General features: G+C 44.1%; 2 protein-coding genes across 4 annotated transcripts; one reads left to right on the forward strand and one right to left on the reverse strand.

Moving 5' to 3' along the window:
* The first annotated feature begins 23,701 nt into the window (after window positions 1-23,701).
* On the forward strand, window positions 23,702-71,564 carry ELF5 (E74 like ETS transcription factor 5). 3 transcript variants are annotated; one of them, XM_044929271.2, is made up of 7 exons: window positions 23,702-23,960; window positions 45,784-45,908; window positions 57,177-57,410; window positions 61,819-61,869; window positions 68,316-68,384; window positions 69,329-69,524; window positions 70,172-71,564. In XM_044929271.2, exons 1-7 carry the CDS (start codon window positions 23,905-23,907, stop codon window positions 70,266-70,268), a joined length of 828 nt encoding a protein of 275 aa, XP_044785206.1. In that variant the 5' UTR covers window positions 23,702-23,904; the 3' UTR covers window positions 70,269-71,564. The 3 variants fall into 3 exon arrangements, with proteins under 3 accessions (XP_044785206.1, XP_006062443.3, XP_025122027.2); XM_006062381.4 differs by lacking the exon at window positions 23,702-23,960 and adding an exon at window positions 38,591-38,737; XM_025266242.3 differs by lacking the exon at window positions 23,702-23,960 and adding an exon at window positions 40,883-41,039.
* An 8,181-nt stretch (window positions 71,565-79,745) lies between these two features.
* CAT (catalase) lies at window positions 79,746-116,031 on the reverse strand (the record flags this gene model as incomplete). Its single annotated transcript, XM_044929272.2, is given in 13 exon segments — window positions 79,746-80,454; window positions 80,972-81,055; window positions 82,839-82,946; window positions 86,932-87,062; window positions 89,763-89,901; window positions 93,440-93,592; window positions 94,053-94,244; window positions 98,463-98,588; window positions 99,175-99,279; window positions 99,829-99,959; window positions 101,007-101,117; window positions 102,537-102,708; window positions 115,859-116,031. Coding segments are annotated over 13 exon segments (1,584 nt in total). The 3' UTR covers window positions 79,746-80,388.
* Window positions 116,032-123,282: the final 7,251 nt, after the last annotated feature.

The following is a 123,282-nucleotide window of genomic DNA, read 5'->3' on the forward strand; positions in this document are numbered from 1 at the left end:
ATAAAAGGGCCTTAACTTTTGCACAGAGAGGTGAAGTCCAGCACTTGGCACATCCGTGCAGGTACCCCACATTTTACACCCGTTATGTCATTTCATCCTCAAAATAATCCTATATCCCTAGTATTTCAGCCTGAAACTAAGGCTCAGAGAGGTTATGCCACTAACCCAAAGTCACACAGCTAGCTACCTTTAAATGGTGGTTGTCTTCAGACTCAGGCTTTTAGTCAGCCACATAGAGGGAAGGGCTTGGCTGTCCCCTGTGGAGAGCAACTCCAGGAGACGCCAATGCAGGCTGGGAAGCTTGCTCACAGCTCTCTCCCTGCCATTGAGAGGGCGATCCCTTGGTCTCAGGGAGCCCCACACAAGGAGGGGTCCCTGTTTCTCCAGCAGTCAGTGAACATGGCTCATGTTCAGAAGCCAGGTGCCTGCCAGTTTCACAAGGAGATTGCTGGCAGGCCCCGCGGTCTCTGTTACTAGAGACTGAATTGCCGGTGAAAGAAGCCCATTGTGTGTCCTCTGAATGAAGAATACCCCATTTAGAGAAAGAATTCAACTGGTTTTTCACAGAGAAAGCAGACAGACAGGCCTGGTGACCAGAGAGAACAATGTCCATCATTCACCAGATTTTTACTTCACATCAAAGCCGGGTGACCAACCAGGTGAAAGGCCACCCAGGGCCGCACAGCATGGAGCCCACTGAGGCCACCTCGGTGTACGAGGACAAAGATCAGTGGTCGAGAAGAACGAACACAGAGGCCCAGGCCCGGCTCCCGCACCGTGCACCTTGGCCAGCTTAACTCCTGGCCCCTCCTAGATGATTCGTGGGGAAAGTGCTGGCCCCACGCTCTGCCATAATGGTCCAGTGGTAAGATCGGAGTGCCCTGGACGGTCTATAAGTCGCTGGTTCTGAAATGTGACTGCACGGTGAAATCACCTGGAGAGGTTTTAAAACTGCTGATACTTGGTCCTGCTGCCAAGAGTTCTGATTGTATTAGTATGGGGCATTGCCCAGGTACTGGGAATTTTTCAAAGCTCCCCAGGGTGGTTTTAAAGTACAGCCAAAATTGAGAACCAGTGAGCCCCAGGGGCAGAAACTGTTTTGTCCACAGTTGTATCTGGAGCTGAGCACAGGGCCTGCTGTACACTTGGTGCCCAATAAATATTTGTGGGATGAATGAGCGCGTGGACTGCTCCAAGACACTTGAAGAAGCCATCCAGGCCCAGCTTCAGTGATGGTAGCTCAGTGTTTATCACTCTATCATCTACTGGGATTTGGCACAAGTTTTCTTTAACAAAAAAAGAAAAAGTTTGCTGAAAAAAAAGAAGCCCACTGAACCATAAAATCGCTGAGATTCTTTCCAACTCCAAAGCACACCGATTCCAAGACCATAAATCCCTTCTTGCCCTTTGAGAGCAGTCATGTTTTTCAGATAAATTATCGGGGCAAGCAAGTCCTGGGCAGGGTCCTTCTGAAGGCTGGTCTGCTGAAGCCAAAGACTTTTGTCTCCCATGCTGACCCCTTCCTCAGTGGGCCCCCAAGGGTCCATGTGCCCCGGCATTCCATTCTTATTCTTCTCTCATTTTAAGTTCCTTCTCTGAGTGAGCTCAGCCACTCCCAAAGCTTTAACTCTCATTTATAAATTGGTGACTCCAAATCAGTACCTCGAGCCCTGCCCTGTCATTCTGAGCTCCAGACTCAGCCATCCAAGTGGCTACTGAGTATCACCACCTCGATTCCCTTAGGCACTTCAATTTCAAGCTGTCCCAGAAGTGAACTCATTACCTTCCCCACCCAAACCTGCTCCTCCTCCTGCCTCCCCTATCTTGATGAACAGCATCACCTCCACCCGGTTACCCAAACCAGGAAACTGGAATCATCTTTGACCTCTCCCTCTCTTGCCAGGATCACGCCCCACTCCGGGAATTTTATCTCTAAAATAGCCATTAACTTTACCTTTCGTAAATTGGAAATCCTTCTAATTTCTTTATCTTCCACAGCACTTCCAGAGTATCTTTCTAAAATCCAGATCCAAAAATGTCACCAGGAATAAAGTTCTGGTTAGCAAGGAGGACAAGCTGGGAAGTCTACACCATGGAGACGGTCACATTCCAGTTTTTCCCCATCATCTCCCTCTCACACATACATCCTGACCACGTTGGCTGACCTGAGACACTAATTAATAATAACACATTTGCTGGGACTTCCCTGGTGGCCCAGTGGTTAAGACTTCATGCTTCCAAAGCCAGCGATGCAAGCTCAGTCCCTGGTCAGGGGGCTAAGATCCCACCTGCTGCACAGCATAGTCAAAAAGAAAGAAAGAAAGAATAATAACACATTTGCCACTTATGGTGCCTCTCCTTTATGTTAGGTCCAGACCAGGGGCCTGAATGTATAATATCTCTCCCTCCTTGCCTTACTCTCCCCACTGAAATGCCCTGGCCCTCTCAAACACCAACTCATTCTTCAAGGCTTAGCTAGAACTGGCTTTCAAAGCTTTGCCTCATCCCTCATAAGGCATGCCTGATCAAGGGGCTTCCTGTATAGAAGACAGAAAATACTTGGATAGATTTGCTATATGCTAAGCAGTTTTCTAAGCACCTTACATATTTTAAACTAATTTCATTCTCACAATGGCCACTGACACACGCCTACAATTATCCCCATTTTGCCAATGAGTAAACTGAGGTACAGAGAGATGAAGTCCAGGAGCCGGGACTTGAACTCCCTTGGATGAGGCTCTCAGTCACTGCCTCCTAAGAATCTATATCCAGATACCCATTCTACTTGCCATAAGAAAACCCTCACATTTTTCAGAGGGCTCTTTTCTTCAAACAAAATTCCACCCTGACAGCTAACCTGTTGCATAGAAAATAGGGGCTGAGGGTGGTCAGTGAGGATAATGTAGCTCTGACTTCCCCATCCTAGCATCAATATCTGAGAGAACACTGAAGAACCCTCAGAGCTCCAAAGAGAAGCGTCTGAAAAGCAGTATCCTAAGATATCTTTTATTTACCGTTCTGTGGTTTATTGGCAAGATGCCCTCCATATCCAAAAGTAGTTATGAGGTTGCGGGACTGTCTCCAGATGAGCAATGAAGTTTCTGTGATAAAATATTTGAGGAGCAGCTTAATGAACAGTCCCAGACCACTTCCAGGTAGCTAAAGCTTATACCATTAAAAACCCAATCAATAGCTTCCAACTTTATATTTTGAGGTAGAATATGCAAAGTATAATATAACTTATTTATAAGTTATATATAACTTATAACTTTCAGTGACTTAGGGCATTCCCTTTGAATGTCGGACAGTGTATATATCCCGTGTGACACATTCTGTGTCTAACTGCTTTCCCACATTCTGAACAAGTGCATCTATGAGCACCCTGTTGTGTGTTCTATACTTCTTCTGTTCCTATCACCATAAGAGGGTCAAGTGTCATTTCTCCTTTCACGTATTTATCTCCAACAGCTTCTTCCTCACCCCTCCTAATAATGTGTTCTAACAGCTATGGATTTTCTAAAACTCAAACTTGTTATAATCATGCCCAAAGTAGGAACATACATCTGGAAAGAAATAAGAACAGAGAAGTTTTCCTTGTAGTAAAATGATCTTTAGTACAGTAACTTTGCTACTTTTCTAGTGAGCTTTTGTGAGATCTTTTCTCATCCTTTTCATTCATTTAACATGCACTAAGTCTGTGTTAGGTACCGAAAAACTGCGCTGGATGCTGAGGACAAAAAATGGATGAAGCACATCCCTGACATCAAGGACTTGCCCGTTTAGAAAGAGAGACAAGTAAATAGGAATAATGATATTGGCATGGTATAAGCCCTGTGACAATGATGTCTACAAAACTCATAAAAGTACTTCAGTCTGCCTTGGGGAGTGGCAGCCATCAGGGAAGTCTTTCCGGAGGAGGTGGCATGTGAACCAATTCCTGAAACGTTTATTATTAAGAGGTCAACCAGCAGCAAAGACAAAGAAAATAGATTGAGGAGAGGGCATGGTAAACAAATACAAAGACAAGGAAGGAGGAGAAAACCCAGCGAGTCTTGGAGCTCCAAAGAGTTCAGTAGGCTGAAGCCTGCATATGTTTGTAGGAAGCAATGAAAATAGCAGCTGAATAGGGAAAAAAACTTGGTGAGTAAATTGCTCATATATTTTAAATGCTTGAAGGAAAGATAATGCGAACTTCTCAAGGCAGATTAATAATTGACTTTATCACACCCATATGTATTCAATGAGCCAAGTCAATTTGCTGCAGGCGAAAAAAAGGAATGCTAACACGGGGCAACTCCCACTGGTCAGACACTGCTGTAGTGTTTCACACGTATAATCTCATCGAATTATCCCAACAATCCTATGAGGTGGGAGCAAATATTACATATACACATGAAGAAACAAGTCAAGGAGAGGTTAAGTAACTTCCCAAGGACCCAGCATAAGAAAGCAGCAGTCTACTGTACCCATGGAAGCCTTAGCATTCTGGTTTCCTTGGAGTTGAAGCAGGTGAGCTGAGGGGGAAGCAAGGCTGAGAGTCTGAAGAAGGGAAGCAGATGGGAGGAGAGAGAGAAAGATTGAGGGACTGAGAGTGGGGGAGGAGGGCAGGGGTGGACCTGGAGGAGGAAGGGCCTTATGGTTGTAGTTGCATGTAGGAGACCCTCTGAGCTAAGGTCCAGGGCTGGTGGCCCAAGCACAGCAGAGGAGATGGATCCCAGGATTGCTGTGGGTGGGGTCCAGTTACACAGGCGAGGAAAGAGGTGACCAGCAGCCACAGCGGTGGGCTGGAACAAACCTTCCACCCATGCCTGGAGATGTCAGAGCAGATGGGACTCAAGGATTCTGGGCTGGGAGGAGAGCAGCCAAGGCAGAGCCCTCATTTGATAGTTGATGAAACTGAGGGAGGCTAAGTGATATGTCCATAGATACCCAATGCTCGTGTACATGCCTTTTCTTTCTTTGCTTCCCATTTGGTAAGGAAAGAGACGGGACTCAAATCCGGGTCTCCTGATCTCCTGGAATCCAAACAGCTATTCACCATCCCTTCCTTCCCACTGGGTCACTTGCTCAGCCAACATCTGGAAACTAGAAATCAAGTGGGCTCACCTGAAGAAAAGGCTAGAGCTTCAATGGGAAGAGCAAAGGGGCTTAGAAGACATTGTTAATGAGCGTAGTAAACCTTGGCCAGCTTCCTGAGAAACAGGCGTCTGTCTCAGTTACGCCCATGCCATGCGAGGTGAATCCCAGTGTTCTTTCTCATTCTTTTCTTGAACAATATAAACGTTCCCTGAGCAAAGGCAAGGGAGACTTCAGGGGGAAAAAGTAAGTGGTGAAAGGCTGGAAGTCAGAAAAGAACCTTTTGTAAAGAAATTTCACAATATTTGGTCAATGAATGAATAGCTACCAGGGAATCCTGAAAATGTTCTTTATACTCCACTCTACACAATAGCCACTCTGATGCTTTTCTAACGTATATTCTAGTATTGCCTCGCTAGCTGTTAAAATTTGTTTGACAAAGAGACACTGTCCTCGACTGTTCCTACTTCCCTGAGTCATATTCCTGGCAGCCCCTGGACTGCCCCATCAACCAGCAACTAAAGGGTGCTGTCCTAACAAGGGGGCCCCAGACTCTCCAGGGTAAGTTCTGACTGGTCAGAACTTGTGTGAGTACTCTTTGTTAAATAATTAAATATCCCCCTCGCTTATAAAAAGGAAAAAAAAAAAAAAAACTCTGCACTTACAGTTTGACTAAGTTACGCAAAATGAATGCTATACTATGCAGTCTTTCCATCAGCTGGGTGCATATAACTCTTGAGAATCCAGTAAGGGTCAAACCCTGTCATAGGCACCAGAAAACAATAAAGACTAAAACCTACCACGGGTTTGTTTAGGTTTCATGGAGCTTTTAGCCTAGTAGGGAAAGTTCTATGCTCAACTTCACACCATCATCAAATAAGATGACCTACATGCTCTCTGATCCTGTGGTTCACAACAGAAGATGGTGCAGCACGCCTAGGAGGTTTTGGAAACTGGGATAGGTATTTTCCATAGTTGCAATAACTGGAAGTTGTGACTGGCTTTTACTGGGAATGCAATGGACAACCCTGCAAAAAAGAATGGCTTTTCTACCCACCCCCCCCAAAGCCCTGAGATTTGAAAGAGAAAAAATTACATGCAATCAACCTTGAACCAGTTTCAGACAGAATCGTCTGCATGTTGAACCCCAGCCTACTAGAGTTTTACACGATGCTTATCACTGGGGCCAAAAAGAATTTCAGGAGCAAAGTTCTGGTTACAGAATCCTGCTCTATGGTGGGGCAAAGTGTGGCATATAGCCAGCCAGTGACCCTTCACCCAGAGCCAGCCACCGAGCTCTGTATTCTGAACACAGTACCTGAAGGAGCACAAAAGCAGAAAAGTGTTTACTGGAAACTATGTTACCGCTTGCCAAAGACTGTTTTAAATACTGAACTTCAGCCAGAACATAAAGAGTTAAGTCCCTTGCTTGTTCCTTTAAAAAAAAGGTGGGGGGAAGAGGGCAGTGTAGCCCCCTAATCCTTGTGGTTTCATTCCTTACCAGCCAGAAAGCATTGTCTGAACCCACACACTTCTCTCTAAAGCTTTCTTTACAGCCCCTCTGTTGCAGAAACAGAGGTATTATTTTCACCCTTGGCATTCCCTTAAAGTAAAGCAAAGATCTCTTATCCTCCATCACAGGGCTGGGAGCTGACAGAAAAAGAAAAAAAAAGGTAGTGAAGAAATCAATAGTCTAGAAGGCTAGTCCATCGTTCAGTCAAAACTGCAAAGTATGTTCCTGACCTTACTCCTGATTCCCGCAACGCAACTGTGGGGGCTGTACCTTAAAGAGAGTAGACACGTAAGAGATGGATGAGAAATATCTGCTGAGTGAATGAATAAAATGACCAAAATAAAGTACAATGGGTCACAGTAAGACCCTGACACTGCTTTAGGTCACCAAGAAGTCAATTCCATGTGAGGTTCAGAGGCTGGAATCTAAAAGTCTGACCTGTCTCCTATTAGATATTCAACAGAACTTTATTGAATAATAATAGTAATAACAGCTAACATGTGGCAGGTACTGTACTCAACGCTGTACCTGGCTCATTTTATTTAATCTTCACATAAATGCTGACTAGTAAGACTAGTCATTATTGCCCAAATAAGGAGAGTCAGGTCATAAGAAGTTCAGCTACATGCCCAAGATCACGCAGCTAGATAGGAAAAGAGCAGGTTACCAGTCTTGGTCTCTTGTCTCCTGAGTTTAGCCGCACAGCTCTCCAGAGGGGAGGAAGGTGAGTCACTAACTTCCCATTTGTTGGAGCCCATAGGATTTTTTTTAACACTTTTTTCTTTTTCTAATTAATTAATTTATTTTAATTGGAGGGTAATTACAATACTGTGATGGTTTCTGCAATACATATGAATCAGCCATAGGTATACATGTGCCCCTTCCATCCTGAACTTGCCTCCCTCTTTCCTCCCCACCAGATCCCTCCAGGGATCACAGAGCACTGGCTTTGGGTGCCCTGCTTCATACATCAGACTCACACTGGATTCTAACATGTCCAACTGAGCAGTCTTGAGAGGGTATCTTCGAGAAATAGGGGTTGAAGAAGCTGCTTCTGAAACTTGGAGCATCCCCACCAAATACTTAAGGACCCCAGTGCCAAGCACTGTGCTGAAAACTCATGAACTTAAATGTGTATGAAGAGTGTTCTGAAAGCTTTAAACCTGTAGAAATCACACTAGCCTGAGTGAGGAAGCAGGGTCAGAGATGGATTCACTGATGAGGTAGCGTTTGACAGCCTTGGGAGGAGATGGGGATTTGGACGACGACGAGAGGTGTGGAGGGAAGACCACAATAATCACTTCCTACTAAAAGAAAGAAGAGTCATCTGTCTTGAAGTAAGAATTTTATCCTTCTGGCAACTCATTCCTGCTGTTCAGACCCGGGCGCCAGGTCTAAACATACTAAAAGTAATCAACACAGCCCAGAACAAGATTTTGGAAGGAATTCTTAAGAAGGCACTCCCAGGGTGATAGGAAAAAGCCTGGGGCTGGTCACCGTGATAAGAGGAGTTTCACTCATGCCAAGAACCCAAGGGGCAAGAGTGAGGGTGCACAGGTGCTTGGATCAAAAGAGGCTACTCCTCTGCCCTTTTGAATTTAGAGGATTATACAATAGAAGCGTATACATCTCTCCAGAGGGTCAGCTTTCACAGGATCCTTTAATCGTTCCAAATTGGCACTGAGTCCCATCTTAGTTATTCATGTGTGTTCTAGAGTTTCTCACATAACAACTCCCCTGAAGTTCCCAGGCAAACCTGGGGCTCTGTTCAAGATGAGTCACTCAGGAGCTCCAAGGGGTTTTCCTGAAGGGCAGGACTGAGTCAGTCCTGCGCTCAGCGAGGGATGCTGAGAACAACTAGCTGTAGGGTGTTTATCCTTGAGTCAGGATAGCCTGGGAAACTTTAGGGGTCATGAAGGGAAGGGGGCATAAATACCTGATGAAGGTGCCTAGATCATCAAAGCATTGGCATTTTGGATGTGCTCCATTAATACTAATGTATGGATAAGATCCGGAGAAGGCAATGGCAACCCACTCCAGTACTCTTGCCTGGAAAATCCCATGGACAGAGGAGCCTGGTAGGCTGCAGTCCATGGGGTCGCTAAGAGTCGGGCACGACTGAGCAACTTCACTTTCACTTTTCACCTTCATGCATTGGAGAAGGAAATGGCAACACACTCCAGAATTCTTCTTGCCTGGAGAATCCCAGGGACAGAGGAGCCTGGTGGGCTGCCATCTATGGGGTCGCACAGAGTCGGACATGACTGAAGCGACTTAGCAGCAGCAGCAGCATGGATAAGATCCGCCCCCCCACCTCCCACCAAGGATATTCTTAGGGAAGTAGGATAACAAATATCCTTGGTTTTTGATAGTAATGACAAATTTTCAAAGACTAGGTCTGTAAACTCTGTGCTGTCATGCATATTGTCTGATATCAGTCTCTGATACAGACAACAGAAATCCAAAATGAACTAGCTTTTAAACCAAAGAAATTATTGGCCTGTCTAACTGAAATCTCTAAAGGGAGTTCAGGCATGGCTGGATCCAGAGGCTCAAACAGTCATCAGGATTTGATTTCTCGCTGGGTCAGCTCTGCTTTCTTGTGTGAGGATTTCACTCTTGAGCAGTCTCCTATCACATGAGGGACCCTTAGCAGCTCCAGGTTTATGCCTTTCTTGCTTCAAATCTAGGAGAAAGAAATTATTTTCAATATCTTCAAGAAAGATCCTGATGTTAAGTCTCATTTCAGCCTATTGGCCAAGCTCCAAAAGCAAATATTTTTTAAAAAATTGCTTCCACTATAGTAATGGTCCCACCTAGACTCAACAGGAGAGAAATAGAACTCACATCTCTATGGGAGAATGTCAGTGTTGTATTATAAAAAGAGAATGTGCACTGAGATTTCATGTTGAGCCATCTGAAAAAAGTACAGTCTGCAGGCAGGGAACTGGTATGCACATCAAAATTTGAGAAGCCCGGCACAACACCAATGTTAGGCTCACTACTTATTTGATACTTTGTTTTCCAAAGTTCCAAGTGTATACCTCAATCAAAGAAATAATACGTCATTCAGTTTAGTTCAGTCACTCAGTCGTGTCCGACTCTTTGCGACCCCATGAATTACAGCACGCCAGGCCTCCCTGTCCATCACCAACTCCCAGAGTTCACTCAGACTCACATCCATTGAGTCAGTGATGCCATCCAGCCATCTCATCCTCTGTCATCCCCTTCTCCTCTTGCCCCCAATCCCTCCCAGCATCAGAGTCTTTTCCAATGAGTCAACTCTTCACATAAGGTGACCAAAGTATTGAAGTTTCAGCTTCAGCATCAGTCCTTCCAATGAACACCCAGGACGGATCTCCTTTAGGATGGACTGGTTGGATCTCCTTGCAGTCCAAGGGACTCTCAAGAGTCTTCTCCAACACCACAGTTCAAAAGCATCAATTCTTCGGCACTCAGCTTTCTTCACAGTCCAACTCTCACATCCATACATGACCACAGGAAAAACCATAGCCTTGACTAGACAGACCTTTGTTGGCAAAGTAATGTCTCTGCTTTTGAATATGCTATCTAGGTTGGTCATAACTTTCCTTCCAAGGAGTAAGCGTCTTTTAATTTCATGGCTGCAATCACCATCTGCAGTGATTTTGGAGCCCAGAAAAATAAAGTCTGACACTATTTCCACTGTTTCCCCATCTATTTCCCATGAAGTGATGGGACCGGATGCCATGATCTTCATTTTCTGAATGTTGAGCTTTAAGCCAACTTTTTCACTCTCCACTTTCACTTTCATCAAGAGGCTTTTTAGTTCCTCTTCACTTTCTGCCATAAGGGTGGTATCATCTGCATATCTGAGGTTATTGATATTTCTCCCGGCAATCTTGATTCCAGCTTGTGTTTCTTCCAGTCCAGCATTTCTCATGATGTACTCTGCATATAAGTTAAATAAGCAGGGTGACAATATACAGCCTTGACGTACTCCTTTTCCTATTTGGAACCAGTCTGTTGTTCCATGTTCTATTCCATGTCCGGTTCTAACTGTTGCTTCCTGACCTGCATACAGATTTCTCAAGAGGCAGGTCAGGTGATCTGGTATTCCCATCTCTTTCAGAATTTTCCACAGTTTATTGTGATCGACACAGTCAAAGGCTTTGGCATAGTCAATAAAGCAGAAATAGATGTTTTTCTGGAACTCTCTTGCTTTTTCCATGATCCAGCGGATGTTGGCAATTTGATCTCTGGTTCCTCTGCCTTTTCTAAAACCAGCTAAATAATAAAAAATATAGAATATTTTCTAAGTAATATCCTATTTACAACAAACTATTATGGTTGTAATAGAGTCAAAGAGTCTCTATTATGGTCAAGGCATGGTCACAGATGCTAGGAATAGAGTGATAAACAGGATAAGACGGACCCCAGTAAGGCATCCTCCACTCTTTAAGGTGTCAAGGATCCAGAACGTCTTCATGGGAGTTCCAAAGGGTCCTAGGGGTCTCCCAGATCAGCCCCTTGGAATTCTTCAATAAATTTGAGAAGGGTTCTGCCTTCCTAAAACCTTTGAAATTCTTTGCTGGGCTAGCCTTAGTCCCCAAAGAGGATTTTGGTCAAAAAAGGACCCAAATCAACACACGGTGTAGACATCTGAGAGAAAGTGGCCAGCAGAAGCCAATCCTGATGCAAGGTTACCCTGGAGTCTTTCCTGTCCTCTGAGAGGACAGAAGCTGTGACAGACACCACCTCCCCACAACCACTGCATCTCCACCCTCCTAAGTATTCTCTGCCCTTGGGCAAAGGCAGGCTCCTGAAAATAACGACTAGGTCAGGACTCATCTAGATGCATATAATCCACCCAAATGCAAAATCTGTAAGAAACAAAACATCAGTTTTCATAACTTAAAGTCCAAGGGCACCTGGATTATTCAGGAACACTAGATCCTGGAGTTCAAACACTGTCTCCCTACCTTCAGATCACTCTCTCTCTCTCTCTCCATCCATCCATCCAGCTCCATCACTTTCCAACTCTCAGGTTTATTCCTGTTCACACCTTAGCCTTCTTCCCCATCCCAAATGTGGCTTCTTCCATGTAGTCAGGAAAAGTGGCCCCAAGAAGGAGAAAGTGTATTGTCTTTACTGTTCCTTATCCCAGAGGAACAGAGACCCTCCCTTTCTCAGGATCCATACCTATGCCTAATGAGAACTCTGATTGGCCCTAATTGGGGCATATGCCCGCTGCATCCCCCCCAACTCCCCCAGCCTGGGGAAGGGCAGAGCCATGATTGGAGCAAGGGAGGGGTGACTTTACCAAAGGAAAACTGAGTAGCTGTTATCCAAGGAAGAGAAAAGAAAGGCTGGCCAGGCAAAAATAACAAGAATCCCCACATTACCCAACAACCACTTGCACCTGGGCCAAAGGCAGGACTGTAAGGGCTGAGTGTATGTCCTCCTGGGACCAAGATTTCATTGCAAATGGCAGTTTCACGGACCCCTCCTCCTATACCTCTTCCCAATGTGCACATCCTACCCAGCTTGCCTGCCTTAATCCAAATGCCACCACCTCTGCGAGGCCTCACGTCATTTCACCAGATCAAGAGAGATCACCCCACCCACAGTTATCAAGCATTTCAGTTCAGTTCAGTTTAGTCGCTCAGTCGTGTCTGACTCTTTGCAACCCCATGGACTGCAGCACACCAAGCTTCCCTGTCCATCACCAGCTCCCAGAGCTTGCTCAAACTCATGTCCATCAAGTCGGTGATGCCATCCAATCATCTCATCCTCTGTTATCCCCTTTTCCTCCTGCCTTCAATCTTTTCCAACATCAGGATCTTTTCTAAGGAGTCAGTTCTTCGCATCAGGTGGCCAAAGTATTAGAGCTTCAGCTTCAACATCAATCCTTCCAATGAATATTCAGTACTAACTTCCTTTATGATTAACTGGTTTGATCTCCTTGCAGTCCAAGGGACTCTCAAGAGCCTTCTCCCACACCACACTACATACCAAGCACTATGCTAATCACTTTGCTTATTTTATCTCCCCTAATCCTCATATCTCCATGAGACAAACACTATTATTGCCCCTATATTAGTTTTCTAGGGCTGCCACAACAAACTACCCCAAACTGTGCAGCTTAAACAACAGAAATGTATTATCTCACAGTTTTGGAGACTAGAGGTCTAAAATCAAGATGTTAAGTTGGTTTCTTCTGAGGGCTACGAGGAAGAACCTGACCCATGTCTCTCCCCTAGGCTGTGGTAGCCCCAGTATTCCTTGGCATGTAGGTAGCACTCTCTTGTGTCTCCGCATCGTCTTCCCCCTGACGTGTCTGTCTTTGTGCCCCAATTTCTCCTTTATATAAGAATATCAGTCATACTGGCTTAGGACTCACTATTATAACCTCATCTTAACTTGATCATCAGAAAAGGTTTGTTTTTTGCTTTTTTTTTTTTTCAAATAAGGTCACATTCACAGGTACTGGTGACTAGGACTTCAACATCCTTGCAGACATAATTCAACCCATAAAATAGCTCCCCTTTTTTTACATAAGGAAACTGAGTCTTAGAGGATTATGTGCCAGAGTTATATACCTGTGAAGGCAGCCCCTGTGCAAAGGTTTGGGATCTGAACAACTCCACTCTGTCTTTTTTCTCATCCTTCTCCAGAAATCTCTTCCCTCTTCAACACTGTTTACCCTGTAACCACTATTCCCTGGATTTGTGTGTAATTTTGCACCACCCTTCCAGACTCTAAGCTCCTTAACAATAAGAGTTTATCATATTTATTTCTGTTTGCCCAGCCAACCTACCAAGACTTAATCTTTATCACTCAGATAAATAGAGATGGACATCAAGGTGAGAATCTAATCTGAGCACTGTCCTTCATAGATCATGTCATTGATGAACCAGATAAGTCTTGACAAGTTCATTTTTTAAAGCTTTTTCATTGGTCTGTCTGACTTCATTCTTTCAGCAAATTTTTAATAAGCCCCCTCCTATGAGTCAGGCACAGTGCTAGGCACTGAGGAAACAGATAAATCAGACTAAGTCCACACCCTCTGAGAGTTTAGAACCTGGTAGACAAGACAGATAAGTCAATAAATCTTTGTAACACAATGTCTCAAAATACAAGTTGTCTTGATGTCAGGAGTTCTTAGAAAAGCAATGCAGTTAGGCAGGCTTGGACTTGTACAACTTCTAGGAAGTTGGAAAAGAGACCCTACAAGTCAGAGACCATCTTAAAACACTGAATTTTAGTATAAGAGAAAACCAACAAATAATCTCCGCCTTTCTGTTGCTGCAGACGGCCACACTGAACGAACAGTGTATAAGAAACTTCCCAGAAGCCAGCTTTAGTCTAAGCCAGTAAACCAGAGAAAAACCTCACATGGGTTCCAAATCTAGGTAGACCTGGGTTTAAATCCAGGCTCTGCTACATCTGTTGTTGTTTGGTCACTAAGTTGTGTCCGACTCTGAGACTCCATGGACTCGTATCCATTGAGCCCGTGATGCTATCTCACCATCTCATCCTCTGCCACCCCCTTCTCCTTTTGCCTTCAATCTTTCCCAGCATCAGGGCCTGCTCTTTTAAATATACATAACATAAAATTTCCCATTTTGACCATTTTAGGTGTACAGCTCAGTGGCACTGAGCCTGTTCACATTGTCGTGCAACGATTATCACCATCCATCTCCAGAACTGTTTCATCTTCACAATCTGAAACTCAGCACCCATTAAATAAGAATTCCTCCTTCACACCTCTCTTTACCACCCCTGGCCACCACTGTTCTACTTTCTGTTTCTATGAATTTGACAAGGTTAGGTACCTCATATGAGTAGAATCCTACTGTATTTGTCCTTTTGTGACTAGTTGATATCACTTAGCATGATATCCTCAAGGTTCATCTTCATGTTCCATGGTTGTAGCGTGTGTCTGAATTTCATTCCCTGGCCATTTTTTTTTTTTTCAATTTCAAGTCCATCTCTTGTTCCTTCCTTCAATTCCTGTCACCCTCTCCTCAAAATAGAAACATGGAGACACAATAATGTACAAGACAGTGACTACATTAAAATACACACACACACACACACACACGTTTTTCTCCTGATTACAAATGTATTCTTTCTTATGCCACATTTGGTGATGGCTCCAATTTCTGAAGTCTTCATCATCACCCATTGCCCTTTTGAGAAGGGGTGTGTTTCCCGCAGAAAATGGTTTTGTCTAGCTTTGCATCCCATTGGGTGGGGCAGGGCTGAAGCAACAGGCAGCCTCTAAACAATGTTTACTCCAATCGACACTATTGCATAGCTGAAAATCTACATTCACCCGGTCACATGTCTTTCTCTGAATCCAAAGTTGAAAACACTCTCGTGCTCTTCTCAGCTGGGTCATAAATTTTTCCTTAATCCTAGTCATTCAGAAGAAAAGTGTTACAGGTTTTGAAGTCACTCCTTTGTGCTAATAAGTTTGGCCTGTTCTGCCCCACCACCACCCTCCACCAAATCCCCAGCCCCAACCCCAAGCCCAACCAATGACCTCTCAGTCACCAGTTCCCAGGCTCGGCTCTGGGACGCTCACTTAGGCAGTGGAGAGGTGCCCTATCCAAGTTGCTACCATCAAAAAGATCTGCAGTGGCATTTGTAGCAGTGGAAAACTAGAAATAACCAAAACATTGAACACGAACGAGGATATTGGTTAAATAAATTATAGCACACACATTAGACAGACTAGGGTGGAAGTAATATACTGCTAAAAGAAAAAAAAAAGATATGCAAAAGCTTTTAAGTTTAATTAGATCCCATCTGTTTATTTCTGCTTTTGTTTCTTTGGCTTTAGGAGACAGATCTAAAAAAAAAAATCATTGCTACAATATATATCAAAGAGTGTTCTGCATATCTTCTCTTTTGGGAGTTTTATGGCTTCAGGTCTTATTTTGAGTTTATTTTTATATACAGTATGAGAAGATGTTCTGAGTTCATTCCTTTACATGTAGCTGTGCATTTTTCTAAGAACCACTTGTTGAAAGACTGTATTTTCTCCATTGCATATTTTTTCCTCCTTTGTCATAGACTGCTGCTGCTAAGTCGCTTCAGTCGTGTCCGACTCTGTGCGACCCCATAGACGACAGCCCACCAGACTCCGCCGTCCCTGGGATTCTCCAGGCAAGAATACTGGAGTGGGTTGCCATTTCCTTCTCATAGACTAATTGACCATAAATGGGTGGGTTTATTTCTGGACTCTCTGTTCCATTGACTCGTGTGTCTGTTTTTGTGCCAGAGCTATGCTGTTTTAATTACTGTACTTTGTAGTATAGTCTGAAGTCAGAAAGTGTGATTCTTCCAGGTTTATTCTTTTATCTCAAGATTGCTTTGGCAATTCTAGATCTTTTGTGGTTCCATATACATTTGGGGACTGCTTGTTCTAATTCTGTGAAAACTGTCATGAGCATTTTGATAGGAATTACATTAAATCTGTAGATTGCTTTAGGTAGTATGGATATTTTAATAGTATTAGTTCTTCTAATCCATGAACACAAATATTTTTCCATTTCTTTGGATCGTTGTCAATTTCCTTTACCAATCTTTTGTACTTTTCAGAGTATAGGTCTTTCATTTCCTTGGTTAAGTTTATTCTTAGGTAGTTTATTCTTTCTAATGTGATTTTAAATAGAATTGTCTTCTTGCTTTCTCTTTCTGATAATTCATCATTAGTGCATAGAAAAGCAACAGATATTTATATAGTAATCTTATACACTGTTGGTGGCAATGTGAATTGGTACAGTCACTACGGAAAACAGTATGGAGATGTCTCAGCAAACAAAAACTAGAACTACCGTATGAGGCAGCAATCCCACTTCCAGAAGTATTTCTGAAGAAAGTGAAAACACTAATTCATAAAGGTATGTTCACTCTAATATTCATAGCAGCATCATTTATAATAGCCAAGATATGGAAGCAACTTACGTTTTCATCAACAGATGGATGGATAATAAGATGTGATGTGTACACACAATGGAATATTAGTCATTAAAAAATGAAATTCTGCCATTTGCAACAATGTAGATGGACTTAGTATTATGTCAGACCGAGAAAGATGAATAATCTGCTATCATTTATATGTAGAATCTAAACAATAAAATGATTGTATGCAACAAGACAGACTCACATAGAGAACAAACTAGTGGTTATTCGTGGGAGAGAGACAGCAGAGGGGCAAGTTAGGGATATGGGAGTAAGAGACAGAAACTACTATGTATAAAATAAAGAATCAATAAGGGTACATTGAACAGTACAGAGAAATAGCTTATTGATGGGTTGGCCCAAAAGTTCATTTGGATTTTTCCATCATCTTACAGAAAACTCAAACGAACATTTTGACCTACCCAATATTTTGCAATAACTTTAAATGGAGTATAGTCTATAAAACTATTGAATCACTATGTTGTACACCTGAAACTGACATATTATAAATGATACTTCAACTTAAAAAGAACAATAAAACATGGAAAAAGGTTCAGAAAATCCTCATGCATGTGTGTGTGTGTCCGTTAACTACAGAATAACTTAACTGTAGAATCACCATAACATTTACTTTTTATGGATTTGCCTGCAGTTTCTGCAAAGCATACATATTACTTTCTTTATTTAGTTCCTAGACCTGTCATGACAAATGACCACAAGCTTCCTGGCTTACCACAACAGAAATCTATTTTCTCACAGTTCCAGGGGTCAGAAGTCTGAAATCAGCTGTCGGCAGAACCACGTTCCTTCCAAAGGCTCCCTAGAAAGTAGGCTTCTTCCAGCTTCAAGTGGTTGTTGATGTTTCTCATCTTGAGTCCGCATCTACCCACTCTCTGCCTCCACCTCCTCGCCTTCACCTCTTCTGTGTGTCTGGCCCTCAAAGCCTTCTCTGTTGTAAGGATACACGTGATCACACTCGGACAATCCAGGATAAATGCTTACTGTCAAGATCCTGAATGGAATCATGTTTTATTCACTCTTAACCATATAACGTAATAGTCACAGATTCTGGGAATTACAATGTGGACATATTTGGGAAGAGCTACCTTCCAGTCCACTACACTTTACAATCAACAAAAAGAAATCTTATGTTTTCCTTTTAGATACGTGGTGTTGGAGAAGACTCTTGAGAGTCCCTTGGACTGCAAGGAGATCAAAACCAGTCAATTTTTTAAATGCAATTAAAAAAATTTTAAAAAACCTCAAACTAAACACAACAGGGTACAAACAAAGTTCATGGTATGAGGCAGCATGAAGCAGTGACCAAACGCTTCTCCACACACATCCAGGAAATTCCTGCCACAGCACTGAGAAATTAGTGATGTCAGATGAGACTTTAAAAAGAAATTGGTGATCTGGATTTGCCTATACATCTCCTGATTTTCAAATAAGGCAACTAATTCACAGGAAAGAACAAAACACCACCTCATACACAAACCATAAAAATGTGTGTTTGTACGCAAACCAAACAAAAACATACCTGTAGGCCCCACTGGTCCATGCACTCCATCTTGTGAGAACTCTGTCTTCAGAAGGAAAGGTGGTGGGGTAGATGACTCCCCTATATCTCTTACATCTTTGGGGCTCTCTAGGAATCTCCATCTCCTAAATAGTAGGAAATATTAATAGAAGGGCCATCAAAGTTTCATATAGTGAAACCTATGGTTTTTCCAATAAACATGTACGGATATGAGAGATGAACCGTTAAACCATAAAGGCTGAGTACCCAAGAATTGATGCTTTCAAACACTGGTGCTGAAGAAAAGACTCTTGAGAGTTCCTCAGACAGCAAAGAGGTCAAACCAGTGAATCCAAAAGGAAATCAATTCTGAATATTCATTGGAAGGACTGATGCTGAAGCTGAAGCTCTTAATACTCTGGCCACCTAATGCGAACAGCCCACTCATTAGAAAAGACCCTGATGCTGGGAAAAATTGAAGGCAGGAGGAGAAAGGGACAACAGAGAATGAGATGGTTGGATGGCATCACCGACTCAATGGACATGAGTTTCATCAAGCTCCAGGAGCTGGCGATAGACAGGAACATCTGGCACGCTGCAGTCCATGGGGGCAGAAAGAGAGTCGGACACAACTCAGCGACTAAACTGAACTGAACACACTCACTACTTTCTGCATTGCTCTAGCCCAGAACCCGGTGCTGATTCATGATGGACACAAAGTAAATATTGCTGGAGGAATGAATAAACAGTCCAGAGTTGGAACTACATTCAGGATGAGAAATCATAGATGATTTCTTTCCTTTTATTTGTTCCTTTGCTATTTTTTCTTACTATAATTTTCAGATGCCATTCAAAGCTATTTCCTTCTTTCTTTTTTTTTTTTTTTTTCAGTCGCTCAGTCGTGTTCGACTCTTTGTGACCCCATGAATCACAACACACCACCTGTCCATCACCAACTCCCGGAGTTTACCCAAACTCATGTCCATCAAGTCGGTGATGCCATCCAGCCATCTCATCCTCTGTCGTCCCCTTCTCCTCCTGCCCCCAATCCCTCCCAGCATCAGGGTCTTTTCCAATAAGTCAACTCTTCGCATGAGGTGGCCAAAGTACTGGAGTTTCAGCTTCAGCATCAGTCCTTCCAATGAACACCCAGGACGGATCTCCTTTAGGATGGACTGGTTGGATCTCCTTGCAGTCCAAGGGACTCTCAAGAGTCTTCTCCAACACCACAGTTCAAAAGCATCAATTCTTCGGCGCTCAGCTTTCTTCACAGTCCAACTCTCACATCCATACATGACCACTGGATAAATCATAGCCTTAACTAGACAGACCTTTGTTGGCAAAGTAATGTCTCTGCTTTTGAATATGCTATCTAGGTTGGTCCTAACTTTCCTTCCAAGGAGTAAGTGTCTTTTAATTTCATGGCTGCAGTCACCATCTGCAGGGATTCTGGAGCCCAAAAAATTACCCATATTCAAATAGTTGTACCTCTAAATCTAGGATGCTAAGACCTTCCTAAAGCCTCATATTATAGTACAGAAGGAGAGGAGTCAAGTTTCCTTGGCTTGAGCTCCATCTTAAGAGGCTGAACAAGTGAAGAGCTTGCACCCTTTCCATCCTAACCCTCTTATAACAGTTTCTTTTCTGCAGCCACCAAAAGCAACATGGAGCCAGAGACTAACATGTTCAGAAAGGCTCTCTCCTATCATTTTGTCCTTCTCCCTCCTGGTACAAGGAACCCTGATGAGATCCACATCTAGAGACTGGGCACCTGAGAGTGGATATATTACTTAGACTTCTACCTGAGAACTCCTTTAGTGCTATGCACCACTTAATCCCATTTGAGCTAATAACATTCAACCTCTGCAGAGTCTAGCTCAAGAATAGTAAATAGTTGTGCCTATGCTCTGCCCCACCACCCCAAGCACCCTCCCACCGACCCCCCCACCCCCTACACACACAGAAAACATTGCTGATAGGTTGTGGCACTCTTTACACACTGCATCGGGATCCTTCTAAATACAACTCCCCAGGCAGTCATAACCATCAGTCCAATTTGGCATGCAAGATAAAAGCCATTTTTCATCCCTCATCTAGTCCATGCTGGAGAATATATCTTTATCATCAACAAACATTTATTGACTTTCTAATGTGCACAAAGGCTTACAATCTAGATATGAATTCAGGAAAGCCTCAAAGAAAAATAGATACAAGACAATGCCAGGTAGCCCATGCTAAAGGCCAAACACATGATGGATTGACTTGCTGGAGGAACTTAGATGTTGCTGGAGATGCATGAGAGCTTCAAGAAGTTTACTGTAGAAAATTAGACTGTAAGGAATCATCGAAGGAAAAATGGAATTTAGGTAAGTGAAAAAACACGGAGAGAAAAATTCCAGCTTCAGGAAGAAAGTGATCAAGGGCTCAGGGACAGACAAGTATACAAGGGGTACTTTTGGAAATGGAGAACAAACCCACTTAGCTAATACCACGTCATTCAGGTGACATTCAACTCAAATGCCACTCCCTGGGTGAGGTCTTTCCGGATCAGACTGGTGAAAACAGGGATTTGTTTTTCTTCATGGACCTCCAGACCATGAGTTCTATAGGTCAGGGATCTTGCTTATTCACCTCAGTGTTCCCAGTCACTAGAAGAGAGCCAGGCACACAGTAGGTGCTCAGAAAATATTTACTGGATAAATGAATAAACCACGGGTTCCTCTAAGGGAAGTTATAGGTGCTCCATATGGAGAAATATGTGAGTTTGATTGTTACTGCATTTGGATATCAAACTAAGGACTTGGGCCTATGGCAAAGTATTCCAAAGTGTTTCTCATCTAATCCCATCAAATGTATTAGATCAAAACAGGATTTTATTTTAATATTTTTTTGACCTGGACCATTTTTAAAGTTTTTGTTGAATTTATTACAGTATTTCTTCTGTTTTATGCTTTAGCTTTTTGGCCCCAACACATGTGGGATCTTAGCTCCCTGAACAGGGATCGAACCTGCATGCCCTGCATTGAAAGGTGAAGTCTTAACCACCAGCCCACCAGAGAAGTCCCCAAAATGAGAATTCTAGATTGAATGCATTTTTGGATCACTGGATAACTTCTTGAAGTTAAACAAAGTTGACCATGTTTATTTTCTGCAATTCTTTCTTTCACATCTACTGTATCTTTCCAGGTGGCGCTAGTGGTAAAGAACCAGCCTGCCAATACAAGTAGATAAGATGTGGATTAAATCCCTGGGTCAGGAAGATCCCCTGGAGGAGGATACGGAAACCCACTCCAGTGTTCTTGGTTGGAGAATCCCATGGGCAGAGGAGCCTGGCAAGCTACAGTCCATAGGATTGCATAGAGTCAGACAAGACTGAAATGACTTGGCACGCACACACTGTGTCTTTGTGGATATTCAAATATTCTTCAAGTATTATCCCATAGCACTCTTATTTTCTCTTCTTCATTTTTTTTCATTAAATGCAGCATACTGAATTTAGTGTTTACGTTAACGTGAAGACAATTTGGAAAATGGAGCTGTGGAATCTTTAGAGATGCTGGAATGGGAGTTTCTGCATATGCAATGATATTTTAGGAGGATCAGTGTGGTAGAATGGATTAGGAGAGGAGAGAGGCTTAAAACAGGGAGCCTCACTTGGGGATGATAGCAGGAATTATCCTCTCAAACATGCCACGAATAGAATGTGCCAGACACGAGACAGCAAGCATAAAGCAATAAACAAAACAAAGTCTACCCACCTGGACAGGGTGCCCATATGTTCTGGTTTGTCCAGGACAGTCCCAACTTTTGTCTGTTGTCCCCATACAATTAGTAAATAGTACCATGTTTATTCAGGGCTTCCCTGGTGGCTTCCCTGCAGGTAATGAATCTGCCTGCAATGTAGGAGACCGGAGTTTGATCCCTGGGTAAGGAAGACCCTCTGCAGAAGGAAAGGGACAACCCACTTCAGTATTATTGCCATGTTTATTCTCAAAATTGCCATGGTTTGGATAATAAACTAATGGCCACTCAGTTCGTGGAGCTCACGTTATGGAAGAGACCAAGAGGTGAGCCCACATGGCACCTTTGTATAAATCAGAATCCCTTTCTGGGTGGACACAACTTGAATAAAGGCAGTTTTGTGGGAAGATGCAGGCTCTCACAGGACACTCACAGAAGGTAGAGCTCAGGCTGGGTGTTTATCTCCTCTCGCTTATTGCATGCAGGGCGTTTTGTAAGCTAGGTGTGGATTTAAGAATGATTAAAAAAAAAAAAAGCACAAGATAATGCCTAGCCCTGCCTTCTTGGAAAGTGAGCCACCTGCACAACCAACAGTTGGCATCCTGGAGACAATCAGTAAACAAATAAATATATAAGTAAATGCAGCGTTAAGTATTGGAAAGTCCTGTGAAGAAAACTAGCGTGAAGCAAGGGGGTCAATAGTGAAGGGCAGCCCTGGTGCATACTCCATCAGGCACCACTGGTGTTGAAGCCTGTGGAGAGGGCGCCCCCTGGGGTTGAGCAACCTAGCCACCCAGACATGGGGTGCTTTGTTAGAAAGGATGGTCAGGAAGTCCTCTCTGTGGAGACGGTGGGTCATTTGTCACTGACTGTAAAGGAAGAGGGATAGACAGGAGAGAAATGTCACAGTGGTGTGGAGTCAGTGTGACATGGTGGCCAGCCTTGGGAAGGACTTTGAGGAATGAGTGTTAAAGATGACTTCAGGCTTCCACGCCTGAGGAACTAGGAAAACCCTGCTGCTGCTGCTGCTGCTGCTAAGTCGCTTCAGCCGTGTCCGATTCTGTGCGACCCCATAGACGGCAGCCCACCAGGCTCCTCTGTCCCTGGGATTCTCCAGGCAAGTATCCTGGAGTGAGTTGCCATTGCCTTCTCCGTGGAAAACGCTCCCACCGCTCAAATCTGCCCAGTTTCCTGAGCCTGCCGCAAGCAGGTGGTGCAGGGAACACCCCCAGGGAAAGAGGCGCAGTCCCTTCTCTTGGGGAGTTGACTGTCTCCTTCAGAATTTCCCAACCTGTCTGGAGGAACACTAGCTGGGTATGCTAATAGGTGTTACTAGAAAAAGTTGCTCAAGTTTGAGAAAGACTGGATTAAGCAAAATCAAAGAGGTTTCTTTACTAGACGAATTCTCAGAGATTTTAATACACCCTCGTGAGCTTCGCAAATCCGAAGCAGGGAATATAAACAGTAACCCGTCCTGAGTTAGCTGCCTGGAGACATTTTCTTCACAAGGTGTTTCAGGATACCAGACCCCACATCTGTTGGGGCCACGCTTGCCATGGTGCATTGGCAACCTCTGACTCAGCCCCGCTCAGGGCCAAGATTAGCCTCTGACTGACTGGCTAAAAGCAGTTGTGTAACCTCCTTGGGCCTCCACTTACCGTTCTATAAAATGGGGATAAAGATATTGCCCTCCCTCTCCTGGGTGGCATGAGGCACTGGTAATTACTATTTGGCCAGGTGCTGACGTGCTGATGAGCTTTGTCTGACACATTTCTTCGTGCCTCCTCCAGACGCCGTGCCTCGCCTCCCCAGACACAGCCCTGCTGCTCACTCAGACCTCAGCCACGTCGGGCAAGGCGGCAGGTGTCTCTCTTCTTCATAGCTCCCGTCAAAACAGGAGACTCGCCTGACCTCCAGCTCCCACCTGGGCATTGTGGAGGTGGGAGGGCCACCTGCTGGCTGCCATTCTGGGGCCCTGCTGCACGTGGGAGGCTGTTCGGGGCTGGGGCACCCCAAGGGGGTGTCGCCGGCCTGGAAGCAGCCATGCGGTATCCTTGTCGCTGAGGAGCCCAGCCAACTAGGGCCTTCTCAGGGCCAAGCAATGACCACGTCGGAGGACCAGAGCCCAGCCCAGCCTGGCAGGACAAGCGAGCAGAGGTGGGTGCTGTGTGTCTGAGGGTGCAGGGAGAGGAAGGGGCACCAGATGGGAGAGGAGACAGCCCGCAGGCAGGGCTAGCCTTGCTCCAATCCTTCCACCAAGAGTGAGAAAAGGGCGTGCTGAGAAAACTCAGAGGTTCCTATACATCCACTGAGCCTGCAAACCAGACTCTATCACCATGCCTCGGGGGTAGGACAAGCATCCTCATAAAGTATGGTGGCCTTTTGTAGTTACTTTTCCCTCTTTAGTCTAAGCCGTGAGATTCATTTTTACCCAATTTCATCTAGATAGGAAATGTTGGGGAGTCAGAAAAGCAGTATGTGGCATCCCTAATTCGAGGCTGTAGGCACTTGGAACAGGTCTCCAGGTGACTAAAATAATGTCTGGCCCTGAGTAGAAGGACGGAAAAGGAGTGGTTGTTGGATCTCCCTGGGTAATTTTGAAATGCCAGTGTGCATCTGCAGAATGGGATCATAATAATATTAAGTCCCTTCAGTTGGCTGGTATCAGGACTCATTCCTGTGTGCTGGGCATTCTCCTGTGATCCAGTGGTTCGTTTTGATGCACATGTTGCTTATTCGTCCTGACATGCCTTCTGCTCAGCAGAAAAGCATGCCATCGGATAGTAAGTTCTTACTTCCATCCTCAGCTAAATTCAGCTGCTCTAAAATGTGTAAGACAGAGCTGAGACCCAAGCAGATGGCAGTCCCCATCTCCAGGCCCACGGCATCGAATGCCAGTTGAAAATCAAGATCTCTTAATTCTTGGAAATGGGGTAGGGGGCACACGGGGTCTAGTTCCAGGGGAGGGACTAAATTAAGGAGTGACATCAGGGGCCTGTCTAGCTCAATTTCTAGCCCCTACCTTCTTTAAAAGCCATCAGTGTCTTTAGCCCTAGCGTGTTACCAAATGACTTGTCAATGTCAGAGGAGCCATGCCAAGAATATTCAACACGTCATTAACCTCATTCCAACATGTAATTAGCCTAAAAGGCCTCTTCGCTGCCTCCATTCAGCGTTACATCATAAAGAATCAGATATTTTCAGGACACCGTGAAGACTTTAAAGAGTTAATTATGGCTCAGTAGAGCCCATCCCCGACAGCCTAAGATCCAGGAATTAAACAGTTTATTTTCAAGTGTCAGTCCTCCAGACAGCATTCACAGTCACTTCCTCCAAGGAAGCTGAGACTGACGTTGGTTTGGAAGTAGAACCACCAGAGTATGCCGTGGTGAGTTGGAGGAGGTAATTGAATTCAGGCCTTCCTCCTACTTTGGGCCATGTGTTCTCAGAGATATCATCTGTACAGTCTCAGAGAGAAAAAGGAATCAAGGCAAGCTGGAATTCTACTTACCCTCCTAGTTCCATGGGGCGAATCCAGCTAAAGCCATTTGTAGTCTCTGAGCTGGAGAGACCAACAGTGTGTCCAGAGTTCAAAGGGAGTTCAGTCCTAATCTGGATGTTACCATCTGAGCCAATCTAGCCATGCAGGCTCTGAGGACATTATTATCAGTCAAGTGTAATTATAGATAAAATAGTTTTATTAATCAGCTTCCTAAGGAGACTGTGTTTATCTGATGGCTGTGCATGGCGTGGGAGGATCTGTGCTGTGCAGGGTGGGTCGCTGGGGAGGACAGGGTGTCTAGGGGAGAGCGTGGAAGATATAAGAGGGGGTGTGGCTGGGAGCTGTGTCTAAGACTGTACATGACCAGATGGGAGTACAAGTGACGGAATTTTGCCTGTTCTCCCCTCTATGTTGAATCTGTCATAACTCTTTCCCCCCCCCAAAAATAGACCTTTCTCTATTTCATTTAGCTAAGACCTCTGGAGCTCCTGATAGCTATCCAATAGCTATCAGGTTTCCCTGATAGCTCAGTTTGTAAAGAATCTGCCTGCAATGCAGGAGACTCCAGTTCGATTCCTGGATCAGGAAGATCCTCTGGAGAAGGGATAGGCTACCCACTCCAATATTCTTGGGTTTCCTTTGTGGCTCAGTTGGTAAGAATCCATCTGCAATGCGGGGGACCTGGGTTTGATCCCTGGGCTGGGAAGATCCCCTAGAGAAGGGAAGGGCTACCCACTCCAGTATTCTGACCTGGAGAATTCCATGGGCTGTATAGTCCATGGGGTTGCAAAGAGTCGGACATGACTGAGCAACTCTCAGTTTCATGGAGCTCCTGATTGCCAATTCTACCTGCAAGTGCCCTCTTTAGCCACTGTCTGCCACAGTTTCAAATCTTACGTCCAGACCTATCTTGGCTTGTCTTCAACATCTATCACCTTAAACTAGTTTGTAAGTTGCAAGGGCTCCTGAAAGAGTACTGCTCCTTCTAAATATTGTGTGGCCTGACTGGAGTCAACTCTACTCACCTCTGGGCCGGATAAATGAACTCCTCAAGGCCCAATACTAAAGGTCCTCCAGAAAGTCTCCAATTCTGATTTAAACTTGGTTAAACATAAGTGGCTTCCTAAAGGAAATCAACCCTGAATATTCACTGAAGGACTGTTGCTAAAACTGAAGGTCCAATACTTTGGCCACCTGATGGAAGAGCCAATTCACTGGAAAAGACACTGATGCTGGGAAAGATTGAAGGCAAAAGGAGAAGGGGGCAGTAGAGGATGAGATGGTAAGATAGCACCATTGGCTCAATGGACTTGAATTTGAGCAAATTCTGGGAGATAGTGAAGGACAGAGGAGCCTGGCATGCTGCAGTCCACGGGGTTGCAAAGAGGTGGATATGACTTAGCAACTAAACAACAATAACAAACATCCGTGGTCAGATGGGTGTAAGGTAACACTTCAAGCCTAGGTCCCCCGCTACAGCAAGGGCTGAGCACCTATCCCCATGTGGGCCAGATCCAGAGCCGGCCTGGCCATTTCCACCCTTCCCCCCCTCCCCTGAGTCTACTCACAGCCTTAAATACTTGGACGGCCTCTCTCAGCACAGCCATGGTCTGCTGGTCAATCGTGCAACTCACCGCTTGCTTTGGCTGGAACACTTGACCCCTTTTGGTTATTTCCTCCCTCAGACAGCCTTGTGCAAAGTCTGCCATTTGCCTTAATGCCACCTGAACTCTACTCAAAGTGACAGCTGCAGCCCGGGGTGAAGACAAACCCCAAATCAAAGAGACGCTGCCCCTGTTTCCCTCCCATAAAGGCAGGTGGCATCCATTCTCCCCTAGGTACAGCAGAAGGTGAACTTGCCAAAGCCCACCCACAGGGCTTGTGCAGAAAGATGGAGAGTGGGCCATGGCCAGGTGGCAGAACTGTTGGCTACTCTGTAAAGTGAGTTGTTGGGATTCTTGAAGCTTCTTTGTTCCCAGAAGGGCACATAGGAGGTCAGGACAAAAAATTTTGGATCAGGGAATGAATATCTTATAAAAGTATAAGATGTATAAAAAAGTATAAGTATAAAAGTATATATTATGACATCTTATAAAAGTATTACTCTATTTAAGATAATTAATAACTGTTGGCCAGATATGCTGGCCTTCTCGTAACTTCCAAGGTTAGTACACTTTTGATAGACACCAGGTAAGAGACTGAAAAATGAACAAATGGATGGATGAATATCAACTAAGTGCCAGGGGCACACACCTGTCTTATTTCAATTAATCTAGTGAATAGCTAACATTATTCTCATTTTGCTGATTAAGAAATTGAGAGGTGGATACGTTTAATAACAACAGCAGCAGCAGCAAAAATAATAATATAGTAAGAAGTATAACCATCATTTATTGAGTATTTAATAAAGTATAACCATCATTTATTGAGTATTTAATAAATGCCAGGCATTGAGCTAAGTACTTCTTGTTTTATATTATTTCATTTAATCCTTACCAAAACTCTATGAAGTAACAATTTATTTCTCCAGGTTTTTAAATGTGGAAACTGTGTCTTAGGGAGGTAGTTGTCACTGGCTACCGAGGGACAGCACCAAGCTTTGAACCTACATCTATCAGATTCAAAACCTACTGCCCTTTCTTGTTCTTGTTTTTCCTTTGCTACCTTCTTATCTGGCTTTTGCTTTTAGCAACACCACGGTTGTCTGTTTAGTTACTGTATCATTTAAAACTGTTCAGCCAATTTGCACAGCAAAGGAAACCATAAACAAAATGAAAAGACAACCCACAGATTGGGAGAAAATATTTGCAAATGATGCAGCCAACGAGGGATTAATTTCCAAAATATACAAACAGCTCATGCAGCTCAATATTCAAAAAAAAACAAGCAACCCTATCAAATAATGGGAAGAAGACCTAAATAGACATTTCTCCAAAGAAGACATACAGATGACCAAGAAGCACATGAAAAGATTGCCAACATCACTAATTATTAGAGAAAAGTAAATCAAAACTGCAATGAGATATCACCTCACACCAGTCAGAATGTGTGTTCCTAGTCACTCAGTCATGTCCAACTCTTTGTGACCCCATGGACTATAGCCTGCCTGTCTCCTCTGTCCATGGGGATTCTCCAGGCAAAAATAATGGAGTGGATTGCCATGCCCTCCTCCAGGGGATCTTCCCAACCCAGGGACTGAACCCAGGTTTCCCTCATTGCAGGCGAATTCTTTACCGTCTGAACCACCAGGGAAGCCCATGAATACTTGAGTGGGTAGCCTATCCCTTCTCCAGAGGATCTTCCCAACCCAGGAATCAAACTGGGATCTCAAGAATTGCAGGTGGATTCTTTATCAGCTGAGCTACCAGGGAAGCTCTCACTCAGAATAGCCATCATCAAAAAGTCCGCAAACAATAAATGCTGGAGAGGGTGTGGAGAAAAGAGAACACTCCTACACTCTTGGTGGGAATGTAAATGGTACAGTCACTATGGAGAACAGTATGGAGGTTCCTTTAAAAGTCAAAAATAGAGCTATGATATGATCCAGCAATTCCACACCTGGACATATATCTAGAGAAAAACGTAATTTAAAAAGATACATGCACCTCAATGTTTATTGCAGGACTGTTTACAATAGCCAAGACACGGAAGCAATCTAAATGTCCATCAACTGAGGAATGGATAAAGAAGATGTGGTACATGTATACAATGGAATATTGTTCTTGTTTAGTCACTAAGTCTTGTCTGACTCTGAGATGTGTGTCTGACTGTAGCCCACCAGGCTCCTCTGTCTGTGGGATTTACCAGGCAAGAATACTAGAGTGGGTTGCCATTTTCTTCTCCAAAGGATCTTCCCAACTCCAGGATCAAACCCATGTCTCCTGCATTGGCAGGCAGATTCTTTACTGCTGAGCCACCAGGGAAGCCCAGTGGAATTTTACTCAGCCATAAAAAGAATGAAATAATGCCATTTGCAGCAACATGAATGGACCTAGAGATTATCATACTATGTGAAGTAAGTCAGACAGAGAATGACAGATATCAGATGATATTGCTTATATGGGGAATCTAAAAAGAATGATACAAATGAACTTATTTGCAAAGCAGAAACAGACTTAGAAAACAAACTTATGGTTAACAAAGGGAAGGGAGGAGATAAATTAGGAGTTTAGGACTAAACTATACACACTACTATATATAGAACAGATAACCAACAAGGACTATAGTATAGCAAAGGGAACTCTACTCAATATTCTGCAATGACCTGAAGGGGGAAAGAATTGAAAAGGAATAGATATATCTGTATATATAACTGAATCACTTTTCTGTTCACCTGAAACTAACATAGCACTGTAAATCAACTATACTCCAGTACAAAATAGAAATTGAAAAAGGAAAAGAAATAAAATGTTCAGCCAAGTCCCATATTTCATATTGGTTCTTTGGAACCAAAGGATAACCATTGACTCAGAATGAAGCTGAATCCTACCTACCTGCTTTTGTACTTCGAGAGGAATTAAAACATCATTTCATGAAAAGAGATGGGGGCAAGTGATGTCCAGGACCAAAGACGACACTTGTCTTCTCTTTAACTCCAACAGCTCAGTGATAACTTCCCCAAATGTGGACCCTAGACAGACACCTTGGGGAGTGACAAATGCTTCATTGGAACCTCCCTGGGTTTGCAAGTTCAAGGCACAAACCAGTCAACATTGATGTGAAACTCTCAGTGAGGCCAAGCAGCTTCCCCAATTTGAAGGCTCACCTCTCAGATTTATAAGTACTTTTAAGTACCAGAATTGTTGGATTTCAGTTAGCATATGGTGACACACTCTAGAAGAAGGTGATAAATCAGAAAAGTTCATAACAATGAAAGACTGAAATTTTGTAAAACACACTGCCTGAGTTCTTACACCATCCTGTGTTTACAACAGAGACTGTTTCTCTAAGTGAGTCTCCAACAAAACCAAACTCAGGAAATTTCAGTGTGTAGTCCAGACCTTTGTACTTTTTAATGGCAAATCAAATTGTGGGAGATAGTAGAAGATTGCAAGGAAACAACCTAAGAAAGCAATATTAGTTAAAAATGAGTGGAAGAAGAAAACCCAGCAGTAACCTCCATAAGAAATACAGTGTAATCCTGGAAAAACTCATGGACAGAGTAAGAGAAAAATCAAAGTTGTTCACCAAGCATCATTGCTGACCCACAAAAATCTGACCCTGAAGAGCAGACAAGATCTGAGACCTCCTCAAACTCAAAACCCCTCATCAACTAGCCACAGATCCCTGCTAGTTCATAGTGGTTGATGTCCCAGGACTGCCACGAGGTGGCATGTGTTAGACTTCAGCTCCTGGGCCATCCCATGCTCATTGTCTCTGCACACCTGCAACTTTCCTCTTGTTTGAAAGGGCCTGTCCTTCTGGCTGTCTCAGACACCACAGAGCATGGTAGCCCACGGCCTGAGCTCTGAATCAGGCAGTGGGACCCTGGCTCTGCTGCTTGTTAGCTGTATGACCTTGGGCAAATTCCTGAAGTTCTTTGAGCCTCAGTTTCCCCTTCTGTAAAATGGGGATAATAGCAGGCCCAATTCCTATAGTTGTTGTACTTGGCACATAATGAGCAACCATTTTTAGCAAGTCATTCCAATTTTTCAGAACCCAACTCACATGCCATATCCCACAAGAAGCGATTTCTGACTGTTTCAGCCCTTATTGACCTCCTGCTCCCTGAAGTCCTACAGTCCCTAACTCAAAATTAGACTTGGACTTCTATACTCACTTTAAATGTCTCTTTTTGAATTCTCTGCTAAAGTGTTTGTTACTTGAAGGATGCAACTAGATCTTGCTTTTTTTTTTTTTAATATTCCTGAAAATATTGGCCTATTATATATTTTTTAATTACTATATTGACTAAGTTCACATTTTAACATTTCTGAAATTAGGATAAGCTTTACCATCTACCTATACATTTAATATAATGTTTTCTGCCCACAAAGTTTACCTTTACCATCTACCTATACATTTAATATAATGTTTTCTGCCCACAAAGTTTACCTAAATCAGTGTTGTCTATTATAATCAACAGCATCTTAGAAATAAGACTTGCTTGATCAATAAGAGTAGATCTACATGGATCCACAACAGATTTCCCCTAGCATCCCTCCTCACACCAGCCTCCATCCTCATAGCCACCATCGCCCCCTGTCCCTTGACCATAGACATGCTTTAGAGTTCAGTGCAGAGACATGGATATCAGTGTGAAGACACGCAATATCAAACTACATGTGTGGTCATTCCCACCGACAGATGAGGAAACTGAAGTTCAGATAAATTTAGCCAGCAAGTGTCAAGTCACCTGCAGGAAGATTAAGTCTTCAATGATTGACTGACGGATCATCTAATGATAGCCTGTCATTAATGTGGTTCCTGAATTAACGAAGTGAATGAGCCATAGCTGAAGGGACTGGTCCATTCAATACTAGTCAATGGCAGCACCGTCAGCACCACACCATCCTCGAACCAATATCATGAACTGGCCACAGAAGTCAATGGCATCCATTCTTCGAATTGTCGCCCCCAGCAATTCTCTCAGGAAGCAAGCTCATGCCCTCCAGGGTACTGAAGTTTGGTAGGAAAACAGCTAAAGAAAATATTCTTTAAGAATTCCTTTGAGAAAGCTTCCCTTAGCTGGGCCTCTCAGGTCCATTCAATGTATAGCCATTGTGACTTCAGATTCAACTGCTGCTGCTGCTGCTGCTGCTGCTGCTAAGTCGCTTCAGTCGTGTCCGACTCTGTGCGACCCCATAAATGGCAACCCACCAGGCTCCCCCGTCCCTGGGATTCTCCAGGCAAGAACACTGAAGTGGGTTGCCATTTCCTTCTCCAATGCATGAAAGTAAAAAGTGAAAGTGAAGTCGCTCAGTTGTGTCCAACTCTTAGCAACCCTATGGACTGCAGCCTACCAGGCTCCTCTGTCCATGGGATTTTCCAGGCAAGAGTACTGGAGTGGGTTGCCATTAACTTCTCCATAGGTGGCACTAGCAGTAAAGAACTTGCCTGCCAATGCAGGAGAGGTAAGAGATGCAGGATCAATCCCTGGGCCAGAAAGATCCCCCGGAGGAGGGCATGGCAACCCATTCCAGTATTCTTGCTTGTAGAAGCCCATGGACAGAGGAGCCTGGCAGGCTACAGTCCATGGGGTCGCACAGAGTCAGACATGATAAAGCGACTCAGCTGCTGCTGCTACTGCTAAGTCACTTCAGTCGTGTCCGACTCTGTGCAACCCCATAGACGGCAGCCCACCAGGCTCCCCCATCCCTGGGATTCTCCAGGCAAGAACACTGGAGTGGGTTGCCATTTCCTTCTCCAATGCATAAAAGTGAAAAGTGAAAGTGAAGTCACTCAGTCGTGTCTGACTCTTTGAGACCCCAAGGACAGCAGCCTACCAGGCTCCTCTGCCCATGGAACCAGGCAAGAGTACTGGAGTGGGGTGCCATTGCCTTCTCCAAAGTGACTCAGCATGCTCCAGTATCTCTACAGAGAGAGAGGAGACCAAAACTACAGTCATGCAATTGTGTCTGCTGTTTCATAAACGTTACCATAATTCAACCTTAAAATGACAAAATCAGTATACCTAACCTCATTTTCATTATGCTTCAGCCAGCCATTGTCTTTGCTATTGTTTAACCTCCATGATTCCTTCTGTGATGGAAATCACACAAAGATCCATTTCTTCCATGAAGCTCATAGCCATGGAAGGATTATCAAGGGAGCTACCTCACTGCTGTTCTCTGCTGAGTTGGGGTTCTTGGCCAGGAGAATGGACAGCGTGAATAGCTAAGGGATGAGCTGGATATAGGAGACTGGGGAAAGACACCCAAAGAGGAAATACAGCAAATACACAACCAGCAACAAAAGTTGCTTCAGCACTTATTTGTGCTTAAGTCCATCGTGGGTGTTTCTGTGGATAATAGGTTTATAATCCTTATCCTTGATTTTGATCCCAGCAACCTGAGATGCCTAAGAAATTGATATCAGGACTTCCCTGGTAGTCCAGTGGTTAAGAATCCTCCTTCCAATGCAGAAGATGCAGGTTCGATCACTGGTCGGGGAACTAAGATCCCACATGCTGCAGGGAAACTAAGCCTGCGTACTGCAACAAGAGAAAGCACAACAAAGACCCAGCCAAAAAAAAAAAAACTGTGTCTCCACCACTTAGATTCTGCCTCCTCCAGAGGAACCAAACGAGAGCCTAAAGGGGAAGCTAGTGACTCCAGTGCCCTGTGTGCGCATGCTAAGTCACTCAGTTGTGACCGACTCTTTGTGACCCCATGGACTGTAGCCCACCAGGCTCCTCTTGGGATTCTCCCACATACCTAGACTCAAACCCTGCTTCATGTTCTACCAGCTGCGCGATATTTGGCAAGTCCCTTGAACTTTCTATGCCTGTTTCCTCATTAGTAAATTTTAGATAATAATAATGGTACCTTCCTCACAGGAGCGATGCAAAGATTAAATGATTTAATACATGGAGCATGCCTAGGCAATGTCTGGCAACTAGTAAGTGCCAGATAAATGGTAGCGATTGTGATTATTCATTGCAGAAGGGCAACATTATCCTACTTGCTGTGGTAATTTTCAAAGGTGGGTGATCTCAATCAACATCTACATTTCTCTCCATAGACCATTGGAGTCACCATTCAGTGAGAGCTTAATGTGTACCAGGAATCAGAGTAGGTATGTCCAGATGAGGGAACTGAAGCCTTGCAGTCTGATACCTCATCTAATGGCTCCCAGGTGGCAGGTGCCAGGAGCTTGTTATCATACATATCCACAGACAGAAAACTTTTCATTCTTAAATATTTAAGCCAATAGAGCATAGAAAATGTAATTTCTCCAACAGACTCTTTTCTAAAAAAAAAAAAATGGTTTTAAGATAATGGAGACAGAGATCCTAATCCATAGCTCATATATTTTATCTTCACCCTGAAAGTCTGTTCCTGCTAATGGCCTCATCTCTGAATTTACCTAAATGTATTTTTTAACTCACTTTTGTGTTCAGCCTGTGCTGCCCCTTGGGTGGTGAGGGTGATAGATTGAGGGAGAGAAAAATGACTAAAGAAATTCTGGCTCAGGTTAACCACAGTCAGGGTCTAGGAGAAGAAGGGAACCCATTACATCTAGTGAAAGGAACTGGGTAGGAACCTCCGGCCTTATGTTAGGAGGCTTGCCTGTTAATTCACTCCCATGATACATGCATGTAATGAGCGTCTTCTTTGTCCCAAGAACCATACTAGACACCAGAGAATCAAGGAGGTAACAGAATTTCTATTCTACTCTGAGAGACAGACTGTGCATGCAACAGTCATGCAACTCAGGGGTCTTAAACCAACGGAGAGGGAAGGACCCCCTCTGAGACCAGACCCCCGCTCTGAGACCAGCTTGAACTCTCGTGTCTACACTGTGGTTTTAACAGTGGGCAGCCTCGAGTTCAACCCAGGCTTGGCCACTGCCCAGCTGGGTGACACCCAACAAGCCTGGCAACTCTGATTCTTCATTCTTTAAAAGAAAGTAGTCATAGCTAGTTCCCAGGATTACAGTGAAAAATAACCACGGGACAACAGGTGAGCGGTTCTAGAACAGTTCTTGGCATGTGGTAGATTCCCTCCTCCTGTCCCCCCTCAACCACCCCAGGAGTACCCAGGGACCAGTTAGCATGGTGGTTAAGAGGATGGGCTCTGGAGGCAGAAAATGCTGCTCTGCTACTTACTAGCTGTGTGACCATGGGTAAGTTACTTCACTTCTCTATGCCTCAGTTCCTTTATCTGTAAAATGGGGATACTAAGTAGCATCCTCATCAGAGAGTTATGAGAATTTAAAGTAGTGAATGTATTAAAAGGTAAGGCACGTGAAGGTTATTAAATGTCTATTTGAGCAAACATCAGTTCCAATCTGGCATCACCAAACTGCAAGTGATTAGGAGTTTAGGAGCACTCCACCAACAAGAGCCAGGGGAGTGACTTTATTTTCCTTCTATTTTCTGGTCACACCATGTGGCATGAGGGATCTTAGTTCCCTGACCAGGAATCCAACCTGTGCCCCTTGCAAAGGAAGCACCCTGTCTTAACCATTGGACCACCAGGGAAGTCCCAGGAATGGCTTTTATAGTGCAGACATGGAAGAAAGCAAGGAAATTATTTGATTGGCTTTTGCTTAACCAGTTGCTTTATCTGGGAAATCCTAGTTGGCTGTCTGTGATCGGTGGTTTTGAATTTCTTGTTTTCAGACCTGAGTGGATTTACAATCAACTTTGGCTGAGGCGTCAGTTTGCTTGTGTTGGCTAGCCGAGCATTAAAGGCACCACAGTCAAACAGCCTTCTTGTTTCATTACTTTAACAAATGTAACAGGCCAGCATGCAGATAGGGTCTTCTGTGGTGGCTCAGAGGTCAAGAGTGCCAGCAATGCAGGAGACACAGGAGACATGAGCTCTATCCATGGGTCGTGAAGATCCCCTGGAGGAGAGCATGGCAACCCACTCCAGTATTCCTGCCTGGAGAATCCCTTGGACAGAGAGGAGCCTGGTGGGCTACAGTCCTTAGGGTGGCAAAGAGTGAGATACGACTGAACACATGCACACACAGCACGTAGATAACAGAGTTCATTCTAGGGCTCTCACCTCTTCTCAGCTTTTAATTCATTTAATTCACCTAACACCCTACAAGGGAGGCATTCTTTTCCCCCCACTTTACACATGAGGGAACTAGGATGTAAGGAATTTAAGGAAGTTTCCCAGACTCACTCAGCCAGAAAATGGCAAAGTCAGGACTCAAACCTATAAAGTCTCTCTGCAGAATCCGGGCTTAGAAATTTCATTGGCAGTCCAGTGGTTAAGACTTCACCTTCCAATGCAGGGGGTATGGGTTCGATCCTTGGCTGGGGAACTAAGATCCCACATGCCTCATGGCCAAAAATCCAAAACATAAAACAGAAGCAATATTGTAACAATTTCAATTAAAAAAAAAAAAACTTTAAAAATGATCCACATCAAAAAAATCTTTAAAAAAAATAGAATCTAGGCTGAGTCACTCTGTGACTCTTGTAAGCCTAATTCATTCTACCTGTATTGCTATGTGGTTGAGACAGCAGAGGGAGGGTGGGCTAGAAAGTCTAAAGTGCCTCATTCCTTTGGTCCACCTCTGACATTCAAATACAGGTTTTATGAGCTTAGTGTTTGATATCATTTAAGATCTCCACTCCAATCAAATTTAGGTTCAATGTGATAGTTAGATTTAATTAGAGTCAAATTCCTCTTTTATTTTGGTTTTATCTTAATCACCCCCTTTTACTCGCTAGCCCAGAAGCCTATAATTTCCCACATGGGCACCCAGATATGCTGTATTACACACTCAGGACCAGGAGACAAACAGTTTACTGTCATACACGTTTATGCCAGAAACTTTTCACTCTGAAATAGCTGAGTCAAGACAGCACAGAAAGAAATGTAATTTCTCCAAAGACTCTTTTCTAAAAACAATATCAGAATACGATATTTTCCATGAAACTCTCTCTGCTAAGAAGAACATATGTGTGTAGATATAAACATAAGAAGACTTTCCAAGATGAGTGACAAGATGGGAAAGTACCCAACAGTGGGAAACAGTCTGTATGACCAACCAGATCCCCTAGACACAGAGGAGAAAGAGGCAAATTGCAGAATTTTAAAGCTTAAAGGAATCTCAATGACCACCTAATCCCATTCTCTGCAAGCTCTTTTCAAGTGCGGATTCTTTTGTTCAAGAGAAATCTTATCCTGAAGATTGATATAAAAGCCGAGATGCTCTTACTGAATCAGGGAGGAGCCGCCTGGAGCCTAACCCACTCTGATCCCATTCTCTCACACACCCACCCCCAGCAGCTCCTATGAGGGCTTCAGGGATCCCCAGGGTTCCTCAGAGCACAGTTTGAAAGTTGCTATTCTAACCCAGCCTCCTCCTTTCACCATCAGGGGATATGAAGCCCAGAGAAGCTACCTGACTTGTCTGAGGTTACACAGCAAGTCAGAATCCTCAGCAATCCTCTTATCTTCCTTCAACAATTTTTCTATGATGACACTTGAGTCCTCTAATGAACTGCCTTTTGTTTCCCCAGAGTGTATGTGTGTTTGTATTTGTGTTTGTACCCATGCCTGGTGCTCCCAAGAAAACCTAACAAACCAGTGCCTGCTTTCACTCTAAAGCTTAGAGTCTGCAGTTTGGACATAGGTCTCGGCTGCCCAGGAGAGCTGGAAGCACAGGGCAAAAAGGCAGGGGGCCATCAGTGCTGTCCTGCAGGTGACCGGGGACTTCTGTTTTCAGCCTAAGTTGGGTCCAGTTTCTGCTCTTATAGGGATGCAGGTAGTTCTCACAAAGACACCTGACAGCTGGCATCCAAGTCAGACCCCAGCCTCGTAGCTGTGGTCACCTGACTGAGCCCCTAAACCTCTTCTTTTCCCCATCTGTAAAGGGGAAGGTAAGAGAGAAAACAACCCCATGGCACATTATGTCCCAAGAGGTTAGAAGTTGAGTAAGTTAATGTGTCCGATGGCTGGTTATGTTTTGGGTGAAAAGTAGAAACAAGGCCCCCAACATTGGTTCTACAAACTGGCCGTTCCCTTCAATCTGCTGGGAAGGCATGAGTTTAGAGGAAGTGGTGGAGAAGGGCTTTCTGATTAATGTGGTCTGTCAAAGAAAACGCTACAATCAGAACGAAACAAAGAGCTCACACAGTGCTTCACTCGCAGGACCTCGTATGAGGGTAGGTCCTGTTATTTGCATTAGAGCGACTTAAGTTATTAGCTAACTAGTTAAGTGGTTCAAGGTGACATGACTAGAAAATGATGCACCTAGATTTGAATTCAGTCATCTAACTGCAAAAAAAAAAAAAAAAATCGTCTAGCTGCAGAGTCTGTTCTTAACCACTGCCCTATCCTACCCTTCCACCTTACTGCTGGGGGTGGGGGAGGGGAGGAGGGCTGCAGAGATGGGCACCACGGCTAGATTCCTGTTTCCCCTCCAGCTTGCCCAAAAGAGAGTTCCCAGCAAACGCAGGATCCAGCAAAGCTCCCAGAGGCGAGAATTCTCAGCTTGTTTACTGACTCCCCGGGTGGGGAGCAGGGGAGCCGGGGTGGGGGGTGAGCTGGGCACAAAAGCAGGATAAAGGTAAACTTTCTGTGTGTGAGAACTGTTCCCCCTCCAAGGAGCCGTGTCACACTGTATGTCACCGTCATCAAAGGGGTTGTGCATAAACCTGAAAAACCAAACGGACCTGTCTGTAGGTGTTACTTATATCACAAGGCTACAGGTGCCTTTATTTCCACCGTACGCCGGTGCTGGGAGTGCCTGCCTTCTCTTGTCTTGAAAACCTCCTCTTTGGACCCAGCACCGCCGTCCTCACGTAAGCACCTTTTCTTTGCTCTTTTGGATAAATCGTAAGGGGCGTCAGGGCTTAGTGGCTCTGGTGGGGGGCCTGGGTCTGTGGGTCCGTCCCCAGCTCCAGATGGCCAGGCCTCCTGCCACGTCCGTCAGTCACAGTACCTCCCCGGAGCTGTTTGACTGGGATTTAACTGCTGGCCGAGAGAGACGTTTTTGCTTCCTCAGGCTGTGTAGGCAGCCCCTGCCCCCTCTGGGTGACTTGATTAAACCAAGGGGAACTCACTGAGAGAGAATGCGTACGGGCACGCCATTCTCTACCTTCTTCAAGCTAACCTGAGGAAGGGAAGCTGGATTTTACACCAAAAAATATTCAGCTTCAAGAAAAGCCCACCTCCTCCTGCCTAAGCGCCTCACCTCCATTGGCCTGCTCATGGAGCACCCCCTTGAAACAGAAAACAAATTGTTGCCTTATTACAGTTTGGGGAATTTTTCAGGAGACTGTCTGAACATAATAGCTTAAAGGAAACCCATTCTGCACTCTCACACCTCCTCAGTATAGAATGCTTCCAGAAAAGCAATGGTTAGGGTTTTTCCACTGTATTCTCAGACCTTTCCTAAGACTCTGCACTACGTGAGGTTCTTGAGCGTTCGCCCCCTGCTGGCAGACTGGTGTAGCACATGCTCCCTTCTCCCGCGGGAGCTGAGGACCCACGTTCATTCTGATGTGCCGAGAATTTTACAAACTGCAAAGGCTGTCAGAGATCATTAGGGACAATGATCCCTAATTGTCTTTACAGAGGAGGAAACTGAAGCCTAGCAAGGTAAAGTGATTCAGGGAGACAGTTTCATGTTTTAGTCTAAAGACCCAGGGGAAGAGGTTGTTTGCCCTTCTGAGTGAAAGCTTAATTCTTTTGTCCTCATGCTCTCTGTGAGAGGGTTTTCTGGTGATTCAAAGTATTCTTCGTAAGAGTTTTCACAAATTGGTTGTCTGCTTTTCTCAGAAGTCACCTAAGTAGCAACCGTTTAGAATACTGATGACGATTGTTTCCCCCATCCCCTGCTGGGACAGTAATGGACATACATGTTATATCCACTCATCTACATATATTACCTAATTTTGTTAAATCTTTGGGTTACCCTGAGTATTGCATGTTAAAATCTCCATTTGAGAGATGAGCTCAAAGAGGGTTGTGGATTTTGACACAACACACCTTATATGAAACAAAAAAAAAAAAGAATAAAATTTCAGCAGGCTGAGTAGTAAGAAATGCGTCCCACATCCCTTTCCTTGTGGGTGGCAGAGGTAGGATTTAAATCCCAATGGATTTAATATAGCTTCCCAGGTAGCTCAGCTCAGCTCAATGCAGGAGCTGCAGGAGATGCAGGTTCCATCCCCAAGTTGGGAAGATCCCCTGGAGAAGGGCATGGAAACCCACTCCAGTATTCTTGCCTGGAGAATCTCATGGACAGAGAAGCTTGGCAGGCTCCAGTCCCCAGCATTGCAGAGTTTGGACACGACTGAAGCGACTGAGCACACACACATGGGTTTAACCCAAACCCAGTGAGCCTTGTATGGGAGCCCATGGTAAACTATTCAGCACAACTCCTATGAGTCTTTGCGGCACCTTTAGAAAAACAACTAAAAAACGAACAAACTAGCAAACTTCTGATACAAGCCAAAGGAAGATGAGGAATCACTTGGCAAGACATCAGCAAAGCAGTCTCATAGCTGCTCTGGTTTTTCCCAGAAGAGCAAACACTCAAGCACCCAACCCACAAGCCTTTAGCAGAAAACATTGAAATACTTCAACCAATGGGTTTTCCTCCATGTGTCTCTTCTGAGGGAGGTCCAAAAGGTAGGAAGTGGACCCTGCCTTGCCCGTAGGGCTCGGAACCTGGTGGGCATTGGGGTATCACTGGGACTTTAGAGGAGGAAAAGCATTATTCTTCCCAGCGAGATGGCCTGGATGGTGGGATCAAGGAAGGCCCTCCCGAGCCCCCTTTTCCATGGTTTACACCTTCACAGCCCGTTCTGCGCAGTGATGCTTTGGTGCATGAACAGCCAATGTGTAGGTGCTTAATTGGGTGAATTTTTGGTCACATGCCCAGAGTGAAGTTGATGATCTCTGCCAGGGTCAGGAAGGAATTTTCCTTGTCTGGCAGACTGGCCAAGGCTGGGTGGTTTGCGCCTTCCACTCTCTCTGGAAGGCTGAACAGAGGTGCCATGGACACCACACCTGTGACTGCCGCCTCTGACTCGTGTGAGGGCAAGAAGCCCACAGGCCTGTCTCTCTGACTGTGTGGACCCTTCTGGTGCACCCTTGGTGAGTGAACCAAACTCTCAGAAGGGTTAGGAAGCCCCTGGAAGCACCAAGGACCTGAGCGTCCATGCCATTCCCAAAGGTCTAGCCAGCCTTTCTCGTGCCTGGAAGAGAACCCACTTGATTCTCCCCTCTTGTGCTGAAAGTGCTTGATTCTTTCCTACCTACTAGGCAGCTAAAGTGCTGATTACACTTTGGGGAGACTGAATTCCACTGCCATGGGTCTGTAGAAGGGCAGTGAGCGAGGGTTCAGAATACTTAAGGGGTCTGGCTAACCCAGGCAAAGAATGTCCAGAGGTCACAGCTGAAAGTGGGTATGGGAGGAAAAGGAGAAGAGAAAATCATGGGAATTTTTTTATAGCTAAAACTTTCATCTCTGCATGATTGAATTGTACTCCAATTTGGTGAGCGTACTTGACTGCAATATCCAACTATAGCTATCATATATGCCTATGTGTATGCGTGCACGTGTGTGGCTGTGTCAGCCAAATCGGGTGGGATCCTGAAGAAAATCACGCAGCTAGGGTATGTGTTAGAGTCCATCTCGTTGTGTTCATGCAGCCGATGAAGTATTGAGGCTCCGAGAAAAGTGAGAGGCAGAATCACGACAATGTTCCTTCTATGAGGACAAGTCAGCCAGCCTCTCAAAAACCAAAAATGCGGGGTTACAACAGCAGGCCTAGGACCCTCCCTAGGCTTCCCCTACTTGTCCTGCTGCTGACTCTAAGTCTAACCCAATGCTTTGCAACCTTTTTTTTCCCACTATCACCCCCTTTTTAGTTCTTTTTTTTTTTTAAGAATTTTCTAAGGTGGACAATTTTTAAAAGTCTTTATTGAATTGGTTGCAATATTGCTTCTGTTTAATGTTTTGGTTTTTCGGCCGCATGTGGGGTCTTAGCTCCCCAGCCAGGAATTGAACCCACTCTCCCCTGCATTGGAAGGTAAAGTCTTAACCACTGAACCACCAGGGAAGTCCCCTAGATCATTGTTCTTAATCTTACCCCCTCCATGAAATGTTAATATCACAGATTCACCATTCATCATTTATGTACTGTGGGCTTTGAAGAGTCATAAAGGATAATGATGGCTAAGATTTTTTTGACCCTTAAGACCAATTTTTTTACCAATTTTTTCCCTCTTTGGTCACTGTCCCCTCGTTGGATTACATATTCTAACTTCAGGCCTAAAACTATATATCACTGGGCCTCAATGTCCTCCCTGAGAAGAGGGAACCCAAAAGTTATTGTTGCCCACCACCCTCTTCCGCCTACATTAAAGAAATCTGAAGAGCTAAAATGTTCAGTTGTTGCAAGGACTGTAAAGGCCTAAGAAGCTGGACTGCTGAATACAAAGGAGCCATTATTCCTGAACTTTCACATCTAGGGCCTGCTGGTTAAGTGGCCAAGGTCTTTTGTGGAGAGTCCAAGAGTTAACAATATCCCCTCCTCCCACTGCAATAGAAAAAAGAAAAGCCGCTGCCTTTTATAAAACATACTTTTCCACAAAGCAAAAAATAATTACAGAAGAAAAACAGCATGTTGTATACCGGAAACAGCCCTTTAAGAAAACTTAATGGATATAATTTGCCATAGAAGGGACCCCCAAAGGGAATCAGATACAGACATCACCCGGTACAGCCCTGAAGAAATCACAGTGCCAGCCAGTAGGGTGATGCAAAGAGAAAAAAAAGAAATCCTTCTAAGAGGTAAATATTGTACTGGTCACAGAGATTCCTAATTTTTCTGCGATCAAATTCAATTTACCGAATGACTTTTGAGAGCTTTGTCAGGCAGAGATGAAGAAGCACATTCCTACTGTTGCATCCTATATCTGGAGGATTTCTAATTAACACCGGAGACCTGGGAACTGTTCTCCACGTGGAAGCCCCCTCTCCTTTCTCCAAGCCCACCCATGAAGGTCATGTCAGAGGTCTGCCACCCTCTTGTCCCATTTTCTGAGCCTCCGACCCAGAGGGGTAGGGGGTATTTTCACCTTGAACTGTCACTTAGGAGAACTTTTCTGGGGTCAAGTCCAGAAAGTAGAAAAGGCTTTGGGCTCCCACCAAGCCTCTTTCTTCCTCATATCCTCCCACCCCCATCCCTCCTCATCCAGCCACCTGCTCAGGGATATAAAACCAGTCAATCTGTGGGAAAATCAGAGTCCAGACCCGGGCAGCCTTGACCTCTGTTTGATATGGCTCCCAGGGGGAGATCCAGGAACATGATAATCTGCTGGGCACGTTAACCCTCTCCAGGCATCAGGAAGGAGACTTCCTAGGGAAGTCTGGCAACTTTCCAGTGATGCCCAGAGAGGGTGCCTACACATGAGAATCTGAATTCAGTTATTTCTCTGTCTGTAGCAGAGTTCTCATGCATATCTGATAGTGATGATCGTGACAGATTTGCAAACATCCCCAAATAATTGATCTCTGGTTCTGGAATCACACAGTCCCTGACCCTCTAGGGATCAAGATCCGGATTGCCCTGGTAGTGAGCCTAGGATGTGTCTGTGAGCAGATGAGGCTGTGAGTGTTTGTAGAAAGGAAAGCAGATGGGTTGAAAATTGGAAAAAACTTAATTCCCTACACTGTAAGGTGTTTGACTTTGACAAAGTTACACAGATTTCTTGGGCCTTAATTTTCACAACTGTAAAATGTCTGGATGCGGGAAAAGATTGGACTGACAGTAATTTCCAACATGCCAGACCACTCATGATACGTGATATAAATCCAGTCAGGGGTAGCAGACATTTTCTTAAAGCACCAGATAGTAAATATTTTAGGATTTGCAGGCCTAAAGGCAAAATCAAGTGCATTATGCACATATTATATAACCATTTAATATGTAACCATTTAAAAATGTAAAATCATTTTTACCTGTGAGCCATTCAAAAACAGGTGGTGGACTAGACTGTGCCTGTAGGTTGTGCCTAGACCCTCTGATCTAGGCAATGTGTGAATGACTAATTTTTATTTCAAAGTTTATATCTTTATTCTTATGTATATTAAATGAATCCTGGCTTTCCATTTATAGTAGTGATATAAAGTTTTCCTTTTAAGTAAATGCAGTTATGTTAAACAATAGGGAGGTGATTTTTTTAAATAAATTAAGTAAGTTATCATGGGGCAGGTGAATAACTAAAGTTTGGAAAACGCTGGACTAGATGACTTATAAGTTCTTGACCATCTTAAAATTCCATGCACTTAATAACCCAAGCGTGGAATCTAGTCTTTGGCTTTGCCACTTCCCAGCTGTGTGATCTTGAGCTGCTGCGTCCTCTTTGCTTAAGGGGTAGAACCAAGTATCTCATCAATATTATTGCAATAATAATAAGAGCATTTGGGTGAACAGGTTTTTCTTATTCACCAAGAATGAATTTTTTTTTCTCTGAATTGTGGGAGTATGGAAAACAGCAAAGGGAAATTTGAAAGAGGAGACTAATGTGGGCAAAAATGCTTGCCCCTTCTTTTCTATCCCCTCTCCAACCTCAATCAGACATCTTTTCCCAAAGCTTCCCACTCGCTGGTGTGCACAGCAACCGGGATCATGATTTCTTAAATAGACCAACCTGAGTTGTCACTCAAACTCCCTCACCTGCCACCTGGGTGGTATGGGCTTTTCATCTGGAATCTCGGAGCTCCCGTCCCTCATCTATAAGACAGAACGCCTACCAGACCCTGACTCAGAGTGGTTGTTCTGGGGACACCATGAATAATAAACTGCTCAGCCCAGGGCACTCAGTGAAGCAAATGAGTTACAATGGTGACAAGCCCCCAGTCTCTCATCCAAAACCCTGGGGTGGGACGTGCTGCAGAATTCAGAGTTCTTCAAGTATCAGGAAGCCACCCAGGGCATATACTGCAGAGCACAGATCACTCCTCTCAAGGTACTGCCTGCTTGGACTGCTTAAATGCATCAATATTTTCTGCAGTGTATCATATGAATATTCATCAAGTAGAACAAATGAAACTATAGCTATAGATATAAGACTGTATGGCATACTATAGTTACATATGTTTAATAAATGCATGGTTTAGTTTACATACATATATAGAAGTATAGATATAATTATATATAAAAGTTTTATAACAGTAAATTCGGGACTGTTTTTGCTGGGAAATATGTTGGCACCAAACACACATAAATATACTTTCAGTTTCAGAGCTTTCAGATTTCAGAATTGTGGATTAGTGTTTGTGGGCATATTCACTTAAAATAATTCTTTCCCTGTTTTCAGAAGTATATTTTTAGACATTATAATCCAGAGTTCAGGGGCCAGGTGAGAGAGACCAGGAAAAGTAAAGAACGAGGCGTTATTGCATAATTAAAACCTTCATCCTCAAATCCCAGCTTTGCCACTTACTGGCCATGTTACCAATTGTCTCAACCTCTCTGCCTCAGTTTTTCCCATCTATAAAATGGGGATGTACACACAAACCTCACAGAATGCGGAAAGAATTAAATAATGTCACCGTGGAAGGCACACAGAGGAGTGCCTGGCTCCTGGGAGGCTGCATGTTTGTGTTTGCTGACATAATTAAAAGCCAAGTGTAGGGACTTCCCTGGCAGTCCAGCGGTTAAGACTCTATGCTTCTACTACATGGGGCATGGGTTCAGTCCCCAGGTGGGGAACTAAGATCCCTTATGCCAGTGATACAGTCAAAAAAAAACAAAAAACAAGTGTTGCCCTGCTGGGGTCTCCTGTGGTGTGGCTTGCCACCTCCTCACAGCCTCTTCTGCTATTACAGGGTGATGTTGGACTCAGTGACACACAGCACCTTCCTGCCCAACACATCCTTCTGCGACCCCCTGATGTCGTGGACTGACCTGTTCAGCAATGAAGAGTATTACCCTGCCTTTGAGCATCAAACAGGTGTGTATGACTGGAGAAGCCCATCTGAGCTGGGACAGGTGGGGCAGGAGGTGGCGCTGGCCTCAGGTGGGCGGCAAGGCCATGAGAGCCTGAAAAGGCCAGCTCTCACCAGCGTTCAGGACAGAGGGTTGCCAGAGTCCGGGGCAGGAAGAAGAGCCACTTCTGCACAGAAGAAAGCCCTGGAATCCTCACTGCAACCTCTTCCCTCTTCCCTCTGTGGCCTTGGGAAACTCCACTAACCTCTCTGAGCCTTATTTTGCTAATGGGTAAAAAGGAGATAACACCAATCTTCTGGAGCAATTAATTTAAACAAAATAGTAGAAACCCTTAGGCTGAAGCCTAGTAAGTACACTGTGATTGCTTGAGCATCCTGGCTTTAGCCAATATTTGCTAAATACTTATTAGCCGTGCCCCAGACCCTGTGCCAAACACCCATTTCATCCTTACAGAAACCCTAAGAGAAATTAGTAATTATTCCCATTTTACAGATGAAGAAACTGAGGCACAGAGAGGTTCCATGACCCACCCAAGGTCTAACAGTTAACTAAGTCTCATGCACATTGACTTGAGCTCTGTGCCCTTAACTATCCTACATGGTCATCTTACATATGGTGTAGTGCTGTGGTTATCGGTATTAATATTATAGCTATTCTCTGAACTTTTATTTCCTTATCGCTAGAGCAGGGATGGTGAGTTCTATAAGGACCAAGAGAGCCAAACTGTGAAATATATAACCTGGCAACCAAGGAAGTGCTCAGTAAACAGGGGTCCCCTCGTTGTCCCCCCAGGCCGCCCTCCCCACACTTCCTCCTCTCCTAGTCCAGTTCTCTCCACCTAAGAAGAAAGCACGGGGCCTTGTGCAGGCCATAAGCCAAAGCGAGGCCAGCTGAGCTTTGCCCCAGAAACCCTCTGAGGGCCTCTGTCCCCAGGTGCCGGGTGACTGCACATCACGGCAAGCCTGGCTGACTGCTAGCACAGCAGGTACACGCCCCGCGGTGGGGGTGATGCAAGCGCCGATCCAGCCCTCAGGCCTCCCCGCCCAGCCTTGACCCTGTGTGTTCCGGCCCAGCGGGGCTCACACTCAGGATCAGAAAGCAGGTGGCTTCCAGGAGAGGGTGAGTCTCCGAGGTCACTGTGAAATGCCCCCCTCAAGGAGCGCCTGCCTCCAGGCCAGAAACCAGCACTGCACAGACAGACCTGAGGCGCGTGCTTACATAGACCAATCCCACACCTGCCCTAACCCTACACGTGACACACAGGTATCTGTGACGTGGTTCACTCTCACCAGGGTCCACATCATTGCATGGGGACCTGGCTCATCCTGCTGCACAGGACAGTTCTTCAAGCCTAAAGAGTGCCTCCTTCCCAAAAAGACAATGAGAAATGTATCAATTTCTCCCTACCCTCCCACCCTGTGTTTGGTCAAGAGGCTAAATCTGAAGGAGGAAAACAGAGGTTTCCAAGCCCTCGTCTCTTCCCTGCGTGTCCCGTGATGGTGAAGCCCAGCCCCACCCACACATAACCCAGACCTGCCATCCTGGGAGCCGCCTCTTCCTGCCTCTTCTACCAGGTGTTGTCAGAGTGGGATGGGAGAGGGTAGCCTCAGGTGCCTGCCTCATGCAGTGTTCCAGGAGCCTCTGTAGTTGTCAAGAGCTCAGACTTTGGAACCAGGCATGGCCAAGAGTGGGCCAGCTCCCTGCCATTACCAAGGGAGGGGCCAGGTTTGGGGCTTTCCCTCTTGCACTCTGGATTTCAGAAGGAGCCGAGTGTTTCTGAGCTTATAAAGGTCAAGTTTGGGTGTGAAACAGTCCCAAATGAGGACCAGGCTCCCACTGGTGGGAGGAATGCCTTGCAGGGCCTTCTGTCTTTTTGTCTCCCAGGAGGTGACACATGGGTCTGAGTATCTGCAAAAACCTTCTGAGAGGGATGTATCAGGAGATAGCCAAGTTCTCCTCCAGACACTGCTCTGCCAACTTGCCACCTTAGTGGCCATCTCTTCTGAAGTTCTTGCCCACCTCCTAGGAAATTCCAGCTTGAAGTCAGGGTTGAGCAAATGGCAGCTTCCTGTTTGGGTCCAAGGTGACGGGGCTGGTGCTGGCACTGACCGGCCCCGTGACCTTGGCCAGGTTTTCCCTAACATCTCTGAGATATGTTTTCCTCAGCTAAAATAGCATCTGCCTCCCGGTGTTGGGAGGATTGACTGAGATTCCGCATATAATGTGTTTAGCAAAGTGCTGGGCACTTGGTAGGTGCCCAGCAACCAAGACACCACATGGAAAAACAGCTTTCTCTCTCCTCGCCTTACTTTTCATATTGAACAAAAGCGACACAGGTCTCTATCTCAACCTATCCAATTCAGAATTGTTGGCAGCTTAGACACTTTGAGACAAAAAGGAGAGAAAGGGAGAGAGAAATGGTATGCCTGCTGGATAAATGATGTCTACGAACAAAAAGGGTAGGGAGCAATAAGCAACATGGTCAGGAGAACCAGCTATTTACTGACTCTTAAATAGCTCTAGCAGAGGCAGCCAAACCTGAACTCTCCATGTGTTAAGAGCTCAGGACCTGGCCTCTCTTAAAACCAGCACTTAGAGGCTGCCCTGAAGGCTGGCGAGTGGATGGTCACAGATTGCAAAATGCTCTAGAATGTCATGAGTTCATCCTGAACTTCCCTTCAGCTCTTTTAAAATAAAGAATTACAGATACTGGAAAATTTTATCCAGGGTGGATAGTGGAGAGCTGTGTACATTTCACTAGCAGGTGATGTTTTTAAAAGATGATTTCTCCAATCGAGTTCCAGTAGCCAAGCATCTGACAAGTCATGGAATATCCTGACTCACCCCTACTTCCTGCAACTCTATCCTGACCCTCCATAAACCCACACCTCCCTCCCCTGATGGCCAAGATGGCCAGGCTAATGTGCAATGTACCTTGGCTTTGGGATCTTGCTTATACTTAGCAGCAGAGCTTTCTAGGTTGGGGCAACTCTAGGGGTTCTTGGGAGGTCCCTTGGGGACCTGGAGTGACAGTTGAGATGGACAAACTTTAGGCTCCCCTCTCTACCCCCACCCTCACTTTGATTCCAAAGACAGTGCAGTATAGTGGTTACCAAGGCTTGGCTGCAGGAGCTGGGTTACACCTAAATGACCTCGTCCTTGGGCTTCCCTTGTGGCTCATCCGGTAAAGACTCCACTTGCAATGTGGAAGACCTGGGTTCGATCTCTGGGATGGGAAGATACCCTGGAGAAGGGAGGGCTACCCACTCCAGTATTCTGGCCTGGGGAATTCCATGGACTGTATAGTCCATGGGGTCGCAAAGAGCCAGACACAGCTGAGTGGCTTTCACTTTCACTTTTCACCTTGCTCGGCCACTTACTCGTTGTGTGACCTCAAGAAGGGCTTTCACCATTCTCTGCCTTTCTTTCTTCATTTACTTTGTAAAATAGGCTACATGATCCAGGACCTTGAGTTGAGGATGGGATAAGAAAACTCAAGAGTGTAGCAGAGTAACTGGCACGTACTAAGTGCTCAACAAATACGTTAGCTATAGGAGATTTTATGGCTTCCCTGGTGACTCAGCAGTAAAGAATCCACCTGCAGTGCAGGAGGTACAGCAGACTCGTGTTCAGTCCCTGTGTTGGGAAGATCCCCTGGACGAGGGCATGGAAACCCACTCCGGTATTCTTGCCCTGGGAAATCCCATAGACAGAGAAGCCTGGTGGGCTGCAGTCCATGGGGCTGCAAGCAGTCAGATACGACTGAAGCCACTGAGCACAAGCACGAGGAGATTTTATTTGATGGAAAAAAAAAATTTTTTTTTAAGATACAAAATGCTGATCTTGGGTATTAACATCCAGATACTCAGAGAGAGAGGTATCTGGGTTCCAGGGGGTGCTTTTCTTAAGTAAGATTCCTATTCCAAGTAGAGATGTTTGAGATCAAAGAGAGTCTCAGAATTTCTAAATCAAAATCAAATAATGAAATATAAAATCATCAGAAAGCCTAAGGTGAGCCCCGTGGAGGTGGTCACACCCCAGCACACTCCCAAGGACAGACCTCACTGCCGGCCACCTCCAGCCTCTCCCGCACACATCTGAGCCTTTGGGCAGCTGTGGCCTGGAACAGCTTAGGGCCTGGTGCTCTCTGTCCTTTCTAACCACATGCTCGTGGCCTCTCATCTCTTCCCCATCCAGTTTCTCACACTGCTCCAGGCTCTTTTTTTTTTTTTCCATCTCATGGTCTAAATCACTCCACAGGCTTAGAAGGAAAGTCAAGAAAGACTATTGGATGGGGCTAGACCAACTCTGGAGGGAAACCTGGAAGCCATATATCATTTCAGGTCCCTCCTCATAAAGTCCTTCCTTTCAGAGACAAACCACAATTGACGGTGCCCTGTGCTACCTAGTCCATTCACTGGCCCTCTTCAGTACTGCTCCAGGCAAAAGACTTTCCCAGGTTCCGATGCTAATAAATCATGCTAATTACAGTCCAGGCTGGCTAACTCAGGTCTCCTCTGACCCAGACTGTCTGCCTCCGTCTTGCTGGGTCCTTGGGTTCCTTTGTTCTGCATGTCCCTCAGTTAGACTGAGGCCCTGGTGGAGACAGCGTCATTTCCCCGAGAACAAATGTTGTCCCCAAATAATAACTAATTACAAGTGACACAGGGAATTGTTGATCTGAATTGTCATCCAGATCACTGGGCTAAGTTTCTCAGCCCATGCATCATTTCTCTTCCATTTCACAGTAAGCTTCCTAAAAGATAGACACTATTATTATTCCTGTTTTACAGATGAATGAAGCTGCAGTCCAGAGAGGTTAGGAAACTTTACTAGGATTGCACAGCTAACAAGTGGAGGAAATGCAATTAACATAGTGGTATGGAGTGACCCCAATATTAACAAGTACATGTTAATATTTAACATTAATGGTATTGAATGAGCACTTACTCTCTGCCTGTCCTGTTCCAAGCACTTTCCATGCATTGATTCACTTAATCTTTGTAACAGCATGGAGAGGCAGATCCTATTATTCCCGTTTTGCTAACGAGTTCTAGGAGGCAGGCCCCCTAAGTGTGAGACCACACACACTTTCAGCTTTAAGGGAGAATTCAAATAACAAGCTCCAGAACAGTAATTTTTCAAGGAGCCTTGTGGTGTTAAGGAGAGGAGGCCATCTAGTACCTTCCCCTTAACTCCCAGCAGATCAGCACTGCTTTTTCCCAGATAAACTTCAATTTGAAGAAAATACTATTCAGCTAAAAATAAAAAATAAAAATTCTGCCTCTACCAACCCCAAATTCCCAGTCCATCCCTCTCCCTCCCCAAACTATTACATTTAGATTGGATAAACAAGATGGTACTGTATGTACAAGGAACTATGTCCAATCTCCTGGGATAAACCAAGATGGAAAAAGAATATTTTTAAAAGAATGCATATATATGCAAAACTGAGTCACTTTGGGCTTCCCTGGTGGCTGATGGTAAAGAATCTGCCTGCAATGAGGGAGACCTGGGTTCGATCCCTGGGTCAGGAAGATCCCCTGGAGAAGGGAATGGCAACCCACTCCAGTATTCTTGCCTGGAGAATTCCATGAACAGAGGTTATAGACCACGGGATCAGGGAGAGCTGGACACAATGAGCAACTAACACTCTCACTTTCATAGATTAGCATAGCATTGTAAATCAACTATACTTCAATAAATATAAATAAACTCTTAGCATGCCCACTCTAAACAATAGTCTGGAAGGAGACAACTGTCCAGAAGCTTGTCAAGTTCTCCCTCAAAAGTGACCACCAGGAGGGAGCCAGCCTGTGGAAGAGTTTTAACTGCCCCTCGGAGTGATTTTTAAAAACTAAATAAATCAGCACTTAAAAATTGTGAGATTTCACATAACAATCTGGGCCTGGCAACACAAGGCCTACCTTCCTGCCTGGCAACAGCCGACTGGCAGAGCTGGGCCACAACTGTCCACTTGGCATGAACTTGCCCAGTCTCACGGTCCCCATCAGCAGCCACTTTCAGACATGGGCATCACCTGCTGACCCTGTGGGCATCTGAGTGCACTAGCCCAGCTCTAAAAGCTTAAGCCCTCCCTCTGAATTTGAATGCATCCCAGGGTATAGTATCGTCTCTGAGAATGTCACCCCAGAATTGCTGAAAACTCCCTTTAACCCCATAAGTCTTCTTCCCAGTGCAGCTAACCCTTTAAACAAGTGTCCTGACCTAGTTCCAACTTCAAAGGAGCTGGCCAAGCCTGCTGTGTAATCATGGCCTGGGGACCTTTGGATTAAGTCTACCAGACATGGGATGTCATCTGTCCCCAACTGGTAAACATAGGCAGAAGTGGCTCATGGCACAGTTTCTCTATAAAGTCTAGATTATTTTGTGAATGGTAGACATGTTGAGGAAAACACTTTACATTTCCAGACAGTACAACCTGTTGAAGATAATATATTCTCTGGGTGAATTACCCTGTCTTTTATTTTCTCTGAGTTCATTTCTTCCAAGTAGTAAGATGGTCTTCATGTCATTCAAACAGTGTTATCATCTCTATCCTTATTCTGATTTTTCAAACCTAGGTTATATATGTACATTATATATATAAATATATATGTGAAACATAAAATATATAAATATACATACATACACTGTACTATATAAATATTTATATAAACTATGTACATATATTTTAATTTAATTATATTTTTATATATGTGCATGCATGCTCAGTCACTCAGTTGTGTCTGACTCTTTGAGACTCCATGGACTGTAGCCCACCAGGCTCCTCTGTCCATGGAATTTTCTAGGCAAGAATATTGGAGGGAGTTGCCATTTCCTAAGAATACTGGAGGGAGTTGCCATTTCCTACTGCAGGGGATCTTCCCCACCCAGGGATCAAACCCACATCTCTTGCTTCTGCATTGACAGGCAGATTCTTGACCACAGCACCACCTGGGAAGCCCCTTCTATGTATATACTGTCATCCAAATTGTTTAGCCTGTATGTGTCCAGTTTGGTCCCTGTCAACCAGGAAGAGGGAGGCAAATATGATGCAAACTTCCTACCTGCAAAGATGGAAGAGTTAGTGGGGCCCTAACTCCCTTACTGACCAGCCATGAGGCCTTAGCAGAGTCACGTAACCTCCTGGGCCTTCAGTTTCCTCCCTGTGAAGTGATGATAGTAGCTATCGGGCCCCAGGCTGGTCATTTCACTCCCCAAGCACCCACAGGGGGCCAGGCCAGCTCCCAGCCCACTCAGGTTGAACAAAGCAGAGCTGGGCCCGCCCACCTGGGGGAATGGGGAGGGAGGTGACAGGAGGACCCCTGAGTTGGGGTGAGGAGGGCTGGCCTCCCTCAGAGGGGCAGTGAGCTGTGCTCTTGAGGATGAGCAGGAATTAGAAGACAGGCTGATGCCATCCTAAGTGACCAGAAGTGCCTGGGGCTGGAGGCAGTGCTGAGGGCGGGGTGGGGATGGACGGAGTGAGGAGGAGGAAGCAGGCCTTCCTCACCGCTGTGAGGACAGGATGGGGCAAACGCCCCACAACCAAAAGTCTTCCCACCATGTTGGCTCTTCGCCCTCCACAGGGCCGAGAACAGCCACTTCTCTCTCCACTCTGGGGGCCGTGGGAGGCACTCAGCCGGTGAGGAGAGCCGCCATGTTGGCCCCGGCCCTGGCCTCCCTCCAGGGGCCGGAGCGGCACACAAAGCCCGCTCTGTGGGGAGCTTCGGAGCAGACAGAGCCCAGGGGAAGCAGGCAGAGCCAGCGATGCCTTCCCAGTGTCCATGACACTTCTCTGAATCCTTCAGGCCTCGCTGGCCTCCAGAAACAACACGGCCATGGCCATCTCCCAGAGCCAAAGAAAATAACACAGGGGTTGAGGTGAGGAGCGGGGAGGGGCCTGGAGGCTTGGCGAACACTCTCCATGGAAAGAAAGAAAGTGTGTCCTCCAAGGGCAGCGCCCAGATATATACCCCCTGGCGGGGTTCAGCTCAGGACTGGGGCGGAAGAATTGCAAGGTTCATAAAAGTCTCATGGGAATACCAGGGAGGGGGAGGCCCCGGGTTTACTCCAGCCAGAACTCAGCACATGGAAACACAGCCCAGATGCAAAAAGGCCCCCAGATTTTCCAAGGAGATCCTGGATCCCCACCCCACGACTGATAGGGGTCCCTCCTCATCCAGCAACGTCAACCTCTGCCATCCTGGCCAGATATCAACTCTGATTAAAAACTTAAATTTAAATAAACCTAGGGTCTGGGATCCTTTGCTGTAGTGCTTACACCCAGACAAACATCTGGAACATAAAATACAAAAAAAGAAAAAAAAAAAAACTATTAAGGGACTAAAAATAACTGCAGGCATACATACTTGGGGCAAATGGCTGAAAGTGAAAGTTGTTCAATCCTGTCTGACTCTTTGTGACCCCATGGACTGCAGCCCAAGCCCACCAGGCTCCTCTGTCCATGGAATTTTTTAGGCAAGAAAATGAGTGCGTAGCCATTCCTTTCTCCAAGGGATCTTCCCGGCCCAGGGATCAAAGCCGTGTCTCCTGCATTGTAGGCAGATGCTTTACTGCCTGAGCCACCAGGGAAGCCCTAAATGATGAACAATAAAATACAAAAAGCCCTAAAATACAAAAAGGCCCAAACCCAACCACCACTTCTGAGGCACCGGAGCAGAAGCAGGGAACTGCCCGTGATCCCTGGGCTCAGTGCCTCCAAGGGGATGGGCAGACCACGTAAACCAGCCCCCCAGCCTGACCCACCAATTCACGCCCTCCCTCACCCTACTTGAGAAACCAGGTTAACCCTCCCCCAGCATCTAGCAGGGGACACCTGTTTCTTGTTCTCATTCCCTCGTGCTGCAGCACAAGTCATAAGCCTTGCCTGAATTCCTGGTCTGGTCTCTTATCAATTTCTATTGATTAAAGAGTCCAAGGACCCGAATCTATAACAAATCTAGTGTTCAAGTTTGATCTCAGTCCCCTTCAAGGTAGGAAAAGAGATTTCTGGAAGGGCTCTGAGTTAGAGGGAGCCTCAGTTTCTTCCTGTTACCCATGTGGGAGGATTTGAGGAAACAAAGGTGGTGTAGGTCGGGGCACATAGCAGCCTGACCAACACAAATGGATGCTTAGGGGCAGAGAAGCCATCTCCTGCTAGATATTAGAATTGCCACAGTTCATTTGGTGATGGTGGCAGCAAATTCAGCATTTAAAGAGAGAATCATAACAGCCTCGCTGCCGTTTACTGTGGGGTCTAACTGATGAGAGACACTCTGTCATCCACACAGCCTGAGCCAGTCACCTCTTCCTGGCTCTGCCTGCTGCTTTCTCCTCAGCCCTCTCCTTCTCTTTGGCTCTCCGCTGGTGTCCAATTCTCCTTCCATATTTCATCTCTTCTCTGTACTGACCTCTGAACACCAGCATGATAGAATGGGAAGAGCACTGGCTTTCGAGTTCAGACTGGAGTTCATATCCCGACTCTGCCCACCACTGGCTGTGGGACCTTCAGCAGGTCCTCTGTGAACCTCGGATTCGTCCTGGGGGACAGGAACCAAACCTCCTATTCATGATGAATCCTTAGCTCACAATTTGTTGTTTCACACATAGTAGGTGTTCAGGGATAATCTTTGTTGTTGTTAAGTCGCTAAGTCATGTCCATTTCTTGGCAACCCCATGGACTGCAGCACACCAGGCTTCCCTGTCCTTCACCGTCTCCTGGAGTTAACTCATACTCTTATCCATTGAGTCGATGATGCCATCCAACCAGCTCATTCTCTGTCACCTGCCTTCTGCTCCTGCCCTCTTTCCCAGCATCAGGGTCTTTTCCAATGAGTCGGCTATTCATATCAGGTAACCAAAGTATTGGAGTTTCAGCTTCAGCATCAGTCCTTCCAATGAATATTCAGGGTTGATTTCCTTTAGGATTGACCAGTTTGATCTCCTTGCTGTTCAAGGGACTCTCAAGAGTCTTCTCCAGCACCACAGTTCAAAAATACCAATTCTTTGGTACTCAGCCTTCTTTATGGTCCAACTCTCACATCTGTACATGACGACTGGATAACCACCATTGCTTTGACTATATGGACCTTTGTCATCAAAGGTGCTTAATGATAATAATAGCACTAAAAATCTTCTAGACTGTTTTCTAAGTACTTTTATATATATTAACTCATTTAATCCACAGAACAACCCTATGATGTAGGGCTATCATTACCCCCATTTTACTGATGAGAAAACTGAAGCTTTTTGAATGAATGAACGAGTACCATGGTAATTGCAAGATCTGTCAAAGTGCCTGATCAAGGACCTGGTCCCTCACCTCTTCCCCACCTGATCCATCAACCTTTTAGTTTCTCCTGGCATTAGGACAGTCTGTTGAGCACCCACTTCTGCCCCTGGGTCAGCACAGCCACCTCTCAGCCTCTTGGACAGGATGGTGCCCACCTCTGTCTGGGGGCATAGGAAGCTTCAATGAAGGAGTGAAGGGGATCTGACCTTGGGATAGAAATTCCTCAAAACACAAGAACGGCAATACAACCAACACTTCCACCTCCCCCATCCCCTAGAGAAGCCTGCTCCGGTGATCCATGGTCTACCAAACACTTGGGCAACATCTCAGCAACCCAAGATGGCCAGAGACAATATACAAACCAGTAGCTAGTGTGGGGCAGCTGTCCATAAAAGCAGAGGGAATCAAATCCACTTCAAATGGTGCCTGGAACACCACAGGTATTGAATAAATATTGATCAATAATTTTCTATGTGCCATGTAGTCTATATACATAAACCACAAACTCCAGAACAGCCCTGTGAGTGGAGCATATTATCCCCATTTTGCATATAAGGAAACTGAGGTTTAAATATCTGTGGACCTTGCCCAAGTAGAAAGCCATGGAACCAGGATTAAAACCCAGGCTTGTCAGGCTCTAAAGTCTGTACACTTGATGTCATGTTGTTTGAAACCAAATACCTGAAGGGTCTTTTTCGTTCCTCCTCCTATAGTGACCCCCCTTCAAGGTACTCCCAAGCCATAATCAGGTTTCTTACTCCTCTCATTCCCTCATTCCCAATAAGTCTACACACAGGATGCCTCTGGTTTTCACTGCAGGATAGAAAGTTACTAGGGTCCCAGAAAAACACCCCAGGACTGGAGGCCCCGTTGACTCACTGGACAGAGGATGAGGACATTAACAAAATCAGAGCCTCCTCTGGGGGGCTTCTAATCCTCTCCCAGCTGTCATCCCTCACTTGTCTCTTCCTGGTGCAGCTTGCGACTCCTACTGGACATCCGTCCACCCTGAGTACTGGACGAAGCGCCACGTCTGGGAATGGCTCCAGTTCTGCTGTGACCAGTACAAGCTGGATGCCAACTGCATCTCTTTCTGCCATTTCAACATCAGCGGCCTGCAGCTGTGCGGCATGACACAGGAGGAGTTCATGGAGGCAGCCGGCGTCTGCGGGGAGTATCTGTACTTTATCCTCCAGAGCATCCGCTCACAAGGTCAGTGTCCAGAGCACAGGGCCTCAAGGACAGGGGCGCGGGATTGGGACCAAATGACCTCTGAGGTCCTGCCCCACCATAGGATTCACGTGGCGATATTTTATTAACTGCAACTGTTAACCAAGATCCTCTACTAACCAGACCTTTCCATACCTAGAAGTTCTAGCAAGCTAGAATCAGAGATTGGAGGAAAAGCAGAGTGAGTACCAAGGAAGTAAGTTGAGTCCATTTTTTAAAAAATGAGAAAGAAAGAAAAAGAAAACTAAAACATCTTCAGGGATTGCCCAGGAACCAGGCCGATACAAAATATTATGTTCATAAAGATTGGTAGCCATGAAAAGTGGACAGAAAGAGACTTGGCTTGACCTTTCATTAAGCAGCAGAAGAAAATTAACTAGACTCTTTACCTTCCCTGTTTCCAGGGAGGCTCAACGAATTGCAATTTCCTTTCATCACATTCCTAATGGTCAAGGATCAATTGGCCACAAGGTGGCGATAGTATCTTTATTTAACACATGCTAAGTCACTTCAGTCGTGTCCGACTCTGTGCGACCCCATAGATGGCAGCCCACCAGGCTCCCCCGTCCCTGGGATTCTCCAGGCAAGAACACTGGAGTGGGTTGCCATTTCCTTCTCCAATGCATGAAAGGGAAAAGTGAAAGTGAAGTCACTCAGTCGTATCCGACTCTTAGCGACCCCATGGACTGCAGCCTACCAGGCTCCTCCATCTATGGGATTTTCCAGGCAAGAGTACTGGAGTGGGGTGCCATTGCCATAACATGCCCTGAAAGGGTGTCTTCCCTACTAGCTCAGTTGATAAAGAATCTGCCTGCTATGAGGGAGACCCCAGCTCGATCCCTGGGTCGGGAAGATCCCCTGGAGAAAGGATAGATTACCCACTCCAGTATTCTTGGGCTTCCCTTGTGGCTCAGCTGGTGAAGAATCCACCTGCAATGCGGGAGACCCCAGTTCAATTCCTGGGTCGGGAAGATCCCCTGGAGAAGGGAAAGGCTACCCACTACAGTATCCTGGCCTGGAGAATTCCATGGACAGTATAGTCCATGGAATCACAATGAGTCCGACATGACTGAGCGACTTTCACTTCATGCCCTGAAAGGGGCTTCCCAGGCGATGCTAGTGGTAAAGAAGACTCTTGCCTATACAGGAGACGTAAGAGATGGGAGCTCAGGCCTTGGGTTGGGAAGATCCCCTGGAGGAGGTCATGGCAACCCGCTCCAGTACTCTTGCCTGGAGAATCCCACGGAGAGAGGAGCCTGGTGGGCTATAATCCATGGGGCTGCACAGAGTCAGACATGACTGAAGAGACTTAGCATGCACACACATGCCCTGAAAGAGTAGAACGTATATGGGCAGGTTTTTTAAATCTGGAAAGGTTTTTTGAGAACATATAATTCTATTTTCCCATATCACAGATAAAGGGACTGAGGACCCAAGTGGTTAAGTAACTTCTCCAGGGTCACACAGAAAACAAGGCTGATTCGTGGAAAGTCAGTACAAAGCAAGAGCTGCGAGATCAAAAAGACCTTTGTTCCTACCCTGGCTCTAAAACATCAGAGCCACAGGACCTCTGGCACAGGGTTAAACGTCTGTGAATCTCCATTGTCTCACCTCTAGGGTGGGGTAATGATACACACATCCTCAGCCTTCTTGACAGGATTCAGTGAAACATTACCTGGCATAAGCAGATAAGGAAGCAAATACAGTGAATGACACCTGCTTTTGTCATAATGAATATAACCAAGAAGAAAACATAATTTAATAAATAAAGGAAACATACTTCAGCTCCATTTAAGGAGACATTTCTAAAAGCACCTTCTTTAGTTTCATGTATGGTCAGGTCCCTTCACTGTTCACCTGAAACTGTAACAACATTGTTAATTGGTTATACTCTAATACAAAATGTTTTGGGCGTTTAAAAAAAATCAAATTAAAAAAAAATAAAAAGGCTGTTTCAAAGTTATCATAGGTAGGAGGCTCCCCATCACTGGAGGTAATCAAACAACCTAATGGTCCCTTGCTTGATGGAGGTGCTGTGACAGGGATTCCTATTTGGGGAGAAATCCAAAGAGGACCTTCCAGCTCTGAGATTCTTTGCCCCCACCTTGATCTCCCCCATCATGAGTGCCTAAGGGCACAAAAGCCCAGGACGGGGGCTCTCAGGCTTGGCTTCTGCCCTAGGAACCATGGCCTCTTGAGGGCGAGGAAAGGACAAACAGACCTGCCGTCCCTTGATTTCCAGTCCATATTTGACTATTGCCAGTGCCAGTGACCTACCAGGGTCAGTGGTCTGCCTAGAGTGGGCTTCCAGGAAACAAAGCAAGTCTGAGCAAATCACAGAGGCTCAGGGAGGAGGTAGGCTCCATTTGGAACCCTTCCAAGGGAACAGCCTTGCATAAGATTGCCAGGACCACAGAGAAGAGTAGCCCATCTAGGAGAAGATGCAGCTTGGCACTGCCAGCCTCAGTCAAAGGTCAAGTCAATCACGTTTGTCTTCAGGCCCTTGCAGGTCCTGTGCTGGCATCTCCCCTCTGGGGCCCTTCTGTTCCAGGCAACTGTTACATCAAAACGTACCTGTCCCTGGTCCCATCACCTCAAGGTCTGTGCAAAATGGATAAGTGAAAAACCAGCTGGTTTTTAAACAGGCCACAGGTTGCCTCTTCTTATTCTAAAGGATCCTAGGAGCCACAAAGCCACCCCCCATGATGGTCTTTCAGGCAGTCTGCAGGCCAGGACGGTTATCGTGTTGAGCAGTGAGATTACCCCATCAGCCTGCTCAGTTCTTAGATCTCTATTCACTGTTCCTTGGGTGGGAGTGTGTAAAGTGTATTGAAATGCAGGTACTGTGACCAAAGTTTCCAGTGTCCCAATCTGCCCAGGACATAGTGTCTTCACCTGTTATCCTGTTTTTTATCCTCAAAAAAGTTCTTGTTTGGTCTATAAGTTATATGTTAAACTGGTTATTACCTAGGTTAGGCCTTGCATGTGTATATGCGTACTAAGTCACTTCAGTCGTGTCTGACTCTGTGCAACCCTGTAGACTGTAGCCTGCCAGGTTCCTCTGTCCATGGGATTCTCCAGGCAAGAATACAGGAGTGGGTTGCATGCTCTCCACCAGGGCATCTTCCCGACCCAGGTTTCAAACTCACATCTCATGTCTCCTGCATTGGCAGGCGGGTTCCTTACCTCTAGCACCACCTGAGAAGGCTGGTTTAGCCCATATATGACCCCACAGATTGGGGCTCTGACAGAAAAGGATACGGGCCAAGTTTTGGCAGAGAGAGGAGTCAAAGGGGGTCTCTATGCCCAGTGTGTGGTCTGGCTCCACAGGTACTGCAGTGGGATTTAAGGGCCCAGAATCAGAGGGATCCTGGTCCCTGAGCACGGGGTCGGTGGGAAGGGAGGAGGAAGGAGGCGGCTCCCCAGCGCAGGAGAGGAATATCCCCCGGCAACCCCGCCTATTCTTGGGAAGAAGGAACAGTGTATGGCTGACCAGAACCAGCCATTCCGAGAACCAGCGGCCCTAGGAGTCAGCAGTCACAGCTATGCCCTGTTCCTGTCTTCTCAGTAAACAGAAACTGGCCCTCACGTTGGACACCACGTTAGAAAATGGATGTCCTCCGGCCTGTGGTGCTGCTTGAAAACGTGATCTGAAAGTCCTGATCCAGTCCCAACCCCAACCCCCTCCTTCAGAGGAGAACAGCAGTCTCCAGACCCCTCTTTGAATCCTCACGTCGGGTTTCTTAAGGCCTCCTGTGTCCATTCTCATGTCCATTGTAGACCAGCATGTCACACGTGTTCAAATCCCCAAGGGATCAGAGGTCACATCCCAGATCATAGACAGCGCCAACAGGGTGGTCAGGGTGGTTTTGTCACATGTTGCCGGGAAGGAACACAAGCCTGGAGGCTGGGTGACTGGCAAGTCTGCACAAGGGTCGATGACTCAGACCAGTGCAGAGCTCAGGCCTCCCAGCCCCAAGCCAGGACTCGCTCCCAATAGCCACTCAAAAAATTCTAGAAGCTGCTGGGAGGCCTGGCCCAGGGCTCTCCCGGGGTGACCTTTAAAAACAAAGAGGTCGGGGGATTCCCTGGTGGTCCAGTAGTTAGGACTCGGCGCTTTCACTGCTGGGGCCCTGATTTGATCCCTGGTTGGTGAACTAAGAGCGCATAAGCTGTGCAGCGGCCAAAAAAGCACCAGGAGGTTATATCTCTCAGGAGTGCCTTTGGGGTGGCCCTATAAGGGCCAGGTGGTCTCCAAGTTTCCTTGTGAAATAAAACTACCCCACAGAGGATAAAATCACTCCCCTTCTCCCCAGCACCTCCCCTTCTGGCCTTGCCACAGAAACCAGGGATGTATGCCATGGTTAATGGATTTCTTTTTCTTTCCCAGGTTACTCCTTTTTTAATGATCCTGATGAGACCAAGGCCACCCTCAAAGACTGTAAGTAACCAAGTTCACGCTGCTGTGCCATGGCTGTTGTAGTGCACGTGGGCTCGATGGTTCTTGTAGGACTTCAGTCAAAGGCTGATAACCTGAAACAGCGGGAGACGAAGAGAAGATGGCAGGAGAAACATGGTGGAGCATGGGGCTTGGGTCTGTGGCTTCTTTATCCTCCCCCAGACTCAATTTCTTTGTCTACAAAATGGTCAGACCCTCGCTGGGTCATGATGAGTTCAAGTAACAGTGCATATAAAGTGCCTAAGCTATGCCAGCAGCCTAGTTGCTCCAAATACTGGTACCCGTTAGCAGTAAAAAATCATAATTACAAATTACCAACCGTTAGAGGCCTTGTGGTTGATAATGTCTAAAAATCAGAGCTCATTAAGCAGATCACATTTATAATTATAAGGCAATGGAGGATCTCAAATGGCCTTGTTGACTGAAAATTAACCCTCGTGGTTTTACTTCTGCAGATGGAGAAGGTTTGGAAAGGGAACTTTGGAGCTTTCATTTTTTAAAGCTGATGATGATTGCTCTTGGTTACTGAGACCCTCTCAAAGGTCCTGGCCTGGGGGCCTGACCAACCAGGACAAAGTGGCATCCATCTGGGGGCTTCAAGCAATGTTCCCATCCATCTTCAATAACTGTAAGATTAAATTCATAGCTATGGTGGCCGTTTGTGAAACCCTTACTACATGCCCAGCTTGCTGCCAGGCCAGATATTCTATGTACATTGTTATTTCAGTTCAGTTCGGTCTCAGTTGTGTCTGACTCTGCAACGCCATGGACTGCAGCATGCCAGGCTTCCCTGTCCATCACCAACTCCCAGAGCTTGCTCAAATTCATGTCCATCGAGTCGGTGATGCCATCCAATCATCTCATCCTCTCGTCCCCTTCTCCTCCCGCCTTCAATCTTTCCCAGTATCAGGGTCTTTTCCAGTGAGTCAGTTCTTCCCATCAGGTGGCCAAAGCGCTGGAGCTTCAGCTTCAGCGCCAGTCCTTCCAATGAATATTCAGGACTGACCTCCTTTAGGATTGACTGGTTTGATCTCCTTGCAGTCCAAGAGACTCTCAAGAGTCTTCTCCAACACCACAATCCTCATATATAACTTCACTATGTATTTTTATTTTTTAATTTTTATTGGAGTATAGTAGCTTTACAGTGCTATGTTAGTTTCTACTGTACCACAAAGTGAATCCTCTCTATATAATCCTCTATATAAAAAAATCCCCTCTTTTATTTTGGATTTCCTTCCCATTTAGGTCACCACAGAGCACTGAGTAGGGTTCCCTGAGCTATACAATACCTTCTCATTAGTTATTTATTTTATACTTAGTATCAATAGTGTATATATGTCAACCCAATCTCCCAATTCATCCCATCCCCCGCTTTCCTCCTTTGGTATCCATATGTTTGATCTCTACATCTGTGTCTCTATTTCTGTTTTGCAAATAAGATCATCTATACTAGTTTTCTAGATTCTACATGTATGTGTTAATATATATTTGTTTTCCTCTTTCTGACTTATTTCACTCTGTATGATGGTCTCTTGGTCCATCCACATCTCTACCAATGAGTAACTTCAGTAGATAGTAGCATTATCCCCATTTGCTACTATGGAAACTGGTGGTGCTAGAACTCACAAGTCACAAGTCATTGCAGAACTGAGCTTCCGACTCATCTCCTCAAGGTCTATGCTCTTATATGCTGCGCTCCACACCACTTGCCCACAGGTGCACACACATGCACGCACACGTGCCCCCAGACCCTTGTGCTCACTCTGCTGTCCACTCAGTTGAGACCTAGGACTCAGAATTCCTCTGAGTCTGGGCCCAGCGCCACAATGATTCAGAGAACAAGGGATTTTTGACTTACACCCAACAAGCTAGGAAACCGTCAGAAGGGGCCTAAGGGACGCACCCCAGCCCTTCTCCACTTGTTCTCTCCTCTCCCCGGCCCTGCCTCACCCCTGCCTCAGAAGAGCCAGTGAACCAAGCCTGCAGGCCCAGCCTCACTGCCGGGCACCTCCTGCGTTGGCCCGAGATGCAGCTCTGTGACTGGACTGCTGGCCTCCGGGGACGTGTGCGTGACAAGCTCAGTGTAGACACTGCCCCTCCAGTCTCTATCCCAGCTTCTGGGGGACAGTGAGCGTGATTTCAGTCAACGACGGGGAACATATCCTCTGGCCACACTTTACCAGTCTCCAGTTTCAAGGCAAACAAACTTCTCCAAATCCCGCAGACAACAGAGAGCCTGGGCCCTGTTCCCATTGGCCCGTGTCAGGCACAGCCCCGCCGCGGGGACACATTCAAGATGAAGGTCAGTGTGAGGCAGGGAGAGCAACCCTCAGACACTGCAGACCTCTGCAGAGAAGCTTGGGGTGGGGTGGGGTTCACCATGATGCTGCCACCCCTGCCGCCTTGGGGAGCTTTGGACGTGGGAACTTCCCTCAACGTGGCCACCAAGTGATGGCTTCAGCCCCTCTATCCCCACCCCCAGCCCCACCCCCCAGCCAAGCAGGGCCTCCAGCCTAGTTGACCCTTGACTACCGTCAGATCCACTGCTGAGAAGTAGGAATGGATAGAACAGGACTGTTTATCTCTGGCAAGACCCACAGGTGGAAACGCCCGCCATCCCACCCATCCCGCCTCTTGCTGATCAATCCTGTGTCCATCCCATCCAGCCACATAGCTTCTGTCCAAAGCACGTGGGAGAAATCTTAAGAATTAAAAAGGTGACTCTCTTCCACCTGTTCTTGCCATTTGGGCATTTCAGTGAAAGCTGTTGTCCAATCCCCAGTTAATAGTTCACCTTTGTTTATCTTGACCGCTCCATTTGTTTTCTCTCTTCCTGAAAGATTAAATTAAAACAAAGGCCAGGTCTGCTCTGCAGGCAACGCCGCAGAGCATGGCACCGGATCTGAGAGGAGGGCGAAACCCTTTCTCCATCTTGATCAACTGACCATCAACACTGCTCACCTCCGTTGACCTCTCTCCACCTGGCAGCATCCCCACTGTCAGCTGATCTCTCCTGAGCGTTGGTTGAGGTTTGGCCTGTGCGCTCAGGCCTGTTTTCCCACAGTGATACGATCCTGGGCTATAACGTAGGAAATAGCAGAGGGGAGGCCGAAGGGACCCTGAACACTGAAGTCACGCGTTCGCGTCATTGTTCGTTTCAGTGAACCATGCAAGCAGTTACTTGAGCTGAGGGCTCCAATGCCAGAAAATTAGACGTGATCTCAGCTCCGCCGTTAGGCAGGCTCCCCAAACGTCTCCAGGGCTCGCTCCTTCCTGCTCAGCTGTCTTCTTGTCCAAGAGCTTTCTTTGTTGGCTCCTGTTATGATCACAGTGTCGCTCAGCCCCTTCACCACTGCCTCGATCCTTGCACACTACTACTGCATCTTTCTCCACCGTGTTTATCACCAATATGGGTTTGTTCACTGGCTGTTCCCTCCCACTTGGGTCTAAGTCCTCTCAGAGGAGAGACTGGGACCTGTTTCGTGTGGTCCCTCAGGAGCCTGTGAGTGAGGGACCTCCAGTGAGACACCTCTGTCTTCTTATATGTAAAGTGGGGAGAGTAAGAAATATGCATCATAAGAGTGGGTGAGACTGGGTGACCACCTGGCCACAGCAGACGTTCAACACACTTCAATGACCATTCATTAAGTATCTGTTGAACAGATACTTGCCATGAGAGACACACTGAAGCAGTAGTGTGAACAGCCGCTTTGGAACAGAACTGCTTTAGGTCCAAGTCCTGGCTCCACCTTCCTTGGTGAAACCCTTAAACTCTCTGGGCTTCAGTTGCTCCTCAGTAAAGGGAAAAAGCAATAATACCTCAAGGGGTCTTGGCAAAAATGAAATGAGATGCTGTCTGTGAAGCCCTCACCAAGCACTTGGCATTTAGTAAGCACTTATCTGCTTGTAATACAGGCACCCAGGTTCAATCCCTGGGTCAGGAAGATCCCCTAGAGAAGGGAATGGCAACCCACTCCAGTATTCTTGCCTGGCAAACCTCGTGGACAGAGGAGCCTAGCGGGCTACAGTTCATGGGGCCACAAAGAGTCGGACACAACTGAGCGACTAACACTTTCCACTTTGAATGAATATCAGCTGTCAGTTCAGGTGACCAACAGCTGACGTGGACCTTTGCAGTACAGGGATAGTGGGTCCAGTGCTGGACACTGAGGAATGCACAGGTGTTGTGGGACAGAGAAGGGTGGGTTCCAAGAAGCCTTCCAGAAGAGTTTTGTGAGAACGGAGTCGGTTGGGTGGAAGTGAGAGGCAGGGAGCCTGTGCAAAGGCCCTGAGGCGGAAGAGAGTCGAGCCCTGTTGGGACCATCTGACCCAAGAGGAGGGAAGGAGTTGAGGAGCAGCAAGAGATAAACCTGGAGAACCAGGTGGTGGTCTGGGTGTGAAAGGCCTGGCTGACATGGCAGCCTCTGCCCAGGAGACCACAGGGCACCACTGCAGGCTGTCACCCCAGAGTGACAAGACCCACGGGTGCTGAGACCAGCCACCCTGGGCAGTGGTGCGGTGCACGGGGCACCATTCCCTCCCAGGACAGCATACTTTGTCATTCAGGAGTTGTAGCATCGCCTCCCTACAGCAGAGATGGTGAGAACAGTGCAGTACAGTACATGGCTGTGCCACAGCATTTATTGAGCACCTACTGTATGCCCCACACTGTGCTAGGTTCTGGGGATACACATGGGAACACAAATCCCTGCCCTCTAGTAGGGAGAGTCAGCCAGTGAACAAAATAAATACATAGTATGTTCCATGGCGACATATACGGCGGCAAAAAATAGAACTAGGACATGGAGTGTTGAGTAGGGTGAGTGTGTGCACTTCCGGCTCAGCAGTCAGAGAGGGCCTCCCTGAAACGGTGACTTTGAGCAAAGATGGAGGTGAGAGCCTAAGCCCCTGGACGCCCCAGGGAAGAGCACTCAGGGCCAAGGGAGCAAGTGCCCCAAGGCAGGAGGTGCCTGTGAGTTTCAGAAGGAGCTGGGAGGCCGCTGTGGCTGGAGTGGAGGGAGCAGGTGATGTAGGGATTGGGAGGGGTGGTCTGCTGCCACCTTTTAGATTTGAATCATATACACTTTGTGGGTTTTTAAAAATTTTTTATTTTATTTTTGTGGCTCAAACAATTTATTATTTACACACAAACAGGCAGTTTGGGCAGAGCTCCGCATGGGAGGCTTGCACACCATGCAAGGCGTCCAAGTCCTGCGTTTGAGGAGGGGGAGGGGAGGCCCCGGAGAAGGGAGGTGGGGGTGGGAGGGGGAAGGGAGGTGAGAGGGGAGGGGCGGAGGATTCTCTTCCAAGACTCCACTTGCAGGGCTGGCCACTGAACCCAGCTGTGACCTGGTCTGCGACGTCTTCCTGCCAGCCTTGGGAGCCTCAGGGCGTGAATTCTGGGCTCCGTTCACGGCCCATATTGGAGGTGTGGGGACCGCAGACTCTACCTGTTGACAGGAGAAGGAGCACCCCCTGCTAGAAGCCTCTGTGGACATTTAGCTGTGGCTTCTAAATGGAAGGCCAGATTTTTTTATTTTATATTGGAGTATAGTTGATAAACAATGTTGTGTTCAGCAAAGTGACTCAGTTATACCTATGCATGTATCTCTTCTTTTTCAAATTCTTTTCCCATTTAGGCTGTTACATAATTATGAAACTATACCCCTGTCTCAGACTGCTACAGCCTGAGTTCTAATCTAACCCTGCATTGATTTCATGTTTTGCTTTCTGCTCTTCATAAGCTGTAGTCCCTTTGCTTTTCCCTGTGTGCTTTCTGGTCTGTTCTCCACACTAGCCGGAGGGATCTTCTTAAAGTGTGGATCTTGTCAAAGTCTTCCGTCTTCACTTGTTGAATAAAATCCCTCGCCATTCTCAGGTGCCCACGTGACTTGTCAGCAGATAGCTGCCCCCGAGGCAACACCTCCCGCCCTCCCTAGCACCCTGCGGTCCCCTGGGCTTTGCACTGCTGCTCCTTCCCTCTGAAACCCTCTCCCACCTCCTGAAATTAGCATGAATGTGTCCCTCTAGGAGACCCGCCCTGCCCACCCCATCTAGATGCAGCAGGTGCTTTCGCCTGCCTCCATTCTCTATCTAATGCCTCCTTCCTTCGTAACACTTACAACAGAGCCGATTTGTGTTTCACTTGTATTTTCCTTGCCCTGTAGTCCTCAGCCTCTACCTGAGCGAGGACCAAGTCTGCCTTGTTCCCTGTCTGTTTCCAGTTCAGAGCCTGGAATCTGACACACAGTTGGGCCCCAGTGTTGAATACAAATTCTCCTGAAACCTACTAATTATCCCCAGAACAGCCGGCACCAGTTGTCTCCTGCCACGAAGGTGTCCAATTAATAGCTGCTCATTTGGTGTGACTTGAGGTCCGAATGTGGCCTCTAGATTTCTTCCTGCAGCTGTAAATCACTCTGTTGCAGATGCTGATTCCAGTTGCTTGAAAACAAGTGGCATCAAAAGTCAAGACTGTCACGGTCATAGTCGAACAAGTAAGTGTGCTGATGTCATTTGTCGTTGCTAATTCCTTGAAACCATTCATGAGACAACATCATCTGCTTCAATAAGCTTTGAGACCCAGCGTTTGAGCAGGACTAGTTATTTCCCAAACAACACAGCAGAGAAACTGATGATTACTTTTGTAAGTGTTATCAAATTTTTCTTTTCCCTTGGAAATGGTAACAGGAGAATTAAAGTAAGGAAATGTTTTAGCCAGATTGAATTTCTAAACAAGGGTTTTTTTCTCCTGGTCTACTGTGGATTCTTCTCTCAAAGGTACTCCAGGATAATAGCAATTCTGTTAGCTTTCCCAGCACTGAGACAGATCTACAGGGTCAATCCTGCTGGGCTTGGGTCTAACCATTTAACACGTATTAAATCATGATCCTCTAACCTGTGCTATGAGAGAGGTACTCTTACTAACCCATTTGAGAGAGACAATGACTAGAGAGATTTGGTTACAGAGCAAGAAGAGGTAAATTCAGGACCCAAACCCAGGCTCCAGAGTCAGTTTTAACGACGATACAATGGAACAACAGAAATACCAGTTTCTCATGAAAAACACACCTGTAGGATTAGTCCAGCCAGATGGTTGTAGCTATGGGGCCTCAGAAGAACCATACTGCTTGTCAGAAAGAAGAATCAATGCATCATTCGACTGTCGCGTCGTTAATTCCATAAGAACTGGTCGGGAGTTCCATAGAGCGGGGAAGCTTCATGAACCAGTGTCGCTGGTTGCCATAAATTTGGTGTCTCTGTGGGTGTTTTGTAACTCTTTTAGCAGAAGAGAACATTTCACAGCTCTGTAAGGCTCCAAGTAGAGTGTTCGGTCATAACTTTGGGACATAACTCCACGAAGGAGCAATTCTCATGGTTTCATAAGAAGTTGTATGACTCGAAAATTTTTAATTTTTCACTTTTCTTTGCTTCCCTAAAGGCCTCCAGAGTTCTCATCTATGGGAATTTGTGCGAGATCTGCTTCTATCTCCTGAGGAAAACTGCGGCATTCTGGAATGGGAAGATAGGGAACAAGGTATTTTTCGGGTGGTTAAATCAGAAGCCCTGGCGAAGATGTGGGGACAAAGGAAGAAAAATGACAGAATGACGTACGAAAAGCTGAGCAGAGCGCTGAGGTAGGTGAACAGCACGAAATGCCGTGAGTCTGCCTGCACAGTTATATTAAATGGTCAGCCATAGAAAGTTGGGCTTCCCAGGTGGCACTAGTGTTAAAGAGCCCGCTTGCCAATGTAGGTGACGCAAGAGATGCAGGTTCCATCCTGGGGTCGGGAAGATCCCCTGGAGGAGGGCACGGCAACCCGTCCCAGTATTCTTGCCTGGAGAATCCCATGGACAGAGGAGGCCACAGCCCAGCGGGTTGCAGAAGAGTCAGACACAACTGAAGCAACAGCACACACATAGAAAATCACAGGGCTCTTTTTACCTGATAACCAAAAGGTCATGAGACCACACTTTGGGACTTAGTTTCAGGTGAGATTAGGGTTTGTAAACTGACACGCCATCCTTGCCCTTCTTGGCAGCGTTCCCAGGGGATCACTCTGAGGCCGTCTCACACACACACACATTCTGAACTGCATGCGGTGAGGTTCAGTCTTCAAGATGTCTGGGAAAGGTTTAAGTGTAAGTTGATAAGAGGGTGTGAAAATACCAGGGCAACCACAGGCTGGCCCCGTCAGCTGAGAGGAACGAGGGGAGAGCTCGTGTTCTGTCGCTTTCCCGGGGTGTGAACCCTCCCCATGGTTCTCTTCTGCTGTCTTTGCAGGTACTACTATAAAACCGGAATTTTGGAACGGGTTGACCGAAGATTAGTGTACAAATTTGGAAAAAATGCACATGGGTGGCAGGAAGACAAGCTATGATCTGCTCCATCATCCAGCTCATGTAATGGATTTCTGTCTTTTCAAACAATAGATTGCAATAGACATTGGAAAGTCCTTTAAAAAAAAAAAAAAAAAAACACCTGCCAACGTGCTGATAAAATTTCTCCACATCTCAGCTTACGTTTGGATTCAGAGTTGTTGTTGTCTGTTTGGGGGTAATGGCCGCAACCCTTAAGCTATTTTTTTTTAACCCAAGGGGAGGAGGGAATGACCTTTTGAGGTACCCTGATCGAAATCACTTCCCTAGTGAAGAGTTGCAGAAGCACAATGCCCAGTGTCATCGCTGCTGCTCAGAGAAAAAGGATCCAATTCTGCTATTTAGAGGCTCATCTGGTGGTCCCACTCCAAAGGCTCCAAAGTTTTCACACTGGTAACTGTGGCAGCTCACAAAGCAAAAAAAAAAGAAAAAAGTGATTAGTTTGTAGTTCACATAGTAGGAGGGGGTCAGATGTGATAAGATAAACAGACAGATTTTAAATCGTTAAAGTCAAATTCCATAGTAAAGTTTCTTAACTGGTAAAGGAGCTAAGCCATCAAGCTGATACATAATTGGATTTAGCATAGTAAACTTTCTTAACCAGAATATCTTTTTAGCCGCTCAGCAAAACCCCCATGGCCATCTATCTGGGCTAACACACTTAAAATTAGGCACATTCTTAATTCTTGCTGAATTTGTTGCCCCTCTTCTCCAGGGTAGGGAGCATCAGATGTGCAAAGGGTTAATCCACAGACGTTTGCATCAGTTTCCAAACCACTACTGTTTCTATGGCTCAAGCTGTCAACGCAATAAAATCATAATTCACTGATTCTGTCTGTGAGCAAGACATTAAACCTTTACAGAGCCAGGAATTTCCTGACGGCTCTGTAATAGGCAATTAAACTATGAGTCTCTCCCTTTGTTTTCCTACCTGATGGGTACGCAAGCTCTAAAACGCATATTTCCTTGACAAAAATAGTGACGATGGATTTACACCAGTGAATGTTCACGGGTTAAAGTCTGCACTGACGTTTTCTCATCAGTCACTGGTAGGTGAACCATTAGTGACTCCAGCTAGGTGGACTGCCCTCAGGACCCCTTCCCCAGAGCAGGAAGCTTCATGTGATGAGGCACTGAACCGCAAGATAGACTGAGGGCCTCCATCTTAGAGTTTCACGTCAAAAGTCACTTGTTTTTAAAAAATGTGAATGACTGTAAAATAATCTATTTTTTGGATTCATGTGTTTCCCAGGTGGATACAGTTTATAAACAATGTGAATAAAATATTTAACATGTTACACTGTCTCTGGATTGTTCAGTTTAGCAAGGCTGACTCAGGAAACATTGCTCAGACGCTAAGTTGTGTTCAGCTCTTTGTGACCCCATGAACTGCAGCACGCCCTGCTTCCCTGTCCTTCACTGTCTCCCGGAATTTGCTCAAACTCATGTCCATTGAGTTGGTGATACCATCCAACCATTTCATCCTCTGTCACCCCCTTCTCCTCTTGCCCTCAATCCTTCCCAGCATCATGCCCTCAATCCTTCCCAGCATCAGGGTCGAAACTATTCACATCAGTTGGCCAAAGTATTGAAGTTTCAGCTTCAGCATCAGTCCATCCAATGAATATCCAGGGTTGATTTCCTTTAGGATTGACTGGTTTGATCTCCTTGCTGTCCAAGGGGCTCTCAAGAGTCTTTTCCGGCACCACAGTCTGAAAGCATCAATTCTTGGGTGCTCAGCCTTCTTTATGGTTCAACGGTTCAACTCTCACATCCATACATGTCTGCTGGAAAAACCAGAACTTTGACTACATGGACCTTGGATGACCCTTCTATTAATATTTCCTACCATTTAGGAGATGGAGATTCCTAGAGAGCCCCAAAGATGTACGAGATATAGGGGAGTGATCTACCCCACCACCTTTCCTTCTGAAGACAGAGTTCTCACAAGATGGAGTGCATGGACCAGTGGGGCCTACAGGTATGTTTTTGTTTGGTTTGCGTACAAACACACATTTTTGTTGCTTGTGTTTGAGGTGGTGTTTTGTTTCTTCCTGTGAATTAGTTGCCTTATTTGAAAATCAGGAGATGTATAGGCAAATCCAGATCACCACTTTGTTTTTAAAAGTCAGATCTGGCATCACTAGTCTCTCAGTGCTGTGGCAGGAATTTCCTGGACTGGGTGGAAGAGCATTTGGTCACTTCGTGCTGCCTCATACCTTGAGCTTTGTTTGTACCCTGTTGTGTTTAGTTTGAGGTGGTTGTTTTTTTAATTTTTTAATACAATTTTTAAAGGTTACATTCCATTTACAGTTATTACAAAATACTGACTATATTCCCCATGTTGTATGATACATCTGTGTACCCTACTTTACACTCAGTAGCTTGTGCTTCCCATTCCTCCACCTCTATTTTGCCCCCTCCCCGACTAGCACCCACTAGTCTGTTCTCTTGCTCTGTAAGTCTGCTGCTTATTATATTCACTAGTTGGTTGCATTATTTAGATTCCACAAGTAAGTGATATCATACAGTATTTGTCATTCTCTGACTTATTTCACTAAGCATAATGACCTCCAGGGCCATCCATGTTGCTGCTAATGGTAAAATTTCATTCTTTTTGTGGCTGAGTAATATTCCATTTTATATATATGCACCACATCTTTATCCAATCTTCTTTCCATGGATGCTTAGGTTGCTTCCATATGTTGGCAAACAATGCTGCTTTGAACACTGAGGCGCATGTGTCTTTTCGAGCCAGGGTTTTTGCTTTTTCAGATATATATGTAGCAGTGGAATTGCTGGGTCACATGGTGGTTTTCTTATTTTTTGTTTTGTTTTTTTGTTTTTTTGAGAAGCCTCCATACTATTTCCCATGATGGCTGCACCAATTCACTTTTTTTTTTTTTTTTTTTCATATAACCAGAATGGTTTTACATTTTGAAATTGGGACCCCTGTCCAAGCCAGGTGAAGAGGGAAGTACCATGTTGATGCACTGGATCAAATCTCAGTCCAGTTGAAAGAAGAGACTCTCCAGGAAATTGGCAATTATCTAACAGGAGGGGAGCTGGGAGCTTTCAGGCTACCAGCTTGGCAGTGAAAAAGCAGAACCAAGCAGCTCTGGGGAATGGCGGGACTGAGGTGGGGGCCGGGCAGGCAGCGGTGGACTGTACACTCACCACCTAAGAGATGCTGTCCCTCACCAGAGGTGGGCATCAGGCAATTCAAAGAACAAAAAAGTGAATCCCTCTGCTACTCAAAAAGTTTTCCTTCTGTAAAACCATTAAACTAGCTCTGTCTCTGTATGAGTTTCCAAGGCCACCCGAAAGAAGTGACTTAAAACTACAGAAATTCATTCTCTAACAATTCTGGGGGATGAGTCCAAAATTAAGGCATCAGCAGGGCCACGCAACCTCCATAAGCTCTAAGGAAGACCCCTTCCTTGCCCCTTCCAGCTTCTAGAGTCTCGAGTGGTTCCTTCACTTGTGACTGTAAAAACTCAATCTCTGCCTCCATCTACATAGGAATTGCCCATTCTCCTCTCCTTCAGTCTCCTAAAAGCTGACCTTGGAGTTTAGGACCCAGTCCAGGATGACCTCACCTGGCCATGCCATGCATGTGCGCTCAGTCGTGTCTGACTCTTTGTGACCCCATGGAGAGTAGCCCCCCAGGCTCCTCTGTCCATGGGATTCTCCAGGCAAGAATATTGGAGTGCATTGCCATTTTCTTCTCCAAGGGACCTTCCTGACCCAGGAATCAAACCCACATAAGAGGAGTCTCTTATGTCTCCTGCATTGGTAGGCAGGTTCTTTACGCTGTGCCACCTGGGAAGCCAGATCTCATCTGGAGATATTTGCAAAAACTTTTTCTCCAAATAAAGTCACCTTCACAGGTTCCAGAGGTTAGGATATGGATATATTATTTTAGACCATCATTCAATCCACTATACTCCTCAAAATTTGAGTTTTACTTAAACATAGATTTTCATAATGTAATTCATTCCAGATCAGAAAACACAAGGATTATTTAAAATACCACGTTTAAACAAACAATAAAAAAGCAAAACAACAAAAATTAAAATGACAATGCAAAAATCACTTATCAAACAGCCAAATGATAGAATAGGTATTTCCTTTGTTAAAAAAAAAAAAAAAAAGAAAGAAAAAGACCACAGTAGAGCTTTCTACATGTGAGTGATTAAAATTCTCAAAAACTCAAAAGTATACAGAACATTTTCAATTCACATCTATTAACCTTTCACATCTTTAAAAGCTCTGATGAGAGTTTTAAAGCCTTCAGTGTGCCCTGTAGGATCATTTAAAATAGAATCTGGCCCTTTGCCTTTATCATGAAATAAGAGGCAAAGAAATGGCCAAGAAGCTTGCCCACTGTTTTTCTTTCAGAAAAGCAAGTGCTAAGAAATTTTGAAAACTTATTTCTGTAGCAGGGATTACAAGAATTAGAGTCATGCCCTTTCACCTGGGGAAGGGAAAAAATTAATGTGCTTTAAACTAAAATTCTGACATTGAATTTGAAAGCAACAAGATGATTCTTCAATGTTTCCCTAAGTCCAGACCGACCCTCCTTTTAGAACAGTAAATAACAAATTTTAAAATACCAGTAGATTTTTAGAGAGTGGTGTGCCAGAAGGTAAGTGAAAATGTCTTTTAAGAAGGTAAGAATGTGAGAAACGAAAAGACATGTCCACACAAAAACACACATACAAATGTTCATAGCAGCATTATTCATAGTAGCCAAAAAAGTGTAAACCACCCAAATGTCTGTCAACTCATGAATGGATCACTAAAAAATAGCTTATCCATACAACAGGATATTATTTAGCAACAGAAGGCAATGAAGTACAGATACCTGATAAAACATGTAAGAATCTTGATAACATTATACTAAGTCAAAGAAGCCAGTCACTGAAGATCACATGTTGTTATGATTCCATTTAGATAAAATGTGCAATGTAGGCAAATCTATAGACAGATCCCTAATGGCCAAGGGTTACTGGGCAGGATTAAGTTGGGCGGGGGCGGGGGGGCTGGTGCATGACTGCTAATGAATACAGAGATTTTTAGGGGGTGACAGAGATGCTCTGAAATTTACTGTGGTGTTGACTGTACAACTCCGTGCATATGCTAAAAACCATTGAATCATACACTTTAAATGGATGGATTTTATGGTATGTGAAGTCTATCATCAAAAAACAGCTAGTTTCTTTTTTTAAAGAAAGTGTCAATGATCAACTGTGTCAAACACTGCCGAGAGGCCACGTAAGGTAAGGATGAGAATGGACTTTGAGCTTTGGGCTTGTGTGTGTACGTGTTTGTGTGGCAAAAACATACATAAGATTTACCTTTTTTTAACTGCTTTTAAGTATACAGTTCAGTGGCAAATATATTCACACTATTATGTTACCATCACCACCACCCACCTCCAGAATTTTTTCATCTTCCAAATGAAACTCTATACCTATTAAATAAGAATTCCCCACTTCCCCCTCCCCCAGCCCTTGGCAACCACCATTCTACTTTCTGTCTTTGTGTATTTCACTGTTTAGGTACCTCATATAACTGGAATCATACCATACTTGTCCATCTGTATCAGACTTACTTCACTTAATTAGCATGTCTTCAAGATTCAGTCATGTTGCAGCATGTGTCAGAATTTCCTTCCTTCCTAAGGCTGAATAATATTCCATTATCTGGATATACATCTTGTTTATCCATTCACCTATTAATGAACCCTGAAGTTGTTTCACCTTTTGACCCTGATGAATAATGCTTCACATGGTACACATATCTCTTCAAGTCCCTGCTTCCACCCCTTTTGGGGATATACCCAGAAGTGGGACTCTTTGATGGGACCACTGGATTTTAGTGGCATGGAAGTCACTGGTGACCTTAACAAGGGCAGTCTGCTTGTAGGTTCAAAGAAAGGACAGAGAGAGTGAAGATAGCAAGTAAAGGCAGTTCTTAAAAGACATTTTTTCAATAAAAGGGAGCAGAATAAAGGGAACAATGACAATAAATATCATTAACACTGCTGTATGTTATATATGAAAGCTGTTGAGAGTAAATCCTAAGAGCTCTCCTCATGAGAAAAAAAATTTTTTTTCTATTTCTTTAGTGTTGTATCTATATGAGATGACGAATGTTAAGTAAAATTATTAGGTTGGTGCAAACGTAACTGTGGTTTCGGACTGTGATTTTTAAATCATTATAATCAGCCTCAAACACATCTTTATTAATCAAAATAGGAACCACTACAATCAACACATTTTTGCCAATAAGAAATGTTTGCTTCTTCCTGTAATGTAAAAATCCATGCTACAGGATTCAACAAACTCTTGGAAAACATTTTCTGCATCCTGCTGGCTACGGAAACATTTTCCCTGCAAAAAGTTGTCCCTGCAAAATGGAGATTTCAGTGCATCTCATCGATTTGCTGAGCATACTCAGATGCAATGGTTTTGCTGGGATTCAGATAGCTGTAGCGGATCAGTCCAGCAGCAGACCACCAGTGACCTTTTTTTTGGTACAAGTTTGGCTTTGGGATGTGGCTTCCCTGGTGGCTCAGAGGTTAAAGCGTCTGCCTGCAATGTGGGAGACCTGGGTTCAATCCCTGGGTCGGGAAGATCCCCTGGAGAAGGAAATGGCAACCCACTCCAGTATTCTTGCCTGGAGAATCCCATGGAGGGAGGAGCCTGGTGGGCTACACTCCACGGGGTCGCAAAGAGTCGGACACGACTGAGGGACTTAACTTGCACTTTTCACTTGGCTTTGGGAAGTGGTTTAGAGCTGCTTCCTGGTCCAACCACTGAGCTGGTTGTTTGTCACTGGCTGTCATATAAATTCCACTTTTCGCCACGTCACAGTCCGATCCAGAAATGGTCTGTTGTTGCGAAGAATAAGAGAAGATGACACTTCAAAATGACGATTTTTTTTTTCAGTCACTTCATGAGGCACCCTCTTATTAATTAGGCATTTTTACCTTTCTAATTTGCTTCAATGCTGAACGACCACAGCATGGCTGATGTTGAGTTCTTCAGCAACTTCTCGGGTAGTTGTAAGAGGATCAGCTTCGATGATCCCTCCAGTTGGTCGCTGTCAACTTCTGATGGCTGGCCGCTACGATCATCTTCAAAGCTCTCATCTCCTTTGCAAAACTTTGCAAAACCACTACTGCACTGTACGTTCGCTAGCAGTTCCTGGGTCAAGCGCATTACTCATCTTACAAGCGGTCTCTGCTGCTTTACAACCCATTTTGAACTCAAATGAGAAAATAGCTCAAATTTGCTTTTTGCCTAACATTATTTCCATAGTCTAATGTAAATATAAGGAAAAGGAGAACGTCAAGGCTGTATATTGTCACCCTGCTTATTTAACTTATATGCAGAGTACATCATGAGAAACGCTGGGCTGGAAGAAGCACAAGCTGGAATTAAGATTGCCGGGAGAAATATCAATAACCTCAGATATGCAGACAACCGGAGAATGCAATGGCACCCCACTCTAGTACTCCTGCCTGGAAAATCCCATGGATGGAGGAGCCTGGTAGGCTGCAGTCCATGGGGTCGCTGAGGGTCGGACACAACTAACCGACTTCACTTTCACTTTTCACTTTCATGCATTGGAGAAGGAAATGGCAACCCACTCCAGTGTTCTTGCCTGGAGAATCCCAGGGACGGGGGAGCCTGGTGGGCTGCCATCTATGGGGTCACACAGAGTCAGACACGACTTAAGTGACTTAGCAGCAGCATGCAGATAACACCAACCTTATGGCAGAAAGTGAAGAGGAACTAAAAAGCCTCTTGATGAAAGTGAAAGTGGAGAGTGAAAAAGCTGGCTTAAAGCTCAACATTCAGAAGACGAAGATCATGGCATCTGGTCCCATCACTTCATGGGAAATAGATGGGGAAACAGTGGAAACAGTGTCAGACTTTATTTTTGGGGTGCTCCAAAATCACTGCAGATGGTGACTGCAGCCATGAAATTAAAAGATGCTTACTCCTTGGAAGAAAAGTTATGACCAACCTAGATAGCATATTGAAAAGCAGAGATATTACTTTGCCAACAAAGGTCTGTCTAGTCAAGGCTATGGTTTTTCCTGTGGTCATGTATGGATGTGAGAGTTGGACTGTGAAGAAAGCTGAGCGCCGAAGAATTGATGCTTTTGAACTGTGGCGTTGGAGAAGACTCTTGAGAGTCTCTTGGACTGCAAGGAGATCCAACCAGTCCGTTCTAAAGGAGATCGGGCCTGGGTGTTCTTTGGAAGGAATGATGCTAAAGCTGAAACTCCAGTACTTTGGCCACCTCATGTGAAGAGTTGACTCATTGGAAAAGACTCTGATGCTGGGAGGGATTGGGGGCAGGAGGAGAAGGGCACACCAGAGGATGAGATGGCTGGATAGCATCACTGACTCGATGGACATGAGTCTGAGTGAACTCCAGGAGTTTGTGATGGACAGGGAGGCCTGGCGTGCTGTGATTCATGGGGTTGCAAAGAGTCGGACACGACTGAGTGACTGAACTGAACTGAACTGAATGTAAATATAAAATAAACAGCAAGTAATAAATCATTATCAAAAAACATAAATGAGAAATGCACATTAAAAAGTTGTATAACATAATCACACTTAGAATGTATCCCAAAATCAAACAGCAAATTTCAACAATGCAAAAACCACAGTTACATTTGCACTAATGTAATATTATTATTTTGACCTCACCACACAGTGTATGGAATCTTAGTTTCCCAACCAAGGATCAAACCTGGGCCCGTGACTAGAGCACCAAGTGCTAACCACTGGACTGCCCAATTAAATTTATTGTGATAACCATTTCAGGATTTATGTGAGTTGAATCATTATACTGTACACGTAAAATTTATACAGTGCTGTGTGCCAATTACATATCAATAAAATTGGAAAGAAAAAAAGGGAAAAATAAAATTCAAAGACGTTAAAACTCATAATCAGATAAAAAGAAGCAAGCTAATGAACAAGAGAGCTAAGTAACTTTCAAAACTGGGAAATTTCCTGTTTTCCCAATAGAATAAAGTTTTGGTCCCCTGTACCTCAGAAGCTGTGTATAAAGGCTATTGATTTAAGCAAATAATATACTATCCTTGTGAAACCAGTATTTTCAATTTTAAGGGCAAGTATCTGATAACAGGGGGCTTTCCTGGTGGCTCAGCAGTAAAGAATATGCCTGCCAATGCAGGAGACACAGCTTCAGTCCCTGGGTCAGGAAGATCCCCTGGAGAAGGAAATGGCAACCCATTGCAGTATTCTTGCCTGGGAAATCCCATGGACAGAGGAGCCTGCTGGGCTACAGTCCATGGGGTCACAAAAGAGTTGGACATGACTAAGCAACTAAACAACAACAATCTAATAACATGATATTCAGATTAAGAATCTTGAGACATTTCAAGTTACATATGGAGACTAAAGAAATCAAACACCAGTCTGCTATTTTTATTTACAGATTATTTTATTGGAAAAAGGAAAGCAATTACAGATCAGTCTACTGCAAAATCAGTGCTGTATTAGGATAAATGTAATCGCAAGTTTTAAAAAATCTGATTAATTCAAAGCAGGAATAAACATCAAGCCATGATGGTGCTGAAGTTATTTTCAAAAGACAGCAATGTGTTCTTCCTCATGGGAACTTAGAAAAATTTAAATTTCTCAGTAAATTATCTTTATCTTTTCTTATTATACAATTACACTGATATTTTTATAAAATAGGCCATGAGATGATATGTAAACATTAATGTCACTAAGACTTTTTCTGGTCAAATAAAATCATATTTCTGCTAGAAACTTTCATTCTAATCATTTTAAGTGAATAATCAGCTGTCAAAAGCAAATACATGTTTCTTTTAAATGATTGTTAAGCCCTAACCTTCATTCACCCACAGGAAAGTAGGATTAAAAGCCATTATTACATCATTTGCTATAGAAATCTGGATTATCATTTTACAGACACAAACTTGCATTTGCATGTCTAGTGTAGGAGAATCTTCCATCCAGCGATCAGTGGGTACAGGTGTGAACACCATGCTCTGCTTCATAGGTGGACGGCAACGTGGTGCAGAACCAGGGCCCCCGACCCTCAGAGATTAGCTTTCTCCCTTGCAGACAAGTGAGACCCGTGCTGCACATAGGTGTGAACTGCGTTCTGTTTCAAAAGGGCAAGAGCAGCAGGTTAATTAACTCACTCGGGCAGAGACTCAGTACTTATTTCTGCTTTCATCTGTGCTCAAGTGAAAATAACAATGCAGAATTTGTCCACCTTAGATTGTCTTATAAGCATATGCACTAAGTCGTTTCAGTTGTGTCCAGCTCTTTGCGACCCTATGGACTATAGCCCCTGCGGAGGAGAAGATGACAACCCACTCCAGTATCCTTGCCTGGAGAATCCCATGGAGAGAGGAGCCTGGTGGGGTTGCAAAGAGTCGGACATCTCACTCACCCACCCACACACACACGCCCACACATCCCCGAGTCTTATATGGCCCAGGCTTAAATGAAGAGGTTGCGCTTTCCAGGTGAGTTCTTTGTATCTCAACTGAGATTGTGAACAGCTGCTTAAGAAACTGAATAGCTGTCCCTGAGGAGAATTACTGTAAGAGAAAGCCCACTGTGCCTATCCATGACACACACCCTCTGCCACAGCTGGGGTGCTCTGGGCTTACCTTAGGTTTCTCCTCATTGTATTTGTCCAAAAGAGCCTGGATGCGGGAGCCATATTCAGGATGGACATCGCTGAAGTTCTTTACCTGAAACCAAATGAAGACCATGAGAGCATCACCCTAGCCCCCTACCATGCCAGTCCCTAGTGTCTGCTCCACGGGATTTACTCCAGAGGGGAGGAGGGACACGTCCACAGGAGGCAGAGACACACAGCATTTAACAACAGGGAGCAGGACTCAGGTCCTGGATGTATACTGGCTGAGCAACCCTGGATAAGTCATTCGCCTGAGCTTCAATACCCACTCCTCATGAAATAGGTGCGACAATCAAATCTCCCTCATAGAGTTCAATATCCACTCCCATAAAAACAAATGAATCGATTAAATCAACCTTGCAGAGTATTGTGAGAAAAATGCATTAAGAGGTGAGCTCCACTTACAGCCGGTAAAGAGCTGACCTTGAATGCAACAAGTTACAGTGATTTGTATTAAGAAACGGGCCCCGACACTGCCTGAATTTACAGTTAGCCGTATACCCCATGGGTAAAATAGATAGCTGGTGGGAAGCTGCTGTCCAGCATGGGGAGCTCAGCTCGGTGGTGACCTAGATGGGTAGGATGGGGGCGGGGGTTGGGTTGAAGGGCCCAAGGAGGGGGAGGATATATGTATACATATACTTGATTCATTTTGTTGTACAGCAGAAAGTAACACAATTGTAGAGCAATTATACACCAATTACAAAATAAAGTGAGGTGTGCAAACACTGGCCCGTGCTGGGCAACTCTGTACACTTCAAGAAGGAATTCCTGACCAGGGGCCGATCCCTAGCAGACAGCAAGAAGGAATTCCTGACCAGGGGCCGATCCCTAGCAGACGGCAAGAGGTAGGACATCAAGAACCCACGGAGGCCAGGCAGCTTTAGCATATGTAAGAGGAGAAGGCCAAGAGTTTGGGCCCAATTCTCTGCTTACAAACAGTCTCACTCATTCTTCTAAGAAAGATGAGAAAAAAACCCGCCCCACCTCTCTCACAGAGCAACAGTCAGGCTCTCTGCCTGAGTAAACAGCAAGAAGTACTAGTGTCCAGGGAATCAAAGGGTTATCTTTCATATACACACTCATCAAACACGGTTTATAGAGCTCTGCCTGCAGAGAAAGCACGCAGCCTGCAAGGTACTTATCTCCAGACCTTAGAACATACTCCAGACAGCTGCCCTTATGAACAGAGAAGCAGCAGCCAAGAGACATGGGAAGGGCAGTGATTCCTAAATTTATGAGAGGCTGACCCTGGGGCAGCCAGGAAACCAACAGTGAGCAAACAGCACAACCAGCGACCATCAGAAATGCCCTGGGACACCTTTGCTCAAAAGGTCAGCCTGAGCTTTGGAAGCAGCTCAGTTTTTACCCCAGAAAACAGCATGTTTCTAGTTGCTTCTGAAGGCAAATTGGGTATCATAACATCGAGTAGTCAGGTAGACTTCAAACCACAAAGACGTAATCTGTATTTCTTATCATCTCAAGTCTAAGCAAAATTGTGGCAGGACCCACATTTTCATACTGGATATTACTCTCTTAACATGGAACTTGGCTACAGTCAGATTGAATAGCGTTAGGAGACGATTTGCCTTAAACTACATTATTACACGCTGGACAAAGAGTAAAGGATTGATGGATATAGTGTATCTACTGGAGGTAAGGCATAGAAAGAAAAGAATCAGAGGTTGATTGGGGATTCATACTAATTTTTTTTTTAAGTTTGCTTAACTCAAGTAAAATAGAAATGACACTTCTTTTGAAGGTCTTTCTCCCACAGCTGCACTCTCCCACCCTGCCAGCAGGTGTCACTGTTCGGCTTACAAAGTGTCACTCACCGCTTTCTTCTGGATAAAAAGCTGTGCGTCTTTCAGATGGCCTGCAATGTTCTCACACAGGCGTTTCCTCTGCTCCTCATTCAGCACTTTCAAATAGAAAGTCCGCACCTGCTCATTGAAAACAGAGGGCAGGGAATCAGATAACTATTTTATCACGAACAAAACTGACCCAAACCCCACTTTTGAAATGAAGACGCAAGATTTCTCATTGCTGTAAGAATGAAAAAAGGCTTTGCAATTTAAGAATAATTTATAGATGAAACTGTCACGTGTTGAGTTCCTCACTTTTTGTTTTAAGTCAAACAGGAAGATAACGGGGACTTCGCTGGCCATCCAGTGGTTAAGATGCCACGCTTCCAATGTGGGAAGCATGGGTTCAATCCCTGGTCAGGGAACTGAGACCCCACATACCGTGGGGGCATAGGCAAAAAAAAAAAGGAAGATAATCTCTCATAACTTCTTTTTAATAACGTCTTTTGTGGTCACTGCTTATAAATCTCTTATAAATAAAAGGCAGTGTAGCCTACAATTAAAAATGCCACCACACCTTGTTACTGACAAATGCAGAATGTGCCATCATCAAATACAAGCTTAGCACAAGACAACCTTTGTTCAGTTCACCCAGAACCAGAGAGGACACACCCTAGCTCATTAATTAGGCTCTTAGCTACTCGGAAGCCAAGATTTCTTAGAGAAGACAGATGTTAATAGTGGTATTTTGCTTACGGCACTGAGTTTACTTCTAAAATGAATATCAAAAGGTTAAAATTAAAAGTAAGAGCAAAGTAATACATATATGAGTCCTAACAGCCTCTGCTTATTTCTGAAATCAGCCATTTCTCAGGTATCGCTCTGACTCTATGCAACATTTCATTCATTCATTCATTGAGCAAATATTTATTACTCACATACCTATAATGCACCAGACACTATTCTATGTACTGTTCTGATGCTGCTGCTGCTGCTGCTAAGTCGCTTCAGTCATGTCCGACTCTGTGCGACCCCATAGACGGCAGCCCACCAGGTCCCCCCCGTCCCTGGGATTCTCCAGGCAAGAACACTGGAGTGGGGTGCCATTTCCTTCTCCAGTGTATGAAAGTGAAAAGTGAAAGTGAAGTCGCTCAGTCGTAAAACATCAAATTACCCAAGGTAGCAAATTTATAAAATATCAAAACTTTACAGTTTTTATAAGTAAGTTATCAAATATCAGAATATAATACTACTTTTAAAATTTGAGCGAACTTTAAATCTGATATTAAAGTTTAAAAATCTTTAGACTTTGAGGTATTAACATAATCCAATTAAAGTACTGCATGTGGGAAGATCTAAATAGACATTTCTTTAAAGAAGATATACAGATGGCCAACAGACATGAAAAAAATGCTGAACACTGCTAATTATTAGAGAAATACAAATCAAAACTACAGTGAGGTATCACCCCACTCCAGTGTGAATGGCCATATCATAAACTCTAGCGGCTCAGACACTAAAGAATCTGCCTGCAACACGGGAGACCCGGGTTTGATCCCTGGGCCGAGAAGATCCCCTGGAGTAGCAAATGGCAACCCACTCCAGTATTCCTGCCTGGAGAGTCCCATGGACAAAGGAGCCTGGCGGGCTGCAGCCTATGGGGTCGCAGAGTCGGACACGACTGAGCGACTAAGCGCAGCACAGCACATGCCTGGCTAACAACCACCAATCACACACAGCTCGGCTGCTCACTACAGGAGGGCATTCCACAAATGGGACAGCGGTTCCATTTTATCACCAGATGAGGATGCCGAGCTAATCTACCCACTCCAACACGTTAACCACAGACCTTTAAGAGCAGGACCAAATTCCTATTAACGAAAAAGTGACATTTTTAATAGTCTATACAAAGTGAGAGAATAACTCTTTTTTTCTTTTTGAGTGTAATATGTCTGCAGTAAGGGTACCAAACGTTAAGTGTGAAGTTCACTGTGATTTTTCAGGGGACACTCATGTGTCACAACCACCCAGATCAAGAGAGAAACATCACTCACATCTCAGAAATGCCCCTACCATACCCCTCCTCCCAGTCCCCTTTCTGCAACTGACCCCCAGTTGTTTTTACTTCTATTATTATAAATGTCTTTCTTTACTTCTCTTGGAAATGTACACAAATGGAATCATGTGGTCTGTATTCTCGTTCTATTGTTCAATTTCATGTTTGTAAGATTCATCTGTGTTACTGCTTGTTGGGATACTTCATTAGTTTTCATTGATGTACACTGTGGGAATATTGGAGAAGGCGATGGCAACCCACTCCAGTACTCTTGCCTGGAAAATCCCATGGACGGGGGAGCCTGGTGGGCTGCAGTCCATGGGGTCGCTAAGAGTCAGACACGACTGAGCAACTTCACTTTCACTTCTCACTTTCATGCATTGGAGAAGGAAATGGCAACCCACTCCAGTGTTCTTGCCTGGAGAATCCCAGGGACGGGGGAGCCTGGTGAGCTGCCGTCTATGGGGTCGCACAGAGTCGGACACGACTGAAGCGACTTAGCAGCAGCAGCAGTGGGAATATACTACGGTTTATTTATCCAAGCTTTCGTTGATGAACACTTGGATGATATGAAGAAACTGTTGTACCTGTCTTCTGCTGCTCACATGTACACGTTTCTATTTGGAATCTATGCTTAAGAGTGCACTTACTAGGTCAAAAGGCACGTACATGTTTAGCTTCGGTGGATACTGACAACCAGGTCTCCAAAACACCTGAACCAATTTACACTTATGTGAGAGCTGTTTCTCATTTTACAAACACTTGGTACACAGTCTTTTTAAGTCTCGTCATTCCTGTGCATTTGTAGTAGTGCCTCTTTTCAGTTTTATTTTGTATATTCCTGATGGCTAGTGAAATACATGACCTTTCCATATGTTTTCCAGTCATTTGGATACTTCTTTTACGAGGTGCCTATTCGAGTCTTTTGCCCATTTTTTCACATTCATTTGTCTGACTTTTTCTTGCTGCTGTGTGGGAGTTCTTTATACGTACTGTATGTGTGTTGTTTGTTATTTAGAGGAAAGCAAACCGTGGCTTGCGTTCTCAGGCTCTGAATGGTTTCTCATCATGAAGGGGAGTTCTTTTTCTCTCTCTCTTCATGAGTGAGTCCTGATAACATCTACTGCTCTACCAGTTCAGTAATCCTCTCTTATGTTTAATCGCCTTTTTAAACTCATTTACTAAATGCTTAACTTTAGTTGTTCATTTTCCAGCTCAGTATGTCCATTCAATTTTTTAAATTTTATTGGCCACACCGCAGAGCTTGAGGGATCTTAGTTCCCCAACCAGGGACACCCCCTGCAGTAGGAGCGCAGTCTTAACTACTGGACTGCTAGGCATGTTCTCTCAATTCTTTTTTTATAGATCAAAGTTCTCAATAATGCTCCATGCTGTCATCTCTTTTCTATTTTCCTAAAAATATTATTTGCAGTTATTTTAAAACCTGTATCTGACAATTTCACTACCTGGATCTCCAGTAGGTTTGCTTCTATTGCCAATTTTGTTTTGTTTTTTCCTCCCTCTTGATTTTTCAGATATAAGGGTATGCCTGATAATTTAGTACTTACTGAATGCTGGATATTTGCGTATGAAAAATAAAGAGATAATCTGAGACTCTATTTTCAACTCCATCTAATATGGGAACTGAGTTATGAATAAAGATGTTGTCCCTGAATTCAACTTGAGACATATTAGACACTTTAAATGGAGACGGCAATGGCAGCCCACTCCAGTACTCTTGCCTGGAAAATCCCATGGACGGAGGAGCCTGGTAGGCTGCAGTCCATGGGGTCGCTAAGAGTCAGACACGACTGAGCGACTTCCCTTTGAGTTTTCACTTTCATGCATTGGAGGAGGAAATGGCAACCCACTCCAGTGTTCTTGCCTGGAGAATCCCATGGACAGAGGAGCCTGGTGGGCTGCCGTCTATGGGGTCGCACAGAGTCGGACACGACTGAAGCGACTTAGCAGCTGCAGCAGCAGCAGCAGACACTTTAAAAGGGAAATATATGCAGACATTGAGAAGAATGACCAAGCGACTCTCACAGAAGACAAAGGAGCCATTACCTGAGTGACATTGTCATCGTTGGCACTGTTGAAGCGCTGTACATCCCCAGAGAAGTGGGTCCTATGTTCCAGGGCAGAAGGCTGATGCTCAGGAGCACTAAAGCTATTGGGGTAGTAATTTGGAGCCCCACCTTTAAAGGAAAACCACATACATTTACTTGGGGAGATGAAAAATGAAGTAAGTCTACAAATAGTCAACAAAATAAAAAATAAATTCAAGGGACAATTATATATGTGTGCACACACGCGCATGTGTGCAGATGCCATGCACATATTATTTTTAACTCCCCATATTTAGCTATAAACAGCACCCAGATTCTTAGAGAATACTGTCATCTGCTCGCATGTCTATCTCCCTCTGCGTCTTACAGGACAGATCTCAAGTTCCCTTTGAACACTCAGATGGTCCCATCTCTACAATCTTCTGATGCTTACCAGGACAAATATATTTATATAAGTTTGGTTTGGCCCCCATAGAAGATGACACCCAAAGACACATTTCAAATTGGAGGGTTTCAATTGGGCCTGGGTGCAGTTCAAACATGCAATCATGGGATTCCTGGGAGCTCAAAGTTCCAGCTCTGCTCTTTCAGTCACCAGACACACGGGCTGAGCCCTGAGACACTCACTGACTGCTGCAGGGTGATGTGCGCACACGCATGTGTGCAGATGCCATGCACATATTATTTTTAACTCCCCGTATTTAGCTATAAACAGCACCCAGATTCTTAGAGAATACTGTCATCTGCTTGTATGTCTATCTCCCTCTGCTGGATCCGGAATCTGGAATTTTTGACTTTTCCATTCCAGCACATACTAGATTCCCATCACGGGACTCTACTTCACTATTTCTTAAAGGTGTTTAAGAAATAGTGGGGTTTCTTTCCTTTATTGACTACGACTTTATTTAATTCTATTGGGCTGGCCAAAAACGTTCATTTGGGTGCTCCATAACATCTTACAGAAAAACCCAAACGAACTTTTTGGCCAACCAACCCAATAGCTTCACTTTTGCTTCTCTCTACAGATACATTTTTTAAATATTTTTTTAACTTTGATATTTCTAATATGTCAACTCTGATTTCTCTGAACTTAGGAAAAATAATGACAAATGCAATCAAATCATGTATTAAGACTTCCGGAATAAATTTTGAGGCTTTTTTTTTTCCCTTTTGGCATGTTCATTTTCCCAACTATACTCTGCTTCAGCTGATGTATACAGAAGCTTGTGTTATCTGAGTACACACTGCCTAAACAGAAAGGATGGCTTGAAAAAACATAGAAAGTGGTTTGAACAAACCAGTCTGGGTTTAGAATTTCACCCAGGTCCCTGCTGGAATAGACAATCCTGGGTGGATACATTACACTGTACATCACACTGACAAAGGAACCAACAGCTTGTAGGAAGACAGGCCCCATACTCCTATGGAGTCCAGTTACCAGCCCAAGAAATTCATTCCAGGTCAGCCACGTCCATGTGAAAAGCAAAGTTCTCCATAACGAGCCATCACAGTGATTTTCTGTACTAAGAATTAGTTCTTTGAAATGTACCAGTTGGAGTAACTTTAAAATTTTATTTCCAAATAAGCTCTGACCTTTACTCAAAGTTGGAGTCGTCCTCAAGTCACTGACTACTGGGAAAGATTAAGCTTTTTCACCAAACTGCAAGGGAACAGGTCAAACTTTCTACTTCTAAAATTAGGCAAGAGGGGTGTCAAAGTAGTTTTTTACCACATACGCCACCATAATAGTAAACAAGAATGGTAAACACAAAGCAATTACTTATTAATGACATCCCAAAATATATATGAACCACTTTAATACAGCCGGGCTTCCCTGACAGCTCAGTTGGTAAAGAATCTGCCTGTAATGCAGAAGACTCCAGTTCGATTCCCGGGTCAGGAAGATCCACTGGAAAAGCGATAGGCAACCCATTCCAGAATTCTCGGGCTTCCCTTGTGATTCAGCTGGTAAAGAATCCACCTGCAATGCGGGAGACCTGGGTTCGATCCCTGGGTTGGGAAGATTCCCCTGGAGAAGGAAAAAGCTACCCACTCCAGTATTCTGGCCTGGAGAATTCCACGGACTGCATAGTCCATGCGGATGCAAAGAGTCGGACACAACTGTGCAACTTTCACTTAATACAGCCAGTCTCAACAACAAAAGAATCAAAGAATATTGATGAAAAACAATAACTTTAGTATAAAAACACAGAAGACAGATAGAGGAGTACCAATTACTTTGGGCAATTATACACCAACACGTCAAGCCTCAGAGAGCAGAAATACTGCAACCACCCAACACACGCAGTTAGTGAGCATATTAACTTGTTGAATACTTGGAAGAGGCTTAATGATAATAATCGTATCAAGATGCAAGGCACAAAATTATATATATATAAGCTAATCTTAAATGTGTAACAAATATTCACAGGAGAGACTGGCAAGAAATACAGCAAAATCAATGTCAGTAATAAAATTAATTAAAAAAAAAAAAACAAAAACCTGCTCCCTAAGTTGGATATCCTGCAGCAGCCAGGGTGAAAGATCTTTCTCCCTGCCTTTCACTGTGAGATGGACAGAAAGTAAAATCTGAGGTGGGAACTCTCAATAAAACATATAAAATAGATAAAGGTAAGAAGAGTCCTCAGGCAGCTGAAACCTTCATTGCTGGGCAAGAAATACGTGGTGGGCACAAGCAGCCATATGGGGCTTCCACAGAGTAGGAGGTCCCTGGGGCAGCCTGAAAACCCCTGGGCTGATGGGGCACCCCAACCCCTGCCCAGCAGTGCCCCCCGGCACCCTCAGAGCAAGCCTCCTTCTGAGGCTTACCCTGATTGTCCATCATGCACATGGGGCCGTCGCGCTGGTAGTTGGCCACTCGAGCACGGTAGGGACAGTTCACAGGTATCTGGAGATAGTTGGGTCCCAGGCGGTGGCGGTGAGTGTCAGGATAGGCGAAAAGGCGGCCCTGCAGTTATAAGGGAACAGACGTTGACAATGTGCAGTAAGAGACAAAAGAGAAACAGCCCATGAACTTCACTGGCAAGCGTCAAACACAGAGCACCACAGAGCCCTGACTGTCTGCCCAGTAAAGACCAAAGTTTCTTCTCTCTCACCAAATGAGTGCTCCCTAACTGAACGGGCCTTAATCTTCCACATCGTGCAGCCAAAGAGCCACAAATCTTCACATCTCTTCTAGATCATAACTCCTTTTTTCCTCAAATAACAAGTTAGTGCCCAGGCTTGAATTATTTCTTATTCCTGGGACTTCCCTGGCAACCCAGGGGTTAAGACTCCAATGCAAGGGAGACACGTGTGACCCCTCATCGGGGAACTGGGATCCCACATGGTAAGTGGTGCAGCCAAAATATAAAAAAATAAATAAGAAATAAAAATGATTTCTGTTTCCAAGGACACATTACATTGCAAAACAAACTAATTCCATTCCTCCCCACTCTCTCACTCCAGGGGAGGGGTCAACCATTTGCTCTTAACAAAAAGCAGCAGATTTCTACAAAACCAACTGTATGGGAAATTATTAAAAAAAAAAACAAACACCTTTTGTGTTGCAGCCTGGTTTATGTCAGATATACTTTGAGCTCTGAGACTTTCCAGATATTAACAAAGTACACACAAAGCAAGCCATGGTATAGGACGATGGCCCTACAGCGACACAAGGCCCTGAATCAAGATTAAACTAAATCACATATTTACCAGGGCAGGAGATTGTGCAATTTCTTTCAACTAGTGTTGAAACAAAAACCTTGATGATTAACTCCATATAAATCTTAGTATCCAATTATTTAAATATTCTCATTATTCAAAGCTCTACTCACAAGCAGTTTTCTTTAATTAACTTTATTACTGGCCTTGAATCTGAAAGAATATTCATGCGTGCATGCATGCTAAGTCACTTCAGTCATGTCTGACTCTTTGCAACCTCATGGACTGTAGCCTGCCAGGCTCCTCTGTCCATGGAATTCTCCAGGCAAGAAAACTGGAATGGGTACCCATTCCCTTCTCCAGGGGATCTTCCCAACCCAGGCCTGGAACCTAGGTCCTCCCGCATTACAGGCAGATTCTTTACCATCTGAGCCACCAGGGAAGCCTGAAAGAATATTCTTATATCAGTAATTCAATGGGCCAGCCAAAACACAAGTTGAATAGGGCAACTGATGTGATCATTTTGTACCAAATCACTCAGGCCAACATGCTTAGTCCAGTCTTGCTGTTCTGTCCATAATCTGCTCTTGGCTGAGTGACTCTACCTCCCATAATCATGAGTCTAAAGTAATATTCAGGGACTTCCCCAGCAGCCTAGTGGTTAAGACTTCACCTTCCAGCGCAGAGGGTGCAGGTCTGAACCCTGGTCAGGGAGCTAATAAGATCTGATATGCCTCTCGACTAAAAAAATCAAAACATAATGCAGAAGCAATACTGTAACAAATTCAATAAAGAGTTTAAAAATGGACGACATCAAAAAAATGTTTAAAAATATTAAAAATAAAGTAATATTCAGATGACCGGCCATGCAACCATGAACAAAAGCACCTACAGTTTGGATGCTGGTCGCCTCCTTCTGCCCAAAATGGACTAAGCTGTGCTCTAACTATACCAATGGGACAGAAGGTACAGCTGAGCCATCAGCAGCCCCTGGATGTAGCCTCATCATATTGTTCTGGTTTCAGGTCACCTTGTGTTTATAAGGCATCCCCAACCCACCTGCAGGTAGAGACCTTCCAAGTTAAGGCCGAGAAACGCAGACAGCAAGGCCTCACCCAGGGCCCTGTGCCCAAGCTCCTTGCTGGGCTGGGGCAAAGCTCTCCCACTCCAGCAGTCGACTTCTCCACTCCTGATAAACTGTGAAGCGCGGGAGGGAAGAAGGGCTGCCCCTGCATCACCAGGCACTCAGGGGACAGTCTCCGGGACTCGCGTGACACTACTGAGTGCCTTTCACCACGGTCTGGTTTACACTTTGTATCCCCAAGTTTTAAAATTTAATAATGTGTTGCCTTTCCACATTACTGTTGAAAACACTGTCCATTACTGTACAACTACCACCACCTGCTCATGCGTTAGTTCCCATCAGAGTCATTTCCAAGCCCTCCTCACTGGCTCTCCTTTTCCAAGCCATCCTTCCAACAACGTCACCCTAAATATTCCTGCCAAAAGACTCTTCCTAAGGCCCCATTCAGATTCTATTACTTACCTACTCAAAAAACCTTGGACAATTCCTCAATGCTCATCAAAAGGCTAACCAAGTACAATGGTTTTTCCCTGCTGTATGGCCTCCTGCTATAGCAGCCACGGCAGTCTATCAGTAGACAGGTATTCAACCCACAGCAAATTAAATTAAAAATTAATATAAATGTATTTTCTATAAAAGGTTCAAATGTTCCCAATGTCAGAACAAAAAAATTGTTATTTTAAAAAAACAAACGAAACTTAGTTCACCTCCATGGACAGTGATACCTGAACTGGAATTGGACGCTTACATAAGAAATAGCTGTAAGTCACTGTGGTCTGATCTAGGGTAAAAACCTTAACCTTTGTACCATGATCATAGTCTAAGAACACAAAAGATTGATTTACTCAATAATTATTAAGCCAGTTATTTCCCCATTAATTTCTGATCCAGATAAGAATTTTTCACTCTTTGTACTCTTGAAAAAACATACTGGAAAGAGGTGAAAAAATACTGAATGCCTAGGAACATGACCGGAGAAGGCAATGGCAACCCATTCCAGTACTCTCGCCTGGAAAATCCCATGGACGGAGGAGCCTGGTAGGCTGCAGTCCATGGGGTCGCTAAGAGTCGGACACGACTGAGCGACTTCACTTTCACTTTTCACTTTCATGCATTGGAGAAGGAAATGGCAACCCACTCCAGTGTTCTTGCCTGGAGAATCCCAGGGACGGGGGAGCCTGGTGGGCTGCCGTCTATGGGGTCGCACAGAGTCGGACACGACTGAAGCGACTTAGCAGCAGCAACATTACCAAAACAAACAGTAAAACCCACTGCCTTTAATCAATGGAAACATAAACTGAGCTTGTAAAAATCACCTCTGGGTCTCTTTTTACACGTGCCATCATTTTCTCTTTACATGAAAGAGAAAATGAATACGGTTATGCTGATCAAATGTTATAATCAATTAATGGTATTCCCCATCCTTGATTAGAGACTGAAAAAGAATATCCCACAAATACCTAAGGTATTTCTATTATAACTTCTTTTAAATTAAGAGCCTAAATATCAAAGTTACCATATTGAGGGACTCACTATGAAATTTGTTTTATCCTGTAACACTCATTTAAGGATGTTTCATTCAGTCCCACAGGAACTAAAGACCCAAACCAAGGTTTAAGTAATGTCCTAGTTAATTCTTCATATAAAGATCAAGCCAAATTACACTGTGTGTGTGTGTGTGTGCACACGCACACGTGCAAGGGCACACAGGCATGTACACACACTCCTGCCTCAGAACCTCTCAATCAACTAGGTTTACCTGAAGCATTTTGTCAGGGCTGGGCTCGATGCCGGGCGGCATGTTGCTTGGGTCAAAAGCCAACTGTTCAACCTCAGCAAAGTAATTAACTGGGTTCCGGTTTAAGACCAGTTTACCAACTGGGATAAGAGGATAGTCGCCGTGAGGCCAAACCTAAAAATAATGTCATATTCACAATTACCAGACAACCAACAGAAGGAAATTACTCATAAAAATATCAGCTTTCAAATACACTGAAGCCAATGACAGTAAGTGGAAATAACATTTTTAAATCTAATAAAATGGTAAGAACTTAAGGTGAGTGCATTGGTTGAATCTTTTGCAACAGCAAACAGGAGTAAATATTGACATTTTCCCTGGGCACAAGGACATCATCTCATCAAAATTTGTTCCCTGCTAATAACAATATATCAGGCCACCCAGATGAACTCAGTAAAGTTATCAAACAGGAACTGGAAGGGAGATGCTGGTGAGCCCGCATTCACAGGCTAGGAAACTCTTAGGTGGCTCCAACTGTTTTGTACACAACTTATAAATGTTTGACTACAATTTTTTTTTAATTAGGTGTGAAGACACTTTAAAAAGAAAACAACTTAGTTGTTAACTGACTCACCTTGGTAAGATCAAATGGATTAAATGGAAAATTTTCTGCCTCACTAAATGTCATGACCTGGATGTATAAAGTCCAGGAGGGGTAGCTGCCTGTGGCAATGGCATTGAAAAGATCGCGGAGGCCGTAGTCAGGGTCTTCCTGGGCAAGTCTTGCTGCATCTTCAACAGAAAGGTTTTTGATGCCCTGATCAGTCTACAGGAGAAAACAAAGAAGCTCAAACTGAAACTTATTGGCAAAGTTATCAAACTTCAATCAGTAATTCATTGAGTGATTATGAGTGACACTATCCAAAGACTGGATTTTCCTTGTAACAGTAACTCCCCTCTTCAAATCTGACACAAGTATGAATTTATCAGTAAGAAATTCTGTTTGCTTATCCTGATTCTTTCCAATCTCCGTGGAATCTGTCTACACATTTTATATTTAAAATTAGTCTTTCTTTCCCTTTATGGATTCTACATTATTTGAATTTTTTAAACTGTTGACATAGAGTTCACTTTCAATTTTTCACTCATCTAGAAAATGCTACATTACTGTCTTCAGAAAAGCCAAAACAATTTTTGCTATAAAGTATACATAACATATAATTTATCATTTTAACCGTTTTCAAGTGTTCAAGTCAGTGGATTTCTCTGAGTACATATTGTAAAATGGACTTGCTGTGTCATATGGTAATTCTATGGTTAATTTCTTGAGGAATTTCAAAAGTGTTTTCCAGAGTGGCTACTATTTGAATGTTTATACTCATGCTATTTCCAATCAGAAAAAAAAAGCAAAATATATTTTTAAAGTAAGCAAATGGTTAATAAAATTAAAGGACTTTCCTCCTTTTTTAGCATGAAGTAATTTTTTAAATTCCCTGTCTTAAAATATCTCAAATCAACTACTGAGATTGTGCTCAGCTAGTATTCCTCCACCCCAACTCTCTTCCTTTTTTAACTTTTTTTTAAAGAAATCATAGAATCACGGTTTATAGAACTGAAAAGAAATTCGGTATAGCTACTCAAGCAGTTCACCAACTATGAGCAACCAAAAGTACTGGGTTGGCCATAAAGTTCATTCAAGTTTTTCCATAAGATGAACCCAACTGAACTTTTTGGTCAACCCAATAGTATTAATATTCTGACTTTCAAACAAGCCATTAAAACCCAAAGACGTTAAGTCACTTTCACCAGAGCTCCTATTATCATCCCATCCTGCTCTTCAATAGAGTTCCCACCGCTATCTTATTTTGAAAAAGCCCAAACAAGTCACGCACCACGTAAATATTTCCTTCACAAAAGTCACCTCTAGAAGGCTGGCCAATGTCTAGCACAGAAATCCCAGCTCTCTCTAGCCAGTGGCAAGATTTTTTTCAGCCTGTTAGATCTTCAGAATTAGAATATGGAAGTCACCATCTGCAGATCACCCAGCGAATACACTAAATTGTACAATATTATTGCAATACCTTTCTGATTTTAACTGAAGCCCCTGGGTTTAGAAAGGCATGGCCTTAGGTCAGAATAATCCAGACTGATGAGTCTATTAGATCCCACGCTACCTCAGAGCCCTTGGCTGAACAGACCCATAAGCATCCCAATCTTTCCAGGACCACTGACAGCTGGCACTATTTCACCATGGCTAAACTGGAGCTCAGAGAACCTTTAATAACATGCCAAGAGACAATTATCTAGAAGAGGGAAATGGGAGTTCAGATCGTTCTAACTGCAAAGCCACGACCACACTAGTTGTCCCAGATACAATGACTTAGTCTTGCTCTAAGTGACACTACACTTCTTCTTTTGGCAATTACAAGCCAGTGGGTCAACTGTTTCCTGTAACTGTTCCTTGCCAAAGGTTATAGATCCAAGTCATAAATATAAACAGGGGTAACAGTTTTCCTGTTTGATACACCCACCTAAGTTGTTCAGATAATGGTTCAAATAGGACAGAAGAAAATAGGTCCTTGGGATATCATTAAGTGGGAGCCTGTATATGTCATGAGTCCACTTCTGTCTCTGCTTATTTTAGCAGCAGTATTTGGAAACAAGTTCTTAAGCAACCAGAGGTTTTTTAAATAACCCTCTAGACTTCTCTGGCAATGTTACTTATTCTAACCAATGCCAAGTCATACTAAAAGAACCCACGAGAACACCTCAATTAAAAGATTCTCAAAATATTCCCCAAAAGTAACTGATCTGATCTGATTGTATGAAAGGAAATGAAAAAAAAAAGAAGAAGAAATTTTGGGCTGGAGGAGCAGCAGTGGCCAGGCGGCGCAGCATACCTCCGCAGCTCCCACTGCTGCCATGAGGAAGGTCAGCTCAGAAGCTGGGGGAGGTGGAGAGAATGAGGAGCCCAAAAAGAGATCTGCAAGGCTGTCAGCTAAACCTGCTCCACAAAAGTGGAGATAAAGCCCCAAAAGGCAGCAGAAAAGGATAAATCTTCAGACAAAAATGTGCCAACAAAAGGCTAACAGGGAGGAGCAAAAGGAAAACAGGACAAAGTGGCTAACAAAGGGACTAAAGATGATTTACCTGCAGAAAACAGAGACACTAAAAAACGAGGAGAGCCCAGCCTCTGATGAAGCAGGAGAGAGAGAAGCCAAGTCTGATCAATATCACACACCCAGTACTATCAGTGGTCCCTGTCCCCCTTCTTGTACAATCCAGAGGGATGTTTTTTTAATCAACTATTTGGTAAATCCAAGTTTCTTAGTAGCTTTAGAAACAGTTTTAAGAAGGAGGGAATCTTGGGACTACCCTGGTGGTCCAGTAATTAAAAATTCACCTTGCAATGCAGGGGACGTGGGTTCAACCCTTGATCAGGGAACTAAGATCCCACATGCTGTGGAGCAACTAAATCCATCTGCCACAACCCATGGGCCCATGCGCCACAACAAAGACCCAGCACGGCCAAAGAAGTAAATAAATTTTTTTTTTTTTTTTTTTAAAAAGAAGGAAAGTATCCCACCTTATCCAATTTTTTAAGTGGAAATGCTTTTTTAAAAAAAATAAATAAATAAGATCATTTGCTGGTTGGTTATTTTTTGGTACGACCAGTGGGGTACTGAATATGGGAGGCTTTGATTGTCTTGGGTGTCAGCTTAACAACTCCATAAATGGGGATAGCTTTTCTATCCTATAAAACAAAGCATATTACATAGCACTTCGGAATTAATTGCACACTTAATGTCTTGAACACTTGAAATCACTTCTCCTATGTTGTTTTTGGTAGAAGTGTTCCCTAAATAAAGCAAACCACTCCTTGATGTTGGCTCTCCTTGTCAGAATCTTATGCACCCTGTAACATCTTTGGTTGTGGAAGTCCAGTTTTCCTAGTAACTTTGTTAACATGCTATGAATGACTGAAAATTCAAGTATGTAGTATATATGATATTAAATTGTGAATTAGTGGGACTTTTGATATAATAGCATATTAACATTTGAAGATATTGATACTTGATATCCCATCAAGGAAAATTTGCCTCCAAATTTTAAGCTAGAAAATCACTGAAACATTTAGAAAAGAATCACAACTACATGATTTTTTTAGATTTTTGGTACATATGTTACAATTGTGTACAAACTGAAATGTCTGTATACTGATCCTCAAAACAACCAATAAAAATCTCAATTATGAAAGAAAGAAACAATTTTTGTTTCCTGAAATTTATAACTGATTTTTTAATGTCTGGTGTTCATAATAAATCCTTAAAAAAATAGATGGATGAATTTAAAAGTGAGGAAAAATATTTTTGGAAAGATAGCATCAGATGTTGAAAATGAGAATGAGATTGCTATTACAAACAAGAATGTCCCAATTCTGTCTTAAAGCCCTCCTGGACCCCAAAAGCATCTGTACTCAGAACAGTGTACTCAGGGCTACGAAAGGCAAAGCAAAAACGTAACACGTGACTGTTTGCTAACATCTGACTCTAAACTCCAACAAAGAACTCTAGGCTAAACCAGGTAGGAATTTCCTTTTACCTAGCTGGGAGGCCTCTATTATCTCTTCATCTTTGATCTAAAACCTTAGATCTTCCTTCTCCAGGGGAAAAAAATATATATCAATATGTACCTGCCAGCACCAGAAATGCTGAGAGCCAGCACAAAATGAGCACGTGCCCAAATATTTATGGCAGCGTTCCCAGGGTCCAGAAAGAAAAAGTTTGACTACTGATAGCAGCTGTGTGCTATCAGCCACATGAAGAGACCAAAGAGAGACTACTTTGTTCTAACTGGGCCTCAGGCAGTGGCCAATAAGATAATCAGGGTCCTAATCAACCAGATAGATACTTGTCATTCTTGGGGGTGGAGGTAAGGGAAAGGTGGAGAAGGCCAGGCCTTGATCCTTGCCCAATCCTCAGGAGAAGTAAGGAGACATGGGCGGTAGGAGCCTTCCACCCACTCTGCCAAAGGTGACCTATACCTTATAATGGAATTTGCAATAAACTGCCTCTCCATTTGCATTAACCAGCTTGAAAGTATGCGATCCATATCCATTCATGTGCCTGTGTCCATCTGGAATCCCTCGATCACTGAACAGGAAGGAAACCTAAGGAACAGAAAAATCAAGGGTCAAATTGTTCAGTTTAAATCAAAACATATTTTTAAAACAGTCCTAAGTTACCAGAAAAATCTCTTAATGACATGGAACATACTAGCCAAGTGCTCACAGGAAAGGTTGCCATTTGAAAAAAATATCAAACAGAAGAATTTTAAAGCAGAAAGATTAAACATAAATCACTAATGTCCTGACTCAAAATTCTATAAAGAAAAGCTAAAACAAATCTGAAAACTAGCCTAACTTGTTCACATTCTAATTTAATAGAAAATTTAGTACTACTTTCCCTTCATTTCCCTAATACAAAGAGCTTGACTTCCTACAAGAAACTTTAATCCTTAATACTGTTAAATATCAATTGATAATGGTTCAGTATCAGGTAAGGTCCATGAATGGGGAAAGATGAATAAAATCGTCATTATAAAACTCTTCAAGGACCAAGAAATCTGAGGAAGGCTCTCCAAAAGAAAGTCAAAAATCAACTCCAATAAAAATATCCAAAACTGGAGAAAACTATATGAGGCATAATTAACAGTTCCTTATCAGGTGACATAGTGGAAAAAAGAGGCATTCCCACCTGATGCAGAGACTCAGGACGCAGGCTCCAGAAGTCCCAGACCATGTCCGGATCCTTCAGGTGCGTTTGAGGGTTTCTCTTCTGGCTGTGGATAAAGGACGGAAACTAAATGGAAAAAGAGAGGGAAAAAATCCAAAAATTAAGTTTACAGGACTTATGGTGTCTTCAATTCAGTTCAGTTCAGTCGCTCAGTCATGTCCGACTCTTTGCGACCCCATGAACCGCAGCACGCCAGGCCTATGGTGTCTTATTCATTGCCTCTTGTTAGGTTTACAGATTATCATTTTGAACAATACAATTTAAAATTTTTAAGCTGCAAAACCCTGAAATGAAATTTACCCTCTACACGTTTTTGAGCAGACTGCCTCTTTTTATTCATCTTCCAAGTGCTGCAAGGAAAACTGGATCATTCCCATCAAGTCAGTGAACCCCAAAATGCCAAACTAAGACTAATGATAATTGTTGTAATCTGACCTTATAAAAAGATACTAAATACAGAAAAAAAATGTAAAAGGCAATCCAGCCAATCCCAATCGATGTTCTCTTCTTTCTGTTTTTCCCAGGGCTTTTCCTCAAATGCCAATCTATACGGAGTATTTGAAATCAATTTAAATCAACAAATATCTGCAGAGTGCGAAATAATTCATCACCTACCAATAGAGCATCCCTGATGAAGAAAATGGGGGTGTTATTTCCAACAAGATCCCAATTACCATCTTCTGTGTAAAATTTCACTGCAAAGCCACGAGGGTCACGCACTGTGTCAGCTGAGCCCGATTCTCCAGCTAGAAGATTCAAATGGGGAAAATGAAGCCTCACTACAGTACTCTGCATCCAGGAGGCCTCAAGTCATAAAAACACTGGAATCTACCCTTCCCAAGTTCTAGAAGCATATTAGGTATTTAAGTGCCTGGGTTATTATTTCTATTACCCACCAGCTAATTTAGACTGAAAAAGTAAACAAAGAAATTAGCTGAGAGAAATAAGAAAGTATATATAATAACAGCTGAAAATATCATCCATTTAATGTAATAAGATAGCTTTGTTCAAGCAGGTAATTAAAATTTAAATTAAAATAAGGGACGATAGCTTTGTTCAAACAGGTAATTAAAAATTGAAGTAAAATAAGAGAAGAGAATAATTATGAAGATTAAGGCAGTGACCAAAGAGAATAAGCAAGTTGTCAAAAGTATGAGGTTAATAGTAAGAAAATGAGTCAAGACAGAAATTTTTATCCTTAATTTCATTTCCTTTTGCATTTCACAGAATTATAAAAATGCACAAACACAGACTCATGCAGAGGCAGAATTAATCAGGCATTGTGGTATGCTGAGATGCAATTTGATAGCTCTATCTCTGACTAGCTCTGTAACGTAAGAAAAATCACTCTCTCAGAAACAGAAATAACCCCACCATGCAAAGCATTAATACATCTACAGATTATAAGCAGGATCAGTACAACACCAACCATGGGTGGCACAGAGTTAACCCTCAATAAAGGGCAGTTGTTCTCATGACTGTGGAGTAACACTACCACTTCATGTTCCATTTGAGGCAACCGCTCATAGGAAAAACTCTTTCTAAATGCCACAGGGTTGCAGGCGTGAGCTCTGCACAAGCATGATTTCCTAAGACCTCTCAACAAACAGAATTATAATTAACTTTCTACATGTCTTAAAATATTTTTTCTACTGTAAAATGTTGCTATACTTTGGAGAAGTGCTTGTTTCCTATTGTCTGGTAAGTTTTTTCTGGAAACTAAGCTATAAATGCCTCAGATAAAACACAGAGTTGAGTCAAGCAACACCAGTAATGCAAACAGAGCAACTTACCAACAGTGGAGAAGCGAACTGCAATGGGCGTCCTCTTTCCAATATGCTCAAACACCTTCGCCTTGGAGTATCTGGTAATGTCATGTGTGACCTCAAAGTAGCCAAAAGCCCCTAAGGAGAAAGACACAGAAATTGGCATCACAAGACTATCACTCAGGTCACCAGGCCCGCAACAGGTATCTGGGTGACAACAGAAACCGGTGATTTAGCACTGGCCTTCTGGGAGCTTCCAATGATGAGAGAAGGGGAGATAACCAAACATAAAATGATGAGAGCAAAATGCAAAGCCCTACGTCACTCGGGGCTAAGCTGAGAGCTACAGAGCCGGAGCCAAAGAGAAGTGGAGCCAGAAGGAACTAGTCAGGGTTGCTGGAAGAACACAGGGTCTGAGAGGCCCTTCAGGTACAAGTAGGATCTAGGAGAGAAAGAACAGGGGAGAGAGGAGGAGAAAACACACGGAAAGGCTGAGCACTTAGGAAGCTCGCCACAGAGCCAAACAACCACCTGAACAGCATATCAGAGGCATGACGGAAAAGCCCCACAAAATAAGCTGGAGAAGATAGAACAGGAAATAAAGAAATTGTGTCCAATACTTTGGCCACCTCATGCGAAGAGATGAGTCACTGGAAAAGACCCTGATGCTAGGAGGGATTGGGGGCAGGAGAAGAAGGGGACGACAGAGGGTGAGATGGCTGGATGGCATCACCGACTCGACGCACATGAGTCTGGGTGAACTCCGGGAGTTGGCGATGGACAAGGAGACCTGGCGTGCTGTGATTCATGGGGTCGCAAAGAGTCGGACACGACTGAGCGACTAAACTGAACTGAAACGGGAGTCCAACAAAACTTCTTCCTTTCTATCAAGTTTCTTTTTCCTATTGAGTTGTTTTTTTTTTTAAAGATTCACAATATTTAAGTAATTTATTTATTTATCGGCTGTGCCGTGCAGCCTGTGAGATCTTGGCTCCCCAACCAGGGACGGAACGCAGACCTCCTGCATTGGAAGCTTGGAGTCCTAACTACTGGACTGCCAGGGAAGTCCCTCCTTTTGAGTTTTTAGCTTTCTTTTAAATACCATCTATATCTTTTGTTTCTGTAACAAAAGCAAGATAAGAGTTTTACAGAAGTTTTGGACAAAATGGAAAAATCACTACAGCACATTTACACAGTCATTGACTTTGCACAGTTAATTCCAGTGTTTATCCAGTTAAGTGCACCATCTTAATCCAGTTATAATTACAGTATGTCTGTGTCTGTATTTCCATATTTTTCATTCTGTACTAAGCTGCATAATGGAATAAAAGGAAGATTACTTTTACTTTTAGCAAAATAAAGTATTTTACATGGAAGGTTCAATCCAGGGAAAAACCATCATTTAATTACTGACTCCTCAACTGATGGACATTTTTGCCTTTCTCCAAGGAATGAAAATTTGGCACTTCTCTTAAAGAACTCTGATCCTTTGAGAAGTAATTTTTAACCCAGGTGTTATGAAACAGTCCTTTCACAGCAAATGAACACAGCTCTCACCTGCTCCCTTGGCATGCACGACTCTCTCAGGAATTCTCTCCCGGTCAAAGTGAGCCATTTCATCAGTGAAAACCACATCCTGGACAAGAAGGGGCCCTCGGGGCCCTACCGTCAGAATATTGAGTTTGTCTCCTACTGGATTACCGCCTCCAGTGGTCAGGACATCAGGTTTCTAAGTGAACATGAGAGGAAAAGAGTGCAAGAGCATCAATACCATCACGCCCTCAATTTCCACTGTCACAGGGCACATCATTTTGCATTTTTACATCTGCTACTCAAACTCTTTTTAAATTTCCTGTGTGAAAAGTACTGAAATGCTACAAAATATGCAGCTGCCTGAAATTTATAATTGGGTCGCAGAAATTCTAAGAAATGCTAAGCAGGACGATATCTAGATAACTCACCAACTTGCTCCCCCTCTGGTCTAGGTATAGCCACCAGGCTCCACACAGGAAACCCCAGGTAGAGATCCCCCTAAAAGGGATTATATGTCATATGCGTTTAACACTGAATGTCCAAACTCATAATGAGAGATGGTCCCCAGGGAAGCTATGCCTCCACCTGCTTTACACAGATTTTCCAAATACTTCCTGACCACCAGACACGTCAAGGCGAATCACTCTGTACAGTGCAGTACGCTGCTCTCAAGCAGTACTCCAGCCATCTGCAGCATCTCTTCTCAATTCCAAAAGAAGTCACTGGCTTTTGTCATCACCGAAAATAAACAGTTACTGGTAAGATGGATTACAGTATTAATTTTCGAAAGATGCCAAATGTCTATGAGATGAGATAGGTTGTTTTACTGTAATTAAAAATTAGATCCACCCAATTTTCCCATTTCTATTATATCAGGAGCCCTTCAGCTGTCCCTTCTCTGGGGTGGGAGCAGCATTTTTAAGCCTCTCGTGATCCCAGGCAGCTTCATCTTGCTCTGTGGTCACATTCTGCTTTTGACAGCAGCCAACTGCCTCTCCCACGACCTTCCCCAGTCCTCCCCTGGCTATTAGCAAGTTAATCAACTTTTCATGTGCAAAAAAATAAACATGGCAGGGGAGGGGGGGCCAGTGGTGGGGGACTTCCCATAAAGGAGAAGCGTATGTGAGAGAACACCAAGCTCAGTGAGAGGAACGGTAAACGGGTCAGAGGGTTATTTCCATCTTTGCATCCCTAATACAGGAAGACGCTGCTGCTGAGAAATGAACGAGACCACATCACAAGACTCCTTCTTAGGACCAGGTCAGGGTGATAAAGTCAAGAATAAAGCCTACGCCCAGAGGAGGCAGATGCAGAGCCAGCTGGATGAGGGGATGAGCGAGTTGAAGGGCTAAAGAACGAGATGGGCTCGCCTCGTGACAATGCATCATGGACGCTTAACGTGGCAATGCTGGAATGCTGCCATCACTGGGCTTCCTGCCCACCCAGTGCAGGAATCTCCTCCATGACATCCATCCCCCCGAGAAATGAAACCTGGGTTTGTAGGTCAGTAACATTCAGCCTCTCTTCTAGTTCCCTGGTCTAATAGATCAACTGTCCTCTCTTTTAACACCTTTCCAAGCCAATGGATATGCAATATGTCTTTAAAACAAGTGTGGCAGGAAAAGATTCAACAGTCAGCAAGACAGAATGGAGGTCATGGTCAAAGATCAGGGAGGAAAAGACTCCTGACTTCAGGCGGTGTTTAGGGCAACATCAAAAAAGAGATACTGAATTTAAACAAAGACAGAGAGTATTCACTAGATGAAAAGAAGGACACAGTATATTCACTGAGATGGTGAAAACTAACAGAGTTAATGCAATGAAGCTTTACTAAATAAAGTAAGTGAAGGTGGAGCTGGGAAATGGACCATCAAAAGCAAAATTTTTAAAGTCATTTCTGAAAAAAAGCCAGTTCCATGCAGTAAGCATTGCAATTAACCCCAGAATAGATACAATTTGTTTTGATTTTTGTTTAAATCAAACTTCCAGCATTCTCAAACATTTAGAATAATTTTGAACCTGATGCTAGGAAAGATTAAAGGCAGGAGGAGAAAGGGAGGACAGAGGATGAAATGGTTGGATGGCATTGCCGACCCGATGGACATGAGTTTGAGCAAGCTCCGGGAGTTGGTGATGGACAGGGAAGCCTGGCGTGCTGCAGTCCGTGGGGCCGCAAAGCGTTGGACATGACTGAGTGACTAAACTGAAGTAGAAAGCAGTGAAAACCAGCCCTCCTGGGCTACAAGCAATGACAAAAGTGTCCCAGAACAGCAAGACCTGGAAGATGGTACCTGTTTAGACGAGTACAGTCAGATGAAGCCACTCCCTGCACGTGCTGAGAAAGGCAGAGGTGATGACGGGGAGGGGAGTGGTAAAGGAAGAAGGGAGAAAAAATGAAAAGCCTACCAAAGGCAGAGGCAGCAACTGTCTGGCAGTGGTGATGAGAGCAACAGGTCAGCAGACTTCAGCCAGAGGCCGGGAAAGACAGGGCAGGAGGGAAAAATAAGTGGGAGCTTGTCTGTTGATGAAGGACGTAAGAAGCAGCCACAGTGCACCTGGGTCTCATTAGTTCAACAGCCCCACGGTGGACCCCTCTGCAGGCTGGATGGCAGGCGCGGGGCGGTGGGGGAGTAGATTTAGCACTAGGGCCCCCCAGGTGACTCATTTCAAGTCACTCATTCACCAGCTGTGGTCCCTGTCCTCCCGGTCCCCACAGACCAGAGCCTGGCAGGATGTATCCCTATGACCTGCACACACAAGGGTAGAGGTCTGCCCCCTCGGAGGAGGGTAGACAGAGGGCTCCTGAGGACAGCGAGTGCCAGTAAAACCAGAATATAACCACATCCTGGAGCCCGTGCCCGTTTTTCACCAGCAGCAAACAAAAGAAACAACATCCCCAACATCCCGTGATGCAAGCTCTGAGCTTTCTCTAGGGATATGATGGAGGGCGGTTACCACTGGTCCAAAGCTAATCAGAAAGGACAAACACACAGAATCAGCACAGCTGATGGAACGGTACCTAGTTTCTAATTTCCCTTTGTAAATACCACTTCTCGAGCACTTGCCATATGAAAGGCTTTTTTTCTAGCTATCTTCTTTCAAGCCTCTCCACAACCAGTGAGAGGAATATCATTACTTGTTTAGTGGTCGATGCCACATGCTCAGAGTATTTAACTTTACGCAGATTTCTGTGTGGCAGCACACAGGAAAGCATGGAAGGGCAAAGATATGTCTGCCAACTTGCTGGTTATAGGGTTTTTGTTTTTTTAATTTTTTGGCCACTCCACGTGACATGTGGCATCTGAGTTCCCCAACAGGGACTGAACCTGTGCCCCCTGCATTGGAAGCGAAGAGTCTTAACCACTGGACTGCCAGGGAAGGGCCTGTTTTAACTCAGTGCAAGATCACTTTACAACTAGAATATTTTTAAGCACAGAAGAGTTCTTCTGTGGATAGGCAATTCTGAGAGCTCCCTCTCTGGAAAAGCAGCAGCAGTTACCTGTTAATATGTTTAACATCTTTCTGGCTGCCAATTCCTCATGACAATCGTACATGCTTCTCCCCGACCACTCTTCCTGCCCCACCCATGCCACCCCACAAGCTGGGCCAAGGGCATCTTCCTGGGCCCACAGAACAGATAATCTCATTGCCTTAGTTGCTTTGTGGTTTTTTCTCTCGAGACAGTATACTCTTTCTGCATCCAGAGCCCAGCCACAAGCGCACAACCAAGGCTGAGGATTTAACAAGGGAATGAATTAAACTATGGACCGATATGAAATGGCCAAGAAAGATTATTTCTCAAAAGGAGGAGGAGGTAACAATAGCCCATGCCTCTCCCTGCACCTTCCCTCCAAAAAAAAAAGGGAAATACCTGCACTTATAGCTTCAAATTCTTTTTTTTTAATTTTTTATTTATTTTTATTTTAGGTGATGCTGAGTTTTCATTGCTGTGCAGGGCCTTTCTCTAGTTGTGGCAAGTGGGGACAACTCTCTAGTTGTGGTACGCAGGCTTCTCATTGCTTTGGCTTCTCTGGGTGCAGAGAAAGATCTCGGCGTTCAGACTTTACGAGTTGTGGCACACGGGCTTATCTGCCTCGTCACACGTAGAATCTTCCCAGATGAGGGATGGAAGCCACGTCTCCTGTCTTGGCAGGTGGATTCCTAACCACTGGACCACCAGGGAAGTCCTGTAACTTCAAATTCTGATGAAAAATCGTGAAACAAACTTGTCATAAAAACTGCTGCAGCAATTGACAAGAAGTACTTTGGCCTGGTTTAAAGGCTAGCACCATGATTAGAAAGAAAGGCTCGAGATCAAAGTAAAATTCCACTTTGGCTTTGGTGTTTGTACTTTTTGGCTCAAACTAAGACAGGGTTGAAGAAATTTTCCTGGGAGCGGTCAAGATGGCTTTCTCTGGTGAAATATTTTGTCAACATAGTTGCCACTGGTAAGTGCCCTCTGCTCATAGTTGCCACTGGTAAGTGCCCTCTGCTCACAGAATTTCCAAGAACTCGCTATCGTAGGCTTCTTTTTTTAAACTGAAAAAGGGGGTCATACAAACTGTCCCCAGCTTTCAATCCCAGTAGAGTCATAATGTCAGCTTTATATTCTCAGAGATCAGTACAGAATATACCTAGCGTTTTCTAGCAAATCAGTGCCTACAACACACCCCGTTCAGAAAACCAAAGGTTGCCTTGGTCCTCGAGTTTCTTGGTGGGGGGTTGGCATGACAGTGCGGTGGTGTTCCGGGCCTCCTGCCCTGATGCAAGGAAGCGGGGAAACTTCCCCTGCTGGGGCAGTTTGGGAAAGGGACCCAGGCCTACACAGGGCCCACGCTCTTCCCTTTGGAAGCCAGTGGCCACAGCAGCATCTACTCCTCTGGTAGTCTCCAGAGTCAGCTAAACACAAGGCGTAAATAAATTCAAATCAGGGAAACGGTCTCAGCAGGCCCTCTTTGCCCAAACTCCTAAGCCACATTCTCCAGTTAAGCCTCAGCTTATAATGAAGACGATTCCTCCATCTCCTGTCATCCCACTGATTCTTTCTTTGCCTCTTTCTGTTTAGGTGTGAAAGGCCTTACTAGACACACTCAAGCTTCAGAACAACAAATATCAGCTTGCTCTGCGGGCACTGTTCTACACTCTACTCAGGTTATCACATTTAGTCCACCTCTCCAAGGTAAGGACTGTGATAATCTCCACTATACAGAAGAGGAAACTGAGGCGTGGAGAAGTTATACAACCGGCTCAAGGCTACCCACCTAAAATGGGGCAGAGGCAGAGTTTGAACCCAAGCAGACTGGCTCAAGGACCCAAAAGCACACACTATAGTGCTTCTCAGAACAGCACAGCTTACATCTCCTGCACATATTCTACAGGCTGGGTAACTGACATGTGTTGGTTTACACACATGTTTTATATAAATTAATTCTCACAGCAATACTGCAAGGTAAGGAGAATTGTTATCCCATTTTCAATATGAGAAACGAAAGGGGAGGGAGGTGAGGTAATCTGCCCAGCGGTCAAGCCTCAAGTTGAACCCTATTTGATTGTAAAGCCTGACCCTTCACAGGTTACTAAATCACTGTAAACTTCATTTAAAACCACCCTAAGGAAGAGACAGATGGACTTAAGAGACATATCAATCAATGCCATGTGTGAACCTTACTTGCATCTAGGATTTGAACAAAGTGTTAAAAAAAGAGAGACAATGTCAGGGTTCCTCAAGACCTCCCCCGCGTGATTCTCTAAAACTCACAGAACTCAGCATCTAGCCATCCTCAGGCCATCATTTATTATGGCATTTAGATACAAAGCAAAATAAGCAAGGAGAAGGGGCTCCTTAAGTCAGAGGAAACCAGCAGAGGCTTCCAAGAGTCCTCTGCCAGTGGAGCCACACAAGACATGCCTAATTCCCCCAGCAAGTCGTGGCAACTCACATGAACTGCTGTTCTGTAGGGGAGCTCTTAGCAGGGAGAGCTGGTGGGACAAAAATTCATTATTGAAGCTGACAGACAAAAGCTTGGAGCTTCATTATACCATCTTTTCTGTTCAGCTCCGGTTTGAAATTTTCCACAATATAAAGTGTGGGTTGTTTTTTGGTTTTTTTGTTTTTCCATGAAGAATCAAAGAGCAATGTCAAAGAAAAGAAGTAAGGGAGAAGTTGAAACAAGGGACAGAAATAAAGGGCTGCATCATGCATGAGTGGTTACCCTGGGCAGGCTCTGTGTTAAATACTCTTCCTACATCAACACATTCAGTCAAGACAAAGGACAGGCAAGTTCAGCAATGTACTCAAAATATACAACAGACCAACCAGGTGATTAACGCTGGCTTCTTCCTGGTGGTGATTCAGTCACTAAGTCGTCTCTGACTCTTGCAACTCTGCAGCCCATCATGATGGCTGTTCATGGGATTTTCCAAAAACACTGGAGTGGGCTGCCATTCACTTCTCCAGGGGATCTTCCCAACCCATGGATTGAACCCATGTCTCTTGCATTGCAGGCAGATTTTTTGCTGAGCCACAGGCTCCTGCCCAGAGATTGTCACTAGAAAACAAAGAGAATCCTAACTTCCATGCAGGTCATTTACTCCTAAATTCTGAATTCAATAGATGTGCTTTTTTTGTGTCTTAAAACATCGGAAGCATTAGAAAGTGACTCACCTCAATACCACATCACACTGAGGAGGTTCTCTAGCACAAAAATCAGTGACCTGACAACACTGGGAAACGTTGCTGACTGCCTTAAAGACTAAAAACTATGCTTTCTGGGCTCCAAGTGGTGACTTCATCACCAGGATATACTTCATCTTGTAAGCTGACTTCATGCTTAAGCCACTAGGTGCCTCAGTCAAGAACTGTTGGTCATTCGAAGTGCAAGAGGCAAGAATGAGTTCTTGTCTGACTTTACTCATTGTCTAAGTTATTCTATACCATCCACCTCTAGAAGTGCCATTCAATTAAAAAAAACTGAATAATATATAATGGGAAAAAAATGAAATCCAATAAACGTAAGAAAAAATCAAAATATGTTCTTCATTAAGAACCAAACAGGCCCTGTTGGTACTAAACAAAGTGCACTAAAGTGTCAGCGAGAGTGACAATAGGCTTGTCAACACTGTGCTAACTGCTATGGAATATGGCCTCAGGCTGACAACAATGCCCCGGGCAAGGAACAGTAAGGTCTCACCGGCAAGCCAAGAATTGCCCTTCTCTGGTAGCTCAGATGGTAAAGAATCTACCTGCAATGCAGGAGACCTGGGTTTGATCCCTGGGTTAGGAAGATCCCCTGGAGAACGGAATGGCAGCCCACTCCAGTATTCTTGCCTGGAGAATTCCATAGATAGACCCATGGAGTTGCAGAGTCAGACAAGACTGAGCGACTTTCACAAACAAGGCCGTTGGTGTCAAAGTGAAGCCTGTGAGGGCTTGAAGAAAATTAAAAAATGATTCCAAGGATCCCAGGGAAGACAACTAGTGGGGGTTTTTTTGTTGTTGTTCTTTTTTGTAGATATTAATCCAACTTTATTAGTAATCGCTTTTTTTTTTTAAGTAGGTCTGGATGAGCTCTATCAGCTTTTTTTTTTTTAACAAAATTTATTGAAACACAGCTGATTTACAGTGTTGTGTTAGTTTCAGGTATGTAGCAAAGTGATCCAGATAGATATTTTAGGTTCCTTTCCATTACTCATTATTACAAGATATTGTGTAGAGTTCCCTTATGTTGTACGGTAGGTTCTTGTTGGTTATCTGTTTTATTTATAGTAGTGTGTATATGTAATCCCAAACTCCCAATTTATCCCTCCCCCACCACTTTCCCCTTTGTTAACCACAAATTTGCTTTCTATGTCTGTGAGTCTATTTCTGTTTTATAAATAAGTTCATTTGTATAATTTATTTTTAGATTCTAGTGGACAGTTTTTATTCCAGAAAAAAAAAAAAGTTGCCTTTTACAAGGAAAATAAATGTCAGACTTGAAGATCACATGGTTGGACCCCTAAGCACAGACTGATTGAACACACCTCCTTCCTCACCCTAATGGGAAATGTCTGCTTTTCAAGCAAGGTTCTTTTGTATTATTTTGTACAAGAGGAAACACGTCCCAGTAGCTGCTCACATTTTTTTTCCTTTTCTTCTTGGTGAGCTGTCTATATTTCCAGATATGTTCAAAATACACTGCTACTGGTTTTCAATAATCAGCAAACAGAATAATCCTACCGGGAATAAAGCCTTGAAAATACACGGAATGGCTACTGAAAAAGAGGTTTTCTCTGTCTTGAAAATGACTTTACTAAATAAGTCTGACAGCACTGAGAAATGCACTAGTCCTTTACTTTTTCAAAAAAAAAGTAGGGAGTAAGAGGAGAGAAAGGCTCAAAAAATGAAGGATGACCGATCCACTAAGTAAAAGACTCCTTTACCCTTAGCAGGAGAAACGACAGCAGTCACAGCACTAGAAGGAAAATGAACAAAAAAGGTGGTTTCCACAAGAAATGCAAACACACGTGCACAAGAAGTTATTCAGTCACCTCTCTCCAGCCCCCGAATGTCGGCAACATTACGTCAATGCAGCTATTACCAAGTTTACCCTAAAAAATACATAAACCCTCAAAGGTTCTGTCTTGTGACTCATTGACAGGAATGGATGGTCTAAAACCCAACTTCTCTTCTAAGTAATTAGGAATTGTTTAAAAAGGAAAGTCTCGAAATGCTCAAATTCTCCAGTTTTTAAGGGATCAGAGGCTACCAATTACCTTAAGTTTCCCACAGGAAGAGCCAATGGCATTCTAAGCAATAAAAGTTTCCATCAAGTTCCATTCAGAGGGACCGGAAATAACCTGGAGAACCACCTCCCTCCCCTAAACCTACTTTGAGAGAAAGAAAAAGAGAGATTTTTAAGAAGATCCAAGTCATACCTATGAACGTATTTGATTTGTCACTCGCCTGTTAAATTTCACAAAGGTCCCAATTCACTTGTCAGCAATGAAATATGCCCACAAGGAGAGACGTTCCATAAATTGTTTTCATGCTCGCTGACTCGGTTCCAAAGGAGGAGACGCCCAGCACAACATTCAGCATCCGGTTTTTGAGGGAGGAGATGGCAGCGTGCCCTCCAGCAGCAGTTCCACAACTTAAAGCGCTCATAGTCCAGAACCAATGTAAACAAAGTGGGTGATGGAAGGCAAGATACTGATGCAGAACTGCCCACTTATTTTTTTAAAAAGCACTTGCCAAGCAAATGAAGATTTGAAAAAAAAAAAACAAAAACTATACTTTACCGTCATAAATTTCTAACAGAATATTTTAAAAGTCCAACATACCCTTCTGAAAGAGATTATGCCTGTCTGCTCATCACCACATCAGAAGAAAATGGCCAGAGAGATTGTCATCACATTGAAAGTATGTTTGGACACGGTGTAGAAGGGTTGGCGACCTGGGTGCAGAGGGAGACTGTCGCCCAGCCTCGCTCACAGCAGGTGCAGCCATGTGACAGGGTTCTAGACAAAAGAATGCAGGCAGAAGTGACATACACCACTTCCAGCCTGGCATCTAAACCTCCCACATACTCTCCTCCACGCTCTTAATCGTCTGTGACTAGACAGTGATATGGAGGGCAACATTAAGAAACCCTGTGTTGCCACAGGAGCATCCTCCTTCAGCCTGCAGCCTTGGGGAACTGTGGGCTGCCGAGGACTCACTACCTCCTTCTGCAACCTCAAACCATTTTGGCTAATCACATAAGAGAGAAATAAACTTCTCATAGGTTTATGCCACTATACACTTTGGGATGTATTATTACAGCATGTAGCCCATGCGTGACTGTACTTAAAACATGGGCTATGAATCAAGGATAGTAAAACAAACAATCCAATGTTTTCAAGGACAAAAGATGTGAACAAATCCATTAAAGAAATACATATGTGTGTGTTAGTCATATCTGACTCTTTCTGATCCCGTGGACTGTAGCCTGCTGGACTCCTCTGTCCATGAATTCTCCAGGCAAGAATACTGGAGTGGGTTGCCCTTTCCTCCTCCAGGGGATCTTCCTGACCCAGGGATCGAACCCAGGTCTCCTGCATTGTGGGCAGAGTCTTTAGCATCTGAGCCACCAGGGAAGAAATACTGTATACCACTGGTCAAATAGGCACATGAAAAGATGCATCACTGGTCATCAGAGCAATGCAAATATCACTTCTTATTCACCAGAAAGGCTAAACTTAAAAAGAATGACAATCCCAAAGGATGGCAGGAGGTGGACCAATGTAACTCTCAAACACTGTTGACAGAAGTGTAAAATGGTAAACCACATCAGAAGAAGGCTTAGGAATTTCTCATAAGACATTCACTTACCTTATTCACTTACTCGGCAATTCTATTCACAGGTATTTTTTAAGAGAAATAAAAGCATATGTGCACAAAAAGACTTGTATAAGACTCTTTATAGAAACTTAATTCATAACAGCCACACACAGGGAATAGTCCAGGTGCCCAACAACAGGATAAGCACACGGTGCTCTAATCAGACAATGGTGCTCTAATCAGTAATAGTACTAGTACTATTACTACTCAGCAATACATGCAATGACAGGAATGAATCCTAAAACATTTTTTTTTAATCTTAAAACATATTTGCTGAATGAAAGCAGCGTTACACAAAAAGTACCTAAATCAATGGTTAAAAAGCAAAATCATCAGTGGTTGCCTGGAGCAGGACTGCAGGAGAAGCAGGGAAAGATGGAAAACAGCACGAGGGAACATTCCAGGGTGATGAGAATCTTCTACATCTTGATAAAAGAACCAGATTCACAGGTGTTTATCAAAAAGCACAGATTGGTGCACTTCATATTTGTATATTTTTGTATATAAATTTTGCCTTAAAAACATAAATAAACAATGAATTCTCGTAATTTGCATCAAGTCTACTGATGTCTACAACATACTCTGAAGTGCCCCTCCAAAACATAGGTTAAGGGATGTATGAAGGGACAGACAGATATGGAATAACATGTTAAAAGAAATTTTTTAAAATGTCGTAGGTATACAGGCATATACTACACAATTTTTCTCATTTTTCTGAATGTTTGAAAATTTTCCAAAGAAAGCATTGGGAAATTACAAAGGGTATGTGACAGATGCAAAATTCCTTTGGGAAGTGGGCAGTCTCCTCATAAAAATAAGCAGTTTCCACTCAGAGCAGCTCAGGTAAGGAAAAACAAGATGCCAATGTGACTGCCAATCAGGACAATGTGAACAGTGCACTGTGATGCATGAACAGAGGAGACAGAAGTATTTCAACTAGGAGTGCCCAGATTATAGATGCGCTTTGCAGGCCAGCTGTTTCTCACATGGGTGACCATGTAGGGCAAGTCACCAGCAAGATCTTAATGATTTAACAACAGTTAATAATTCTCCCAAACAGTGACAAGGCAAGCTAGTCTCAACGGAGTCCTTTCAAAAGAATGAATTTTGTTTTATGAGAATCTCATTTGCCCATATTGTTTCCAATTCACCGAGTATTCATGAACACCTCCATGTGAACCAAGATGCAGCAACCACTGGGTATACAGAGAGTCCTGGCTCTAGGAAGCAGAGTTCTAATCTTGACTCTGCCACTGACTAGCCACTTGTCCTTGACTGATAAGATGCTAAGTCTCTCTGGTTCACTTTGCCTAAGAACTCATGAAAAGCCAAATCCCCTAGTAGCACATAATAAGGAACAAAATGAGAAAAGAGATTTTCCAGGCCCTTTAAAGAGAATGGTAGCCTTCTCACAAACAGGGAACTACAAGGTAATCCATGAGCACTCAGCATTAATCCTAGTTCATGAACACTAACCCGGTTTTAAGGAAGAGCACTAAACGAGTACTCTGTCACTACCTAGACAGGTGGCATGAGGTGGAAGGGAGGTTCAGGAGGGAAGGCAGATATGTTTGCCTACGGCTGATTCATGTTGATGTATGGTAGAAACCAAGACAATATCGTAAAGCAATTAACCTCCAATTAAAAATAAATTTTAAAAAGAAGAAAGAGCACTAGACAAGATGAGGAAAGCATGACTCTAGTCCTCTCTCTGCCATTAACCAGCCGCCATGGGAACTGGGCAAGTCCTGAACACTCTCTAGGCCAATTTGACAAAAGAAGACTCAAAACAGAAGTGCTCCCATCCCACCCAACCTGCTCAGAGATGCCCTTGAATGCTCTACATCCTAGGGGTACAGGCCAGGAATGACTGGCCAACCACTATAGGGCTGAATTCCTACTCAGCTGTAAAGCTCTTGTTCAGATGTCACCTGCTTTGAGAAGCCTGCCAACTGGGTCAGTCACTCCCTTTACACTCAGCAGATAACCTATATTAGTGCCCTGGCCACGTTGGAAGGTAACCATCTATTTACCTGTCTTGTCTCCCAAACTTGACTTTGAGCTTTCAGCCTCACTGGAATTTGTTCCACTTGCCCCAGCACTGTGCCTAGCACATGTTGGCACTCAAAGCATAGGTGTAAATAAATGCATTAATTAATCACTAAGGTCACTTTTAGCTCTAAAATGCTAGACGATGTTTTTAAGTGCAAAAGAAATCATGGGTGTACATATCTTTTTATTTAGCTGTTTAATGCTGTATGTGCGCTTCCCTGGATGCCCAGATGGTAAAGAATCTGCCTGCAACACAGGAGACCTGGGTTACATCCCTGGTTCGGGAAGATCCCCTGGAGAAGGGAATGGCAACCCACTCCAGCATTCTTGCCTGGATAATTCCATGGACAGAACAGTCTGTCTGTGGGCTATAGTTCATGGGATTACAGAGAGTCGGACACGACTGAGCAACTAACACACAAACAACGCTTTATGTTCAATGCTGGGGACATGGAGATGATAAAAGTCGTTCCCTGCCCCCAAGACACCCCGCACCCCAAATACGAAAGCTGGTAGTTATTGTTTGAGCCAGGGCAAAGCTAGAGCCTGCTCCCACGTCCCCCGTCACTTCCTTTCTTGCAGCTGCAGCTCTCTGCCTCTTTCCCCATAAGCCTTCACTGCTGCCTCAAACTGCAACCTCTGTCCCAGCTGGCAAAGGCGCAAAACTGTAAGTCAACCACCCACGACCTGCAGCCTACCACAAACCCTGCAGGACCGCTGCCCCCGGGCCCAGAACCCTCTCCCCTCCCGCCCACGAATGTAACAGCCCAACCAGACCGAAAGGAAGCACACAAACACCCCTAACCTCCCCCGCGATCGGTGGTACAGCCCTCCCTCCCCAGAACCTCCGCGCTGTGGCAGCAGGGGCCGTTACTCGAGGACACCCTGCTTCCTACGCGGACCGTAGGGCAGGCTCGGAGAGCGCAGGGTGTACCTGCGCGGCCCTCTGCTCCTTCCAGTGTTTCATCTGGTCGCTGGCTGGATCCCGGTTGTCCGCCATGGTGTCTGAGTGGCGCTGCAGAACTTTGCAGGTGGGCCCGGCTCACGCGTCTCCAGCGCCGCAGCTGAAATAGGCGACTTCAGACTCCGCCACTCAGCTCCGCCCCCCTCGTCCCGCCCCTTCGGCAGGACCGCCACCTGATTGGCCGCTTGAGCTCCAGGCGGAATGGGATTGGAAGCCAAGTAGGGGCGGGGCTGAGGAGCAGGGACTCCGGGAGAGAAGAGGCTGGGGAGAGATAGGAAAAGGAACGGCACCTCCTCACCTCCGACCCGCAAACGCCCGATTAACTAATTTGGGGTTGGACCCCGCGTACTCGGATGTGACTGTCTCCTCGGCTTATCAGTATCCTTCAGGGTGCCCTGGGAGGTGGCGGTTGGTGGCCTGCCAGTTTTTTTGAGGGAATGCTTAGGCCCTGCTGGGTGGGGCTTTGAACTCTGTTGACATGCTTTCAGCTCTTAAAAAACAGAGAGAAAGAAATCCACTCCTGTATAAAATAAAAAGCTTTTAAAAATAAAAATAAAAAACAGAAAAGCGAAATATTTGCAAGTTCTAAATCTTAGTAGTCTAAAATACGCAGGACAAAAACTCAGTCCCTTAGATTCCCTTTTTGGTTTAGAGTGTCTGCTTTGTGCTGGACACTGCTGATGGTTGCCAAACTCGACCACTTAATCTTCACAACAAAAAGAATATAAAGGTCAGTGCAGTCTCCCCATCATGACAGAGAATAAACAAGCATGAAGAGGTTGGCTTGCTCCTGATGTAGAATAATTAACTAAGTTAAATAAGATGTCCAAACCCAGTATTTATTAACAGAAATGCTGCCTTAGAGTTTAGAAAATGTCTTCCCTAAGACAATGTAACTAATTTTTGAGGTGTTTGAGCAATGCATTTTAATAAGTGAAATAACAATATATTTTGTGATATTCCAGAGAAAATTGTTCAAGAGTTCAACAGTACAAAAATGGCTTATTCTATGAAAATACCTTCAATTGGTGTTTTACTCTTGTCAAGACATTTAAATTAGGTAAAGTGTGAAAAAAGACTTGGTTATACCCAGCTAGAGAGATTGTCTACAAAGTCTGAGACTTGGCATAATAAATAAAGCTGGGGAGAAATGGTCCTCCCAGACCTCAACAGGGATCTGTACTCCTACAACTTCTCATCCTGAGGCCACGTTATAGATCTTTTCTTCCTCTGTGTGAACCTCCCACTCATAGGGCATCAACATTTGTTCTTCGGATCTTCCCTTCCTCTAGTCGTTTCCATCCTCTTGTGGTCAGGAGTTGCCTTATTCCAGATAGGCTGCCATTCTTTTCTTTTATTTCCGGTTCATATCACTTTTTATACTTGAGCTTGGTCTTGGAAATGTTCGCATACTCTTGGGAGTCCAGTTCAGTCACATTTGTATGAAAAAAGGATTTTTGTGGTTAGAACTGGTAATCTAACCACTGTCTATAACATTATTAGCATGGGAATAAGTCTTTCAAGCTTAAATTAAGTAGAAGGAGCATGGGAATAAGTCTTTCAAGCTTAAATTAAGTAGAAGGAGCTAGGGAGGGCCACCAAAAATTTTTTGCCAAGTCGCGTTATGATCATTGGACCTATTAAAAGACCCTAAGGAAGAAAAGAAAACACAGTACCCATACAGAACTTTCAAGTGTTTATGTACATGATTTATGGAATGATGTGCGTGATTCCTCCAGTGGTTCTGTGTAAATCTCATCTCCTGTACTTGCTGATTTATGTGTCTCCTTGTTAAAGGCCCTTTGTTTCCTGGGCCTCAGCTGCTTAGTGGTAGGACTTTTCTTTTTCTTTTGGCTGGACCACATGGCCTTAGTTCCCCAACCAGAGACAGTGTCTTAAAGTGGTAGGACTTTTGATTCTTTCTCGTTTTCACTGGGAATTGGATCAAATGCAATCTCTCTCCAGGTCATCACTTTGCTCATCTGCTTCTCTTGAAAAACAGGCATTTTGTTTGTTTGTTTGCTACTCCAGATTTACTCTCCATCCTTCTTGACTCTAATCTGTACTCCAGAAATTTTGATTTTTATCATCCGCTTGGCCCCACAATACCCTGCCTTCTTGTTGAATTCGGCCAGTGGTGGGCTGGCGTGAGATCAGAGCTTAGGCAGAAAGAGGGACCAAGTTATGCGTTACATTAGCACCAAAGTTGGATTTACCACAAAGTTAATGAAGCTTAATTTTAGAGTTCCTCACCTACACATGTTCCTTCCAAACTTTTGGGAGGAGTCCTCACAAAGTGCTTATGTGCACTTTTGTGAGTCTTCATACAATGAGTGAGGTATTTAACCACAATTGATATAACCATCATCTTTTCAAATCCAAATTCCCCTTCACCACCTTACCTTTCTTATCATGTGTCATTGGAGTGACTGTGGTTATTTTTGGCATCCTGCTAAGGAGACATTTTTGTTGGAGATTATTTACTTGAGTTTAGTGGAATACAGTTGACTTGCAGTCTCTTCCGTGTGTAGTTAGTAATTGTTCATAAAGTTTTGCAAGCTAGAGCGTGGCAGAGTTATGTCTGACTCTGACACCAAGTATCTCTGTAGCCTTTCCTCTGTTTGGCGAGCATCACTGAGCCTTTGATTTCTCTTTCTAATGCACAGAAACCCATGCTCAGCCTCTTGCCAACATCTGACCCTCTTTTCTCACCTCGCCTATAAAACTCCAGCACTTTGTTGTCTTGTCACTTGGTTTTATCTCCCATCACTGCCTTACCTGTCCTCCTCACTCCACTAAGCTAAAGCTTTTTTTTTTTTTTTTGGCCTTCCTGCATGGCTTTCAGGATCTTAGTCCTCTGACCAGGGATTGAACCCAGGCTGCGGCAGTGAAAGTGTGGAATCCTAACTACTCGATCACCAGGGAATATCCTATAATTCATCAATTTTAAATGACATTATCAGTAGTAAGGTATAAAGTCAAAATGAAAGTTTTCTAAACTATAAATAACAAACACAAATTTTGGAAAACTATGCTAGAAGGAAGATTGAATTACCTTTCTATTCTCTCTATTGAAAATTTTTACCTCTTTTGGTGATCAAAAAGTATGCACTCAAAATGAAAAAAAAAAAGTATTTTAGAGATATGTCAGGCTGTTAATAAAGTATTATGCTTTGGGGGGGTGGGATTTTGTAATGTTTTTATGGTACTTTTTTGATTATTCAAGTTTGTAAGTTGTGATTTTTTTACCATTGTAAACAAAGATTGATTTTTATACTTAAGTGTGTGTTCTTTTCCTTATAGAGATAGTGAAAATTATACATATAAGCTTCGAATCCCACAAAATTGGGATCCACTCTTAGCAAGCTCACTGCCTGCCTACCCTGCCATGATTCCTTGATTTCTTGGAAGCAGCCATGTCCTATAGCTATAGGTATAATTGGTTCCAAAAACCACTCTTTTTCTTTGCCTCTTCAGAAGCAAGAATGGCACACAGGCTACTTGCAGTCACAGATGCTTCCCCCTTTTTATATACTCCTTTCATGAAAATTTCCACAGTTGTCCCTTCAGAGTGTGCTGTTTTTTTCAGGGGTTCTGACTGATACAACGCATAAAAAGCAAAACAATGTGATGCATTTTATCTTATTTTATTTTTAAATTTTTTTTTATTCAAGCACAGTTGATTTACAATGCTGTATTACTTTCAGGTGTACAGAAAAGTAATGTAAATAATTGATATATATATGAGTGATATGTCACTCAGTCATGTCCAGCTCTTTGCAACCCCAGGGACTGTAGCCTGCCAGGCTCCTCCATCCATGGCATTTTCCAGGCAAGAATACTGGAGTGGGTTGTCATTTCCTTCTCCCAGGGATCTTCCCCACCCAGGGATCGAACCCGGGTCTCCCAAGTTGCGGGCAGGCTCCTTACCATCTGAGCCACCAGGGAAGTCCTTTATATACATATATATATATATATATATATATATATATATATATATTTCTTTTTCAGGTTCTTTTCCCATATAGGTTATTACAAAATATTGAGTATAGTTCCCTGTGCTATACAGTAGGTCTTTATTGGTTTTCTGTTTTATATATAGTAGTGTATGAATATTAATCCCAGCCTTCTAATTTATCCCTACCCATCCCTTTCCCCTTTCCCCTTTGGTAGCCATCAGTTTGTTTTCTACGTGAGTCTACTTCTGTTTTGTAAATAAATTCATTGGAATCATTTTGTTTTAGATTCCCCATATAAACAATATCATTTGATATTTGTCTTTGTCTGGCTTATTTCAGTGTGATTCAATTTAAAGGACACTTTCATAAAAAAAAGAAAAGGATTTCTGGAGACATTACAGTCCTGTATTGCTCAATACTTATCCAACCAGCATGGTGTCCAGCTTTTGACCTTAGCACCCATTTACATGTTTAAAAATTATTGAGGACTCCAAAGAGCTTTCTTTTGTTAATGTTGGAAATATATATGTGTATATGATTAGAAATTATAACTGATAAATTTTAAATATTTAAATATTATTTTAAAATAAAAACAATAAGCCCAATATATGTTAACGTAAATGACATATTGTTGTAAAAAATAACCATATTTTCAAAAAATTAGAATATGTTTTACATTTTTGCAAATCCTTTAATGTCTGGTATAGAAGACAAGTGGATTCTCATATCTGCTGTTACATGCCGTCTGGTGCAATATCAGATTATGTAAATTTTGGAGTACTCTCCTGTACACCCATGAGAGAATGACAGTGAAAAAGGCAAATGACATCTTAGTATTATTAAGATCATTTCAACCTCATTGACCCCCTGACAGGGCCCTCAAGGATCAACAGAAATTTCTGGACCACATATTGAGAATCACTGGTAAAGAAAAATGGACTCTTATTTGGAAATCAAAATCCTTGGGTTTTATTTCTAACATCTCCTAGCATTGTGGTCTGCAGTAAATCAGTATTTAACTTTTTTAGAATATGGTTTCCACGTCTACTAAGTGAAACATCCACACAGAAAAACCAAGACTATTACTAATATCAAGATTCTTCAATTTGTGACTTGTTTATGAAAAGAAATAATAGCTGTCTTCAAGTCACTTCAGAAGATAGCTAATGAGATGTCAGTAAGGTCCAGGTTAATACTCATGGAAGCCAAGTTCCATGGTGTTGAACCTCACTTCTGAAGGCACATATCAGGAAAATAAAGAAGGAAAAAAATTATAATATGTCTAATTATGACTTACTTTTTGATAAAACAGTAAGTATATTGGAACTCTCAATCTCAATGCTGCCAAACATCATTTAAGATAGGGTGTGATTATGAGGTAAGCTTCTTGGGGAAATTACAGCAATAGCTTCCAACTTCCATTGACTAGGAACAGAAAGAATTGCAAATATGTGACCAACCTCAAAGATATTTGACACGAATGTTTTAAGCTCGAAAACAGAAAAATGTGGACAAAACAGTATTATTAAATACTGATGGCAGAAGCTCTCATATTTTTGAGAACTGAGTTTAGGAAAAACAACCCCTCCACTGCTTACTGGCTGAGCTGAACTAAGGGCAGCGTTGGCTTTTGTAACTCTCCCCACCCTCTCTGGAGCATGACCAGCCCACTGGGCAGCTTTATTATAGAACATCAAGTTAAACTGGCTCACTGGGGGGTGGAGCTGAGGCGGCACTTTTTCAGCCTGAGAGGAGCGTGTACCAGGGACACATCCCTGCCTTTCCTTAATTCTTCCTGGGCCTTGGTCTTATATCTGACCGCCCCCCCAAACCCCGAATCTGCCACTGGCATGCAGGTGGTGATGGCAATAGGAGCCAGGGGGAAGGAGCAAGAAAGAGTGTCAGAATGCACTGGAGAAGTCAGTTATTGTTAGGAGGGGCAACTTTAATACAATAGACATCTGTTCCATTGAGAAAAGACCTTTGTTTAATGTATGGAGCTTGTGGTATAAGTCATAAAATGATCTAAGCTGTATATGGTAGGCTGGAATATTAAAATCCTTATCCCTTACATCAATGAAAGCTGTCACTGAAGAATTTAGTCCCCTTTGTAGTTCCCCCAAATGTGCACCAATTATTAATTTTTAGATTTATAGCTTTAGAACTGTCAGTAGAGCTAGCTCTGAATTGAAAATAAAAATCTGCCTGCTAGTAAGCCCTCAGCTGTTTAACACTCAACAGGTTTTTATTGGGTATCAATAAAACCTACACAGGCTCTGGGGTTCAGTAGTCTATAAATTATCATGGTCCCTGCCCTATGGACCGACCCTATCTTCTAATCTTTCTCAAGTTAGCAAGATCACAGTTTCAGGAATTAGTTAACTCACTGTTCTGAAAAGACAACCGGCTGAGTTGGAAGGAATTATCCAACCTCTCATTTCAGTTCAGTTCAGTCGCTCAGTCCTGTCCGACTCTTTGCGACCCCATGAATCACAGCACGCCAGGCCTCCCTGTCCATCACCAACTCCCAGAGTTCACTCAAACTCATGTGCATCGAGTCGGTGATGCCATCCAGCCATATCATCTGTCAACCCCTTCTCCTCCTGCCCCCAATCCCTCCCATCATCAGAGTCTTTTCCAATGAGTCAGCTCTTCGCATGAAGTGGCCAAAGTACTGGAGTTTCAGCTTTAGCATCATTCCTTCCAAAGAATACCCAGGCCTGATCTCCTTCAGAATGGACTGGTTGGATCTCCTTGCAGTCCAAGGGACTCTCAAGAGTCTTCTCCAACACCATAGTTCAAAAGCATCAATTCTTGAGTGCTCAGCTTTCTTCACAGTCCAACTCTCACATCCATACATGACCACTGGAAAAACCATAGCCTTGACTAGATGGACCTTTGTTGGCAAAGTAATGTCTCTGCTTTTTAAAATGCTATCTAGGTTGGTCATAACTTTCCTTCCAAGGAGTAAGTGTCTTTTAATTTCATGGCTGGAATCACCATCTGCAGTAATTTTGGAGCCCAAAAAAATAAAGTCTGACACTGTTTCCACTGTTTCCCCATCTATTTCCCATGAAGTGATGGAACCAGATGCCATGATCTTCGTTTTCTGAATGTTGAGCTTTAAGCCAACTTTTTCACTCTCCTCTTTCACTTCATCAAGAGGCTTTTCAGTCCCTCTTCACTTTCTGCCATAAGGGTGGTGTCATCTGCATATCTGAGGTTATTGATATTTCTCCCGGCAATCTTGATTCCAGCTTGTGCTTCTTCCAGCCCAGTGTTTCTCATGATGTACTCTGCACTTAAGTTAAATAAGCAGGGTGACAATCCAACCTCTACACATTAGCAATTTTAAAATAAGGGGTTAAAATCCAAAACGCATAAGGAATCCTACCACTCAATAGCAAAAAACAAACAAAACCCAAATAAGCAAAT

Source organism: Bubalus bubalis, chromosome 16 (assembly GCF_019923935.1).
Source record: "Bubalus bubalis isolate 160015118507 breed Murrah chromosome 16, NDDB_SH_1, whole genome shotgun sequence".
NCBI lineage: Eukaryota > Metazoa > Chordata > Mammalia > Artiodactyla > Bovidae > Bubalus > Bubalus bubalis.

Bases quoted from the DNA above. Each gene is read 5' to 3' on its own strand.
- ELF5 (XM_044929271.2), top strand. From the start codon at position 23,905: ATGACCACGTCGGAGGACCAGAGCCCAGCCCAGCCTGGCAGGACAAGC. The intron at 61,870-68,315 runs GTAAGTAACCAA...ACTCTGTTGCAG, and splicing joins CAAGGCCACCCTCAAAGACT to ATGCTGATTCCAGTTGCTTG. The intron at 68,385-69,328 runs GTAAGTGTGCTG...GCTTCCCTAAAG, and splicing joins TCACGGTCATAGTCGAACAA to GCCTCCAGAGTTCTCATCTA.